We start from the raw sequence: 121,896 nt of genomic DNA, 5'->3' as shown, positions 1-121,896 counted from the left end.
AGTGCTGGGATTACAGGCGTGAGCCACCTCGCCCTGCCTAATTTTGTATTTTTAATAGAGACAGGGTTTTGCCATGTTGGCCAGGCTGTCTTGAACTCCTGACCTCAGGTGATCTGCCAAAGCGCTGGGATTACAGGTGTGAGCCACTGGGGCTGGCCTACTGTCACATTTAGACCTCACACTGATCCTCTAGGTACTGTAATGATTCCATGTTACAAATGATCTAATTGAGGCTCAGAGAGAGAGTTGCCTGCCCAAGATCACAGCCTTTTTTTTTTTTTTTTTGACACAAGGTCTCACTCTGTTACCTAGGCTGTAGTAGTGCAGTGGCAGCATCACGGCTCACTGTACCCTCGATCTCCCAGGTTCAAGCGATCCTCTCATCTTGGCCCCCCCGCCCCCCGCCAAGTATCTGGGACTACAGGTGCGCGCCACCACGCTTGGCTAATTTTTGATCTTTTGTAGAGATGGGATCTCACTCACAAATGTGAGCAACAACACCCAGCAATCACATAGTCTTTCTTGTGTCAGATGCGAATCAGCCTAGTTGTGCTAACTCTGATTGGGAGGCGGGGGCGGGAGGGAAGTTTCACAATGACTCAATGGCCAATTGAATGTTTGCAAATTCATGGTTTATTGAGAGGCTTTCACACCAACACGTAGGCAGTAATGAGAGAGGAGGAACAAGCCACAGGGAGTAGTTCCAGTAGCTCTGGGATGACCGTACTGACTGTTTTCCCTCGGAATGCCAACAAGGGTTGGGGGGCTGAAGGAGAGGTGGGGGGCTGAGGCTCTTCTCCCAGCAGAGCCTGATGGAAAAGAGGCCTCAGAGTTCTCATTGGTAGAGCTCCTACAGACATCTCTGCCATGACCAGTTTCTTTTTCTTTTCTTTTTTTCTTTCCTTTTTGAGACAGGGTCTCGCTCTGTCACCCAGGCTGGAGTGCAAAGGTGTAATCACGGCTCACTGCAGCCTCATCCTCCCTGGCTCACATGGTCCTCCCACATCAGCCTCAGGGAGAGCTGGGACTACAGGAGTACACCGTCCAGCTAACATTTTTTCTTTTTTTTTCTTTTTTTTTTTGAGACGGAGTCTCGCTCTGTCGCCCAGGCTGGAGTGCAGTGGCCGGATCTCAGCTCACTGCAAGCTCCGCCTCCCGGGTTCACGCCATTCTCCTGCCTCAGCCTCCCGAGTAGCTGGGACTACAGGCGCCCGCCACCTCGGCCGGCTAGTTTTTTGTATTTTTTAGTAGAGACGGGGTTTCACCGGGTTAGCCAGGATGGTCTCGATCTCCTGACCTCGTGATCCGCCCATCTCGGCCTCCCAAAGTGCTGGGATTACAGGCTTGAGCCACCGCGCCCGGCCTTTTTTTTTTTTTTTTTTTTTTTTTTTTTTTAGAGACAGAGTCTTGCTCTATCACCCAGGCTGGAGTGCAGTGGCGTGATCTTGGCTCACTGCAACCTCTGCCTCCTGGGTTCAAGCGATTCTCCTGCCTCACCCTCCCGAGTTGCTGGGACTACAGGTGTGCGCCACCATGCCTGGCTAATTTTTTTTTTTGGTATTTTTAGTAAAGTTGGGGTTTCACCATGTTGGCCAGGATGGTCTCGAACTCCTGACCTCAAGTCATCCACCTGCCTTGGCCTCCCAAAATGCTGGTATTACAGGTGTGAGCCACCGTGCCTGGCCAACTTTTTAAATCTTTTTTTTTTTTTTTTTTTTTTGAGACGGAGTCTCGCTCTGTCGCCCAGACTGGAGTGCAGTGGCTGGATCTCAGCTCACTGCAAGCTCTGACTCCCGGGTTTACGCCATTCTCCTGCCTCAACCTCCCGAGTACCTGGGACTACAGGCGCCCGCCACCTCGCCCGGCTAAACTTTTTAAATCTTTAGTAGAGATGTGGTCTCCCTGGGTTGCCAGGCTGCTGCTGAACTGCTGGGCTCAAGCAGTCTCCTTACTTCATCCTTCCAAAATGTTGGGGTTACAGGCATGACCCATAATGCCCCGTGATGGTCAGTTTATTGCGGTGTTCATGGCTCTCTGCAGGAGTCTCCATAGCCATTATCTCAGCTGCCTTGTGGCTTCTCTTTCTTGTTAGGTCTTGCGGGTGCCTGATCACAGCAGGTGTTATCACCTCTGTCCACCGTACACTTTGAGGGGTCAGCAGTTTCACTGTAGGCTGAGTCACTTGTCATAAGTGACTCCATTTTGACATGTTTTGGATCACAAAACATTATTATTTATCACATAGTGAGTGGCAAGGCCGCAGGAATTTGGAATCGTGGCTCTTAATCCAGATAGACAGACCCTAGTCTCTGTGGGGATCGCCCTCGCACAGTGGGTGCCTTCCTGCTTTGGGCTCACCTGGGACGCCACTCTATGTTTCCGGTACCAAGGACAGGACCAGGGACAGAGTGACAGTGAATACCTGTTAAATGACATTTTAACATTTGTTTAAATAAAAACAGTCCATTACCTCTATTGTGGAGTAGAAAAGCAAGCAAACAAACAAATAGCTAAAATAAAACAGTCTACAGAAGCCAGGGGAAGGAAATGAAGTTCATGGAGGCTCTCATGTGCCAGGTACTTTGCTTACACAAGGCCAGTTTAGTGCTTTCAGAACCCTCCAGTCTTTTGTTTTATTATCCTCATTTTACAGATGAGAAAAGTGAGACAGCAAGGAAGTGACCTGTTTGAGGTCACACGATGAGTCCGTGGGAGAATCAGGGTTTGATGCCCTTGGTCTGACCCCCACACTGTTTTCTTTTTTTTTTTTTTCCAAAAGACAAAGTCTTGGCCGGGCATGGTGGCTCACGTTTGTAATCCCAGCATTTTGGGAGGCCGAGGCAGGTGGATCACCTGAGGTCAGGAGTTCAAGACCAACCTGGCCAACATGGTGAAACTCCGTCTCTACTGAAAATACAAAAAATGAGCCAGGCATGGTGGTGTGCACCTGTAATCCTAGCTACTCAGGAGGCTGAGGCAGGAGAATTGCTGGAACCCAGGAGGTGGAAGTTGCAGTGAGCTGAGATGGAGCCATTATACTCCTGCCCGGGCAACAACAGCGAAACACAGTCTCAAAAAAAAAAAAAAAAAAAAGACGTAGTCTTGTTCTGTCACCAGGCTGGAGTGCAGTGGCGCGATCTCAGTTCACTGCAACTTCTGCCTCCCAGGTTCAAGTGATTCTCCTGCCTCAACTTCCTGAGTAGCTGAGACTACAGACGCATGCCACCATGCCAGCTAATTTTTGTATTTTTAGCAGAGACAGGGTTTCACCATGTTGGCCAGGATGGTCTGGATCTCTTGACCTCGTGATCTGCCCTCCTCAGGCTCCCAATGTTCTGGGATTACGGGCCTGAGCCACTGTGCCCAGCTGAGACATGTTTTCATCATGTTGGCCAGGCTGGTCTCAAACTCCTGACCTCAAACGATCCACCCTTCTCGGCCTCCCAAAGTGCTGGGATTACAGGTGTGAGCCACTGTGCCCAGCCTCACATTGGTTCTCTTTCCATTGGTCCAGTCTGTGACTCTGGAGAGTTGCAATAAAGAGATGGGAGGGGCTCAGTAACTGGCGACTGGTATAATAATGGTATAATAATGGAGACACCATTATGTGTAAAATGGATGTGTAATCCTCACATGGAGAAGGGAAAAACGTGCTTCCAAAGTCACAATCTCAGCCTGGGCAACACAGCAAGACTCCATCTCTACAGAAATTAAAGAAAAATAGCCAGGCCTGAACTGGGTGCGGTGGCTCAAGTCCAGGTCCAAAAAGATACTATAAACATAATCAGACAGATATGAAAAAAAATCAAGTAGGGCTGGGCATGGTGGCTCATGCCTGTAATCCCAGCACTTTGGGAGGCTGAGGCAGGTGAATCATGAGGTCAGGAGTTTGAGACCAGCCTGATCAACATGGTGAAACCCCATCTCTACTAAAAATACAAAAATTACAGCCGGGCATGGTGGCTCACACCTGTAATCCCAGCTCTTTGAAAGGCTGAGGCGGGTGGATCACAAGGTCAGGATTCTTCGAGACCAGCCTGACCAACATGGTGAAACCCTGTCTCTACTAAAAATACAAAAATTAACGGGGCCTAGTGGCAGGCACCTGTAATCCCAGCTACTCGGGAGGCTGAGGCAGGAGAATCCTTTGAACCCGGTAGGTGGAGGTTGTAGTGAGCCAAGATAGCACCACTGCACTCCAGCCTGGGCGAAAGAGTGAGACTCTGTCAAAAGAAAAAGAAAAATAGTCAGGCCTGTTGGTGGGCTACCTGGGAGGCTGAGATGGGAGGATCGCTTGAGCCCAGGCGTTCGAGGATGCGTGTGAGCCGTGGTTGTGCTACTACGCTTAAGCCTGGGTAACAGAGTGAGACTCTACCTCAAAAACCAAAACCAAACCGACAAACAAAAAGTGACAACCTCAAGGAGCCCAGCTTCCCATCCCATTCCCGCCTTCCAACACTTTCAGGGCTGATGGCACCGGCTGGAACCTTGCGACCCTGGCTCTCTGCTGCCCCCTCCTGGCATCTGTCAGGTGGCGCCTGGGTGTGAAATCTTCAGCCTGTTTCCAGGGCAGCAACAGTGTCTTTTGTGAGTGACCAACAAGGGTGGGAAGGACGCAGCTGGGGATACCTCCTCTTGGGCCTCTTGTTCCTCTCTAATGAAATTTTGGATTGGGACTAAAAGTTCCTAGACCATGACTCTGAATCGTTCTCTGCCGAGGATAACATCTTCCTGGCCTTTCATGATCTCCAGCCAAAAAGTCAAACCAGCAGGGCATGGTGGCTCACCCCTGTAATCCCAGGACTTTGGGAGGCTGAGGTAGGTGGATCGAATGAACTCAGGAGTTCCAAACCAGCCTGGACAACATGGTGAAACCCCGTGTCTCCGGAAAAAAAAAAAAAAAAATTGGTGCACACCAGTAGTCACAGCTACTGAGGAGGCTGAGGTGGGAGGATCACTTGAGTCTGGGAGGCGGAGGTTGCAGTGAGCTGTGATTGCGCCACTGCACTCCAGCCTGGGTGACGGATTGAGATCCCTTTCTCCAAAAACAAAGAAACAAACAAAAAAGAAACAGAGTGAGACCCTGTCTCAAAAAACAAACAAACAAACAAAAAACCCCAGCTGGGTGGCTCATCCCTGTAATCCCAACAGTTTGGGAGGCTGAGGTGGGCGGATCATGAGGTCAGGAGTTTGAGACCAGCCTGGCCAACATGGTGAAACTTTGTCTTGACTAAAAATACAAAAATTAGCCGGACATGGTGTCAGGCACCTGTAATTCCAGCTACTCAGGAGGCTGAAGCAGGAGAATCACTTGAACCCGGGAGGCAGAGGTTGCAGTGAGCCAAGATTGGGCCACTGCACTCCAGCCTGTACAACAGAGCAACACTCTATCTCGGCGGGGGTGGAAATAAAAAAGAAAAAGCCAAACCCTTTGCCCTGGTTCCTATTCCCTGTATTTCTTCTTCTTCTCCTTCTCTTCTTCTTCTCCTTCTTCTTCTCCTTCTCTTTCTTTTCTTTTCTTTTTTTTTTTTTTGAGACAGAGTCTCGCTCTGTCGCCCAGGCTGGAGTGCAGTGGCCAGATCTCAGCTCACTGCAAGCTCCGCCTCCCGGGTTCACGCTGCCATTCTCCTGCCTCAGCCTCCCAAGTAGCTGGGACTACAGGCGCCTGCCACCTCGCCCGGCTAGTTTTTTGTATTTTTTAGTAGAGACGGGGTTTCACCGTGTTAGCCAGGATGGTCTCGAACTCCTGACCTCGTGATCGGCCCGTCTCGGCCTCCCAAAGTGCTGGGATTACAGGCTTGAGCCACCGCGCCCGGCCCTTCTCCTTCTCTTTCTTCTTCTCCTTCTCCTTCTTCTTCTCTCTTTTTTTTTTTTTTTTTGAGATGGAGTCTCTCTGTTGCCCAGGCTGGAGTGGAGTGCAAATGGGGAAATCTGGGGTCACTGCAACCTCCACCTCCCAGATTCAAGCGATTCTCCTGCCTCAGCCTCCTGAGTAGCTGGGATTACAGGTGTCCGCCACCACACCTGGCTAATTTTTGTATTTTTAGTAAAGACAGGGTTTCACCATGTTGGTCAGGCTGGTCTCGAACTCCTAACCTCAGGTGATCCACCTGCTTTGGCCTCCCAAAGTGCTGGGATTATAGGCATGAGCCACCGCGTCTGGGCGCCTGTGCTTCTATTCTCTGGAAGCGTCTTACTCCTCCCTAACTGAACATCATCAGAGCCCAGATTGAAGCATCACCATCACCCAACAAGGTTGATTTTCTTATTGTGGGGCCAGAATTACAGGCCCAGGATTCATGTCTGGTTTAAGTGGAAAACCCCTTAATCACCATCCTATACATCCCCCGCTATAGCGAGTGTCCTGCTTCCAGAGCTGGTTTGTCTATGCTTGCTCTGTCCTCTTCAGCTTCATATCTACTCCAGGGCTCAGCACATGGCCCACTTTTCTTCTTTCTCTATGCTCTCTTCCTAGGTTATCTTAGACTGTCACACACTTTAAATATCTTCCATATGTCATTAACTCTCCTTAATCTCCTTCACACAAGCCATTAGCAAGGCTTAGCAATCTTACCTCCTTAATACCTCTTAATTATATTTAGACCTTTCCATCCTCACTGCAGTCACCTTTCCAGTTCAGGTCACCACCACCTGCCCTGTGAACAATTTCATTTTTTTTGTTTTTTTGATACAGAGTCTTGCTCTGTCGCCAGGCTGGAGTGCAGTGGCGCGATCTTGGCTCACTGCAACCTCCGCCTCCCGGGTTCAAGCGATCCCACTACCTCAGCCTCCTGAGTAGCTGGGACTACAGGTGCACCACCATGCCCAGCTAACTTTTTGTATTTTTAGTAGAGATGAGGTTTCAGCGTGTTGGCCAGGCTGGTCTCGAACTCCTGATCTCACGTGATCTGCCTGCCTCAGCCTCCCAAAGTGCTGGGATTACAGGTGTAAGTCACCATGCCTGGCCAAATTTTTTTTTTTTGTTTTAAGAGACGGGGTCTTACTCTGTCACCCAGGCTAGACTGCAGCGGTGCAATCATAGCTCACTGCAGCCTCGAACTCTTTTATTCTCAAGCTCAATCAACTGTCTTGCCTCAGCCTCTTGAGTAGCTAGGGCTACAGGTGCACAGCACCATGTCTGGCTAATTTTTTTGTTTTTCTTAAAAACAATTTTTTTACAGTTTTATTATTCTTTTAAATTATTTATTTATTTATTTTTGAGATGGAGTCTTGCTCTGTCACCCAGGCTGGAGTGTGGTGGTGGCGTGATCTTGGCTCACTGCAACCACTGCCTCCTGAGTTAAGGTGATTCTCCTGCCTCAGCCTCTCGAGTAGCTGGAATTACAGGTGCGTGCCACCACACCTGGCTAATTTTTTATTTTTAGTACAGACGTGGTTTCACCATATTAGCCAGGTGGGTCTCGAATTCCTGACCTCAGGTGATCTGCCAGCCTCGGTCTCCCAAAGTGTTGTGATTGCAGGCACGAGCCACTGTGCCCACCAAGAAATTTCAGGTTTTTTTTTTTTTTTGGAGAAAGAGTCTCGTTCTGTCACCCAGGCTGGAATGCAGTGGCATGATCTTGACTCACTGTAACCTCTGCCTGCTGGGTTCAAGCGATTCTCATGGCTCAGCCTCCTGAGTAGCTGGGATTACAGGCAGGAACCACCACACCCAGCTAATTTTTGTATTTTAGTAGAGACAGGGTTTCAACATGTTGACCAGGATGGTCTCAATCGCCTGACCTTGTGATCCGCCCACCTCAGCCTACCAAAGTGCTGGGATTACAGATGTGAGCCACCCCGTCCAGCCACGAAGCTTCAGTTTTGATGCACATTTGGAATTATGGGGCAAGAGACAAGCCCAGGGCCCACCCAGGGTGAAAAAGCTGTTAGGTGACCCTCACATAAAGCCAGGGTCTGGAAAGGCTACATCCTCATTGAAAGAGTGGACTGGGCCAGGCGCGGTGGCTCACACCTGTAATCCCAGCACTTTGGAAGGCCGAGGCATACGGATCGCCTGAGGTCGGGAGTTCGAGACCAGCCTCGCCAGCATGGTGAAACCCCCATCTCTACAAAAATAGAAAATTACTTGGGCATGGTGGCGGGTGCCTATAATCCCAGGTACTCGGGAAGCTGAGGCAGGAGAATCACTTGAACCCGGGAGGCAGAGGTTGCAGTGAGCTGAGATCACGCTATTGCACTCCAGCCTGGGCAACAGAGCAAGAGTCCATCTCAAAAAAAAAAAAAAAAAAAAGAAATAAAGAAAGAGTGGACTGCAAAAATCTTGCAGAGGGCACCAGCAAAGAAATTTCTCCATCATGAACATAGTGGGCGGGGGGAAAGCATCTCTGAGAATTTGTAACCTCACATGGGATTGCAACCTGTATTTCTACTCCTTGTGTGAATCCAAAGATCCCATGCTAAAATATTTTATTTTATTTTATTTTATTTTTTGAGATGGCATTTTGCTCTTAATGACCCGGCTGGAGTATAGTGGCATGATCTCTGCTCAGTGAAACCTCCGCCTCCCAGGTCCAAGCGATTCTTCTGCCTAAACCTCCCAAGTAGCTGAGATTACAGGCAGGCACCACCACGCCCAGCTAATTTTTTATTTTTGGTAGAGACAGGGTTTCATCATGTTGGCCAGGCTGGTCTCAAACTCCTGACCTCAGGTGATCTGCCTGCCTTGGCCTCCTAAAGTGCTGAGATTACAGGTGTGAGCCACTGTGCCCAGCCTCATGCTAAGTATTGAAAGCACACTTTTTTTTTGAGGCAGAGTCTCGCTCTGTCACCCAGGCTGGAATGCAGTGCCACGATCTCAGCTCAGTGCAACCTCCACCTTCCGGGTTCAAGTGATTCTCCTGCCTCAGCCTCCTGAGCAGCTGGGAGTACAGGCACGCACCGTTATGCCCGGCTAATTTTTGTATTTTTAGTAAAGACTGTGTTTCATCATGTTGGTCAGGCTGGTCTCAAACTCCTGACCTCGTGATCCACCTGCCTCGGCCTCCCAAAGTGCTGAGATTACAGGCATGAGCCACCACGCCCCGCCCTGAAAGCACTCTCAGGTTGGCTGTACCATCAGGCATCTGACAGAAGTACCCACAAATCCTCTCTGAAGGAATAGAACCTACTTCATACCAGGCCTCAAAGAATGCATATAAACTGTGTAGTCAACAAGATTACACACATGTAACGAAGAAAAAAGATCCACCAGCTGCTGTCTATGGAGTAGCCATTCTTTTATTGCTTTAAGAAAAAGGCGGCTGGGCGCGGTGGCTCAAGCCTGTAATCCCAGCACTTTGGGAGGCTGAGACGGGTGGATCACGAGGTCAGGAGTTCGAGACCATCCTGGCTAACACGGTGAAACCCCGTCTCTACTAAAAATACAAAAAACTAGCCGGGCGATGTGGCGGACGCCTGTAGTCCCAGCTCCTCGGGAGGCTGAGGCAGGAGAATGGTGTGAACCCGGGAGGCGGAGCTTGCAGTGAGCTGAGATCCGGCCACTGCACTCCAGCCTGGGTGACAGAGCGAGACTCCGTCTCAAAAAAAAAAAAAAAAAGAAAAAGGCTGGGCTCAGTGGCTCATGCTGTAATCCCGGGACTTTGGGAAGCCAAGGTGAGAGGATGGCTTGAGTCCAGGAGTTCCAGACCACTCTGGGCAACATAGTGGGACCCCGTTTCTATTTAAATTAAATTAAAGCAAATTTTAAAAAAGAAAAAGAAAAAAGAGCCACCAAGACTTCAGAATCAGAATTACTATATAAGCTCATGCCTGTAATCCCAGTGCTTTGGGAGGTCGAGGCAGGAGGATAGCTTGAACCCAGGAGTTTTGAGGTAGATCAGCAAGATTTGTTTTCCGAGCACTGGTCTTGACTTTGGTCACCATCCCGCTGATCAGAGCAGAATCTGGCCAATCCAGGGTGCAGTGAAGAAGCCAGCCCAAATCAGCAGATAGTGACCGAAATGACCACTAGTTGCCCTCACTGCTCATTTGCATAAAGACACTCCCACTGGTACCATGACAGTTTAGAAAGGCTATGGCAATGGGCCATGGCAATGGCCCAGAAGTTACCTTATATGGTTCCAGAAACTCAGCCCATTTTCCGGAAAGTTCTGAATAACTTGCCTCTTAATTTGCATATAATTAAAAGTGGGTATAGGCCGCGCGGGTGGCTCACATCTATAATCCTAGCACTTTGGGAGGCTGAGGTGGGCAGATCGCCTGAAGTCAGGAGTTCATGGCCAACATGGTGAAACTCCATCTCTACTAAAAATACAAAAAAAATGAACCGGGCGTGGTGGCACACACCTGTAATCCCAGCTACTCGGGAGGCGGAGGCAGGAGAATCGCTGGAACCAGGAGGTGGAGGCTGCAGTGAGTCAAGATCGTGCCACTGCACTCCAACCTGGGCAACAGAGCCAGACTCCATCTCAAAAAAAAAAAAACAACCAAAAAGTGGGTATAAATACAGTTGCCCCCAGCCCAGATGAAGCTACTCTGGGCACACTGCCTATGTGTTAACCGTCCTCTGCAAGGAGCAGTACCTCTGCTGCTGCTGTACACTGCTGCTTCAATAAAAGTTGCTGTCTGATACCACTGGCTCACCTTTGAATTATTTCCTGGGAGAAGCCAAGAAGCTTCTCAGGCTAAGGCCCAATTTTGGGGCTTGCCTGTCTTGAGCCCAGGAGTTAGAGGCTGCAGGAAGCTATGATCATGCCACTGTACTCCAGTCTGGGTGACAAAGCAAGCACCTGTCTCTTTAAAAACAAAAAGAAAAAAAAAAAAAAAAAGAGGCTGGGCGCAGTGGCTCACGCCTTTAATCCCAACACTTTGGGAGGCCGAGGTGGGTGGATCATTTGAGGTCAGAAGTTCGAGACCAGCCTGGTCAACGTGGTGAAACCCCATTTCTACTAAAAAATCAAAAAAATTAGCTGCAAGTAGTAGCACATGTCTGTAATCCCAGCTACACGGGAGCCCGGGGCAGAAGAATCGCTTGAACCTGGGAGGTGGAGGTTGCAGTGAGCTGAGATCGTGCCATTGCTCTCCAACCTGGGTGTCAGAGTGAGACCCTGCCTCAAAAATAAATAAATAAATAAGATGAAATAAAAACAAAAAAGAACTGCTATATAGATAATGTAAAATAAGTACAATTAATAGGTTTAAATACATTTCAAAAGGGTATCAAAAGCATGGGTAAAGAATAGAGAGACTACACCAGGCATGGTGGCTCGCGCCTGTAATCCAGCACTTTGGGAGGCTGAGGCAGGTGGATCACCTGAGGTCAGGAGTTCAAGACCAGCTTGGCCAATATGGCAAAACCCCATCTCTATTAAAAATACAAAAAATTAGCCAGGGGTGGTTGTGGGCGCTTGTAATCTCAGCTAACTTGGGAGGCTGACGCAGGAGAATTGTTTGAACCCAGGAGGCGGAAGTTGCAGTGAGCTGAGATCACGCCATTGCATTCCAGCCTGGGGGGGACAGAGCAAGACTCTGTCTCAAAAAAAAAAAAAAAAAGGCCGGGCGCGGTGGCTCAAGCCTGTAATCCCAGCACTTTGGGAGGCCGAGGCGGGCGGATCACGAGGCACGAGGTCAGGAGATCGAGACCATCCTGGCTAACCCAGTGAAACCCCGTCTCTACTAAAAAAATACAAAAAAAAAAAAAAAAAACTAGCCGGGCGAGGTGGCGGGCGCCTGTAGTCCCAGCTGCTCGGGAGGCTGAGGCAGGAGAATGGCGTGAACCCGGGAGGCGGAGCTTGCAGTGAGCTGAGATCCGGCCACTGCAATCCAGCCTGGGCAACAGAGCGAGACTCCATCTCAAAAAAAAAAAAAAAAAAGATACTATAAACATAATCAGACAGATATGAAAAAAAAATCAAGTAGGGCTGGGCATGGTGGCTCATGCCTGTAATCCCAGCATTTTGGGAGGCTGAGGCAGGTGAATCACGAGGTCAGGAGTTGGAGACCAGCCTGATCAACACGGTGAAACCCTGTCTCTGCTAAAAATACAAAAATTACGGCCGGGCACACTGGCTCACACCTGTAATCCCAGCTGTTTGAGAGGCTGAGGCGGGTGGATCACAAGGTCAGGAATTCGAGAACAGCCTGGCCAACATAGTGAAACCCTGTCTCTACTAAAAATACAAAAAATTAGCTGGGCATGGTGGTGGGTACCTGTAATCCCAGCTACTTGGGAGGCTGAGGCAGGCGAATCACTTGAAGCCAGGAGGCGGAGGTTATCGTGAGCTGAGATCATGACACTGCACTCCAGCCTGGGCAACAGTGCGAGACTCCGTCTCAAAACAAACAAACAAAAAAAACCCCCAAAAGTAGCTGGGTTTGGTGGCATATGCCTGTAATCCCAGCTACGCAGGAGGCTGAGGCAGGAGAATCACTTGAACCTGGGAGGTGGAGGTTGCAGTGAGCCGAGATTGCACCACTGCACTCCAGCCTGGGCGACAGAGCAAGACTCCGTCTCGCCGGGCGCGGTGGCTCAAGCCTGTAATCCCAGCACTTTGGGAGGCCGAGACGAGCGGATCACGAGGTCAGGAGATCGAGACCATCCTGGCTAACACAGTGAAACCCCGTCTCTACTAAAAAATACAAAAAACTAGCCGGGCGAGGTGGCGGGCGCCTGTAGTCCCAGCTACTCAGGAGGCTGAGGCAGGAGAATGGCGTAAATCCGGGAGGCGGAGCTTGCAGTGAGCCGAGATCTGGCCACTGCACTCCAGCCTGGGCCACAGAGCGAGACTCTGCCTCAAAAAAAAAAAAAAAAAAAAAAAAAAAAGACTCCGTCTCAAAAAAAAAAAAAAAAAAGAAAGTGGAATTTCTAGAAATAAAAAAATGTAACAATTGATACTTTAAATTCAAAGAATAGGATAAACAGTAGATTAGTTCTAGCTAAAGAAATAATTAGTAAACTGGAAGATATCACTGAAGAAATTACTCAGAATGCAGTATGGAAAAAAGAAAAGAGAAGATATGAAAGAAAGTTAAGAGACATGGAGATTTGAGTAAGATGCTCTAATTTAAGAGATAATTAAAGATTGGGCAAGAGGCATTTGGCCTTCTTTGACAGAAAGCTTTGCCTGCCACCTTCAGGCTGAGCACAGTGGCTCCCGCCTGTCATCCCAGCACTTTGGGAGGCTGAGGCGGGCAGGTCACCTGAGGTCAGGAGTTTAAAACCAGGCTGGCCAACATGGTGAAACCCTGTCTCTACAAAAATTAGCCAGGCATGGTGGCATGAGCCTGTAATCCTAGCTACTCTAGAGGCTGAGTTGAAAGAATCACTTGAACCTGGGAGTCGGAGGTAGCAGTGCCATTGCACTCCAACCTGGGCGAGAGTGAGACTCTGTCTCAAAATAAAATAAATAAAAAGAGGCCGGGTGCGATGGCTCCCACCTGTAATCCCAGCACTTTGGGAGGCTGAGGCGGGCGGATCACCTGAGGTCAGGAGTTCAAGACCATCCTGGCCAACGTGGTGAAACCCCCAGTTTTTTTTTTTTTTTTTTTTTTGAGACAGAGTCTCGCTCTGCTGTCTCCCAGGCTGGAGTGCAGTGGTGTGATCTTGGCTCACTGCAACTTCCCGGGTTCAAGGGATTCTCCCGTCTCAGCCTTCCAAGTAGCTGGGATTACAGGTGCCTACCACCACACCTGGCTAATTTTTTGTATTTTTAGTAGAGATGGGGTTTCGAACCCGGGAAGTTGCAGTGAGCCGAGATCGTGCCACTGCAACCCATCCTGGGCAACAGGAGTGAAACTCCGTCTTAAAAAATAAAAAAATAAAAATAAATAAATAAATACAAAGAAAAATATTTAGCACTAAATACTTGACAAACATAGTGAATAATCTGGGAGAGAGTAATTAAAGATAATAGAGTGCAGTTAATACAATTAGAGAATATAACTTCCAAAAGCAGAAGGAAAAACATCCATTTATTTGATGTTAAAAAATGTAAAACTAAACAATATATTGTTTAGAATTCATACATAGAGATTAACACTATAATGAATTGTAAGAAAATCAGTATCAGAAATTTTGAATCATAGTTTTTTTTCTGGACATGGGAAGGAGGAATGGTATCAGGCAGGAGAGGTCCCAGATGAATTGACCATGTTCTATTTCCTTCCTTCCTTCCTTCCTTCCTTCCTACCTCCCTCCCTCTCTTCCTTTCTTCCTTCCTCCCTCCCTCCCTCCCTCCCTTCCTTCCCTTCCCTTTTCCTTCCTTCCTTCCTCCCTCCCTCCCCTTCCCTTCTCCTTCTTTCCTTTCTTCCTTCTTGCCTTCCTCCATCACTCCCTCCCTTCCCTTCTTTTCTCCTTCCTTCCCTTCCCTTCTTCTTCCTTCCTTCCTTCCCTTCTCCTTCATTCCTCCCTCCCTTCCTTCCTTCTTCCCTCCCTCCATTGCCTTCCCTTCCCTTCTCCTTCCTTCCTTCCTTCCTTCCTTCCTTCCTTCCTTCCTTCCTTCCTTCCTTCCTTCCTTCCTTCTCCTTCTCCTTCTCCTTCTCCTTCTTCCCTCCCTCCCTCCTTCCCTCTCTTTCTCTCTCTCTTTCTTTTTTCTTTTCTTTTTTTTTGTGTGTGACAGGTTGTCACTCTTTCACCCAGGTTGCAGTGCAGTGGTGTGATCTCAGCTCACTGCAGCCTCTTCTGGGCTCAAGAGATCCTCTTACCTCAGCCTCCAGAATAGCTGAGAATACGGGCATGCACCACCACACCTGGTTAATTTTTGTGTTCTTTGTAGGGACAGGGTTTCGCCATGTTGCCCAGGCTGGTCTCGAACTCCTGGACTCAAGCAATCTGCCCACCTTGGCCTCCTAAAATGCTGGGATTACAGGCGTGAGCCACCGTACCCGGCCTTCTATTTCGTTAATTGTGTGCCAGGTACATTATTATGTATTTTCTTCTTCTTCCTTTCTTTTTATTTTTTTACAAGCATTTCCAATGAAATTGTTTTCTTTTTTTAATTGTGGGGGAATTGTTAGAGACTTTCTCTCAGCTTCAATTTGTTTGTTTGTTTTTTGAGACAGAGTCTTGCTTTGTCGCCCAGGCTGGAGTGCAGTGGCACAATCTCGGCTCACTGGAACCTCTGCCCCTGGGTTCGAGTGATTCTCCTGCCTCAGCCTCCTAGGTAGCTGGGACTACAGGTGCCCACCACCATGCCTGGTTAATTTTCGTATTTTTAGTAGAGAGGGGGTTTCACCATATTGGTCACGCTGGTTTTGAACTCCTGACCTCAGGTGATCCACCTACCTCGGCCTCCCAAAGTGCTGGGATTACAGGAGTGAGCCACCATGCCTGGCTCTCAGCTTAAATTTGAACATGCATTTTGAGGAGGCAGTCTGGAGTCCCTAACACTGATTAAAAATGTGATTTTTTAATCATGATTTAAAAATGTGATTTTTTAATCATGATTAAAAAATGTGATTAAAGCATGATTAAAAAATGTGAGTATGGGTTCTCTCTTCCCTGCCCTGACTTGGGTGGTGTGGAGTGGCCTCTTAACTGGATGGACTGCCTTATGGAAAGGTGAATTCCTGTTACTGGGGACATCCAAGCTCAGGCTAGAGGTGAAGGTCTCAGGGATGCTATAAAGGGGCTGCTTGTTAAGAGTAGGATGGGGGAAATTGGACCTGATGGCATTTAACAGGTTTCCCCTCCTAAATGCCAAGATTTTAGGAAGCTGATATTTCTTTTTTTTTTCTTTTGAGATGGAGTCTCGCTCTGTTGCCCAAGCTGGAGTGTAGTGGCACGATCTCGGCTCACTGTAAACTCTGCCTCCTGGGTTCACGCCATTCTCCTGCCTCAGCCTCCCAAGTAGCTGGGACTACAGGCGCCCGCCACCATGCCCAGCTAATTTTTTTTGTATTTTTAGTAGAGTCAGGGTTTCACCGTGTTAGCCACGATGGTTTCGATCTCCTGACCTCATGATCTGCCCGCCTCGGCCTCCCAAAGTGCTGGGATTACAGGCCTGTGCCACCACGCCCGGCCGACATTTCTTTGCTCCTTTTTTTTTTTTTTCAGGATGGCGTCTTGCTCTGTCTCCCAGGCTGGAGTGCACTGGCGCAATCTCAGCTCACTGCAAACTCTGCCTCCCAGGTTCAAGCAGTTCTCCTGCCTCAGCCTCCCAAGTACCTGGGATTACAGGCGTGTGCCACCAGGCTCGGATAATGTTTTTGTGTTTTTAGTAGAGATAGGGTTTCTCCATGTTGGTCAGGCTGGTCTCGAACTCCTGACCTTGTGATCTGCCCTCCTCAGTCTCCCAAAGTGCTGGGATTATAGGCATGAGCCACTGAGCCCGGCTTTACTCTTTTTTTTTTTTTTTGATCATGGCTCACTGCATCCTCTATCTCTTGGGCTTAAACGAGCCTTCTGCTTTAGCCTCCTGAGTAGCTGGGACTACAGGCTCACACCACCACATTCAGCTAATTATTATTATTATTTTTTTGTAGAGATGAAGTCTCACCATGTTGCCCTGGCTAGTGTCAAATTTCTGTCTTCAAGTTAGCCTCCTGCCTCAGCCTCTCAAAGTGCTGGGATTGTAGGCGTGAGCCACCGTGTACAGTCTCCTTTACTCTAAATTCCACAAGCCTTTGATTTCAATTCTCTAACAGTCTGAGCTCGATTCTAACTAGTATCCTAGGGTAGCCAGTAAAAGTGTTTATGGCTTTGGAATCAGAAATACCCTTGGTCATATCTGGGGTCTAGCATTTATGAGCTGTGTGACCTTGGCACCTTGGAGAAATCACTTCCCCTTTCTGAGCCTTAGTTTCCTCTTCTGCAAAATGGAGATACTAGTGACTGCTTCACAAGGCTGCAATGAAGGTTATTTTTATTTTTTTGGAGAGGGAGTCTCGCTCTGTCACCCAGGCTGGAGTTCAGTGGCATGATCTAGGCTCACTGCAACCTCCACCTCCTGGGTTCAAGAAATTCTACTGTCTCAGCCTTCCGAGTAGCTGAGATTACAGGTGCCCACTACCACACCCACTAATTTTTGTATATATTTTTAAAGATTCATGAGACAAATATACTAAAGATAAAAATTAATTGAAGAGCACAGATATGGTATGCATACTACCAAAATAAATACAATGTGATTTATAAATGAGAACAAGTTAACAATGAACAGTATTTCAGAAGTTGAAAAGGTGACACTAAAAGTGCTACATACACAGCCTTTTATTTATTTTATTCAGATTCAGTGTTTTCATGAATTTAATATAAAGATGAGGAGTCCATTCTGCAACCTAAAAATATGTACTTGTGAAAACTATGTTAATACTTTAATAAACTATACAAAAAAGGTAATGAGACACATATGTGTATTTATGGAACTGCATGTCAGTCAGGTCAATTACCTGCAGAGGGAATTCCCAGCGTGTCCTCATTCATCTGTGAGGACACAGAGCAGTTCTTGTTTAGACACACACATTCATCTATTGCTCAGCATGGTCAGCGCTCCACTTCTTGACGGTTTCCTTCTGCTATGGATGTGCATGTCCAGTTGTCTGCTTCTTAGAGTAGACATTTACCTTCCTCATCCACCAGCCACTGGAGAAGGACTGGGGCCATGCAGAGGATTGATTCTACCCATTCTTCAGCAAGGGTTTCCTGGTGGCCCTCTTCCATCATCATATCTGGAATCAGATGAGTTTCCATAGTTTCTTCTTTGTTTCACATCTTGCCGAAACAGAGTTTTGAAAAACAAAACCACAAACTTAGCTATTCCCCAGAAGAAATCTGTTATCAAAGATAATCTCCACGGAGACTGACTCTGGCTGCCCGACACTTGTCCGTTCGAGATGTAAACCATCTTGCCCCACTTCCCCGCTTCGGAGTCTAATTTCTGTATTTTTTTTTTTTTTTAGATGGAGTTTCACTCTTGTTGCCCAAGCTGGAGTGCAATGGCACGATCTCAGCTCACTGCAACCTCCGCCTCCTGGGTTCAAGCGATTCTCCTGCCTCAGCCTCCCAAGTAGGTGGGATTACAGGTGCCTATTTGTGTTTTTAGGCATGCAGGCTAATTTTTTGTGTTTTTAGTAGAAACGGGGTTTCATCATGTTAGCCAGGCTGGTCTCTAACTCCTGATCTCAGGTGATCCGCCCGCCTCGGCCTCCCAAAGTGCTGGGATTACAGACGTGAGCCTCTGCACCTGGCCAATTTCAGTATTTTTTAGTAGAGATGGGGTTTCACCATGTTGGCCAGGCTGGTGTCGATCTCCTGACCTCAAATGATCTGCCCACCTTGGCCTCCCAAAGTGTTGGGAGGCCTCCCAAGTGTGAGCCACCTCACCTGGCCTGCAATAAAGATTAAAAGGCAACATAATGGAAGTACCTGATTTGGTTTCCATCCCATAGGGCCCCTCAGAGCTTTAGATTTTAGAAGCCTCTTATCCACCACTTAGATATAAACCTTTTTCAGGCTACAGTACAGTGTCACAGTGGGCTCATTATTTCATCTCTGAGCCTCAGTTTCTTCATCTGTGTAATGGGGATAATAATAGGACCTACTTCCTAGGCCGCCTTGAGGGTTAAACGAGATGATCCATGGAAAGCACTTATTATGGAAGGCATTTGGTCATGTGAACTCTCATTGTTACTGCCATCACTGGGTCTGGGAAGCCAGGAGTATAGGAATTCCTGATCCCTGCCCTAGAGCCCATGCAGAGGGACCTCCCTCTCTGACCAGGACCCCAGACACTTGATACAAGGGTTTGAGCTTGTGGAGACTTTCGTTTTTTGTTTTTTTTTGAGTCAGAGACTTGCTCTGTTGCCCAGGCTGGAGTGCAGTGGCACCATCTCTGCTCACTGCAACCTCTGCCTCCTGGGTTCAAGTTATTCTTGTGCCTCAGCCCCTGGGTGGCTGGGATCACAAGCATGTGCCACCAAGCCCAGCTAATTTTTGCATTATTATTATTAGTAGTAGTATTACTTTTGAGATGGAGTCTTGCACTGTTGCCCAAGCTGGAGTGCAATAGCTCGATCTCGGTTCACTGTAATCTCTGCCTCTGGGGTTCAAGTGATTCTCCTGCCTCAGCCTCTCAAGCAGCCGAGATTACAGGCACCCGCCATCATGCCTGGCTAATTTTTATCTATCTGTCTGTCTGTCTATCTGTCTATCTATCTATCTATCTATCTTTTTTTTTTTGAGATGGAGTCTCGCTCTGTCACCAGGCTGCAGTGCAGTGGCGTGACCTCGGCTCACTGCAACCTCCACCTCCCGGGTTCAAGTGATTCCCCTGCCTCAGTCTCCCACGTAGCTGGGACTACAGGCACGTGCCACCACGACTGGGTAATTTTTTTTTTTTTGAGACAGCGTCTAGCTCTGTCACCCAGGCTAGAGTGCAGAGGTGTGATCTTGGCTCACTGCAACCTCCACCTCCTGAGTTCAAGCCATTCTCCTACCTCAGCCTCCTGAGTAGCTGGGATTAGAGATGTGTGCCACCACGCCCAGCTAATTTTTGTATTTTTAGTAGAGACAGGGTTTCACCATGTTGGCCAGGCTGGTCTCGAACTCCCGACCTCAAGCAATCCGCTCAACTTGGCCTCTCAAAGTGCTGGGATTATAGGCATGAGCCACTGCGCCTGGCCAAGTTTTTGTATTTTAGTAGAGACAGGGTTTCACCATGTTGGTCAGGATGGTCTCTATCTCCTGACTTCGTGATCCATTGGCGTTGGCCTCCCAAAGTGCTGGGATTACAGACTTGAGCCACTGTGCCCGGCTAATTTTCGTATTTTTGTAGAGATGGGGTTTTACCATGTTGGCCAGACTGGTGTTGAACTCCTGACCTCGGGTGATCCACCCGCCTAGGCCTCCAAAGTGCTGGGATTACAGGTGTGAGCCACTGTGCCTGGCCAGAGCTTACAGAGACTTTAGTAGGCTGGGCAGCCTCTCTCCCCTTTTTTTTCCCCTTCTCCCTCTCCTATCCCTTGGGAGTGAACTGTTTTCCTCTGGGAGCTCTGCCTGGGGCTTGGCAGGGAGCCAGGCCTATGTGTATCTATCTGGGAGGCCAATTTCTGAGCCACAGCAGAGAGGCATCGGCTGATCACAGGGTAGGGGTAGAGCATTCCTGCAGCTGCAGGGTTCTTGGGGGTAGCTACTGGTGATTGGCACTGCCTATCAAGTGTGATCACAAACACACACACACCCATACTCACATACAGACATACACACATGCATGCACATGTCGCTGTTTCCTTGGCTCTATATCTTCTTTCTATGTTAGCCCCTTTGCACACATCACTCCTTCCCCTCTTTTTTTTTTTTTTTTTTTTTTTGAGACAGAGTCTGGCTCTGCCGCCCAGGCTGGAGTGCAGTGGCCGGATCTCAGCTCACTGCAAGCTCCGCCTCCCGGGTTCACGCCATTCTCCTGCCTCAGCCTCCCGAGTAGTTGGGACTACAGGCGCCCGCCACCGTGCCCGGCTAGTTTTTTGTATTTTTTAGCAGAGACGGGGTTTCACCGTGTTAGCCAGGATGGTCTCGATCTCCTGACCTCGTGATCCACCCGTCTCGGCCTCCCAAAGTGCTGGGATTACAGGCTTGAGCCACCGCGCCCGGCCTCCTTCCCCTCTTTCCTGTTATAGCCACAGAAAACTGTCCCCTAGAGGAGAAATCCTCTCTTAGGGATCTTTCTCAGCAAGTTTGTCTGGGCCTCATTAAGTCTTTTTAAAGCAGGGCAGTACGTGGGGGGACTTTTAAGGATCTGGTTCCAGGCTTTGGTCCTGGGAAAGGAACTTCAATTCCCTGCTGGTCTCTTGCCTCCTGCCGGGTCTGTCCTCCCCTCCTTTCTCTACCACTGGAGTGAAGCTTCCACAAGCCAAGTAGGCTGTAGTTATTTATCACAAGTGCTTACCCCAAATTCCTCAGGCTGTCCTACAATCTTTAAGTTCAGTCATACTTTTAAGATATCAATGCCTATATACAATGCTATATTCCTTCACTGCCTCCCTCCTCTCCTTCTTTTCTCTCACTTTCTTTCATTCATTTTTGAGACAGGGCCTTGCTCTGTCACCCAGGCTGGAGTGCAGTGGCATGATTGTGGCTCACTGTAGCAGCCTCAAACAGGCCTCCTACTGCACCTTCCCAAGTAGCTGGGAGTACAGGTGCACATTACCAAGCCTGGCTAATTTCTTTACTTTGTAGAGATGGAGTCTTGCTAAGTTGCCCAACTGGTCTCAAATTCCTAGCCTCAAGTGATCCTTCATCCTCGGAATCCCATATATATATGTATGAAAGACCCTGGGTTCTTTTTCTAAACCTGTGTCTCTCCTGTTTTGACACCACTCTAACTTAAAACAATTCCTTTTGTTGTTCGTTTTTTTTTTTTTTTTGAGACAGAGTCTCACCCTATCACCTAGGTTGGAGTGCAGTGGTGCAATCTCTGCTTGCTGCAATCTCCGCCTCCCGGGTTCAAGTGTTTCTCCTGCCTCAGCCTCCTGAGTAGCTGGGATTACAGGTGTCTGCCACCATGCCCCGCTAATTTTTAAATATTTTTAGTAGAGATGGGGTTTCGCTATGTTGGCCAGGCTGGTCTGGAACACCTGACCTCAAGTGATCCACCCACCTCAGCCTCCCAAAGTATTGGGATTATAGGCGCGAGCCACTGTGCCTGGCCCTGAGTTTGCTTGCTTCCTTCCTTCCTTCCTTCCTTCTTTCTTTCTCTTTCTTTTTCTTTCTTTCTTTCTTTCTTTTCTTTCCTTCCTTCCTTCTTTCCTTCCTTCCTTCCCTTTCCTTTCTCCTTCCTTCCTTCTTCCTCTTTCTTCCTTTCTTCCCTTTCTCTTTCTTTCTTTCTTTTTCTTTCCCTCCCTCCCTCCCTCCCTCCCTCCCTTCCTTCCTTCCTTCCTTCCTTCCTTCCTTCCTTCCTTCCTTCCTTCCTTCCTTCCTTCTTTTCTTTCTTTCCTTCTTTCTTTCTTTTGTTTCTTTGTTTCTTTCTTTCTTTTGAGAAGGAGTCTCGCTCTGTTGCCCAGGCTGAAGTGCAGTGGCATAATCTCAGCTCACTGCAACCTCTGCCTCCCAGGTTCAAGCGATTCTCCCGCCTCAGCCTCACAAGTAACTGGGATTACAGGCGCCTGCCACCATGCCCGGCTAATTTTTGTGTTTTTAGTAGAGATGGGGTTTCACCATGTTGGCCAGGCTGAGTCTCGAACTCCTGACCTCGTGATCCGCCTGCCTCAGCCTCCCAAAGTGCTGGGATTACAGGTGTGAGCCACTGCACCTGGCCCCCTCTTTTTTTTCTTGATGATATCTTATGTGGAGGATTTTACCCAAAAGTTCAGGGAGTCAAAACACTGGTGTGGTCTTACTTATTTATTGCCCAACATATCCCAGCTAGAAATGGAGGATAGAGACAAGAAGCAGGTATGAAGGCCAGTTGAGCTGTGTGATGTGGTGGATTTTTTCTGATTGCAATCATGCTTTACCTCTGTATTTGTCAGCTGTCTAGCAGAGTGGTTCAGTGCCCAGGCACTGGTGTCAAACAGTCCTGGGTTTGAATCCCAGCTCTGCCTCACTCATAAATGTGTGACCTAGGCCAATTAGACTAAATCCAAGTTTTCCCTTCCATATAATAGGGGTGCTCTTTTTCCTTGCTCTGTCACCAAGGCTGGAGTGCAATGGTGCAATTACAGCTCACTGCAGTCTGGACCTCCAGTGCTCAAGCGATCCTCCCACCTCAGTTGTGATTACAGGTGTGAGCCACTGTGCCCAGCTGGGGGTGCTCTTAGCTACTCCAGGAGGCTAATGTAAAGATGAGATAACACATGGAAAATACTCTGCTAGCCCTAGCTAAGAGTAAGCAGTCACTAAATGAAAGTGATTATAGCATAGAGTCACAGTTTACCACGTGTTTTCACATTGATTTAATCCTCACACCAGCCCAGTGAAGTAGGTATTATTATGATCCACATTTTACAGATGAGGAAATTGAGGCCTAGAGCAGTAACGTGAGGGGACCAAGGTCGACTTGGAGCTAACACAGGCAGCAAGGATTAGAAACCAGGTCTCCAGAGGCCCAGACCCAGAGCCCCACCTTGCAGCCTTCTTCCCCCACACTAGGAGTTCTGGGTTTTTCTGCCAGGCCTCAAAGTGTGGGACTTCAGGCTTTTCTATACTTGACTGCGAACACAGCCAGGGATTAATCTCTTAAACTTCCCTCCAGTTTTGAAGTGGGGATCCTGCCCACCCCCTCCCCAAGCCCTAAGTGGAGTCGGCAGCTCTCTCCTCCGGGGGCGGGGCCTGTCCTCTTTAGAAGCCACGCCAACGATAAGCCACGCCCACAGACCAAAGCCTCGACCACCTGATGGGAAACCAGCTTCTTCCTCAGCTCCCCAACTAGCAACTCTGCCTGCAAGGTCTCTCGCGGCTCAGCGTCCACCTTTCTGTTTTTTTGACACAGGGTTTCGCTCTGTCACCCAGGCTGGAGTGCAGTGGCGCGATCGCGGCTTACTGAAGCCTCGAGCCTCTGGGCTGTCATCTAGGCCTCCCAAGGTGTTGGGATTACAGGCGTGAGCAACCACGCCTGGCCGGTGTCTACCTCTTAAACTCAAGCCCTGGAGCCCAGACCACCATACGCAGCCCAGTCCTCCGCCATATGCAGCCCAGCCCGTTGCCCAGTGCTTCGCACCAGGATACGTGGTTCTGTTTTTTTTTCATGCGCTCCCACGTCCGGGAGCTACAGTCCCGGCCCTCGATGGACATGCCGAGCGCAGAGCCCACTGCGCGGGCTGATTGGGTTCCGCCCACGACGCGAAGCCCCGCCCCCCGACGCCCCGCCCAGCACCGCGCCTCCCGGGCTTTTCGCCTTGCCTAGTGGTCCCGCCACGCCGCCCTTCTGACTCGCCCTCTAGGTAGTCTCACACTGCGGCCCTCGGCTCCCGGGCCCCGCCCCGGCCTCCCGCATTTGCCCGAGGCCCAGTCCCCAGCACTGGTCACACCCCCGGGTAGCCCCGCCCCTAGATCGCCTCCCCCAGCGGCCCGGGTAGGGTGGCGGCTGGCCCAGCGGGGCCCCCGCTGCCCTCTGCCCTGGGAGCTTGGTCGGAGCGGGCTGGGCACGGCGGGACAGGGCAAGCGCGGCGTCCCGGGGTCTCGGAGGCGAAGATGGCGTCCGGCAGGCGCGCCCCGCGCACCGGGCTGCTGGAGCTGCGCGCCGGGGCGGGCTCGGGGACCGGCGGGGAGCGGTGGCAGCGGGTGCTGCTGAGTCTGGCGGAGGACGTGCTGACCGTGAGCCCCGCCGACGGCGACCCTGGTCCCGAGTCCGGCGCTCCGCGGGAGCCGGAGCCCGCGCAGCTCAACGGCGCCGCAGAGCCGGGCGCGAGGGCCCCGCAGCTGCCAGAGGCGCTACTGCTCCAGCGGCGCCGCGTGACGGTGCGCAAGGCCGACGCCGGTGGGCTGGGCATCAGCATCAAAGGTGGGCGCGGGACACCGAGGGCGCGGGGTCGTGGTGTCTGGGGGCCGCCGAGGGAGCAAGGGACTGGCAGCGCGCCCAGGACATGGAGCTGGAGGCCTCCTGTCCGGGGGTAAGGGAGGTCTGAGGAAACAGGTAACGGAGGGCACTGGGCGCACCAAGGTCGGAGTGGGTTTCGGTAGTTGGTGGCCTTAGGGGGCACGGAAGACACAGGTGTGGAGGAGATTGTGGGAGCACCAAGGACACGTGGGTGGGAGTTCTGTGTGGAGGTGTGGGGGTCTGAGAGGCAACCAGCATGAACATCAAGGACAAGAGGGGTCCCCCGGAAAGCAGAGGGTGGAGAAAGGGGGTTGAGGCCGGGATACTAGTGGGACAGGGAAGAGGGAGTCCCTGAGAAGCAACCAAGGTGGGTACAGAGGGGAGGCCTGCAGTCTGCGAAGCACAGGGGTGGATAGGAGGCCTGGGTGCAGGCACAGACTGGGGTCACAGGCAGAAGGCCAGCAAGGACCTAGGAATCTAAGGACCCAGGAAGGCTGCGGGGAGCCCTGACAGCTGGATTTGGGTCTCCTGATCTGACCATCTCCACCTTGCACAGGATGGAGCTTTCAGTCCCCAGGACTGACTGCTAGTGGGGTGCAGTTAGGGTGCAACCAGACTGTGTTTGAATCGAGGATCAGCTGTGTGAGGTTGCAAAAGTCCCGTCCCGTCTCTGAATCTCAGTTGCCTCAATTGTATAAGAGGATGATAGAGTTGTGATGTTTCTGAGAGCAGGGCTCACCACACCAGCACATTGTAGGTGCCTTAGTTAATTACTGCTGTTAGCGGAGAGGAAAAATGGAGGCCAGGAGATACTCCCAAAGCAGCTAAACATAGTTCTCAAAATCCTTGCACACCCCCAGCTGCTGGGTTCACTATGCTTGCCCATCGGCTTCTCAGGATCCCAGCCCCTAGCAGGGTGCTTTGGGAAAGGGTGTCAGCCTTTGTTTCCACCTTGAATATGTACCGTACCCTCTGGGGTCTCCCTGGTACTGGTTCTGTTGATGAGTGCCTCCAGACTGTTTGGCTTGGCTGAGGTGGTGCAGATAGTGGTGAATGCCACCACTGTGTGCCAGGTGCTGTGCCCAGGACACTAGTCTCATGATCCACTTCATCCTGGCAACAAGTGGTGAAAGGTAGGGAGTATAATCCCCATATTGCAGATGGAGAAACTGAGACTCAGAAAGGTAAAATGATTTTCCCACCATTACACAGTGAGTGTCAGCGCTGGGATTTGAACCTTAGTTATCAGCTACTGTCCCCCAGAGAGTGCTCAGGGAAGTTGATTCTTTTCCTGTAGAAGGGCAGATCCCCAGGCACCCAACCAAGAGAGGCTAAAAAGGGGAAATGGGAAAATGAGGGTATGGGCACCAGTCTTACCCTCAATCTCCAGCATGGGATAGGGCAACAGACCAATCCAAAAATTATACACTCAGTGTGTCAGAGCAGGAAGGAACTTATTCATACAGAGTTCCATTCTGCAGATGGACGCACTGAGACTCAGAAAGGATCAGGGACTTTCCAGGGTCACACAAAGTTACTCCCCAGCTCCATACTTCTAGGTGGAGGGGAAGGTACTTTTAGGAGACTTCAGGTATTTCCACTGGATCCAAATCTGGGCTCCTGTTGCCATGGTAACCCCTCCTATAGAGTCTAGCTTAGTCTGAGGCAGCCATGAGTGATCATAGCTTCAAACTGAACTGAAGCCCCTAGTTTCAGGTGGGGGAGGGCAGATATAAATAGAAACCCCTTCCTCTCCTAGACTTCAAGCTCTGTGCAGATAAGCAAACGGTGGGGCCTGCGTGGGTGTCAAGAGAGGTGTTCCAGTCCCAGCTCCGCCAGCAGCTTGTGTGACCTTGGAACAATGACCTCCCACTCTGGGACACTAATTCTTCATCTTCAGTATTCTGGGGATGAGCCAGGAGTGTGATATCTGAGGGCCTGACTTGCCGTCTGTGGTAGGGTTAATAGTGTTGGTTCTTGAGCCTGGAGGCCTAGGTGCAAATACTGGCTTGCTTTGCTACTTACTAGTTGAGTGACCTTGGACAAGGGGCTTCCCTCCACACTTCAGTGTCTGTAATAGGAAACTGAGCATGCCTACGTGATGGGATATTGTAAAGACGCAATGTTGGCATTTGGTACATGCAACTAAGGTGACCTATTATTACTATTTCTTATTTTAAAAGGGCATTTAAGAGTTTGGTAATAAAGCCGTTTAGTAAAATGTATTAGCTTCTTTTGTATCCAAGATGCCATTCAGGTAGGTTTTTAGAATCGCTAGACTCTAAGGCTTTGGTTTCCAACCTGGATTTTGGATTGTAAAACATTATGATTGCTAAAGCAGTCTTTTGAGGCCATAGGAATAGCCGACTTCTCTCTTGATTCCAGGTTGGAGGGTATCAGTGGGTTCCCACATTGTTGCCTTCTTTTGTGTGTGTGTGTGTGTGTGTGTGTGTGTGTGTGCGTGTGAGACAGTCTTGCTCTGTTGTCCAGGGTGGAGTGCAGTGGCGCAATCTCGGCTCACTGCAACCTCCACCTCCTGGGTTCAAGCAGTTCTCGTGCCTCAGCCTCCTGAGTAGCTGGGATTACAGGCACACCCACCATGCCTGGCTAATTTTTGTATTTTGATTTTATTTTGAGACGGAGTCTTGTTCTGTCACCCATGCTGGAGTGCAGTGGTGTGATCTTGGCTCACTGCAACCTCTACCTCCCAGGTTCAAGCGATTCTGCTGCCGCAGCCTCCTGAGTAGCTGGGACTACAGGCGTGTGCCACCAGGCCCAGCTAATTTTTTGTGTTTTTATTTATTTATTTATTTATTTGAGATGGAATTTCGCTTTTATTGTCCAGGTTACAGTGCAATGGTGCAATCTTGGCTCACTGCAACCTCAGCCTCCCAGTTCAAGCGATTCTCCTGCCTCAGTCTCCCGAGTAGCTGGGATTATAGGCATCCACCACCACTCCCAGCTAATTTTTTGTATTTTTGGTAGGGACAGGATTTCACTATGTTGGCCAGGCTGGTGTCGAACTCCTGACCTCAGGTGATCCACCCGGCAGCCTTGGCCTCCCAAAGTGCTGGATTACAGGCATAAGCCACCGCACCTGGCCCTTTTTTATGTTTTTAGTAGAGGCAGGGTTTCACTATGTTGGCCAGGCTGGTCTCAAACTACTGGCCTCAAGTGGTCTGCCCGCCTTGGCCTCCCAAAGTGCTGGGATTACAAGCGTGAGCCACTTTATCTGGTTATTTTCATTTTTAGTTTTTGTGGGTACATAGTAGGTGTATATATTTATGGGGTACATGAGAAAATCCAAAATATTTAAGAAAAAGTGATTGAAGCACTTTGTAAGTTGTACAAACACTAGTGAACACCCAAAGCACTTAATCAAAAGATCCAGGGATCAAACTATAGCATTATGAATTTTGAAAATGATTCATTTAATTAATTAATTTGTTTATTGACACAGGGTCTCCTTCTGCCACCCAAGCTGGAGTGCAGTGGCACAATCTCAGCTCACTGTAGCCTCAACCTCCTGGGCTCAAGTAATCCTACTTTAGCCTCCCTAGTAGCTGAGACCACAGGTGCCTGCCACCACGCCTGGCTAATTTTTTTATTTTTAGTAGAGGCGGGGTTTTGCCATGTTGCCCAGGCTGATCTTGAACTCCTGAGCTCAGGTCATCTGCCCACCTCAGCCTTCTAAGGTGCTGGGATTACAGGCATGAGCCACCGAACCTGATCGAAAATGATGTACTATTAGTATTACTAGTGTCCCAAACTTCCAAGACGTTTCTCAGATTCCCTTTATTCTCCTATTCCGTTTTCCAGCACGGGGCTAGGCACCAAGGGAAGCCTTCAGAAATAATTGTGCCTTGATGCAACTCCCAATTGTCGGAGTATCTGCCTCAGTCTTGTCCTCCTTCTGTGCCTATGCAGGCGGCCGGGAGAACAAGATGCCTATTCTCATTTCCAAGATCTTCAAGGGATTGGCAGCTGACCAGACAGAGGCTCTTTATGTGGGGGATGCCATCCTGTCCGTGAATGGGGAAGACTTGTCCTCTGCTACCCATGATGAGGCGGTGCAGGCCCTCAAGAAGACAGGCAAGGAGGTGGTGCTGGAGGGTAAGCACGGACGTTCCAGGGTCCAGACGGGCCGGGTGGACGTGTTCCACTGCTTCCCTACCTCCCCCAGGCCTCAAGAGGCCCCAGCCCAGCACTGGGGGCTGGGAGATGGGCAGGATTGAAAATAGAAACAGAACTTAGGGACCTGCCTGAAGACAGCGTGGGGTGGTGGAGGGAGAGCTGGCACAGAGCTAAGCAGACCTGGTTTGCATTTTCTGTCTTCCAGTCACTAGCTGTGTGGCCCTGGACAAGTCACTTCATTTCCCTGAGCCTTAGTTTCCTCATCTGTAAAACGGGGATGTAGCTCCTGCCTTTCTGGGTTGTTGCGACTAGGGCAAAAAGGTACATGGCAGAGTGTGCCAGCCCCTGAGTGACACAGGGAGAGAGGGGTGCAGACTGGGGAAGGGGCAGCTCAGATTATTTCCTTTGGGGCCTGGAGAGCTCTTGACTTCAGGTTCTTTTGGTTCCTGGACCTTAAAACCCTAAGACCCATCTTCCTTTGGGAGAAGCCTCAGCTTTTATTTTACTTTATTTTTTTTTGAGATGGAATCTTGCTCTGTTGTCCAGGCTGGAATACAGTGGCATGATCTTGGTTCATTGCAACCTCTGCCTTCTGGGTTCAAGTGATCCTCCTGCCTCAGCCTCCCAAGTAGCTGGGATTACAGGTGTGCATCACCATGCCCAGCTAATTTTTGTATTTTTGTAGAGACAGGGTTTTGCCATGTTGGCCAGGCTAGTCTTGAACTCCTGACCTAAGGTGATCCACCTGCCTCGGCCTCCCAAAGTGCTGGGATTACAGGCATGAGCTGCCACATCTGGAAGCCTTGGCTTTTATAGAGCAGGACATCAGATCCTTCCAGCAATGATCAGAGAGGAGTTTTGTGGTGGAACCTTGGTTGGATGACTTTCTCCACTCTTCCCTCACAGTGTGGTCTTGGGTGGGACACTTGCCCTCTGTGGGCCTCAGCTTCCCCATCAGTTGTTATAGGCCTCCTGCTGAGGTTGTCCCACGACCATCTTGTGCCATGTCTCTCAAGAGGTTTCTGCTTTGCTCAGCCCTTTCCTCAAACTCTGTCAGCTCTGGAAGCCAGTGGAGGCCTGAGGAATGTGTCTCTGGCTTATGGCCCAGAACAGACACACGGAGGTGGCGGGGGCTGATGGAGAATAACACGGCCAGAGAAGCTGCTGAGTTGAGTCCCAGGCCCAAATCCTGGTGGGTTGCCTTGGTTTCCCTAAAGGAGTGTCCAAGAGGCCACAGAAGCAAATAGGTTCTGAGTCCTTGATTGATCTTTGGCCTTCTTGTGGCCCCAGACCTCAATTCCCATTCGTTTTTGTTTTATTTTATATTTTAGGTATATCTATTTAAATGTCATGGATACATTTTTCTTTTTCTTGTTTTTTTTTTTTTTTTTTGAGACAGGGTCTTGCTCTGTCACCAGGCTGGAGTACTGTAGTATGATCTTGGCTCAATGTACCCTCCACCCGCCGGGGCTCAAGCAATCCTCCCACCTCAACCTCCTGAGTAGTTGGGACTACAGATGCATGCCACCATGCCTGGCTAATTTTTTTTTTTTTTTTTTTTTTGAGGTGGCGTCTCACTCTGTCACCCAGGCTGGAGTACAGTGGCATGATCTCGGCTCACTGCAACCTCTGTTTCCCGGGTTCAAGCAATTTTTCTGCGTCAACTTTCCAAGTAGCTGGGATTACAGGTGCCCATTACCATGCCCGGCTAATTTTTGTATTTTTAGTAGAGATGAGGTTTCACCATATTGGCCAGGCTGGTCTCAAACTCCTGAGCTTGTGATCCACCTGCCTTGGCTTCCCAAAGTGCTAGGATTACAGGCGTGAGCCATCGTGCCTGACTTTTTTTTTTTTTTTCTTTTTGAGATGGAGTCTCACTCTGTTGCCCAGGTTGGAGTGCAGTGGCAAGATCTCAGCTCACTGCAACCTCCACCTCTCGGGTTCAAGCAATTCTTCTGCCTCAGCCTTCCGAGTAGCTGGGACTATACAGGTGCATGCCACCATGCCCAGCTAATTTTTGTGTGGGTGTTTTTAGTAGAGACAGGGTTTCACCATACTGGCCAGGCTGGTCTCGAACTCCTGACCTCGTGATTTGCCTGCCTTGGCCTCCCAAAGTTCTGGGATTACAGGCGTAAGCCACTGCACCCAGCCAATTTTTTGTAGAGACAGGGTTTCACCATGTTGCCCGGGCTGGTGTCTAACTCCTGGGCTTAAGGGATCCTCCCACCTAAGTCTCCCAAAGTGCTGGGATTGCCGGCCACAGTGCCCAGTCTAGATGCATTTTTTTGATACTTCAAAAAAGCTGACTGTAGAGTGTTGGTCTTAAAAGCTTAAGTGTATCAGTCATATTTTAATGGCAAAGTTAAATAATAGAATCTCACATAAATGATATGGATATAGGAGACTTTCCCACATGCCTCATTACTTTGATATTTATAGTCAGCAATGCGGTTTGAAACCACTGACATTCATTGAAATGTCATATTTTAGTTGACTTGTAAGCTCTTTTAGCTTCTATTGTTTGAAAGTTTAGTCTATGGTAAAATTTCTGCTATAGACACAATTCAAATCCACATCCACACGGAGGTCCCCTCACCTCCTCATCTTTATTTTTTATTTTTATTTATTTATTCATTTTTGAGACGGAGTCTCGCTCTGTCACCCAGGCGGGAGTGCAGTGGCAGGATCTCGGCTCACTGCAAGCTCCGCCTCCCAGGTTCACATCATTCTTCAGCCTCCTGAGTAGCTGGGACTACAGGCGCCTGCCATCATGCCTGGCTGATTTTTTGTATTTTTAGTAGAGACGGGGTTTCACTGTGTTAGCCAGGATGGTCTTGATCTTCTGACCTGATGATCCACCCGCCTTGGCCTCCCAAAGTGCGGGGTTTACAGGCGTGAGCCACCATGCCCGGCCCACCTCCTCATCTTTAGATTAAGAATGTATCTATCTGGGTTCCCATGTATGTTGTTTTGAGAGGGTAGTATCCGTAAATGTGTGACCTTGAAGCATCTTCTGACTTTAGGAGCGAATACTCAAGCCTTCCCTCTAACTCATGTCATCCATTCCTCCTCAGTAAGCCAAGAAACTTTCATGGACACCTACTGTGTGCCTGGTGTGTACATTAGTCAGAAGCTAAACACACCCAGGGCCTCTCCTGAAGGAGCTCACCATGTGGTAGGGGAGACAAAACATAAACACTGTCTCCTCTATACAAACTGTTTTTTTCTTGAGACAGCGTCTCACTCTGTTGCCCAGGCTAGAGTGTAGTAGTGCAGTCTCAGCTTACTGCAACCTCCTTCTCCCAAGTTCAAGCGATTCTCTGCCTCAGTCCTGTAGCTGGGATTATAGGCGTGTGCCACCATGGCTCAGTTAATTTTTGTATTTTTAGTAGAGACAGGGTTTCACCATGTTGGCCAGGCTGGTCTCGAACTCCCAGCCTCCGGTGATCCAGCCGCCTGGGCCTCCCAAGGTGCTGGGATTACAGACATGAGCTACCATGCCTGGCCTAAAAAGCCAGTGGCTAGGTGCGGTGACTCATGCCTGTAATCCCAGCACTTTGGGAGGCCGAGGTGGGCAGATCACCTGAGGCCAGGAGTTTGAGACCAGCTTGGCTAACATGGCGAAACCTCGTCTCTACTAAAAACACAAAAATTAGCTGGACCACGGTGGCACACGCCTGTAATCCCGGCTACTCAGGAGGTTGAGGTAGGAAAATTGCTTGAACATGGGAGGTGGAGGTTGCAGTGAACTGTGATTGTGCCACTGCACTCCAGGCTGGGCCACAAGAGCAAGACTACATCTCAAAAAAAAAAAAAAAAAAAAAGCTGGTGCCTGAAATCCTGTCTGCTCTTGCAATAAATCTCTGGCCTTGGGTAAGACCCTTGCCTTCTAGGGACCTCAGTTTTCCTATTGAAGTTAGGCTAGATCAGAGGTGATCAATAGCTTTTATTTAGAGTGTCAGCTTCAGGCAGGTGTGGTGGCTCACGCCTGTAATCCCAACACTTTGGGAGGCTCAGGTGGGCAGATCACTTGAGCCCAGGAGTTCCAGACCAGCTTGCGCAACACAGTGAGATTTCATCTCTGTAGGAAAAAAAAAAACAGTGTAAGTGTCAGCTCCACTGGTAGTTCTGTAAGTTCCATATTTGGAAGGATTGGGAGGCTTTGTCTGGGCTCAGCAGAAAGGAGCTGGAATTGATTAGCAATGTCTACTATAGATGCAATAGAGAACTAACATGTGTACCACCCCAGGACTGAGGGGCCCCTGCTCTTATATTCTCTGAGATGTTTCATAGGACAAGATCATTCCTTGGTGAACCCTGCCTATGGCCTGGGTAAGAGGAAGAAGGGTGTGGCCTTCATGTTTTTCCCCACTTTTCCTTAGTTGAAGTCTTTTTCGACCTATTCTCCTGGCCCAAGGTCTCATGGAAGGAGGTCATTCCACTCAAGATAGCACAAAGAGGGGAAGAGGAGTGGTGGAAGGCACTTGAGTCAGGAATCTCTGAATGGCAAGAGTGATCAGAGAAGTTTGAAGGATAGGAGGATGCTGGGCTGTGGCTGCTCCTTGAGACTTTGGGGAGTGGAGAAGGTCCGGGCCTGGCAGTTGCACCAGTCTGGAGCAGCCAGGGTTCCTGGGACCCTCTCTGGGTCTAGGTTCCCCGGGAGCCCAATCACTGGCCACATTGTTCAGCGTTTCCCTACTCACATCCCATTATTGAGGCTGCCTCCAAGCGGCCATGGAAGGATGGGCTTTGGATGTGAACTTGGCCAAGCAGCTGGATATTCTTCCAGCTCAGTGGGTAGTGAATCCCCTGAGAATGTCCTGGGAGAACAAGCATTACCGGCAAACTCCTGGTGTCAGCTAGAGGGCCTTACTTCCCTGGCCTAAGCTGGGGGCTCAGCTGAGCCTCAGCAACCCCAATCTGCCTCCTAGAACATTTCTTCTGCTAGGTCAGGGGTTTGTAGGAATGTCCTGATCCTGTTCTCAGCCAGAGGGTTGTGTTTGTGACCACAGGCTGGGCCCAAGCTGGCAGCCAACATGTGTCTGTCTGCTGCTTAGAGAGGCCCATTGTGTGTGCAGACCTCAAGCCAGGGCCAGCCTGGGCCCTTGGAGACCAGGCCTGGGGGAAGAGGGAGGGACAGCTTCAAGGAAAACATCCTTCCCTCCTCCCATTCCAGTGTGGCTGGCAAGACTGTGACAACAGTGAGCCTGTCATGCATTAAAAACAGTATTGGCTGGGCGCGGTGGCTCATGCCTATATCCTAGCACTTTGGGAGGCCGACGCAGGTGGATCACCTGAGGTCAGGAGTTAAAGACTAGCCTAGGCAACATGGTGAAACCCCGTCTCTACTAATAATATACAAAAATTAGCTGAGCATGGTGGCATGCACTTGTAAGCCCAGCTACTCAGGAGACTGAGGTAGGAGAATTGCTTGAATCTGGGAGGCGGAGGTTGCAGTGAGCCAAGATCGAACTATTGCACTCCAGACTGGGCGACAAGAGCAAAACTCCGTCTCAAAAAAACAAAACCAAACCAACAAAACCCAAGAAAATAATACTGAGGCCAGGCACAGTGGCTCACGCCTATAATCCCAGCACTTTGGGAGGCTGAGGCGGGTGGATCACCTGAGGTCAGGAGTTCGAGACCAGCTTCACCAACATGGTGAAACCCTGTCTCTACTAAAAATATAAAAATTAGCTGAGTGTGGTGGCGGGCGCCTGTAATCCCAGCTACTCAGGAGGCTGAGACAGGAGAATCACTTGAACCCAGGAGGTGCAGGTCGCAGTGAGCCAAGATTGCACCACTGCATTCCAACCTGGGTGACAGGGCGAGTGTCTATCTAAAAAAAAAAAAAAAAAATTAATAAAGTGAATTTTAGTGCTTTATACAAAGTAAGGAAGGTATAGCCCTCATAGAAATCAGGCTTTTATTTATTTATTTAGGATCTCACTCTGTTGCCCAGCCTGTAGCACAGTGGTGTGATTGCAGCTCACTGCAGCCTCAACTCCTGGGCTCAAGCAATCCTCCTATCTCAGCCTCTCAAGTAGCTGGGACCACAGGCATATGCTACCACGCCTGCCTAATTAAAAAAAATTAATAGAAGCAGGGTCTCCCTGTGTTGCCCAGGCTGGTCTTTAACTCCTGGGCTCCAGCAGTCCTCCCAAAGTGCTGGGGTTACAGGCATGAGCCACTGTGCCTGATCCTGTTATTGTTTTCTTTAGTAAACTGGAAGCTGTTTGAGGGCAGGAACCATGTGTAGCTTGTCTCTGAGCCCCCAGGTCTGGCACTGAGTCCACCACACATTAGATCTTGGTGAGTGTTTGGAGACTGATCAGTGAGGTCTATCTTGGACCCTTTCTACTTTACCTTTCACCTTTTCAATTGCTGTTGACTTTCCTAAATGTTTAAGATGGGACTTGAGAATCATGCTGAGCTTGACTGACTCTTGAGCTTTTCTGTTCTGAGTCCTCAGAACTCTGAGGCCAGCTCCCTACTGACTCTTCCCAGGAAGATGGCCACTGCCAGATGTACTGCCTTTGATCTGGTTTGATGCATCACCATTGTCAAAAGCGGATGTCATTCATGGATGTAGCTAATTTGGGGCCACCCTGTTCAACTTAGCTGAGTCATGCTGTGCCCCAGAGATGCTGGAGGGACCCCTGTCCCAGGAAGAGGGCATGAATGGAGCTCCTGTTCAGTTCTCCCATGGCCGCAGAGACCTGTTGTTCTAACCATTGTTCTCAAGGAAAAGTTTACTTGGCTGTGCGCACACATAGCTTTGGACCATGTGACTCCCCACAGACAAAACTTGGCTTAATCCAGCCCTGGCCTGTTCCCCGGACCTTGATTAAAATGCCTTGTGGGGCTCTGGAGGCAGGTTCTGGCCCTGATGAGCTGTGTGACCCTGGCTGCTCCTGGTGGTGGAGGAAATAATAGTGATAATAATCAGGATGGTAGCGTCTGCTGCTTATTGAGCACCCACACTGTGCTCAACAACATGAGCACCTACCATGCTAAGTGCCTTCCCTATGTTTGTTTTTTTCTTTGAGATGGAGTCTTGCTCCGTTGCCTAGGCTAGAGTACAGTGGCACGATCTCAGCTCACTGCAACCTCTGCCTCCTGGGTTCAAGTGATTCTCCTATTTCAGCCTCCCGAGTAGCTGGGACTACAGGCGCGTGGCGCCACGCCCAGCTAATTTTTTGTATTTTTAAGAGAGAGAGGGTTTTACCATGTTGGCCAGGCTGGTCTCACCTGGCTAATTTTTGTATTCTTAGTAGAGACAAGGTCTCATCATGTTAACCAGGCTAGTCTCAAATTCCTGACCTCAGGTGATCTGCCCTCCGCGGCTTTCCAAAGTGCTGGGATTATAGGTGTGAGCCACTGCACCCAGTGAAAACTTATATTCTTAAATACTTACCTGCACTACAGGTTATGTCACCTCTCTGAGACTCAGTTTATTCACCCTTATTAAATAAAGATACTATGGCTGGGTGCAGTGGCTCACACCTGTAATCCCAGCACTTTGGGAGGCCGAGGCAGGTGGATCACCTGAGGTCAGGAGTTCAAGACCAGCCTGGTCAACATGGTGAAACCCCGTCTCTACTAAAAATACAAAATTTAGCATGTGCCTGTAGTCCCAGCTACTCAGGAGGCTGAGGCAGGGGAATCACCTGAGCCCAGGAGGTGGAGGTTGTGGTGAGCTGAGATCACTCCATAGCACTCCAGCCTGGGCGACAGAGTGAGACTCCGTCTCAGAAAAAAAAAAAAAGTAGGCCGGGCGCGGTGGCTCAAGCCTGTAATCCCAGCACTTTGGGAGGCCGAGACGGGCGGATCACGAGGTCAGGAGATCGAGACCATCCTGGCTAACACGGTGAAACCCCGTCTCTACTAAAAAATACAAAAAACTAGCCGGGCGCGGTGGCGGGCGCCTGTAGTCCCAACTACTCGGGAGGCTGAGGCAGGAGAATGGCGTGAACCCGGGAGGCGGAGCTTGCAGTGAGCTGAGATCCGGCCACTGCACTCCAGCCTGGGCGGCAGAGCGAGACTCCGTCTCAAAAAAAAAAAAAAAAAAAAAAGTAATAAAAATAGACATAAATGAGGACATTAATTCATCTCATCAAATTGGTGAAATTAGGTGAAGGTGTGTTTGAGAGAGTTGAGCTTGGCCCCAATATATAGTGGGTGCTCAATAAGTACTGCTTTCTCCCATTACTAAGATTCTGGAACCCTGAATCTAGGCTTCTGAGTTGATATGAACATTATCTCTGAACCCTGGCTTGTATGGCTTGGTATGTGTGGTATATTTTTGAAAAATAAACTAGATTTTTTAGAAAATTTAAAAAGTAGGCCGGGCGCGGTGGCTCACACCTGTAATCCCAGCACTTTGGGAGGCCAAGGCGGGTGGATCACAAGGTCAGGAGATTGAGACCGTCTTGGCGAACACGGTGAAACCCCGTCTTTACTAAAAATACAAAAAAATTAGCTGGGCGTGGTGGCGGGCGCCTGTAGTCCCAGCTTCTAGGGAGGCTGAGGCAGGAGAATGGCGTGAACCCGGGAGGCGGAGCTTGCAGTGAGCCAAGATCATGCCACTGCACTCCAGCCTGGGCGACAGAGCGAGACTCCGTCTCAATAAAAAAAAAAAAAAAAAAAAAGGAAAAGAAAATTTAAAAAGTAACACATACTCATTCAAAAATATCCAGCTTAGGCTGGGCGTGGTGGCTCAAGCCTGTAATCCCAGCACTTTGGGAGGCCGAGACGGGCGGATCACGAGGCCAGGAGATCGAGAGACGATCCCGGCTAACACGGTGAAACCCCGTCTCTACTAAAAAATACAAAAAAACTAGCCGGGCGAGGTGGCGGGCGCCTGTAGTCCCAGCTACTCGGGAGGCTGAGGCAGGAGAACGGCGTAAACCCGGGAGGCGGAGCTTGCAGTGAGCTGAGATCCGGCCACTGCACTCCAGCCTGGGTGACAGAGCGAGACTCCGTCTCAAAAAAAAAAAAAAAAAAATCCAGCTTAGCCTGAGCAACATAGTAAAACCCTGTCTCTCCAAAAAAAAAATTACAAAAATTTGCCAGGCATGGTGGCACATTCCTGTAGTTGCAGCTACTTGGGATGCTGAGGCTGAAGGATCATTTGAGCCCGGGATGTGGAGGATGGAGTGAGCTGTGATTGTGCCATTGCACTCCAAGCTGGGTGACAGAGTGAGACCCTGTCTTGAAAAAAAAAAAAAGTGGCTCATGCTTGTAATTACAGCACTTTGAGAGGCTGAGGTGGGAGGATCCCTTGAGACCAGGAGTTCGAGACTAGCCTAGGCAACATGGCAAGACCTCATCGCTACAATTTTTTGTTTTGTTTTGTTTTTTTGAGATGGAGTTTTGCTCTTGTTGGCCAGGCTGGAGTGCAATGGTGTGATCTCGGCTCACTGCAATCTCCACCTCCTGGGTTCAAACGATTCTCCTGCCTCAGCCTCCTGAGTAGCTGGGATTACAGGTACACACCAACATGTCTGGCTAATTTTTGTATAGTAGAGATGGGGTTTCGCCACTCCTGACCTCAGGTGATTTACCCGCCTCGGCCTCCCAAAGTGCTAGGATTACAGGCATGAGCCACTGTGCCTGGCCCAATTTTTTTTTTTTTTTTTTTTTTTGAGATGGAGTCTTGCTCTGTCGCCCAGGCTGGAGTGCAGTGGCCGGATCTCAGCTCACTGCAAGCTCCGCCTCCCGGGTTCACGCCATTCTCCTGCCTCAGCCTCCCGAGTAGCTGGGACTACAGGCGCCCACCGCCTCGCCCGGCTAGTTTTTTGTATTTTTTAGTAGAGACGGGGTTTCACCGTGTTAGTCAGGATGGTCTCGATCTCCTGACCTCGTGATCCGCCCGTCTCGGCCTCCCAAAGTGCTGGGATTACAGGCTTGAGCCACCGCGCCCGGCCTTTTTTCTTTTTTTTTTTTTAAGTGGAGTCTCACTCTGTTACCCAGGCTGGAGTGCAATGGTTCTATCTCAGCTCACTGAAACTTCCACCTCCTGGGTTCAAGTGATTTTCCTGCCTCACCTTCCCAAGCAGCTGGGATCACAGGCATGTGCCACCATGCCTGGCTGATTTTTGTATATAGTAGAGATGGGGTTTCACCATGTTGGCCAGGCTGGTCTCAAACTCCTGACCTCAGGTGATCTGCCTAAGGACTCCCAAAGTGCTGGGATTACAGGCATAAGTCACTGTGCCCAGCCTACAAAATTTTTTTTTTTTTTTTGAGATCGAGTCTTGCTTTGTTGTCCAGGTTGGAGTGCAGTGGCATGATCTTGGCTCATTGCAACCTTTGCCTCCCAGGTTCAAGCAGTTTTCCTGCCTCAGCCTCCCAAGTAGCTGGGATTACAGGTGCCGGCCACCACACCTGGCTAATTTTTGTATTTTTAGTAGGGACAGGGTTTCACCGTCTTGGTCAGGCTGGTTTCAAACTCCTGACTTCAAGCAATCCAGCTGCCTCGGCCTCCCAGAGTGCTGGGATTAAAGGCATGAGCCACTGCGCCTGGCCAAAGATTTTTTAAAAAATTAGCTGGGCATAGTGTTGTGCACCTGTAGTCCCAGCTTTCAGGAGGCTGGGTAGGAGGATTGCTTGAGCCCAGGAGTTCAAGGCTGTACCCAAACTACGATTATGCCACTGTACTCTAATCTGGGCGACAGAGCAAGACACTGTCTTTAAAAAAAAAAATTACCAACAACAGGAGAGTGCAAAGGGATCATCTTATAGAGATAACCAGTGTTGATACTTTCACACATTTTCTTCCAGAAAGTTTCCATGGCCGGGCGCGGTGGCTCAAGCCTGTAATCCCAGCACTTTGGGAGGCTGAGGCGGGCGGATCACGAGGTCAGGAGATCGAGACCATCCTGGCTAACACGGTGAAACCCTGTCTCTACTAAAAATACAAAAAACTAGCCGGGCGCGGTGGCGGGCGCCTGTAGTCCCGGCTACTCGGGAGGCTGAGGCAGGAGAATGGCGTAAACCCGGGAGGCGGAGCTTGCAGTGAGCTGAGATCCGGCCACTGCACTCCAGCCTGGGTGACAGAGCAAGACTCCGTCTCAAAAAAAAAAAAAAAAAAAAAAAAAAGAAAGTTTCCATATTTGTTTTTATCACGTAATAAGTTGAGAACATGTAAGTCTTTTTCATTTTTAAAATATTTTAAATATTTTTTATTTTATAATTTTTTTGAGACAGTGTCTCGTTCTGTTGCCCAGGTTGGAGTGCAGTGGCACAATCATTGCTCACTGCAGCCTCGACCTCCTAGATTCAAGTGATCCTCCCATCTCAGCCTCCTGAGTAGCTGGGACTACAGGTGCATACCACCACATCCAGCTAAATTTTTGTGCTTTTTGTGGAGATGGGATTTCACCATGTTGCCCAGGCTGGTCTTAAACTACTGAGCTCAGTTGCTCTGCCACCATCGGTCTCCCAAAGTGCTGGGATTACACGTGTGAGCCATTGTGCCCGGCCCCTCATTCTTGTTAATGGTCATGTAATATCCTATTACTGGGCTGGAGGACTACACATCTGTAGTCCTATTTACTCCTGAGGCTGAGGTTGGAGGATTGTTTGAGGCCAGGGATTCGAGAGTGGAGTACACTATGATGCACCTGTGAACAGCTGCTGCACTCCAGCTTGGACAATATAGCAAGATCTCATGTCTACAAATTAAAAAAAAAAAAAAATCCTGCCGGGCACGGTGGCTAACATCTGTAATCCCAGCACTTTGGGAGGCCAAGGTGGGCAGATCACGAGGCCAGGAGATCGAGACCATCCTGGCTAACACGGTGAAACCCCATCTCTACTAAAAATACAAAAAATTAGCCAGGCTTGGTGGCGGGCGCCTGTGGTCCCAGCTACTCGGGAGGCTGAGGCAGGAGAATGGCGTGAACCCAGGAGGCGGAGCTTGCAGTGAGCCGAGATCACACCACTGCACTCCAGCCTGGGTGACAGCGAGACTCCATCTCAAAAAAAAAAAAAAAAAAAAAAAATCCCATGGATTTGTTCATTAATGTAACACATATTTACTGAGCCCTTGCTCTGTGCCAGGACTGAATGCAGGCACCAGGGATATAGCCATGAACAAGACTGAGTAGTGTCTGCCAGTCGGGGAGTTCACATCTTGTTTTTAGCAGCCCCTACTCACGAATATTCAAGTTGTCCCTAGCCTCTTGCAGGATAGACAATAGTGCTATGAGCCTTCTGTGCACCTGTGAGCACTTATCTGAAGGGTGGTTCCTGGAAGGGTTGCTGTTAGGTCAAAAGGGTCACATGCTTTTGGGATCTTGTATAGGTCGTAACCCCTGTAGTACTCAAGGGTGTGGTAAATTGAGATTTTATCCCCCAAAGTGTGGCAACCCCTGGGCTCTGCTGGTCATCCCTGTTATAGGGCCTGCCAGAGTCTAGGAACTATTTATAGTTCAGCCTTGCTAGACCAGCAAGACCTTAAAGGTCATCCCTTCCAGGGCCTGCTGGAATCCCAAGTCCTCTTGACACCATCCCGGGTGGATGGGTGGGCAGCTGGAACTTGAATCCTCAAGTTCAAGTTGAGGGCTGACATGTCAGTGCCCATTATATAGGCAAAGAAACTGAGGCTCAGAGAGACCTTGCCTCATGCAAGTGATAGTACGGGGCCTGGATTCAGATCCTCGTCTGTCTGTCACCACATTACATGCCTAGCCCCTTATACTGTCACACTAGCAACAGCAGCAGAAATCATAACCACACTGCTGTTTCCGGACAGTCCTGTTCTATGCCAGGCAGGAGAAGGTGCTTTACAGGTATTGAATCTTTCACTTATTTATTTTTAAATTGGCTTTTTTTTTTGAGACAGGGTTTCTCTCTGTCATCCAGGCTAGAGTGCAGTGGCACGATCACAGCTCACTTTAGCCTCAACCTCCTGGGCTCAAGTGATCGTCCCACCTCAGCCTCCTGAGTAGCCGGGATTACAGGTGTGCACCACCACACCTGGCTAATTTTGTGTATTTTTGGTAGAGACGGTGTTTTGCCATGTTGGCCAGGCTGCTTTTGAACTTCTGGGCTCAAGCGATCCTCCTGCCTTGGATTCCCAAAGTGCTCACAGGTGTGAGCCACTGAGCCCAGACGAATCTTTTTGTTTTTGTTTTTGTTTGTTTGTTTGAGATGTCTGTCACCCAGGCTGGAGTGCAGTGTCGCAATCCTGGCTCACTGCAAACTCTGCCTCCCGGGTTCGAGTGATTCTCCTGCCTCAGCCTCCCAAGTAGTTGGGATTACAGGCGTCTGCCACCATGCCTAATTGTTGAATTTTTAGGAGAGACGAGGTTTCATCATGTTGGCCAGGCTGGTCTTGAACTCCTGGCCTCAAGAGATCCACCTGCCTCGGCCTCCCAAAGTGCTGGGATTACAGGCGTGAGCCACTGCGCCCAGCCTCCAGCTGGATCTTTTTTTTTTTTTTTTTTTTTTTGAGACGGAGTCTTGCTCTGTCACCCAGGCTGGAGTGCAGTGGTGCGATCTTGGCTCACTGCAACCTCTGCCTACTGAGTTCAAGCAATTCTCCTGCCTCAGCCTCCCAAGTAGCTGGGATTACAGGCATGTGCCACCACACCTGGCTAATTGTTTTTGTATTTTTTTTTTTTTTTGAGACGGAGTCTCGCTCTGTCACCCAGGCTGGAGTGCAGTGGCCGGATCTCGGCTCACTTCAAGCTCCGCCTCCCGGGTTCACGCTATTCTCCTGCCTCAGCCTCCCGAGTAGCTGGGACTATAGGCGCCTGCCACCTCGCCCGGCTAGTTTTTTGTATTTTTTAGTAGAGACCGGGTTTCACCGTGTTAGCCAGGATGGTCTCGATCTCCTGACCTCGTGATCCGCCCGTCTCGGCCTCCCAAAGTGCTGGGATTACAGGCGTGAGCCACCGCGCCCGGTCTGTTTTTGTATTTTTCGTAGAGATGGGGTTTTGCCATGTTGGCCAGGCTGGTCTCAAACTCCTGACCTCAGGTGATCTGCTTGCTTTGGCCTCCCGAAGTGTTGGGAATATAGGCATGAGCCACTGCACCTGGCTGTCAGGTACTATTCTTGATGGTGAGGATACCCTAGTGAACTGGAAAACAGGGCAGCCCCTGCTATCAGGGAACTGACATTCTGGTTAGGGGAGAAAGGCCATGGGCTAGTAAACAATGGCTCTGTCATCTAATTTCAAGCAGGGGTAAGTAAATGACCACACACTGAACAGACAAGGAACAGCTTGAGCTTGGAGGACAGGCTTCCCTTCAGCCAGGACATTGAGTCACAGACATTTATTAAGCACTGGGATAAGTACTGGAGATCCTGTTGCCCAAACACATGTGTTCCCTTCTCTCAGCAACGCATATGTGACCCCAGTCCACTTACACTGGGCTGGGTGAGTGATCCTGCCCTGTTTCTCTTCCGTGTGTTTCCAGTGGAATCTATTCCTGGCTCTTTGGGGCCAGGGCCAGATCCTGGCTTCCCTCCTTGGCAGACCTGGAGGTCCCTGGAAATTGGGGCCTCTGTTTGTAGGTGCCTCAGCTTCCCTGAGGAGGAAGGGCCCATGTGTCACTGCTTATTGGGTTCCCAGGCCAGAGGCTTGGCTGGGGAGGACGGGGGCACTGGCTAGGCCTATCTTTGGAGTCTCAAGAATGCTGGCCACAGGGCTGTGGTTGTGCCCTCAGCTCTCTAGGCCACAGGCTTTGGCAGCCCCACCCTGCCTTGTCGGGTGACTCAGGCAGAAATCAGAGAGGGGAGGAGGCCTCAGAGTTGGGCTATTTATGGCCACACTCTGGGGCCCCCAGGACCCCACCCCCACTCTGGGACAGGCCACTTGTTTTGTGAAATGCAAGCCCTGATTCTGGCATCAGCTGGTATGCTGTCCATTTATAGCATGTTCCTGTGGGAAAGGAGGGGGACCCAGGTCTGGGATGGCTGGGTGAGCAGGGGATCTGGCAGTTTCTCTGGCTTCAAAGTTGACAAATGTTCATTTGCTGAGCATGTAGTGTATGAGATCTCTGCTGGATTCTGGGGACACAGAGAAGAGTCAGACCAGGTCCCTGCCCTCAAAGTGCTCTCAGTCTAGTTGGGGACACAGACCCCACATAGACAATCACAGGGGAGTGAAGCGTAGGGGACTGCAGAGGTGATGGGTATGATGAATCCAGACTGGGCATCTGGGAAGGCTTCCTAGAGGAGGTGACCTGTGAGCTGGGCCTGGATCTCCTGGGCTATGGCACCTCTTACCTCCTGCTAAATTAGCCTGTCCTGCCCTGGCATTCATTTTTTTCATTCACAGAACACTGACTCTGGGTTCGTTTGTTTGAAACAGGGTCTTGCTTTGTCATGCAGGCTGGAGTGCAGTGGTGTGATCAAGGCTGACTACAGCTTCAACCTGGGCTCAAGCAAGCCTCCCACCTCAGCCTCCTACCTCACCCTCCCAAGTACCTAGGACTGCAGATGCACACCACCATGCCCAGCGAGTTTTTTGTATTTTTGGTAGAGACGGGGTTTTGCCATGTTGCCCAGGCTGCTCTCAAACTCCTAGGCTCAAGTGATCTGCCTGCCTCGGCCTCCGCAAGTGCTGGGATTACAGGCGTAAGCTACTACCTGGCCAACTCTGAGTTTGAAGAGCAAGCCCAGTTTCTTTCTTTCTTTTTTTTTGAGACGGAGTCTTGCTCTGTCGCCTAGGCTGGAGTGCAATGGCACGATCTCGGCTCACTGCAACCTCCACCTCCTGGGCTCAAGCGATTCTCCTGCCTCAGCCACCTGAGTAGCTGGGACTATAGGCGCATGCCACCATGCCCGGCTAATTTTTGTATTTTTAGTAGAGACGAGGTTTCACCACTTTGGCCAAGATGGTCTCAATCTGCTGACCTCGTGATCCACCCGCCTCGGCCTCCCAAGTGCTGGGATTACAGGTGTGAGGCACCGCGCCCGGCCATTTCTTTTAGGAGTTCCCAGTTTTGTGGAGGAGACAACCCCAACATACAGAATCAGAGACCTAGGAAGTGTGGGCAAGGAAGGCTGATAAGTGAGAAACACCCATTTCTTGAGTCCTTAATACTCACCACATGCCTTACAACATTTTATTTAATCCTGACATCTCTCTGAGGTAGACTTTTTTTTTTTTTTGAAACAGGGTCTCACTCTATTGCCCAGGCTGGAGTGCAGTGGCGTAATCTTGGCTTACTGTAACCTCTGCCTCCTGGGCTCAAGAAATCCTCCCACCTCAGCTTCCTGAGTAGCTGAGACTACAGGCGCACACTACCATGCCTGGCTAATTTTTTGTATTTTTGGTAGAGACAAGGTTTTGCTATGTTGCCTAGGCTGGTCTTGAACTCCTGGGCTCGAGCAGTCTGCCTGCCTCGGGCTCCCAAAGTGCTGGGATTACAGGCGTGGGCCACCATGTCTGGCTGTAGTTATTCATCTTTTATTTTTATTACTTTTTATTTTTATTATTATTATTTTTTTGAGATGGAGTTTTGCTCTTGTTGCCCAGGCTGGAGTGCAATGGCGCAATCTCGGTTCACTGCAGCCTCTGCCTCCTGGGTTTAAGCAATTCTCTTGCCTCAGCCTCCTGAGTAGCTGGGATTACAGGTGCGTGCCACCACGGCCCGGCTAATTTTTGTGTTTTTAGTAGAGACGGGGTTTCGCCATGTTGGCCAGGCTGGTCTTGAACTCCCAGCCTCAGGTGATCTGCCCGCCTCGGCCTCCCAAAGTGCTGGGATTACAGGCGTAAGCCACTGTGCCCAGCCCTATTCATCTTTTATTGACTAGCACATTGAGGCCCAGAGAGGTGAATGACCTTGTCCATGGTTACACAGCTAGACAGTGCTGGAGCTGGAATTCAAATCCAAGAGCATCTGACTCCAGAGGGAACTGCATTTTCTTTCTTTTCTTTTCTTTTTTCTTTTCTCTCTCTCTCTCTTTTTTTTTTTTTTTTTTTTTTTTTGAGACAGGATATCACTCTGTTACCCAGACTGGAGTGCAGTGGCATAATCATGGCTTGTTGCAACCTCTGCCTCCTGGGCTCAAGCGATCCTCCTGCCACAGCCTCTTGAGTAGCTGGGATCACAGGTGTGTGTCACCACACCTGGCTAATTTTTTTTTAAAATTGTACTTACTTCCTTTTTTTTTTTTTTTTTTTTTGAGATGGGGTCTCTCTCTGTCCCTCAGGCTGGAGTGCAGTGGCGCGATCTTGGCTCACTGGAACCTCCGCCTCCTGTGTTCAAGCAATTCTCCTGCCTCAGCTTCCCAAGTAGCTGGGATTACAGGTGCCCACCACCATGCCCAGCTAATTTTTTTCTGTATTTTTAATAAGGACGGGGTTTCTGCATGTTGGCCAGGTTCATCTCAAACTCCTGAACTCAAGCAATCCACCCACTGTGGCCTCCCAAAGTGCTGGGATTATAGACGTGAGACACCGCGCAAGGCCGGGAACTGCATTCAATAGTGTGGAAGTTTGGAAGCTCATACAGCCTCTGAGTAGTTAGTATGATTGGACTAGAGGGTGAGATGAGGGATATGGCAAGAAGTGAAGCCAGGGAGGAGGACAGGACCTATGGGCAGGGCCTACATCCTAGATGGTGTTGAAGTTAGGCGAAGGGTGCACGGGAGCCAGAGCAGGGCTTTGAGCAGGGGAGGGATGTGGCCACTTGTAGCAAGGAGATGTAGCAGTTGCATCACTGGGGGCTGTATTTGTCAGGATGCTTTTGACTGCAAGTAACAGGAACCCAATTCAATGAGGTTTAAACATCGAAGAAAATGTGTTATCTTCCAGAACATCTTGAGGCAGCATGGCTCCAGGGAAGATTAATTTAGGGGCTCATGGTATCATCGAAAACTCAGGTCTCTCTATCTTTCTGCTTCACCATCTTCAATGTGTGGACCCCAACCTTTATGGTCAAAAAGTAGGCCGGGCACAGTGGCTCACGCCTGTAATCCCAGCACTTTTGGAGGCCGAGGCCGGCAGAGCACCTGAGGTCAGGAGTTCAAGACCAGTCTGGCCAATATGGCGAAACCCCATCTCTACTAAAAATACAAAAATTAGCTGGGTGTGGTGGTACGCACCTATAATCCCAGCTACTTGGGAGGTTGAGGCAGGAGAATTGCTTGAACCTGGGAGACAGAGGTTGCAGTGAGCAAATATTGCACCATTGCACTCCAGCCTGGGCGACAGAGCGAGACTCTGTCTCAAAAAAAAAAAAAAAGAAAAAAAAAGTAGCTGTCGTTGTGCTAGTACCAAGCTCCCTCCTAGCAACTTTGAAAGGTGAAAGGAGGAGAAAAGGAAGGCAGTGTTTTTTTCATCACATCTCATTGGCCAGAACTGTATTGTTTGCCCCTTTCTAAACCAATCCCAAGCAAGAAGGATGAAATGATCATGATTAGATTTGACCAATCAGGGTTCTCCCTCTAAGCTGGGGAGAAGCTGAGCCTCTAGGACTCAGGCTTCTCTTAGCAAAGGAAAAAGAGGGGAGATGGTTTTCGGCTGTCAAGTAGGCTGTGACATGTCCCACTTCCGCTGCCCTTTGAGACACAATCCAATAGTCAGTCGTGGGGTAAGTCGTTGCTGCAGTGATAAGTCATTTGAGTCCTAGTCCCCAAAAGTCAGACCTAGGTTTGCTTCTTCCAAAAAAACCTGGCCCTGCTTTCTTTCAACATTGCTTCTATTCCAACCCTAATAGGGTTTGTAACTCCCTCTCTCTTTTGCCCCCGTTTGCTTTGAATACTATCTGAGCCTCAGAGGCATCTCCTGCGACAGAAATAGCTTCTTATCTGGTTCTTCCAGGGAGGTGGGCCAAGAGTTCCTAACTCCTTCCTGGGCTGTCCACTCACAGGGCATGTTGGCTGGGCTTTGACTGCAGACGTCAGATAGCTAGCAAGTCAGATGGCCCTGGGAGCAGGTGTGGTTGAGAGCAGAGGAAGAGAGGCTGCAGAGGAAGAGAGGCTGCCCAAAGGCTAGCAGGCATCAGGCACCCATAGAGGCTATATCCTTGTTGGGAGAAGAGAGACAAGGTCTTGGGAAAGTCATCTTTTTTTTTTTTTGAGACAATCTCACTTCATTGTCCAGGCTGGAGTGCAGTGGTGCAATCTTGGCTCATTGCAACCTCTGCTTCCCATGTTCAAGTGATTTTCATGCCTCAGCCTCTCAAGCAGCTGGGATTACAGGCATGCAGCACCCCGCCCAGCTAACGTTTGTATTATTAGTAGAGACAGGGTTGCACCATGTTGGCCAGACTGGTCTCGAACTCCTGACCTCAAGTGATCCACACTGCCTCGGCCTCCCAAAGTGCCGGAATTATAGGTGTGAGCCACCATGCCCAGCCTGGGAAAATCTTTTTTTTTTTTTTTTTTTTTTTTTTTGAGACAGAGTCTTGCTCTGTTGCCCAGGCTGGAGTACAGTGGTGCGATCTTGGCTCACTGCAACCTCCTCCTCCCAGTTTCAAGTGATTCTCCTGCCTCAGCCTCCCCAGTAGCTGGGATTACAAGTGCGAGCCACCACGCCCGGCTAATTTTTGTATTTTTAGTAGAGACGGGGTTTCACCATGTTGGTCAGGCTGGTCTCGAACTTTTGACCTCAAGTGATCCGCCTGCCTTGGCCTCCAAAAGTGCTAGGATTATAGGTGTGAGCCACCACGCCCAGCCTGGGAAAGTCTTTTAACCACCTTCTTGTATACACTGTCTAGGAGTTCAAGACCAGCAACATGGTGAGACTCCATCTCTACAACAAATTAATAGCTTGGTGTGGTGGTGCATATCTGTAGACCCAGCTACTTAGGGAGCTGAGGTGGGAGGATTGACTGATCTGGGAGACTGAGGCTGTAGTGAGCTGTGATAGCACCAGGGCACTCTAGTCTGGGTGACAGAGAGAAACTGTTTCAAAAAGAAAAAAAAAAAGTCACATGGCCACACCTCACTGCAAAGGAGGCTGGGAAATAGAGTCTTTCTTCCAGTGGCTGTGTGTCTATCAACCACAGGGAAAATGAGAGAAGGGCTATAGGCAGGCCCTATCTCTATATAGGGATAGAGAAAAGGGATACGGTATTTTCTGCTCCACTGCCCCATCAGAGACTTTAACCTAGAAGAGTTTGTTAATATCACTATTGGACTCTTGCTTACTAAAGGTCTAATAGTGACACTGGACACTCTTAATAAATTAGTGACAATTGTGATATGTGCTGGGAGCCCATGTCACAGTGGTGACTGCTGATGTCTCTCCCAATCAGTCAAGTATATGAAGGACGTCTCACCGTATTTCAAGAACTCTGCTGGTGGGACCTCGGTCGGCTGGGACTCACCTCCCGCCTCACCCCTTCAGCGGCAGCCTTCCTCCCCTGGCCCCACACCCCAGAACCTCAGCGAGGCCAAACACGTGTCCTTGAAGATGGCATATGTCTCGAAGAGGTGCACCCCCACTGACCCGGAGCCCAGGTAAGGCTGGGCTGGGGGGCAACTCAGACAGACAGATGCCCTGGTGTCAGGTGGTAGGACCAACGGAAAGACACCTCTGTGTTGTATGAATGACCAGCATGATGCCAGAACATAGTAGGTGCTTAAAAGATAGATTGACTGGAAGCATGAGTGAAGCTATGGAGATGATGGTGTGCTTTGCTTCTCACTTCTTCCTCTGGGCAGCTCACATATGGGGATGAACTTGGTCTGGGGAAGAACCCTGTGTTCCAGTCCTGGTTCTCTTTGAACTAGGCCCTTTTCCTCACTGACCTTTAGATTATCCATTGTGAGATAAGGTTATTAGACTCACCGATCCTCTCGTCTCTTCTTACTCTGCTTGAGCTCTGAGATGTCTGGTTTTATCAGGGCCATGGACGGTTACATCCTTCACATCTGAGCAGCCTTTAACAGTTCATTGATAATATTGATACCACCAAACATTTACTGAGTATATACTGTGTACCCAGCACTGTGCTGAGTGCTTTCCATGTGCAGTATTATTTAGCTCTCACAGAGGCCCAATGGGCAAAGTCCTATTATTTCACCTCCTTTTTATTTTATTTTATTACTATTTTTGAGCCAGAGTTTCGCTCTGTCACCCAGGCTGGAGTGCAGTGGTGCAATGATCTTGGCTCACTGCAATCCTGCCTCCTGGGTTCAAATGATTCTCCTGCCTTAGCCTCCCAAGTAGCTGGGACTACAGGTGCCCGCCACCACACCTGGCTAACTTTTTTTTTTTTTTTTGACAGAGTCTCACTGTGTCGCCCAGGCTGGAGTGCAATGGTGTGATCTTGGCTCACTGCAACCTCCGCCTTCTGGGTTCAAGCAATTCTCCTCCCTCAGCCTCCCAAGTAGCTGGGATTACAGGCGCCCGCCACCATGCCTGGCTAATTTTTTGTATTTTTAGTAGAAACGGGGTTTCTCCATGTTGGTCAGGCTGGTCACGAACTCTTGACCTCAGGTGATCTGCCTGCCTCGGCCTCCCAAAGTGCTGGGATTATAGGCGTGAGCCACTGCTGCCCTGCCTAACTTTTGTATTTTTTGTAGAGATGGGGTTTCACCATGTTGGCCAGGCTGGTCTCGCACTCCTGACCTCAGGTGATCTGCCTGCCTCGGCCTCCCAAAGTGCTGGGATTACAGGCATGAGCCATCGTTCCCAGCTCACCTCCATTTTATAGATGAGGACAGAGAGGGGAAGTAACCTGCTTGAGATCACACAACCAGAAAGGGTGGTGCTTGCCTCATTCCTGGTAGTCCTTTCTGCTTTGGCAGTTGCAAGATGCCTGAGTGATGGTGGTGGCTGAATGGCGCATATTTGGTCAAGTGGGATATGCAGTGTTGGAGGTGATGCTTAAGTGGTATATGCATTACAAGCTTGGGCTGTGGGTCCTAGTGACAGCCAGGGTTCAATGCCAAGCAAATGCCCAACATTGGCTGGGAGGGCTGGTTAATAATGTCCAGTATCCAAATCTCTTGGTCTCACTTGATGCCACACCTCTTGCCTGCCCCCATGAGGCAAGACCTGGTGATTCACAGGTCACTTGCAGATGCTCTACAGAAGAGCCTTTGTTTTTGTTTTTGTTTCTGAGATGGAGTCTCGCTCTGTTGCCCAGGCTGGAGTGCAGTGGTGAAATCTTGGCTCACTGCGGTCCCCTTCTCCTGGGTTCAAGCGATTCTCCTGCCTCAGACTTCCCAAGTAGCTGGGATTACAGGCACCTGTCAACATGCCTGGCTAATTTTTTTTTGTATTTTAGCAGAGACGGGTTCACCATGTTGCCCAGGCTGGTCTTGAATTCCTGAGCTCAGGCATTCTGCCTGCCTCGGCCCCCAAAGTGCTAGGATGACAGGCATGTATCCGGCTGTATTTTTTACTAGAGATGGGGTTTCACCACATTGGCTAGGCTGGTCTCAAAGTCCTGACCTCAAGATCCATTCACCTTGGGCTCCCAAAGTGCTGGGATTACAGAGGTGAGACACCATGCCTGGCCCTGAAGGGCCTTTTGTGAGGGTGAAGGTGAGGTAGTATTAGTCCTTTCAGAGACTCATAGAACCTTAGATTCCCAGCCTGATCCCAGACATTACCTGAAACATGTGTGTATATGTTTCTAAGTGTGTGCACATGTAGATGACATGTAAATGCAAGTGTTTGTATGTATATGTGAGAGCATTTGCATGTGAGTATAGATTTGTACATGTGTGTTTATGTTATTTGTATGTGTGTATGCACATATGTGTCTGCATGTGTGTTTGAACATGTACATGCCTGAGTATATATGTAATCTGAATATAACTGGGGTTCCATATGGCCCACTGTCAGTGCAGTATCCCAGTCATAGGGATACAGCCTGGCAACCAAAATATAATGAAAACTACTTCAAACTTTTACTCAATGTTAGGATTGCACTGGGCTGCAAGTGTAGAAACTCCAACAAGAAATTACTTAAATAAAAGGGGTTAATTTTCCCACGTTTAAAAAAAGTCCAGGGGTCAGCTATTCCGGCTGCTGTAGATGCTCCAGGATGCCATCAAGGAACCAGGCTTCTAGCTTCCTGCTCTGCCATTTTAATTATGGGCGGTTTTCTTCTTTGTGGAGGCAGGATGGTGGCTGCATCCCAAGAATTGTGTTCATATTCCAGGCAGAAAGAAGACAAAAGCCAAAGTCTTTTCTCCTGGTATTTTGGCTATCTGTTGCTATATCACAAACCATTCCTAAAATTTAGTGGTTTAGAAAACAATAATTTATTATTTCTTTTTTTTTTTTTTTTGAGACGGGGGATCTCACTCTGTCACCCAGGCTGGAGTGCAGTGGTGCAAACTCAGCTCACTGCAACCTCCACCTCCTGGGATCAAGTGATTCTGGTGCCTCAGCCTCCCAAGTAGCTGGGACTACAGGTGCCCGCCATGACGTCTGGCTAATTTTTTTGTGTTTTTAGAAGAGATGGGGTTTTGCCCTGTTGGCTAGGCTGGTTTTGAATTCCTGGCCTCAAGTGATCTGCCCGGCTCAGTCTCCTAAAGTGCTGGGATTATAGGTGTGAACCACCATGCCTGGCCTCAAACCTCTTTAGTTTAGTTTTGTTGTGGTTGTTTTGTTTTTGTTTTTGTTTTTTCTTTTTTTTTTTTTTTTTGAGACGGAGTCTCGCTCTGTCGCCCGGGCTGGAGTGCAGTGGCCGGATCTCAGCTCACTGCAAGCTCCGCCTCCCGGGTTTACGCCATTCTCCTGCCTCAGCCTCCCGAATAGCTGGGACTACAGGCGCCCGCCACCTCGCCCGGCTAGTTTTTTGTATTTTTTTTAGTAGAGACGGGGTTTCACCGTGTTAGCCAGGATGGTCTCGATCTCCTGACCTCGTGATCCGCCCGCCTCGGCCTCCCAGAGTGCTGGGATTACAGGCTTGAGCCACCACGCCCGGCCTGTTTTTGTTTTTTAGATGGAGTTTCACGCTTGTTGCCCAGGCTGGAGTGCAATGGCACAATCTCAGCTCACTACAACCTCCACCTCCCGGGTTCAAGCGATTCTCCTGACTCAGCCTCCCTAGTACCTGGGATTACAGTCATGCACCACCATGCCCGGCTAATTTTGTGTTTTTAGTAGAGATGGGGTTTCTCCATGTTGGTCAGGCTGGTCCTGAACTCCTGACCTCAGGTTATCTGCCTGCCTTGGCCTCCCAAAGTGCTGGGATTACAGGCGTGAGCCACCGCGCCCGGTCTGTTTTTCTGTGTTTTTTTTTTTTTTTTTTTTTGAGACGGAGTTTCACACTTGTTGCCCAGGCTGGAGTGCAATGGTGCGATCTCGGCTCACCGCAACCTCCACCTCGCAGGTTCAAGCGATTCTCCTGCCTTAGCTTCCCTAGTAGCTGGGATTATAGGCATGTGCCACCACGCCCAGCTAATTTTGTATTTTTAGTAGAGACGGGGTTTCTCCATGTTGGTCAGGCTGGTCTTGAACTCCGACCTCAGGTGATCCACCTGCCTCGGCCTCCCAAAGTGCTGGGATTACAGGCATGAGCCACTGCGCCCGGCCTGTTTTTCTGTTTTTTAAGATGAGATCTTGTGCTGTCATCTAGGCTGGAGTGCAGTGGCACCCTTATAGCTCACTGCAGCCTCAAACTCCTGGGCTCAAGTGATTCTCCTGCCTCAGCCTCTAAGTAGCTGGGACTACAGGCACATGTCACCATGCTTGGCTAACTAAAAATAAAATTTTTTTTTGGGCCGGGCGCAGTGGTTCATGCCTGTAATCCCAGCACTTTGGGAAGCCGGGGCGGGCGGATCATGAGGTTAGGAGATCGAGACCATCCTGGCTAACACGGTGAAACCCCGTCTCTACTAAAAATGCCAAAAATTAGTCAGGCATGCTGGCAGGTGCCTGTAGTTCCAGCTACTCAGGAGGCTGAGGCAGGAGAATGGCATGAACCTGGGAGGCGGAGCTGGCAGTGAGCAGAGATTGTGCCACGGCACTCCAGCCTGGATGACAGGGCGTGACTCCATCTCATAGAAAAAAAAAATTTTTTTTTTTTTCTTTTTTAGAGATGAGTGTCTCACTTTGTTGCTCAGGGTGGTCTCGAACTCCTGGGCTCAAGCCATCCTCCTGGCTTAGTCTCCCGGAGTTCTGGGATTACAGGCATGAGCCACCATGCCCAGCCTAGTTTTTTTTTTTTTTTTTTTCCTGCTCTTATTAGTGAATTAGTTCGGTTCTGTGCAACAAGGAGAACCTGGGAGCTGGCCCAGAAGAGGATGTTCCTTAGAAACCAGGAGAAAGGGGCAAGATTAGGAATGGTCACACAGCAATAATTTAGGCCCCATCACACCATCGTGCATGTTTGAGTGTGTGTGTGTATTTGTGTGTATATGCATATGTGTAGGCCAGGCACGGTGGCTCATGTCTGTAATCCCAGCATTTTGCAGGGCAAGGCAGGCTAATCATTTGAGGTCAGGAGTTCGAGACCAGCCTGGCTAAGATGGTGAAACCCCATCTCTACTAAAAATAAAAAAAATAAGGCCGGGCACGGTGGCTCATGCCTATAATCCCAGCACTTTGGGAGGCCGAGGCGGGTAGATCACGAGGTCAGGAGATCAAGACCATCCTGGCCAATATGGTGAAACCCCATCTCTATTAAAAATACAAAAATGATCTGGGTGTGGTGGCGTGCACCTGTAATCCCAGCTTCTTGGGAGGCTGAGGCAGGAGAATCGCTTGAACCTGGGAGGCGGAGATTGCAGTGAGCCGAGATTGGGGCATTGCAGTGCAGCCTGGGTGACAGAGCGAGGCTCTGTTTCAAAAACAAAATCCCCACAAAATACATGAATATGTATGTGTGTCTCACACTTTCTTGTCCCTATGCCCCATGAGGCCACAGCAACTGCGGCTGGAGCCCAGCAGTGAGGGTCGCTCCTGATTCTCAGGGACATCCCCCTGGTTTCTTCTGGTTTGGTGGTGGGTGCGGTTTCTTGGGCCAGGGTTGGGCAGCTGCAGCCTAGTGGTCAGGTCCTTGCCTCCACCCATTTGTGCCTGCAGGTATCTGGAGATCTGCTCGGCAGAAGGCCAAGACACCCTCTTCCTGAGGGCCAAGGATGAGGCCAGCGCGAGGTCGTGGGGGAGTGCCATCCAAGCCCAGGTCAACGCTCTGATGCTGCGGGTCAAGGATGAGCTGCAGGCACTGCTGGCAGCCACCAGCACAGCTGCCAGCCAGGACATCAAGCAGATTGGCTGGCTGACTGAGCAGGTGCCTGCTGGGCCTGGGACCTATCCCTCCCTCTCTTCTGCTCCTTTGGAGCTGGCCCTGTTCCCAGTGCCCCGGCTACCTTGCCCCACCCTGGCCCTCTGCCCTCTCTTCCCCCACCCATCCTTACTGCTGTTTTGTCCCCTGCAGCTGCCCAGTGGGGGCACGGCCCCCACCCTGGCCCTGCTGACTGAAAAGGAACTGCTCCTCTACTCTTCTCTCCCTGAGACCCGCGAGGCCCTGAGCCGGCCAGTCCGTACTGCCCCACTCATCGCCACCAGGTACCCATGGGCAGGGGCAGTATGTCTCCCCCAGAACTTGCCGGGAGATGCTCCAGCAGGGCCCCAGAAGCTGGAAACTCCAGCCCTGTCCACCCTCAGCTATTCCCCAGGTGACCTGAAGCAAGTCTCTGCCCTGTCTGGGCCTCAGTTTCCTTATCTGTAAAATGGGTGCTTGGAACAAAAGGACATAAGGTCCCCGCTAGCCACTCATTCATTGACACTTATGCCTTATGCTGCATGGGTCAGAGGGCACAGAGCTGACCCCAACAGTCGCTGCCTCCAGAGAGAACCTTGTCTGATTGGGGAGACAGACCCAGGAACAGCCATTACAGTGCAGAGTTTGTAGGAGCCACTTAACTCTGTAGGGGTAGTTGAGGAACGCTTCAGGGAGGAGGTGACATCTGAGCTGGACTTTGATGGATGAGTAGAAGTTTTCTGTTTAAGAAAGGGTGAAAGAGCATCCCATGCAGAGAGAACATCATGGTCAAAGGTACAGAGGCATGAAGGGCTATAGCGTGTTCATGGGGCTATGAGTTTGTGACAACCAGAATTCATGCAGGAAATGGAGAGAAGGGAGTTGGCAGGGCCTGATCTTGCAGAGCTTCTTTTGTCTGATTAAGGAATGTTAGCTTTATCTTAAGAGTTTGGCAGTGTTGAAGGGTTTAAGCTGGGGAGCGAGGTGCTCTGGTTGCTTTAAGAGAATCCCTGTGGCTGCCACGTGGAAAATGCAGCGGAGAGTGCAGGATGGAAGTGGGGAAGCGCTGCAGTCGTGCAGGAGAGATGATGGTGGCTGGGGGAGGTGGAAGTGGGCGGCAGGAGCAGATGGAGAAGAAAGGCAGCATTGGCATTGGAAACCACATGGGTGTAAAATTAACAGGGCTCCGTGCTTGCCAGATGGGGCGGGTGAAGGAGGGGTCTGGAATGAACAGGAGGTTTGGAGCTGGTGTCTGGGTGAGCGTGGGACTGGGGGTGGGGGTGGAAAGGGAGGAGGCTGGAGCAAGATGCTGAGTCAAGTCCAGAGTGTGTGTGGGATGGAGAGGGAGCTTGGATAGGAAGCTTGGGGACTCAGGGGTCTGCAGCTCAGGGCTGGAAAGTGGAAGGCTGGCGTCAGCAGAAGTCTGGGGGGGAAGTGAGCTATAGGAGAAAGAGTGGGTGAAGGGAGGAACAAAGAGGGATATGGGGCAGAACTCTTAGGTCTGCCCCAGAGAGGGGCAGTTGGCTTACCAAGGCCACACAGCAAGTGACAGTCAAGCTGCAGGGGTCTGAAGTCCTTGTCACCCATGTCTCCTTACCTCAGGCTGGCTCTGGCCCATGTATCAGGAGCCTGCTGGCTACTAGGGATAATTAGGTCCTGGATTGTCTACCTAATCAAGTGATTCAAGTCAGGCAACAAATGTTTATTGAGCCTCTACTGTGGTCAGGCATAGTTTTACTTAATGGGAATACAGTGGTGAACGCAAGATCAACATTTCTAACCTAGCTGACATCCTAGTGAAAAAGACAGTGAAAAACCAACAAAAACAAATAATAAAAAGTATAATTTCTGGTACCATGATGAAAAAGTAAGGCTAGTGAGTGACAAGGGTGCTATTTTGGACTGGCAGGCCAGGGAAAGCTTCTCAGAGGAGGTGACATTTAAACTAACATCTGAAGGAAGTGAGGGAGTGAGCCATGGAGATAATCAGGGAAGCGTGTATAGGCAGAGGGAACAGCATACGCAGAGGTGCTGAGGCAGGCGTGTGCTAGGTGTGTGTGAGGACACCAGTGTAGCCGGAGCCAAGGGAGCGACAGGGAGGGTGGCAGGAGATGTCTCCTGCTGAGTCAATCAGTGCCCCCTGGCAAGTCCTGTCCTGTTAGGTGGTAAAGGATTTACAGGGTTTTTCCCAGGTCATTGGCCCCTTTGCCCAGAACTATTTGCCCCCTGCCCGAGGCCTCATGCTCAGCCCTCTGCCCCTCACCCCCAGACTGGTGCACTCAGGCCCCTCCAAGGGCTCAGTGCCCTACGATGCAGAGCTCTCTTTTGCCCTGCGCACGGGCACGCGTCACGGTGTGGACACTCACCTGTTCAGCGTGGAGTCACCGCAGGAGCTGGCTGCCTGGACCCGCCAGCTGGTGGATGGCTGTCACCGGGCCGCCGAGGGTGTGCAGGAGGTGTCTACAGGTGTGCTGGGAGGATCTGGGAGTGTCCCTCTGGTAATGAGCCTCTTATCCCCAGGGGCATTCAAGCTTCCTTCTTTAGGGCACTTCAGGAGGGGACAGAAAATGGGGTTTGGAGGTTAAGGTGGGTGGATCACCTGAGGTCAGAAGTTTGAGACCAGCCTGGCCAACATGGCAAAACCCCATCTCTACTAATAATACAAAAATTGGCTGGGTGTGGTGCCTCATGCCTGTAATCCCAACATTTTGCGAGGATGAGGCAGGTGGATCACTTGAGGTCAGCAGTTGAAGACCAGCCTGGCCAAAATGGTGAAACCCTGTCTCTACTAAAAATACAAAAATTAGCCAGGTGTGGTGGCGGGTGCCCGTAGTCCCAGCTACTCAGGAGGCTGAGGCAGAAGAATTGCTTGAATCTGGGAGGCGGAGGTTGTAGTGGTCCCAGATTGCACCACTGCACTCCAGCCTGGGCAACAGAGCAAGACTCTGTCTCAAAAAAAAAAATAATAATAATAATAATACAAAAATTAGCTGGGCATGGTAGTAGGTGCCTGTAGTCCCAGCTATGCAGGAAGCTGAGGAACAAGAATCGCTTGAACCCGGGAGGTGGAGGTTGTGGTGAGCTGAGATTGTGCCCGCTGCACTCCAGCCTGGGTAACAGAGTGAGACTGTTTCTCCAAAAAAAAAAAAAAAAAGGAAGTTGGGTTTGGGCCCTCTGTTTTGGATGTGCAGGTGCCCTGGCAGGCAGAGACTCTTCTCCCTGGGGTTTTCTTGCTCCAGCTTTGTCAATCTGCTGGTGAGGATGTGAGAGATGGCACTTGGGGTAGGGTTGCCAGAGGAAATACAGGACACCCAGCCTCATTTGAATTTCAGGTTAACAATGAATACTTTTTTCATAGAAGTATGCCCAAATTAGTCATTGTTTATCTGAAATTTAAATTTAGCTGGGCAACTCTGCAGGTCTCCAAGGGCGGTGCTTGGTCGATCTGATGATGCCTTTATCAGGAGTGAGCCTCCAGTCCATGGCAGATTTTAAGCTCCCCCTTTCTACTTGTGGACTGGAAGTGGGTGTAGGTCCTCTGAGGGTGGGGGTGATGACTCTCTGCAGGGTGGGTGTACAGGTGCCACGACAAACAGTGAGCCTCCCGTCCCTGGAGGCATTCAGGCCCCACTTTGTAAGCTGCGGTGGGGGTTGGAGGTTGGGGTGTAGTGTCTGAGGTGCCAGCTGTGCCTGTACCTATGTGCCCTCCCTGCAGCCTGCACATGGAACGGGCGTCCCTGCAGCCTGTCTGTGCACATCGACAAGGGCTTCACACTGTGGGCGGCTGAGCCAGGTGCAGCCCGAGCTGTGCTCCTGCGACAGCCCTTTGAGAAGCTGCAGATGTCTTCAGATGATGGTGCCAGTCTCCTTTTCCTGGACTTTGGAGGTGCTGAAGGCGAGATCGTGAGTGAGGGGCTGCCTTTGCACCCTGGGGAGGAGGGGGTATGCACTCTTGGAGGCCAGGCTGGCCAGGGCCCTGACTCTTCTCTCCATCCACCCTGCAGCAGCTGGACCTGCACTCGTGTCCCAAAACCATAGTCTTCATCATCCACTCCTTCCTCTCGGCCAAAGTCACCCGCCTTGGGCTATTGGCCTAGAAGTCACCGGATGCGCTAGCCCTGAAGAGGGGTATCCATGACATGGCCTGAGCTGGGCCTCCACCGACTGCCTGCTCACCCCTGGGCTGAGGGAAGGGAGAGGAGAGGAACAAGGGCCTCTGAGACCCCACCCCTGAGGGAGACTGGATTGGTCTTGGGGCCCGGGGCCCAGGACCCAGACCCAGGACAGAGTGGACTCTGCCTGTGATGGGGTGGCCCTCCTGCTGCCCCCCACCACCAGTGCCTTTTGCGGAGAGATATTTTGTGTACACAGAAGCCATTCCGAGTCTGGGACCTGCCCCTGTGCGGATCCTGACCCCAGCCAACAGCTGAGCTGCCAGGCCTCCTCGAGGCCCCTAAGCCACCCCTAGAGGTCCCATCTGAAGCTGGAGTCCCCTGGGGTCAGCGGCAAGAGAAACAAGAGGAGACTTTGTTTGTTTTTCCCCTCAGCCCTGCCACCTTGGGGAGTCTGGTTTTTCTCTTCATCCTCTCTCTCCTCCTTACTCTTGGATAAATAAACAGCCTGTGAGACACAGGCAGCCTGGCCCAGTGTCTGTGGTCTGTGCCTTGGCCTTTGGGTCCTGGGGTGGCCCCTGCAGTCCCAAGATGGACCAGACCAAGGACTGGGGCACCTTTCCCTGGAGAAGAACAGACTTTTACCACATGGGCCAAAGAGAGTGTATTGGTTATCTATTGTTGTGTGACAAATTACCCCACATTTTTACAGCTTAAAATGACAAATATTCATTATCTCTTAGGTTCTGTGGGTCAGGGATTTGAGAGGGGCTAAGCTGGGCTGTTCTTGTCTCAGGGTCGTTCATGAGGTTGCAGTCAAATTGTCAGCTAGGGCTGCAGTCATCTGAAGGCTTGACTGGGGCTGGAGGATCCATTCCAATACTGCTCATGCACATGGCTGTGGGTAGGAGGTCTCCGTTCCTCACCATGTAGGGCTAACCCTAGAGCTGCTGCTTGAGTTTTCTCATGATATGGCAGTTGGCTTTCCCCACAATGAGACAGAAGAGAGAGCAAAGAGGAAGCCACAAACAGTGCCTCTTACGACCCAGTCTTGGAAGCCATACACTGTTGCTTCTGCTTTGTTCTATTTGTTAGAAGTGAGTCACTAAGTTCAGTCCACACTCAAGGGGAGGGGAATTAGGCTCCACTTCTTGAAGAAAGGAATGCCAAATAATTTGTGGATCCATTTTAAAGCCATCTTAGAGAGCTTCAGGACCCTTTCCTGCAGAAGGGAGGTGGAGTGGAATGTGTTTGGTGCTTCGGAAACTGCGATGTGCTGACTGGATGTGAGTGGGTGGTGGTTATGACTCCCTACTAAAATCACGACGACAACAGCAATGATGAATTTTTTTTTTTTTTTTTTTTTTTTTTTTTGAGATGGGGTCTTGCTCTGTCACCCAGGTGGGAGTGCAGTGGTGTGTTCTCAGCTCACTGCAACCTCCACCTCCCGGTTCAAGCGATTCTCCTGCCTCAGCTTCCCGAGTAGCTGGGATTACAGGTGCCCACCACTGCCCACCACCATGCCCCACTACTGTTTTGTAGTTTTAGTAAAGATGGGGTTTCACCATGTTGGCCAGGCTGGTTTTAAACTCCTGACCTCAAGTGATCCTCCTGCATCAGCTTCCCAAAGTGCTAGGACACCGCGCCCAGCCCAGAACTTTTTTTTTTTTTAACTTTTTTTTTTTTTTTTTTTTTTTTTTTTTTGAGGCGGAGTCTTCACTCTGTGGCCCAGGCTGGAGTGCAGTGGCACCATCTCGGCTCACTGCAAGCTCCGCCTCCCGGGTTCGCGCCATTCTCCTGCCTCAGCCTCCCGAGTAGCTGGGACTACAGGCGCCCGCCACCGCGCCCGGCTAATTTTTTGTATTTTAGTAGAGACGGGGTTTACCGTGTTAGCCAGGATGGTCTCGATCTACTGACCTCGTGATCCGCCCGCCTCGGCCTCCCAAAGTGCAGGGATTACAGGCGTGAGCCACTGCGCCCGGCCTTTTTTTTTTTTTTGAGACGGAGTCTCGCTCTGTCGCCCAGGCTGGAGTGCAGTGGCGCGATCTCGGCTCACTGCAAGCTCCGCCTCCCGGGTTCACGCCATTCTCCTGCCTCAGCCTCCCGAGTAGCTGGGACTACAGGCGCCCACAACCGCGCCCGGCTAATTTTTTGTATTTTTAGTAGAGACGGGGTTTCACCGTGGTCTCGATTTCCTGACCTTGTGATCCGCCCGCCTCAGCCTCCCAAAGTGCTGGGATTACAGGCGTGAGCCACTGCGCCCGGCCTTTTTTTTTAACTTTCTAAAGGTTCAGTTTCTTCATTGTAGCCACGAGATAAAACAAAGATGATGTGCCTGGTGCAGTGGCTCATGCCTGTAATCCCAGCACTCTGGGAGGCTGAGGCGGGTGGATCACCTGAGGTCAGGAGTTCAAGACCAGCCTGGCCAACATGGTGAAACCCTGTTGCTACTAAAAATACAAAAATTAGCCGGGCATGGTGGCACCTGCCTGTAATCCCAGCTACTCAGGAGGCTGAGGCAGGAGAATCGCTTGAACCTGGGAGGTGGAGGTTGCAGTGAGCTGAGATCGCGCCACTGCACTCCAGCCAGGGTAACAGAGTGAGATTTGGTCTCAAAAAAACAAACAAAACAAACGACAACAACAACAACAACAAATTAGCCGGGCATGGTGGTGTGCGCTTGTAATCTCAGCTACTTGGGAGGCTAAGACAGAATCATTTGAACCCTGGAGGTGGAGTTTGCAGTGAGCAGAGATTGCGCTACTGCACTCAGCCTGGGCCCCAGAGCGTGACTCCGTCTCAAAAACAAACAAACAAAAAAAATTGAGACCAGGTAACTTGACTTTGAGGCAATTACTTTTAGCTTACTTATAATGGCAGCATTGTTTCTTTGTGAAAATGAAACTTTCTCAGCTTATCCACTAAATTTTAAGCAACATCCCAAACCACCAAAGACTCACTCATTTTCCTTCTGGCCATCAGCAGTCTGGTGCCTTCATTTGGAACACCACCCCCCGCCCTATTTTTTGTTTTTGAGGTGGGGTCTCGCTTTGTTGCCCAGGCTGGAGTGCAGTTGCGGGATCCTGGCTCACTGCAGCTTCGGCCTCCCACACTCAAGTGATCCTCCTACCTCAGCCTCCCAAGTTGCTAGGACCACAGGCCTGTGCCGCCATGGCTAGCTAATTTTTTATTTTTTAACTTGTTGTAGAGATGGGGTCTTGCCATGTTGCCCAGGCTGGTCTCACACTCCTGAACTCAAGCAATCCTCTGGTCTTGGCCTCCCAAAGTGCTAGGATTACAGGCAGGAGCCACTATTCCCAGCCTTGGCCCCCTTTTAAGAATGGCGTGGCGAGCTGGGTGTGGCAGCTCACACTTGTAATCCCAGCACTTTGGGAGGCTAAGGAGGGTGGATCACTGAAGGTCAGGAGTTCAAGACCAGCCTGGCCAACATGGTGAAACCCCGTCTCTACTAAGAATACAAAAATTAGCCAGGTGTGGTGGCATGTGCCTGTAGTCCCAGCTACTTGGGAGGCTGAGGTTGTGGTGAGCCGTGATCACGCCATTGCACGCCAGCCTGAGCTACAGAGTGAAACTCAGTCTCAAAAAAAAAAAAAAAAAAGGCACAGTGGCCACTTCCCCTCTTGCCCCAGCCATGGCTAACATATAGACAGTGTGATCTTCCAGACACTGTGCATACATTATCTTACTGGGTCCTCACCATATACCTATATAGTGGGCACAGTTATCTCAGTTTCATAGATAAGAAAACCTGGGCTCAGAAGGGGAGAGTAAATTGCCAAATGTCACATAGCTATGAAATATCTGAGCTGGGATTCAAATCAGGTCTGTCTGACTTCAAAGCCCTTGTTCACTTTGGAGACTTTCTGGCCCTGCACTGTCCAACAGAAATATAACACAAGCCACTTATCAAATTTAACAATTTCTAGTAGCCACATTTTAAAAAGTTTTAAAAATAGATGAAAATAATTTTTAATAATATATTTTATTTAACCCAATGTACCCAAAATATTATCACTTCAACTCATAAGCGTTTACTAGTGAGATGTTTTATAATCCTTTTTTGCGCTAAGTCTTGGAAACCCAGTGTATGTTTTATACCTCTAGCACATCTCTATTCAGATGTCAAATTTTTTTTTTTTTTTTTTTTTGAGACGGAGTCTCGCTCTGTCACCCAGGCTGGAGTGCGGTGGCCGGATCTCAGCTCACTGCAAGCTCCGCCTCCCAGGTTCACGCCATTCTCCTGCCTCAGCCTCCCGAGTAGCTGGGACTATAGGCGCCCGCCACCTCGCCCGGCTAGTTTTTTTTTGTATTTTTTAGTAGAGACGGGGTTTCACCGTGTTAGCCAGGATGGTCTCGATCTCCTGACCTCGTGATCCGCCCGTCTCGGCCTCCCAAAGTGCTGGGATTACAGGCGTGAGCCACCGCGCCCGGCCTCAGATGTCAAATTTTCATTGGAAATACTTGATTTGTATTCAGATTTTATAGCATTTACGGTAGAGTCACATACCCTTGTTCTAATCATTCTAAAGTCTTCCAATTACTGAGCTGTGCATCACAGTTTAAATTAAATGAAGTTCGGCGGGGCGCGGTGGCACACGCTTGTAATCCCAGTACTTTGGGAGGCTGAGGTGAGAGAATCAGGAGGTGAACTCTCACTACAACCTCCATCTCCTGGGTTCAAGCGATTCTCCTGCCTCAGCCTTCCGAGTAGCTGGGATTACAGGCATGTGCCACCATGCCTTGCTAATTTTTTTTGTTTTGAGACGGAGTCCCACGTTGTCACCCAGGCTGGAGTGCAGTGGCCCAATCTCGGCTCATTGCAACCTCTGACTCCTAGGTTCAAGCAATTATCTTGCCTCAGCCTCCTGAGCAGCTGGGATTACAGGCGCTTGCCACCACGCCTGGCTAATTTTTTTGTATTTTTAGTAGAGACAGGGTTTCACCATGCTGGCCAGGCTGGTCTCCTGACCTCCAGTGATCTTCCCACCTTGGCCTCCCAAAGTGCTGGGATTACAGACATGAGCCACTGTGCCTGGTCACTATATGTATATTTTTATATCTAGAATGAGATTTATTATAAGGAATTGGCTCAAGTGATTATAGAGGCCGAGAAGTCCTACAATTTGTCATCTGCAAGCTGCACACCGAGGAAAGGTGGTGGTGTAAATTCCAGTTTGAATCTAAAAGACTGAGAATCAGGAGTGCCAATGGTGTTTAAGTCCTAGTCCAAGGGCAGGAGAAGACCAATGTCTCAGCTTAAGCAGACAGGCAGAGAGATAGTTCAACCTTGCTCTGCCTTCCTGTCCTATTTGGGTCCCCGAGGGGTTAGATGATGTCCATCCAGATTGTGGAGTGCAGTCTACCAAAGCTAATCTCTTCCTCAAGAAACACACCCAGAAATAACATTTAACCAGATACCTGGGCAACCTGTGGCCCAGTCAAGTTGACACAAATAATTAACCAGCACAGTGTTCTGTATTATTTCCCAGTGTTCTCCAGCAGGATTAAGGCCTAGATGCCTGCAAGAAAGTTGCTTGATAAGAATGTTTATTGGCTGCCTCCCCTTCCCTGTTTCACTCCCCTACTACCCTACCAGTGTTTCCTGAGATTACTTTGCAAATCAACTACCTGCACTCAAGTACTTGTCTTAGGAGCCAGGCACAGTAGCTCACGCCTGTAATCCCAGCACTTAGGGAGGCCAAGGTGGGTGGATCACCTGAGGTGAAGAGTTCGAGACTGGCCTGGCCAACATGGTGAAACCCCATCTCTACTAAAAATACAAAAATTAGCTGGGCGTGATGGCGTGTGCCTGTAATCCCAGCTACTTGGGAGGCTGAGGCAGGAGAATCGCTTGAACCCGGGAGGTGGAGGTTGCAGTGAGTCGAGATTGGGCCACTGCACTCCAGCCTGGGTAACAGTGAGAGTCAGTCTAAAAAAAAAAAATACTTGTCTTAGGGTCTGCTTCTGGGGAACCCAAACTAAGACAGAAAGCAGTCATTTATTCATTCAACAAATATTCATTAAGCCCTTCTATGAGTCAGACCCTGTGTAGATCACGGGGATAAAGCCTTGAACAAGACACGATGTGTCCCTCCTCTCAGGGAGCTGATAGTCCAAGGAATAGGCAGTGATAAGAAAACAAGTAATGTCAACATTTTGAATAGTGACAAATACGGTGAAGAAAATAATATGAGAAGTGATGAAGTAGTTTATATGAAGTGGTCAGAGAGGGTCTCTCTGAAGAGCTGACATTTATGCTGAGACCTAAAGGATGAGAAGGGGCCAGCCATGAAACAATTTTGGAGAAGAGCATTCCAGAAAGATCATAGTAAGAAGAGAGGCTCTGTGGGCATGGTGTCACGTGCTTGTAATCTCAGCTACTTGGGAGGCTGAGGCAGGATAATTGCTTGAACCCGGGAGGCGGAGGTTGTAGTGAGCCAAGATCATGCCATTGCACTCCAGCCTGGGTGACAGAGCAAGATTCTGTCTCAAAAAAAAAAAAAAAAAAAAAAAGAGAGAGAGAGGGTCTGAAATAAACATTTGCTTGGGATATTTAAGGAGCAAAATAAAATTATGTAGTTGAACTATGTCAACTAGAGAGAACACAGTAGGAGAAGTAAGTGGTAAGAAGTACATGGGTTGGAGAAGTAAAAGTAAGCAGGGGGCCAGACATGGTGGCTCATGCCTGTAATCCCAGCACTTTGAGAGGCTGAGGTGGGAGGATCACTTGAGGCCAGGAGTTTGAGACCAGCCTGGCCAACATGGCAAAATCCCATCTCTAGTAAAAACACAAAAATCAGCTGGGCATGGTGGTGCTTGCCTGTAATGCTAGCACTTTAGGAGGTCGAGGTCGGCGGATGACTTGAGGCTAGGAGTTTGAGACCAAGCTGGCCAACATAGTGAAACCCTGCTCTAGTAAAAATACAAATATTAGTTTGGTGTGGTGGTGCACGCCTGTAATCCCAGCTACTCATGAGGCTGAGGCAGGAGAGTCGCTTGAGCCTGGGAGGCAGAGGTTGCACTGAGCCGAGATTGCGCCACTGCACTCCAGCCTGGGTGACAGAGTGAGTGAGACACCATCTCAAAAACAAACAAACAAAACAAAACAAGTAAGCGGGGCCACATCATGCAGGCCCCTGGGACACAGTAGGAAATCTGGATTTTATTGCAAGGGCAACGGAAAGCTCTTAAGCTTTTTGTTTTGTTTTGTTTTGTTTTGTTTTGAGACGCAGTCTTGCTCTGTCGCCCAGGCTGGAGTGCAGAGGCTCGATCTCGGCTCACTGCAATCTCTACTTCCCGGGTTCAAACAATTGTCCTGCCTCAGCCTCCCGAGCAGCTGGGACTACAGGCATGTGGCACCATGCCCAGCTAATTTTTTTTTTTTGTATTTTTAGTAGAGATGAGGTTTTACCATATTGGTCAGGCTGGTCTTGAACTCCTGACCTCGTGATCCAACCACCTCAGTTGCCCAAAGTGCTGGGATTACAGGCGTGAGCCATTGTGCCTGGCCGTTTTTGTGTTTTCCTTTTTCCAGACATGGTCTCATTCTGGTACCCAGGCTGGAGTGCAGTGTTGAGATCATGGTTCACTGAAGCCTCAACTTCCCCGGCTCAAGTAATCTTCCTGCCTCAGCCTTCTGAGTAGCTGGGACCACAGGCACCCGCCACCACGCCAGGCTAATTTTTGTGTTTTCTGTAGATATGGTGTTTCATCATGTTGTTCAGGCTAGTCTAGAACTCCTGGGCTCAAGCAATCTGCCCATCTTGGCCTCCCAAAGTGCTGGGATTACAGGCATGAGCCACCATGCCCAGCCTGCCACGGAGAGTTTTCAGGAGAGGAGTGATATAATTTGATTTAATAAAACAGACAAATTCCCTTAGGCAGTGTGTGGGAAACTGTTCTCAGGAGACAAGGTGACCGTTGGCAGGCTACTGTGATTGTTTCTGATGAGACAGTGGTGGCCTGGGTAGTTGTAGCTACCGAGTAGACAGATTTGACATTTTGTAGTTAAAGTTGACAGGGCTTGCTGACAGGTAGAACGTGGGGATCCAGGGAGGTGAAGAAAATGACCATTCAGTTCCTCCTAGTGCACCTGGAAGGATGGTTGGGCCATTTACTGAGATGGGCCAGAATGGCAGGTACAGGTTTTTGGTGAAGGTGCGTGTGTGGAAATGAAGAGTTCATGATAGAGATGGTCATCAGACACCCAAGAAGTGTCAAGTAGGCAGCTGAGCTATGGCTCTGGAACTGCAGGGAGGGTCCAGCTGGAGATGTGAATCAGGAAGTCATTAATCTACAGGGCAGCACCCTCCAATAGAAATAGAGCATGAACCTCTTAGGTGACTTAAAATTTCCCAGTAAGGACCTGGTACAGTGGCTCACACCTACAATCCCAGCACTTTGGGAGGCCAAGGTGGGAGGATGGCTTGCGCCTAGGTAGGAGTTTGAGACCTGCCTGGGCAACACGGGTAGACCCGTCTCTCCAAAAAAAAAAAAAAATTAGCTGGGCGTGGTGGCGCCTGCCTGTAGTCCCAGCCACTTGGGAGGCTGAGGTGGGAGGACTGCTTTAGCATGGGAGGCGGCAGCTGCAGTGAGCCATGACCACACCAATTTTTTACTCCCTGCTAGCCACATTGAAAAAGTAAAAAGAAACAACAGGTGAACTTAATTCAAATATTTCTGTCACCATAGCTACAAATAAAAAAAAAATTCAACGAATGTACCCAATATGTCCCAACAATTATTGCAGCACATAATCAATATAAACATATATGAACTATTTGACACCATTTGACATTTCTTCTTCCACATCCGATGTATCTGACATTTAGCGCACATTTCATTTGCACTCACCCACGCTGAGGCGCTCAATTGCCTCTTAAGCCCGTGGCTAGAGGCTGCCTTAAAGTTCAGCGCCGCCACGGAGCTTTGGGTCCACCCGGACTGTAAAAACGAAGCACTTCCGTTAGAATGACCCGGCCTGAAGTACCGGCGGAACGGAAGTCGCTTGTGTATCAGCCCAGCGGCGGACCGGTGAGTGGACCCGATTTGCCGGCAGAACTAACGCTGCGGGACCCCGGGCACTGTTGCTGCTGCGGGAGGTGAGCAGCGCGCCCGCCAGGGTGGGCTGCGCACCTGCTTTTGAGTGGCGCCTGGGGCAGGAGGGGCCGCGGATCCCGGGAAGCGCGCGGTGTTCAAGAGGGAGGATGGCACGGTGGTTACGGCGTGGGGCCTGGCGTCAGGCTGTCGGAGTTCGTACCCTAACCCCGCCGCCTAACCCCGTGTGACTTTGGACAGGTCACCTCCACTTCTTCCAAGGCTTCGCTTCGCCACCCATGAAGTGGGGTTGACAGTACAGCCTGCCTCACAGGGTTGCTGTGAGGGTTATAGGTAATAATTCGCGGAAAATGTTTTGCACCATGCCTAACGCATTGTAACCAGCCAATAAAGTGTTTGGGATGTTGTTGTACACTATTGTTCTAGCCTCATTGCCGACTGTCAGAATTAATTTCGAGCCTGCAGAGAGGCTTCTACACTGTGTTATGCAAAGCATTTTGCTTGTATTACTGCGTTTGATCCCACAGTAGGCTTATGGAGATAGGTGCTATTATCCCCATCTAGAGGCTCCCAGAGTTTAAGACAGGTGCCTAAGGTTTAGCTGGCTTAGCAGCAGTGGGGTCAGATTCAGACTCTAGGGTCCATACTGTTTTTTTTAATTTGTTTTTGTTTTTGTTTTTTGAGACGGAGTCTTGCTCTGTCGCCCAGGCTGGAGTGCAGTGACGCGATCTCGGCTCACTGTAGCCCCTGCCCCCCGAGTTTCAGCGATTCTCCTGTTCTCCTGCCTCAGCTTCCTGGGTAGCTAGGATTACAGGCGCATGCCACCACACCCGGCTAATTTTTGTATTTTTAGTAGAGTCCATACTCTTAACCAGGATGCTCTAATACTCTCCATGAAAGGGGGTGTGGGCTGTGAATTGCAGTTAGTGAACGCTTACTGTATCTCAAGTTGGGTTTTTAATATCTTATTCTTAAAGCACTTCTTGGGGCGGGGGTAAGTGCTGCTTTTATCCTTATTTTACACAAGTGGAATTGGTGACTCAGAGACAGAAATTTGTCTTGCCAAAGGTCACACAGCAATTATGGAGTAGAAATGGGCTATTTTAAAGCTCACACTTTAAGGCTGTTCTTCTGTGACACTTGAAACTGGGTTGGCATTGCTCCTGAGTGCTAGTAGCAGATGTGGCAGGTGATCTCATTGGAAATGTAATGGGCCACATCTGCTCATTACACATGTATAGCGGGGTTCCCCTGACCCTAGGTGGCAGAATGGTGCCTGTCCGTGGCCTGTGAGGAACCAGGCCGCACAGAAGGAGGTGAGCAGCAAGCTGGTGTTACTGCCTGAGCTCTGCCTCCTGTCATATCGGCCGTGGCATTAGATTCTCATAGGAACACAAACCCTATTGTGAACTGCGTGTATGCAAGGGATCTAGGTTGTGCATTCCATTTACTTTTTTTTTTTTTTTTTTTTGGAGACAGGGTTTCTCTCTGTTGCCCAGGCTGGAGTGTGGTGGCACAATCTCGGCTCACTGCAACCTCTGCATCTCCGGCTCAAGTGATCCTCCTACCTCAGCTTCTCCAGTTGCAGGGACTACAGGCACACACCACAATGGCTGGCTAAGTTTTTATTTTTTAATTTGTTGTAGAGACGGGGTCTTGCCATGTTGCCCAGGCTGGTCTTGAACTCCTGAGCTCAAGCAATCCTGCTGCCTCAGCCTCCCAAAGTACTGGGATTATAAAGATGTGAGCCACCGCACTGGCTCAAGATTACACACTCCTTATGAGAATCTAAATGCCTGAGGTGGAACAGTTTCAACATACCCCTGCTTCCCTGTCTGTGGAAAAATTATCTCCCATGAAACCGATGCCTGGTACCAAAAAGGTTGGGAACCACTGATGTTTAGCACCTGCCATGAGGCAGCTACCACAATGGGAGATGGTGAAGGTGTAGAAATGAATGATGCTTGTTCCCTGCTTACAGGAACCTGCCAGTTTACTAGGGCTGGCAGAAGTATCAGTAATAACAGCAAAGTGTGATGAGTCTTGTGATGGAGAGCTAGAAGAGAGCTTTGGGAACCCAGAGAAGGATCCCACCCTAGACTTCGAGGGTGATGGCCAGAGCAGTCTTCCCAGAGGAAGAAAGCTGAAAGTATCACAGGTGTTATACAGCCACTAGAGGGAAGATATGCCAGCCAGAGAACAGCGTGTGTAAAATCCTACAAGCTAGTGAAGATTAATACAAAGAAGTGTGGCATGGCTGGAGTGTGGTAGGCCATAGTCAGGGGGTCCATTAAAAATATATGGTGATCCTAGAATTCTTCCTTAGTCAGAAAAAAAAAAAAAAAAGTAAATAGTATGGCTTCATCTCCTGTACCTTAGTCACCTAAGTCGTCCTGGGAGGCAACTATTGTTTCTTATGCACTCTAGAGATATTGGATGTACCTGCAAATAGGTACCTCAATATTCCTACCCGCTTTCCCCACAGATTCATCAGTAGTATAATGTAGGTAGCATGGAGCATTTTACTTCCTCGCCTTTGTCACGTATAGGTTCAGCCTCACTTTTTTTTTTTTTTTTTGAGCTAGGGTCTCACTCCGTCACCCAGGCAGTGGTGCGATTATGGCTCACTGCAGCATTGACCTCCCGGGCTCAAACAGTCCTTCTACTTCAGCCTCCTTAGTAGCTGGGACTACAGGTGTGCATCACTGTGCCTGGCTATTTTTTGTTATTTTTATAGAGATGAGGTCTCACTATGTTGCCCAGGCTGGTTTCAAATTCCTGGCTCAAGTGATGTTTCTGTCTCAGCTTCCCAAAATGCTGGGATTACAAGCATGAGCCACTGCACCTGGCCACCAGCCTTGGTTTCTAACAGTTGTATCTTGTTCCATTGTATGGATGTACCAGAACTTACTTAACTAGTCCTTTATTGATGACATTTAGACCTTTCCCTTTCTTTTGCTATTAGAAACACTGTTGCATTGAATATCTTTTTATTTTTTGAGACAATCTCACTCTGTTGTCCAGGCTAGAGTGCAGTGGCGTGATCTTGGCTTACTGCAACCTTCTCTTCCTGGGCTCAAGAGATTCTCATGCCTCAGCCTCCCGGGTAACTCAGAATACAGGTGTGTGCCACCACATCCAGATAATTTTTGTATTTTTAGTAGAGATGAGGCTTCATTGTGTTGGCCAGGCTGGTCTCGAACTCCTGGCCTCAAGTGATCCACCAGCCTCAGTGTCCCAAAGTGCTGGGATTACAGGTGTGAGCTACCATGCCTAGACTGAATGTCTTTATACATAGGTCATTTTGTATGTGTATAGATTTATCTGCAGGATAAATATGAGTGGAAATGCTCTGTCAGATGTTTTGCACACTTGTAATTTTGATGGAAAGTGGCAAATTGTTCTCTATAAAGGTTGTGTTATTTGCTAAACCAAGTGTGAGAGGGTCTGGGTGGAAAGTTTGAAGGTAGTAGTTTGAAACTCTTGTTTTTTTTTTTTTTTGAGATGGCGTTTTGCTCTGTTGTCCAGACTGTAGTGCGACCTCAGTACATAGCAACTTCTGCTTCCTGGGTTCAAGCGATTCTCCTACCTCAGCCTCTTGAGTAGTTGGGACTATAGGCACGTGCCACCACATCTGGCTAACTTTTGTATTTTTAGTAGAAATGGAGTTTTGCTATGTTGGCCAGGCTGGTCTTGAACTCCTGACCTCAAGTGATCCTCCTGCCTCGGCCTCTCAAAGTCCTGGGATTAGAGGCATGAGCGACTGCGCCCAGCCAAGACTCTTAAAGGGTAGAAGGAGTCACTGATCAGGCATACAGTGCCCTCACATTAGATGCTTTCCTTCTGAAGGAACTCAAAGGAAGATGCCCTCAGACAGTGAGTGGTTTTCACAGTATTAAGAGGCAGTGTAGCAAGATGGGTATTGGCACGGGCTTTGCATCCATGTGGATTTTTACCTGAGTTCTTGTTTGACTGCTTACTGGCTGTAGGAGCTTAGGTGAGTTCCTCAACCTATGTCTTTCGGAATAGGAACAATAATAGTGTCTGTTTCCTAGGATTGCTGTAAAGATTTAATGAGTTAATACACTTAAAGCCTTGGGAACTGGTCTTGGCACAAGGTGCTATTTTGTCATTTTGTCAGGGCTTTCCATCTCATCTCTACCACCCCTTGTTTTGAAAACGCTGCCTGGATTTGCATCTCATCTCTGGCACTCCTCTGTGTGGTCTTGGGCAAGTTGCCTCCGTGTTTTCAACTGTAAAACAAAGGTCATATTATTAGGAATACCTTCATCATGGGCTTTTGTGAGGGGTAAATGGATGTATACACTGAAGTGCTCAGAGCAGTGTTCTGTCCATAGTGTTCAATAAATGCTGGTGATGTCTGTCATTCTTTTGCAGACCGTGGGCTGTTTAGTGCCATGCACCCTTTACAGTGTGTCCTCCAAGTGCAGAGGTCTCTGGGGTGGGGGCCATTGGCCTCTGTGTCTTGGCTGTCGCTGAGGATGTGCAGGGCACACAGCAGTCTCTCTAGTACCACATGTTCCAGTCCAGAGAGGCAGGAGGATGGAGCTCGGAAGGATTTCAGCTCCAGGCTGGCCGCTGGACCGACTTTTCAACATTTTTTAAAAAGTGCCTCAGCTCCTCAGGAGAAGCTGTCTTCAGAAGTAGAAGACCCACCTCCCTATCTCACGATGGATGAACTTCTTGGAAGGCAGAGAAAAGGTTGGTTTTACTTCTCTTATCCCTTTGGGCTTCCTGCCTTGCTCCTTTCTGTCATTCCTGGCGTGATTCTTTTATTACAGACCTGGCTTGGAAGGTTAACAGTGTGGGAAGGCTGTGGGAATCATCAGACTCCACCCAATAATATTAATATCAAGAAACTTGGCCGGGCACGGTGGCTCATGCCTGTAATCCCAGCACCTTGGGAGGCCGAGATGGGTGGATTGCTGGAGCCCAGGAGTTCAAGAACAGCCTGGGTAACATGGTGAAACACTGTCTCTACAAAAAATAAAAAAATTAGCCAGGTATGATAGCCTGCACCTGTAGTCCTAGCTACTCAGGAGGCTGAGGTGGGAGAATCATTTGAGCAAAAGCTTATTATCATTCGGCTCTTAACTTTTAGTTGGAATTTATTGGAGTCTGGAAATAAGACCTGCTGGTGGCGACAGCTGCCAGAATGTGAAATTCATATTCCTACCACTGTGTACAAAATTTGTTTTACTTCATAATATAGCCTTGCTTTCATTTAAGATGAAGTTACTCTAAGAAGAGGCCTCATTTTAATTTTGTGACTTTATGTACCCTCTGGCCACTGCTGCTACTTCCAGAGGCTGGAAAACCTCTTTATTTTGAGGAGGAGTGTAACATGTGGATTTAAACTTATTTTCCCTTCAGGCTGATAAACACTATCACCTAGTCCTTCCTTTTCTGTTCTTTTCATTTTTTTTTTTTTTTTTTTGAGACTCACTCTGTCACCCAGGCTGGAGCTCAATGGTGCGATCTCAGCTCACTGCAGCCTCTGCCTCCTGCCTCCTGAGAAGTGATTCTCCTGCCTCAGCCTCCTGAGTAGCTGGGATTACAGGTGCACACCACCATACCTGGCTAATTTTTTGTGTTTTGGTGGAGACATTGGTTTCACCATGTTGGCCAGGCTGGTCTCGAACTCCTGACCTCAAGTGATCCACCCGCCTTGGCCTCCCAAAGTGCTGGGATTACAGGCGTGAGCCACCACGCCTGGCCTAGTCTTTCCTTTTCTAATTGGTTTTAAAACTATATTTCCTTGATTCTCAGGTACATGTTTTCCCCATTTAAAAAAAGATAACATGCCTTGTAATTGGTGTGGATATATAATGTGGTATTTTTGTTTGTTTGTTTGAGACAGGGTCTCACTCTGTTGCCCAGGCTGAGTGCAGTGGTGTGATCATGGCTCACTGCAGCCTCAGACCCCTGGGCTCAAGCAGTTCTTCCTCAGCTTCCTGAGTAGCTGGGACCACAGGCATGTATCACTTGGCTAATTTTTAAATTTTTTGTAGAGACAGGGTCTCCCTATGTCGCCCCGGCTGGTCTCAAACTCCTGGGCTCAAGTAATTCTCCTGTCTCAGCCTCCCAAAGTACTGTGATTATAGGCATGAACCACTGAGCCCAGCCTAATATGGTATTTCTTTTGTTCTGAAGGTCTGTCATTAATTTGGGGGTACATCTGGCAATTTATGTTATCTTAGGATTGAGGCAATAGGGGACTCAGTGGATAACCAGATGCCTCAGATATTTCTAGATCATTTGGGAGGGAGACCTTCTGAGACATGAGGCCCCTTCTTGTCTGTCTACCATGGATTCCCCCCAACCTCTCACTGCAGTCTACCTTGAGACCTATGGCTGCCAGATGAATGTGAATGACACAGAGATAGCCTGGTCCATCTTACAGAAGAGTGGCTACCTGCGGACCAGTAACCTCCAAGAGGTACATGCATTTCCTATTTCCTTTGTTTCCTGGACCTGGGCAAGGTTCTGCATTTGTGCCCATTCTTAGGTGCAGTTTCAGGAGCAGGGTGCCCCCTGGTGAGAGGGAGTTCCCTTGGGTGAAGTGTTCACCATGGGACTGAGTTGTACTGAGTTGTTCCAGCTGTTTTTGAAACTTTTATGGTGATGTGCGCCTTCAGGCAAGGAGCTAAGTTAAGAATTGGCTGTGGGGAGGGAAGTTGGAGAGTTACTGTTTAATGAGTACAGAGTTTTAGTTGCAGATGATGAAAAAGTTATGGAAAATGCATAGTTATGAAATTGCAGATGTTCTTAATGCCACAGGACTGTACACTTAAAAATGGTTAAAATGTCCAGGTGTGGGTTACCATGCCTGTGATCCCAGCACTTTGGGAGGCCAAGGCAGGATTGCTTGAAGACAGGAGTTTGAGGCTGCAGTGAGCTATGGTTATGCTATTGCTCTTCAGCCTGGGCAAGTGAGTGAGACTCCCTTCTCTATTTAAAAAAAAAAAAAAAAAAAAAAAGGAAAAAAATAGTTAAAGAAAAATAATAGCGTGGGTGCAGTGGCTCATGCCTGTAATCCTAGCACTTTGGGAGGCCAAGGCGGGTGGATCACTTGAGGTCAGGAGTTTGAGACCAGCCTGGCCAACATGGTAAAACCCCATCTGTACTAAAAATACAAAAATTAGCTGGGCGTGGTAGTGGGTGCCTGTAATCCGAGGCTGAGGCAGGAGAATTGCTTGAACTGCTTGGGAGGCAGGGGTTGCAGTGAGCCGAGATTGCCCCACTGCACTCCAGCCTGGGAAACAGAGTGAGACTCTGTCTCAAAAAAAAAAAGAAAAAAAAAATAATAATAAAGAGCTGTAGGGCAGGAACTGTACAAGGCTAATATCCAAGATTCCAAGATTGTAATTTTCCTTGTTTTCCTTTCTCTCCATTCAGGCAGATGTGATTCTCCTTGTCACGTGCTCTATCAGGTGCGAATTTGTTCTTTTCCTAGGAGTGAATGTATCTTATGTAATAATGCCACAGCTAACAGTTCCTGGCCTGGCTGTCTATGGAGATGAGCCAGTGGCCCCACGGCAGTAGGACTTGCAGTTTTCCCACAGTGGAGATAGTCTTTATACGACTGGCTGACATCGGCTGAGCATGTACCGTGGTGTCAGGTTCTGAGTGAGTAACATAATGCATGAACAAATTTAATGATCACAACAACGCTGTGTGTTTGGTGCTGTTATAGATGAGGAAACCAAGAATGTGCTGAGCCACTCAGCTCTTCCTGAGCTTTGTTTTGTAACTAATGGCATGTATTTATAGTATAGCTGCCTGGGGTAGGATACAGTCATAGGCTCAGGGAGAGTTTTGAATAGAGGTGGGTGACATCCATCAGAGGTGAACATACCTTCTTTCTCACTTTGGTTCTGTGTTCAAGACATGCTAGTGTTAATGTGTCCATATCTGGCTATACCCTCAATTAATTCATCTGACATTTTTCTTCTGTAGACCTCTGCTGCTTGACACTGAGCTATGTGCTTTGGGTGATTCAGAAATGAACCCTTTTTCCTTGGCCTGGCTTTGAGGAGCTTAGTCTGATATGGGAACTAAGATAGATGAACAAATAGCTCCAACATCTGGCAGAAAATGCTAGTTCAAAAAAATCAAACAATGAGGCTGGGTGCAGTGTGTCACACCTATAATCCCAGCACTCTTAGAGGCCGAGGTAGGAAGGATCACTTGAGTCCAGGAGTTCAAGGCTGCAGGGAGCTATTCAAGACCAGCCTGGGCAACAAAGTAAGACCCTGTATCTACAAAGAAAAATAAAAGATAAATTGCTGGCCAGGCACGGTGGATCACACCTGTAATCCCAGCACTTTGGGAGGCCAGGGTGGGCAAATCATGAGGTCAGGACTTTGAGACTAGTCTGGCCAACATAGTGAAATCCCGTCTTTACTAAAAATACAAAAATTAGCCAGGCCTGGTTATGCATGCCTGTCATCCCAGCTACTCAGGAGACTGAGGCAGGATGATTGCTTGAACCAGGGAGTTGGAGGTTGCCGTGAGCCGAGATTACACCATTGCACTCCAGCCTGGTGACAAAGTGAGACTCCATCTCAAAAAAAAAAAAAAAAAAAAAAAAAAAAAAAAGAGAAATTGCTAAGTACAGGGAAAAATCTAGTTAAAGTAGAAAGGCATTAGGATCTGGAATCATAAAAAAAAAAAAAGTTGAAGGGCAGTTAAAGGAAGGACAAACTCTCCAACAGAGGAGAATTGGGGAAGGCCTTACGAAGTAGATTGTTTTTGAGTTTGGCTTAAAGGCTTGTTAGGATTTGAAGATGTGTAGGAAGGGTGTCATTCTAGGAAAGGTAAATCATAGCAAGTGTTGCTTCTTCAGGTGGTCCCCCATCTACCTTCCCCAAGTGTAAATGGTAGATACGCATTTAAGGCAGGGCTGTCCAATCTTTTGTCTTCCCTGGGCCACACTGGAAGAAGAAGAATTGTCTTGGGCCACACATAAGATACACTAACACTAATAATAGCTGATGAGCTAAAAAAAAAAATCGCAAAAAAGAAAAAGAAATCTGATAATGTTTTACAAAAGTTTATGAATTTGTTTTTTTTTTTTGTTTTTTTTTTTTTTTTTTTTGAGATGGAGTCTCACTCTGTCGCCCAGGCTGGAGTGCAGTGGCCGGATCTCAGCTCACTGCAAGCTCCGCCTCCCGAGTTTACGCCATTCTCCTGCCTCAGCCTCCCGAGTAGCTGGGACTACAGGCGCCCACCACCTCGCCCGGCTAGTTTTTTGTATTTTTTAGTAGAGACGGGGTTTCACCGTGTTAGCCAGGATGGTCTCGATCTCCTGACCTTGTGATCCACCCTTCTCGGCCTCCCAAAGTGCTGGGATTACAGGCTTGAGCCACCGCGCCCGGCCAAGTTTATGAATTTGTGTTGGGCTGCATTCAAAGCCATCCTGGCTGCATGCGGCCCGTGGGCTGTAGGTTGGAAAAGCTTAATTTAAAGGGTTGAAGGTGGTTTTTATTTTCTTCCCACTGTCCTACTCTCTTAGATTCCTCTGTGGTTTATTTTTGGTTCAGTTTTGCCTCCTTTGATCTCTGTAGGGAGAAGGCTGAGCAGACCATCTGGAACCGTTTACATCAGCTTAAAGCCTTGAAGACAAGGCGGCCCCGCTCCCGGGTTCCTCTGAGGATTGGGATTCTAGGTATCTGGTAATTTACGCATTTTGTCAGTTTTGAAACTTGGACTCTATGTGGCTTTATTTGCTAGTGTTTCCTTTAGAGGCTGGGTTCCCAGTGTCTGAAGAAATCTTACATACCCCATGCAATTCTTGTACTTACTGCCAGAGGCTACAGGATTAAATGAGATAAAGTTCATGAAAGGGCTTCCCGTAGTTCCTTAAAGTAATAGGTGCCCAGAAAGTGGTATATCCTGCCTGGAGTCTAATGTGGCTCATGGTAGCACAGAGTTATGGATAGAATTGGAGTCTGAAGGGACAGCATGAATTTCCTTTTTTTTCCTTTGAGGTGGAGTTTTGCTCTTGTTGCCCAGGCTGGAGTGCAATGGCGAGGTCTTGGCTCACCGCCACTTCTGCTTCCTGGGTTCAAGCGATTCTCCTGCCTCAGCTTCCTGAGTAGCTAGGATTACAGGCATGTGCCACCACACCCGGATAATTTTGTGTTTTTAGTAGAGACGGAGTTTCTCTATGTTGTTCAGGCTGGTCTTGAACTCTCCACTTCAGGTGATTCACCTGCCTCGGCCTCCCAAATTGCGGGAATTACAGGCGTGAGCCACCACACCGGACCGGTGGTTTAATTTTTTTTCTGGGCATTATAATTGGATTGCTCTGGAACCCTTTTCTGTGATTTTCTTATATAGGAAGATGCAGGCTCCAGTGGTATGGGAGTGTTGGTTAAATTTGAAGGATGGTACTCAATTTTTAGAGAAGTTTTCTGTGCCCTGGTCTCTAATCCCAGCTTGAGATAAAGTGGAATAAGAAGCCATTAAACACCTGGTGAATTTGGGGAAAGGTGCTTGTTTCTTTTTCCCTTCCAGGCTGCATGGCTGAGAGGTTGAAGGAGGAGATCCTCAACAGGGAGAAAATGGTGGATGTTTTGGCTGGTCCTGATGCCTACCGGGACCTTCCCCGGCTGCTGGCTGTTGCTGAGTCAGGCCAGCAAGCTGCCAACGTGTTGCTCTCTCTGGACGAGACCTATGCTGATGTCATGCCAGTCCAGACAAACCCCAGTGCCACGTCTGCCTTTGTGTGAGTCACTGCCTAAGAGATGGGGAATAAGCCTCTTCTTTCTTTCACACGTTTTTTTTTTTTTTTTTGAGACACAGTCTCACTCTTGTCACCGAGGCTGGAGTGCAGTGGCATGATCAGGGCTCACTGCAGCCTTGACCTCCTGGGCTCTTGCTTTAGTTCCCTGAGTAGCTGGGACTACAGGTGTGTACCACCACACCCGGCTAATTTTTTTTGAATTTTTGCAGAGATAGGGTCTCACTATATTGCCCAGGCTGGTCTCAAACTCCTGAGCGCTGGTGATCCTCCCACCTCAGCCTTCCAAAATCCTGGGATTATAAGGGTGAACCACCATGCCTGGCCATGGCATTAAATTTTCTTTTCCTTTCTTTTTTTTTTTTTGAGACCGAGTCTCACTCTGTTGCCCAAGCTGGAGTGCAGTGGTGCAATCTTGGCTCACTGCAACCTCTGCCCCCCGGGTTCAAGCGATTCTCCTGTCTCGCCCTCCTGAGTTGCTGGGACTACAGGCGTGTGCCACCACACCTGGCTGATTTTTTTTGTATTTTTAGTAGAGACGGGGTTTCACCGTGTTAGCCAGGATGGTCTCGATCTCCTGACTTCATGATCTGCCTGCCTCACCCTCCCAAAGTGCTGGGATTACAGGCGTGAGCCACCATGCCTGGCAAGGCATTAAATTTTCTATAACAGAGGTTGCCAAATAGCTTACCACCTCTTTTTGTAAATAAGGTTTTACTGGAATACAAGCATGCCCATTTATTTACATATTGTCTCTGGCTGCTTTTGCCACTAAAGCAAGGTTAAATAGCTGGGACAGAGACTATAGCCTGCTAAGTCTCAAATATTTACTATCTTTTTTTTTTTTTTTTCAGAAAAGTTTGTCAACCTCTGTTTATTTTAATGGCTGTATAATATTCTCTTGTTGGAATGCTTAGTAAAAATAATAGCTAACATTTATTACGTAATTCTTCAGTGAACGTCTTTGATACATATCCGTAATTATTTCCTTCAGATAGATTAAGGCTTTCATGTGCAGGATGTGAATTAAAGAGAGTGATTTAGCTTAGATATCTAGCAGTTGGATCAGGAATGCGTGAGAAATGCAGAATTCTGTGTTTTAAATCCAGAGTCTCCTTGCCCTATACGCACACACATACAAACATTTTATAACATTTATTTTTTTCTGGTCTGGATGTAAAAAATCCAGATAATATACTCATAAAAACAATAGGTACAAATGTATTTAGGCTGTCTGGAAAAAAGAATTTAAAAACAGTAGAGGGGCCGGGCGCAGTGGCTCACACCTGTAAATCCCAGCACTTTGGGAGGCCGAGGCGGGTGGATCACCAGGTCAAGAGATTGAGACCATCCTGGCCAACATGGAGAAACCCCATCTCTACTAAAAATACAAAAGTTAGCTGGGCATGGTGGCGGGCACCTGTAGTCCCAGCTACTTGGGAGGCTGAGGCAGGAGAATCACTTGAACCCAGGAGGTGGAAGTTGCAGTGAGCTGAGATTGAGCCACTGCACTCCAGCCTGGTGACAGAGTGAGACTCTGTCTCAAACAAAACAAAACAAAACAAACAGTAGAAAGTCCAGGTGTGGTAAGTGTGTACTCGAGCCCCTCACCGCTGTGCTTCCTCAAGGCTGGCCACTGTCCCACTGGTTATAGTTTGGTTTGTATTCTGTGATTAGATACCAATTTTTAAAGATAAAAAAGGTCTACTTTAGTGCTTAGATATCAGACTGATCCAGTGTGAGCACTGTGGCAAGAGGATTCAGAGCCAAAGAATAATGCCATTAGAGCTGAGACCTGCTCCTTGGGTCACACCAGTACACCTTGCTACTGTTACTAAGTTCTGGTACTTTCTTCTCCAGGTCGATCATGCGAGGCTGTGACAACATGTGTAGCTACTGCATTGTTCCTTTCACCCGGGGAAGGGAGAGGAGTCGGCCTGTTGCCTCTATTCTAGAGGAAGTGAAGAAGCTTTCTGAGCAGGTGAAGAGTTCTCCAGGCTTTCTTGCTGTGAGCATGTTTGAGGGAGGATGAGGATAACCTTTGTAGTTTTGGAGCCTGTGCGTCTCTGAGTTATTAAAGTTTAGGACCATGCTTGGCTAGAAAGAACTACTTGGGTGTACATCATTGGTTTATTGCCCATAAATTATAGAGCTCCACTGTGGAGGCAGCACAGTGGATGGAGAAGGCATGGGTTTACAGTCAGGTGATGGAGTGTGAATTCTGGCTTGGTTTCTAGGCATGTCAATTTAACTGTTGTTGTAATGCATTTACCTCATCTATGAAAAGAGAATAAAAGAATACCTTGCTTGCGGGGTTATTAGAAGAATTGGAGGAAAAGTTTTTAATTACCTGGCACATAGCTAAGTTTTCGAGGAATTAGGTATTTGTCTCTTCCAGGAAAAACTCCCAGATTTATTGTTCATTTTATCACTGATCCAGCTCACTAGTTGAGGAACAGAATAAATGAGGGGACTAAGGCGGATCAGAAGCCACAGAGGAGATCTGTTCCTTTTCCTCCCACTGGGAGCTGGTCCTCAGCTTCTGAGGAGGTCTTTTCCTTAGCCCCAGGCCTGAATCTGCTACCCCTGCAGAAGAGGACAATAGGTGGGAATATGGTGGCTTTTCCTTCCAGTGGTGTCTCCCTGCTTCCTAACTTGTTTGGCACAGGAATCATGGGAGGGGGCCAGGGTAGCCTCTGCTCCAGTTCTTTTTTTATTTTTTATTTTTGAGACGGGCTGTCACTCTGTCACCCAAGCTGGAGTACAGTGGTATGGTCAGAGCTCACTGCAGCATCAACTGCCTGGACTCAAGCGATTCTCCCACCTCAGCTTCCCAAGTAGCTGTGACCACAGGTAGGTGCCACCATGCCCAGCCAATTTTTATTTTTTATTTATTTTTATTTTTATTTTTTTTTTGAGACAGAGTCTCGCTTTGTCTCCCAGGCTGGAGTGCAGTGGCACGATCTCGGCTCACTGCAAGCTTCGCCTCCCGGGTTCCCGCCATTCTCCTTCCTCAGCCTCCCGAGTAGCTGGGACTACAGGCGCCTGCCACCTCACCTGGCTAGTTTTTTGTATTTTTTTAGTAGAGACGGGGTTTCACCGTGTTAGCCAGGATGGTCTCGATCTCCTGACCTAGTGATCCACCTGTCTCGGCCTCCCAAAGTGCTGGGATTACAGGCTTGAGCCACCGCGCCCGGCTGCCAATTTTTAAATTATTTGTAGAGATTAAGTCTCACTGTGTTGCTCAGGCTGATCTAGAACTCCTGGGATCAAGCAATCATCCTGTCTTGGCCTCCCAAAGTGCTGGGATTAGTCATGAGCCACTATGCCTGGCCTCCCTGCTTCACTTCTAAGTCATCAGTTGGCTTTCATCCTCACATTCTGGCAGTGCTGTCTTCTCTTGCCCCACTCCCAGATAATAAGTTCACTGATTTGGCCCCTAGCTGCTCCCCTGCTCTGTGAGGCATTCTCCATACCTCACCTCTCAAAGTGCTTCCTGGTCTAAAGTTGTCTCCTTCCTCTCCCCTTCCAGCTCTCCCTTGGTACCAAAACTCACTCCTTCAAGATAGAGACATTCTGTTGAAATAGATTGAGATGGTGACAAAACTAACCAGCCTTCCTAGGCCGTTTGCCTGTAAAAGAAGGAACTTAATAACATTGAAGTGAGTGTTAGTGAATTCAAGGCCACAGACTTGTGGAAAATTAAGATTTTACTTGTATTTTAAAGTATCTGTTAGTCACTTAATAATTTCGCTTGTATAGTAACTTTTAAGATTTTTTTCTTTCATTTAGATTTTTAGACTACAGTTGCAAAGAGTATAGAATATTGTGCCTTTACCAGAATGTCCATTTATTCATTCAAACAATGATTATCCATTGGAAGTCTTCTAAGTAAGCAGCTTTTATAAAAAGTCTTTTAAATCTTTTTATATGAAAAATACTTAAATATACAGAAAAGAGAGAATAGTACAATGACCCCTCTGCCCCAGCTAACAATCACCTAATTTTAACAATTGTTGCATTTTGCCATATTTGTTTCATTTACTTTTATTTTTCATTTTTTTTTGAGATGGAGTCTCACTCTGTTGCCCAGGCAGGAGTGCAGTGGTGTGATCTCAGCTCACTGCAACTTCCATCTCCCGGGTTCAAGTGATTCTCCTGCCTTATCCTCCTGAGTAACTGGGATTATAGGTGCCTGGCACCACACCTGGCTAATTTTTGTGTTTGTTTTTTTTTTTTTGAGACAGAGTTTCACTCTTATTACTAACCAGGCTTGAGTGCAATGGTGTGATCTCGGCTTACCACAACCTCCACCTCCCAGGTTCAAATGATTCTCCTGCCTCAGCTTCCCAAGTAGCTGGGATTATAGGCATGCATCACCACGCCTGGCTCATTTTGTATTTTTTTAGTAGAGACGGGATTTCTCCATGTTGGTCAGGCTGGTCTCCAACTCCTGACCTCAGGTGATCCGCCCGCCTTGGCCTTCCAAAGTGTTGGGATTACAGGCGTGAACCACTGCACCTGGCCTAATTTTTGTATTTTTAATAGAGACGGGGTTTCATCATATTGGTCAGGCTGGTCTCAAACTCCTGAGCTCAAGTGATCCACCCACCTCGGACTCCCAAAGTGCTGGGATTACAGGTGTGAACCCACCACGCCTGGCCTCATTTATTTTTTTCTTATTGAAAACGTATTTCAAAGTAGAGCATGTCATTTCACCCTTAAATATGCATCTCTAAAAAATAAGGATACTTGGCCGGGCGCGGTGGCTCACGCCTGTAATCCCAGCACTTTGGGAGGCCGAGGCGGGCGGATCACAAGGTCAGGACATCCAGCGCATCCTGGCTAACACAGTGAAACCCCGTCTCTACTAAAGAATACAAAAAATTAGCCGGGCGTAGTGACGAGCGCCTATAGTCCCAGCTGCTCGGGAGGCTGAGGCAGGAGAATGGCGTGAACCCAGGAGGTGGAGGTTGCAGTGAGCCGAGATTGTGCCACTGCACCCCAGCCTGGGCGACAGACCAAGACTCCGTCTCAAAAAAAAAAAAAAAAAAAAAAAAAAGGATATTTTCTCTTTTTAAAAAATATTTTTATTATTTATTTATTTATTCACTTATTTTTGAGATGGAGTTTCACTTTTTTTGCGCAGGCTGGAGTGCAATGGTGCAATCTTGGCTCACTGCAACTTCCGTCTCCTGGGTTCAAGTGATTCTCCTGCCTCAACCTGCCAAGTAGCTGGGATTACAGGTGTGTACTGCTACACCTGGCTAATTTTGTATTTTTAGTAGAGATGGGGTTTCACCAGGTTGGCCAGGCTGGTCTCAAACTCCTGACCTCAGGTGATTCGCTCGCCTCAGCCTCCCAAAGGGCTGGGATTACAGGCGTGAGCCACCGCGCCTGTCCTATTTATTTATTTATTTTGAGAGACAGCGTCTTGTTCTGTTGCCCAGGCTGGAGTGCAGTGTTACAATCTTGGCTCACTGCAACCTTTGCCTCTGGGACTCAAGTGATCCTCCTGCCTCAGCCTCCTGAGTAGCTGGGATTATAGGCATGCACTACCATGCACTGCTAAATAATATTTTTATTTTATTTATTTATTTATATATTTATTTAGAGACGGAATTTCACTCTTTTTGCCCATGCTGGAGTGAAATGGTGCGATCTCAGCTCACTGCAACCTCCGCCTCCTGGGTTCAAGTGATTCTCCTGCCTCAGCCTCCCGAGTAACTGCGATTACAGGCATGCACCACCACGCTCAGCTCATTATTTTTATTTTTTTTTTGAGATGGAGTTTCACTCTTGTTGCCCAGGCTGGAGTGCAGTGGCACGATCTCGGCTCACTGCAATCTCTGCCTCCCAGGTTCAAGTGATTCTCCTGCCTCAGCCTCCCTAGTAGCTGGGATTATAGGCATGTGCCATCACGCCCAGCTAATTTTGTAATTTTAGTAGAGACGGGGTTTCTCTATGTTGATCAGGCTGGTCTCGAACTCCCGCCCTCAGGTGATCTGCCCGCCTCAGCCTCCCAAAGTGCTGGGATTACAGGCGTGAGCCACCGCACCTGGCCCATTTTTGTATTTTTAGTAGAGACGGGGTTTCACCATGTTGGGCAGGCTGGTCTCGAACTCCTGACCTTAGGTGATCTACCCTCCTCGGCCTCCTAAAGTGCTGGGATTACAGGTGTGAGCCACCGCGCCCAGCCAAGAATATTTTTAATACCATTAGTTCTTCCAGTGACATTAACAAAAATTGCTAAATACCGTCTCATTCCAGTTCATCCTTATTCAGACTTCCCTAATTGTTCCTTAAGTCATTCTGCATTTGGTTTGTATGTCTTTTTATATATGTGTGTGTATTTTACTTAGTTTTATGTCCTACTTTTTAATAAATAAACTCTTTGTTTTGGAATGAGTTTACGTTTACAGGAAGGTTGCAAAGAGAGTCTCCTCGAGCGTTACCATCTTTCTTTGGTACATTTTTTGGTGCTGTAATCCCAGCACTTTGGGAGGCCAAGGCAGGAGGGTGCCTTGAGTGTAGGAGTTCAAGATTAGCCTGGGCAACACAGGGAGATGCTGTCTCTATTACAAAACAAACAGAACAAAAACTAAGAGATTAATATTGGTGTGTTACTATCAACTCTCTTGAGACTTGATTTAGATTTTGCCTGTTTCTCTACTAATGTCTTACTTCGTTTCCAGGATCCAATCCAGGATTCACATTGCATTTAGTATATCCTACTTTTTAGATAAGAGAATGACTTACACAAATAAATAGCCTTTATGGAGACTGGAGTTATGACAGCTAAATGCATTGCATGGTCCTTGATTGGGATTCTGATCAGGGAAAAAAATGTTATAAAGAACATTATTTGGACCGGGTGTGGTGGCTCACACTTGTAATCCTAGCATTTTGGGATGCTGAGGTGTGCGGATTACCTGAGCTCTGGAGTTTGAGACTAGCCAGGGCAACATGGTGAAACCTGTCTCTACTAAAAAATACAAAAAATTAGCTGGGCGTGGTGACACATGCCTGTAGTCCCAGCTACTCAGGAGGCTGAAGCAGGAGAATCACTTGAACTTGGGAGATGGAGGTTGCCGTGAGCCAAGATCGCGCTAGTGCACTCCAGCCTGGGTGACAGAGTAAGACTCTGTCTCAAAAAAAAAAAAAAAAAAAGGAACATTATTTGGACTATTGGTAACATTTGATTTATGGAAAGTAGATTAGATAATAGTATTGTGTCAATATTTCTGATTTTGATGATTGTCCTGAAATTATATAGGAGAATGCCTTGTTTTTAGGAAATATGTACTAAAGTATTTGGGAGTAAAAGAATATGATATCTGCGACTTTTTCTCAGAAGGCTTAAAAAAAATGTAGTCATATGTGTGTTGAAAGAGTGTATATGAGTGTCTGAATGTGAGTGATAAACAAATGGGGAGCATTGTTAACATTTGATGAATTCAGGTAAAGAGTATATGGGAATTCTTTTAATACTGCAGTTTGTAAATTGAAATTATGTCAAAACAAAGTTACAAAACAAGTCTTTTCTAGCAACCATTATTTATGAAACTTTATAATATAACATTTCTATTTTTTTTTTTTTTTTTTTTGAGACGGAGTCTCGCTCTGTCACCCAGGCTGGAGTGCAGTGGCCGGATCTCAGCTCACTGCAAGCTCCGCCTCCCGGGTTTACGCCATTCTCCTGCCTCAGCCTCCGGAGTAGCTGGGACTACAGGCGCCCGCCACCTCGCCCAGCTATTTTTTTGTATTTTTTAGTAGAGACGGGGTTTCACCATGTTAGCCAGGATGGTTTCGATCTCCTGACCTCGTGATCCGCCCGTCTCGGCCTCCCAAAGTGCTGGGACTACAGGCTTGAGCCACCGCGCCCGGCCAACATTTCTATTTTTTGAGACGAAGTCTCGCTCTGTTGCCCAGGCTGGAGTGCAGTGGCATGGTCTCGGCTCACTACAACCTCCACTTCCTGGGTTCAAGTGATTCTCCTGCCTCAGCCTTCTGAGTAGCTAGGATTACAGGCACCTGCCACCACGCCCAGCTAATTTTTTGCATTTTTAGTAGAGATGGGGTTTCACCATGTTGGCCAGGCTGGTCTCGACCTCCTGACCTTGTAATCTGCCCACCTCAGCCTCCCAAAATGCTGGGATTTCAGGAGTGAGCCACTGCACCCGGCCTATAATATAAAATTTCAAACAGACAAATTGAAAGACTAGTATAATAGAAAAACGTGATTGTTAACATTGAAAGACTAGTATAATAGAAAAACGTAATATCTCCATGCACCCATAAATGTATTTTTTCTGAACCATTTGAAGTAATTTGTAGACCTCAGGACACTTGCCCCTAGATACTTCAGTATGCATCTCCTATGAGTAACAATTTTTCTCTTTATAACCATGGTATCGTTATCATATATATGAAGATCAATAGTTATCTAAGCCAGACACTTTGGGAGGCTGAGGTGGGAGGATTGCTTGAGTTTAGGAGTTTAAAACCAGTCTGTGCAACATGGTGAAATCCCTTCTCTACAAAAGAAAAAAAAAAAAGTAGTCCCAGCTACTTGGGAGGTAGAGGCAGGAGGATTGCTTAAGCCTGGGAGGTTGAGGCTGCAGTGAGCTATGATCATGCCACTGCACTCCAGCCTGGGCAACAGAAGGAGACCCTGTCTCAAGAAGAAGAAGAAAAAAAAAAATCTAAAACAGTTCTTTTATTTACTTTTTTGTTGTTTGCTTTGAATGATGCATTAACTTTTTGAAGAAATCAGACATGAGTCTCCTTTGTCTGATTTTTTTTCCTCATGTTGTCATTTAATATATCTCCCTGAATTCTGGTAACTGGAAGTTAGGTGTAAAAGCTTGAGGTTAAGTATTTTTGGTGAGAATACTTTATATAGTCATGGTGTATAACATTCAAATGACAGATCTATCATAAATTAACCATTATTGTTGATTATTGAGTTTGTTTCCAGTTTTTCTTCTATTCTAAATAATGTTTTGAAGATTAATTTTTACATAAGGCTTCATTATGAGTTTTAGCTCTTTAGGTAAGATGTCTAAGCTTGAAATTATCAGGTTATAGACACAACACATTTATCGGTGTCTCTTGGTAGGTTTGATTTTTCTTTTGTTTAAAACAAAAGATGTGTTAATTGCAGCTAATTTTTAATTAGTGTTTTTTTATGAAGCTACCCAAAAGTTTTAAAATTCCAATATATTTTCCCATGTTTAGGGGCTGAAAGAAGTGACACTTCTTGGTCAGAATGTTAATAGTTTTCGGGACAATTCAGAGGTCCAGTTCAACAATGCAGTGTCTACCAATCTCAGCCGTGGCTTTACCACCAACTATAAAGCCAAGCAAGGAGGACTTCGTTTTGCTCATCTTCTGGATCAGGTCTCCAGAGTAGATCCTGAAATGAGGATCCGTTTTACCTCTCCCCACCCCAAGGATTTTCCCGATGAGGTGAGCATCAGGTTAGCTGTGACAAACTGATATTAGTATTCTTGAGCATGCCAAAGGCTGGACCTAGTAGGGAGGCAACAGAGACCTGGAGTCCTGCTCAGGGATCCTGTGGGGTATTGCTGCATCACCCTCTGGATCTGCTGGTCCTTTGAAGATTTAAAGTCCACCAGTGTCTGGGCATGGGGCTCATACCAATAACCTCAACACTTGGAGAGGTTGAGGCAGGTAGATTGCTTAGGCTCAGGAGTTGGAAACCAGCCTGGGCAACATGGGGAAACCTTGTCTCTACTGAAAATACAAAAAATTAGCTGGGTGAGGTGGCATACGACTGTTGTGCCAGCTACTTGGGAGACAGAGGTGGGAGAATCATTTGAGCCCAGGAAGTCAAGGCTGCAGTGAGCCAAGATCGCACCACTGCACTCCAGCCTGGGTGACACAGCAAGACCGTGTCTCAAAAAAAAAAAGTCTGCCAAGGTGGGAGTGGAGGTAGGACTGATATTCAGCGGAGGTTAAGACCGCCTGCAGGACCGTGAGGGCTATACAGAGAGGGTTCGTTACAAAGTGGGCAGCTGAGTGGTAATAATGGTGATGGGGTGGTAATGGTGGTATGGGGCGGACAGGAAGGAGGTGGTGTGGTGCTCTGGGAAACAGCCCAGACTTTTGCCTCAGACAGACCCAGGTTCAAATCTCAGCTCTTCCACTGCTTTACCAGCAAGCATGTGATGTTTTCAGCTTTTCACCTTTATCTGTAAAATGGGGTTAATAAGGCGTTAACAGTTACCTCCTGCTATGGGTTGTTGTGAAATAGATACAAAGGCATACCTTGTTTTATTGCACTGTGCAGATACTATGGAGTTATTTTTAACAAATGGAAGGTTTGTGGCAACTCTGAGTAAGTCTGTCAGCACCATTTTTCCAACAGCATGTGCTTACTTCACGACTCTGTGTCATATTTTGGTGATTTTCACAGTATTTCAAACTTCATTATTATTATGTCTGTTATGGTGATCTGTGATCATTGCTGTTTAATGTTACTCTTAAAATTGTTTCGTGACACTGTGAGCCACACCCACATAAGACGGCGACCTAAACTGATAAATGATGTGTGTGTTCTGACTGCTTCACTGACGGCCATTCCCCCATCTCTCTCCCTCTCCTCAGCCCTCCCTATTCCCCGAGACACAACAATATTGAAATTGGGCCATTTAATTACCCTACAGTGGCCTCTAAAGTGCTCAAGTGAAGGGAAGGGTCGCACAGCTCTCACTTGAAATCAAAAGCCAGAAATGTTTAAACTTACTGAGGAAATCATGTTGAAAGCCAAGCTAGGCTGAAAGGCCTCTTATGCCAACCAGCCAAGTTGTAAATGCAAAGGAAAAGTTTACGAAGGAAATTAAAAGTACTACTCCACTGAACACATGAATGATAAGAAAACAAAACAGCCCTTTTGGCTGGGTGTGGTGGCTCACACCTTTAATCCCAGCACTTTGGGAGGCCAAGGTGGGCAGATCATCTGAGGTCAGGAGTTCTAGACCAGCCTGGCCAACATGGCAAAATGCTGTCTTTACTAAAAATAGAAAAATTGGCTGGGTTTGATGGTACACACCTGTAATCCTAGCTGCTTGGGAGTCTGAGGCTGGAGAATTGCTTGAACCCAGGAGGCAGAGGTTGCAGTGAGCCGAGATTGTGCCACTGCATTCCAGCCTGGGCAATAGAGTGAGTCTTCATCTCAAAAACAAAAAAACAAAAAAACCCACCAACCCAAACCAGCCTTTTTGCTGATATGGAGAAAGCTTCAGTGATCTGAAGAGAAGATCAAAGAAGCCACAGCACTGCCTTATGCCAAAACCTAATCCAGAGTAAAGCCTTAGCTCTCTTCAGTTCTCTGAAGGCCAAGAGATGTGAGGAAGCTGAAGAAGAAAAGTTTGAAGCTAGCAGAGGTTGACTTACAAGGTTTGAGGAAAGAAGCCATCTCTCTAACATCAAAGTGCAAGGGGAAGCCACAGTGCTGATGTAGAAGCTGCGCAAGTTATCCAGAAGATCTAGCTCAGATCAATGATGAAGGTGGTTCTACTAAACAACAGTTATTCTGTGTAAATGAGCCGTCTTCTATTGGAAGAAGATGTCATCTGGGACTTTCATAGCTAGAGAAGAGTGTCAGTGCCATTCTTCAAAGCTTTAAAGGACAGGCTGACTTTCTTTTGTTTTCTTTTAAAAAAAATTAGAGATGGGGTCTTACTGTGTTGCCCAGGCTGGTCTTGAGCACCTGACCTCAAGCAGTCCTCCCACCTAGGCCTCTCAAGGTGCTGGGATCACAGGCGTGAGCCACTGCGCCCAGCCAGACTCTCTTTAGGGGCCAGGGCAGCTGGTGACTTTAAGTTGAAGCCAGTGCTCATGTGCCATTTTGAAAATCCTAGGGCCCTTAAGAATGATGTTAAATCTCTGCCTGTACTCTATAAATAGAGGAACAAAGCCTGGATGATAGCACACCTGTTTATAGCATGATTTACTGAATATTTAATTTTTAATTTTTTGTAGAGTTGGTGTCTCCCTGTGTTGCGCAGGCTGGTCTCAAACTCTTGGACTCAAGTGCTCCTTCTACCTCATTCTCCCAAAGTGCTGGGATTACAGGCATAAGCCACTGTGCTTGTCTAGTTAACTGAGTATTTTAAGCTCACTGTCGAGAGCTACTGCTTAGGAAAAAAGATTCCTTTCTAAATATGACTGTTCATTGACAATGCACCTAAGTCATCCCAGAGCTCTGATAGAGATGTACAGAGAGATTATTAGTGTTGTTTTTATGCCTGCTAACACAATATCCATTTTGCAGCCCATGGATCAAGGAGTAATTTCAACTTTCAAGCCCTATTATTTTAGTTTTTTTTTTTTTTTTTTTTTTTTTGAGACAGAGTCTCGCTCTGCCGCCCAGGCTGGAGTGCAGTGGCGTGATCTTGGCTCACTGCAAGCTCCGCCTCCCGGGTTCACGCCATTCTCCTGCCTCAGCCTCCCGAGTAGCTGGGACTACAGGCGCCCGCCACCTCGCCCGGCTAGTTTTTTTGTATTTTTTTTTTAGTAGAGACGGGGTTTCACTGTGTCAGCCAGGATGGTCTCGATCTCCTGACCTCGTGATCCGCCCGTCTCGGCCTCCCAAAGTGCTGGGATTACAGGCTTGAGCCACCGCGCCCGGCCTATTTTAGTTTTTATATAAGATCGATTCTTATTTAAGAAATATATTTCATAAAGCTATAGCTGTCATAGATAATGGCTTCTCTGATGGATCTGGGCAGAGTAAATTGAAAACATTCTGGAAATAGTTCATCATTCTAGATGCCATTAAGAACATTAATGATTCATGGGAACAGGTCGAAATGTCAACATTAATAGGAGTTTGGAAGACACTGATTTCAACACTCGTGGATGATTTTGAGGGGCTCACGACTTCAGTGGAGGAAATAACTGTAGATGTGGTGGAAATAGCAAGAGAACTAGAATTAGAAGTGGGGCCTGAAGATGTGACTGAATTGTTGCAATCTCATGGTCAAACTTCAGTGAATGAGGAGTTGCTTTTTATGAATGAGCAGAGAAAATGGTTTCTTTTTTTTTTTTTTTTTTTTTTTTTGAGACGGGTCTCACTCTGTCGCCCAGGCTGGAGTGCTGTGTTGCAATCTTGGCTCACTGCAACCTCTGCATCCAGGTTCAAGTAATTCTCCTGCTTCAGCCTCCCAAGTAGCTGGGATTATGGACACCTGCCACCACGCCCAGCTAAATTTTTGTATTTTTAGTAGAGATGGGGTTATGCCATGTTGGCCTGGCTGGTCTTGAACTCCTGACCTCAAGTGATCCACCCACCTGGGCCTCCCAGAGTTCTGGGATTACAGGCATGAGCCACCGTGCCTGGCCTGAAAATGGTTTCTTGATATAGAATCTACTCCTGGTGAAGATGCTATGGATATTATTGAAATGACAACAAAGTGTTTAGAATATTGCATAAACTTAGTTGATAAAACAGTGGCAGGGTTTGAGAGGACTGCAGTTTTGAAAGATGTTCTATTGGGGTAAAATATTATTATAGAATAAATATTCTATTGTGGGTAAAATACTATCAAACAGCGTCGCATGTTGTAGAGCAGTCTTTCATGAAAGAGTCATTTGATATGGCCGACTTCATCGTTGTCTTGTTTTAACAAATTGTCACAGCCACCTCAACCTTCTGCAGCCACCACCCTGATCAATCAGCAGCCAGCACCATTGCTCACTTGAAGGCTCAGATGATCGTTAGCATTTTTTTTAGCAATAAAGTATTCTAAGGGTGGGTGTGGTGACTCATCCCTGTAATCCCAGCACTTTGGGAGGTTGAGGCAGGAGAATCACTTGAGCCTAGGAGTTGGACACCAGCCCAGGCAACATAACAACTTTATAATTTTTATTTTTATTTTTTTTCGAGACTGAGTCTTGCCCTGTCGCCCAGGCTGGAGTGCAGTGGCATGATCTTGGCTCACTGCAACCTCTGCCTCCCGGGTTCAAGCAATTCTCCTGCCTCACCTCCCAAGAAGTGGGGACTACAGGCGCGTGCCACCGCGCCTGGCTAATTTTTGTGTTCTTGGTAGAGACGGGGTTTCACCATGTTGGCCAGGCTGGTCTTGAACTCTTGACCTCGTGATCCTCCCGCCTCGGCCTCCCAAAGTGCTGGGATTACAGGTGTGAGCCACTGCGCCTGACCCTATAATTTTTAAATAAAAAAATTAGCTGGGCATCGTAGCACATGCCTGTAGTCATAGTTACTTGGGAGGCTGCAGCAGGAGGATCGCTTGGTCTAGGAGTTCAAGGTTGGGGTGAGCTATGGTTTCACTGCACTCTAGTGAGGGCGATAGACTGAGACCCTATCTCAATATATTAAAAAAAATTTAAGTATAATGAAATTAAGGTATGTACATTGTTTTCACTTAATGGACTGCAGTATAGAGTAAATATAACTTATTTGCACTGGGGAACCAAAACATTTGTGTCACTCACATTATTGTAATATTCTTGTCATTGTGGTGATCTGGAACCAAACCTGTGATATCTCTGAGGTATGCCTGTGTTGTGTCAAAGGTACTTAGCACAGGGCCTGGCATGAAGTAGGTAAGCCTGCATCTGAAACCTTCTGTTGGAGGTTTTTGGTTTCAGTGAAATGTCTTTCTTTTGGCCCCCACTTTCATCTTTTTTCCTCTGGATTGTCTTCTTATTCAGTTGTAAAAGTTCTTTATATATCCTTTAATTTTTTGACCACTGCAAAACGGCCTTTCTTGCAATGGAGGAGAGAGACTGGGCTCCATTCTCTTTATGTTTTCTTTTCTTTTCTTTTTCTTTTTTTCTTTCTTTCTTTTTTTTTTTTTTTTGAGATGGAGTCTCGCTCTGTCACCCAGGCTAGAGTGCAGTGGCGTGATCTGGCCTCACTGCAACCTCTGCCTCCGGGGTTCAAGTGATTCTCCTGCCTCAGCCTCCTGAGTAGCTAGGATTACAGGTGCACACCACCATGCCCAGCTAATTTTTGTATTTTTAGTAGAGACAGGGTTTTACCATGTTGACCAGGCTGGTCTCAAACTGCTGACCTCAAATGATCTGCCCAGCTCAGCCTCCCAAAGTGCTGGGATTACAAGGGTGAGCCACCACGCCCAGCCTCTATGTATTCTTGATTCAAATCCTTTGTCAATATGTTTTCAAATATTTTCCCCTAGTATCAGTTTTTTGATGGCATCTTTTTTTTTTCCCCCTTTTTTCTTCTTTTAAAAATTAAAAAAAAAATAGACCCAAGGCCTTGCTGTGTTGTCCAGGCTGGTCTTGAACTCTTGGCCTCAAGCAATCTTCCTGCCTTGGCCTCCCAAAGTGCTGGGATTACAGAGGTGAGCCATGACACCTGGCCTGATGGTATGTTTAAAAGTGACTAGTTTGGGCTGGGCATGGTGGCTCACGCCTGTAATCCCAGCACTTTGCGAGGCTGAGGCAGGCAGATAACTTGAGGTCAGTATTTCTAGATCAGCCTGGGCAGCATCGTCTCTGCTAAAAATACAAAAATTAGCCAGGCGTGGTGGTTCACACCTGTAATCCCTGCTACTAGGGAGGCTGAGGCAGGAGAATCGCTTGAACCCAAGAGACAGAGGTTGCAGTGAGCTGAGATGGCACCACTGTACTCCAGCCTGGGTGAGGGAGTAAAACTCTGTCTCAAAAAAAAAAAAAGAAAGTGACTAGTTTGTTGTAAGCTAGATGAAAGAAGTGCCATTTTTGCCTTCTTTGCCTGCTGACCCTAGTGTCAGCACTACCTGTATTCAGCTCCATGGCTTTAATCTGACCTCTGCTTGCTTGCTTCTCTCTACTCTTTAATTCTTTTTTTTTTTTTTGAGATGGAGTCTTGCTCTGTCACCCAGGCTGGAGTGCGGTGGCGTGATCTCGGCTTACTGCAAGCTCTGCCTCCCGGGTTCACGCCATTCTCCTGCCTCAGCTTCCCGAGTAGCTGGGACTACAGGCGCCCGCCACTACGCCCGGCTGATTTTTTTTTGTATTTTTAGTAGAGACGGGGTTTCACCGTGTTAGCCAGGATGGTCTCGATCTCCTGACCTCGTGATCCGCCCGTCTTGGCCTCCCAAAGGGCTGGGATTACAGGCGTGAGCCACCGCGCCCGGCTTCTTCTCTCTACTCTTTGAAAGCAGAGATGCCATTAGGTGAAATGTCTGGGACAACAGAAGGGGGCTTGAACAAAAGTTAGGGAATAGGTGATTTGTGTGTTTGGTTTAATTAGCCTCTTTATTATGTGAAAATTAACCTTGGAGGATACATAGTAAGAGCGGTGTTGCTTTCTGTAAGGTTCTTTGGTGAGATTTTGATTACCTATAATGTGTTCTGTTTCATCAGGTTCTGCAGCTGATTCATGAGAGAGATAACATCTGTAAACAGATCCACCTACCAGCCCAGAGTGGAAGCAGCCGTGTGTTGGAGGCCATGCGGAGGGGGTCAGACTTGCTTGGAGAGGGGGCATCCCCCACTTTTCCATGTTTCCTTAATGACCAAACAGTGTCTTTGTTGCCAAGAACCTAGCGTAGTGTGTGGCACACAGTAGCTGCTCAGTAAATATTTATTGTATGACTAAGCCACTGGGCACTGGAGTTTGCTTCTGCTCACTCCATAAGCAAAGGCTAAGGACTGGTCACCCATTTTCACTGTGTAGTTTAAAAAACGTAAATATTTACTGAGCAGCTACTGTGTGCCAGTGAGTATTTATTGTATGACTAAGCTATGGAGCACTGGAGCTTGCTTCTGCTAATTCCATAAGCATAGGCTAAGGACTGGGTCACCCATTTTCACTGTTTAGTATGTTTTTTTAAATTAAGCATCTATGGTGTGGCACACTCTGAGATTTTAATTCTTTAATGTTAACATTAAGGTTTTGTTACATCTTAGAATTTAAATGTCACTCTATGTGTTCACTTTGAGAATAATAAGTATTACACAGATGAGACTGAAGGGAGAATGTGTCTCAAGGCAAGCTGTATGGAATTAGTGCTTTGTCTTTTTCCACAGGGCATAGTGTTCTAGAGGTCCTCTAAAATGTTTAATCTGGAGGCCGAGGTGGGCAGATTGCCTGAGCTCAGTAGTTTGAGAATAGACCAGCCTGGGCAACATGGGGGAACCCAGTCTTTACACACACACACACACACACACACACACACACCCCTGCGCAACATGGCAAAACACACACACACACACACACCCCTGCGCAACATGGCAAAACACACACACATACACACACACACACACACACACACACACCCACACCCCTGCGCAACATGGCAAAATCCAGTCTCTACACACACACACACAAAACCCCCTGGGCAACATGGCGAAACTCAGTCTCTACACACACACACCTGGGCAACATGGCGAAACCCAGTCTCTACACACACACACAACACACACACACTAGCTGGTGTAGGTGGTGCACATCTGTGGTCACAGCTGCTTGAGAGGCTGAGGTGGAAGAATCACTTGAGCCCAGAAGTTTGAGGCTGCAGTGAGCTGAGATTGTGCCACTGCACTCCAGCCTGGGAGACAGAGTGAGACTCTGTCTCAAAAAAAAAAAAGTTTATGTCCTTGAAATAAAAATCCATAGGCTCTAGATTAGATTAGAAGATACAGCTTGGATCAAAAGGGCTCTTTTGGATACTTTAATCTACTTGTGTGCCCTGCCATGTGGATGAGAAGTGATTACACGTGGGAATTCATAGTGTTATCTTTTTGTAGCATTCATTTAAAAAGATTGGATTTATGTAGGCCTTTTCCTTTTGTTCTTTATTGCAGATATTCAAGAGAAGCTTATGTGGAGTTAGTTCACCATATCAGAGAATCTATTCCAGGTACATTTAAGAAACCCATTCTGCTGTGCATGTTACTCTACCAGTGACCAGCCTTGTTGTTAGATACAGGCAGCTGTCATCACCTTTGGCATTTCCTTGTGACACAATTTCTTTTTTCTTTTTTTTTTTTTTAAAAAACGGAGTCTCGCTCTGTCGCCCAGGCTGGAGTACAGTGGCCGGATCTCAGCTCACTGCAAGCTCCGCCACCCGGGTTTACGCCATTCTCCTTCCTCAGCCTCCCGAGTAGCTGGGACTACAGGCGCCCGCCACCTCGCCCAGCTAGTGTTTTGTACTTTTTAGTAGAGACGGGGTTTCACCGTGTTAGCCAGGATAGTCTCGATCTCCTGACCTCGTGATCCACCTGTCTCGGCCTCCCAAAGTGCTGGGATTACAGGCTTGAGCCACTGCGCCTGGCTGTGACACAATTTCATACTTCTTGTGCTCTTCTTCTTTCTCTTTCTCTCTCTTTGTATTCTTTCTTTTATGTGTTTCTGGCTTTTTGTTGTCTTAGTCCTGCTGGAAATACTCAGGTATGGATGACCTTGTGGTCTCGAGGCTATAGAAACTCCTTTTCTATGGTCTTTGTATTTCTGGACATAGAGGAAAGACCTTATCTCATCTTGTACGGTGACAAAGTTATGTCTAAATTAGTTCTGATTTGAGAGCAATTGATATCTTTTAAAATGTGTACTTTTTCTAACTAGCTTTATGGCAACTTATTACTGTAAATTTTAAAAATAATTCCTTTCATATTATCTTATTCTATATTATCCTCTGTCCTCTTCCTCCTAATAAAATAGTCTGTAGTCTTTTAGTTTAGATTTGGTTGTGGGTGTATACATTTTTCCCAAAATTTCTAATTATAACTGTTTTTTTTTGGTTTTTTTTTGTTTGTTTTTTGTTTTTTTGAGATAGAATCTTGCTCTATTGCCCAGGCTAGAGTGTGGTGGTGCAATCTTGGCTCACTGCAGCCTCTGCCTGCCTGGTTCAAGCGATTTTTGTACCTCAGCCTCCCAAGTAGCCAAGACTATAGGCTACCACGCCCAGCTAATTTTTGTATTTTTTTTGGTAGAGACGGGTTTTACCATGTTGCCCAGGCTGGTCCTGAACTCCTGACCTCAAGTGATCTGCCTGCCTCAGCCTGCCAAAGTATTGGGATTATAGGCATGAGCCGCTGCACCCGGCCTAATTATTGTAACTTTTATGCACAAAGACTTTCATTTTGTTGGGGCAGGGTAATGCGGAGTCTAGGTATGTGACTATGGGCGAAGCTCCACTGTTACAGGCTGTGTGGTAGCAGATAAGTGACTTCATTTCTTTGGGCTGCAGCTTTCTCATGTGTAAAATGGAGTTAATAGTACTCACCTCATTGGGTCATTGGAATAATTTTTTTGGGGGGGAATAGGCTCTCATTCTGTCGCCCAGGCTGGAGTGCAGTGGCATGAACACAGTTCACTGCAGCCTTGACCTCCCTGGGCTCAGGTGATCCTCACACCTCAGCCTCCTGAGCAGCTGGGACTACAGTTGAACACCACCATGCCTGGCTAATTTTTGTATTTTTTTGTAGAGATGGGGTTTTGCCAGGCTGGTCTCGATCTCCTGACCTCAAGTGATCCGCCCACCTCAGTCTCTCAAAGTGCTGGGATTACAGGGGTGAGCCACTGCACCCAGCCGCTACTACTGTCTTAAATGACCGTTGTATGAAACCAAATTCAGAAATATATTTTTGTATGAAACACCACAAGCTTTTCACTGGTAAAAACTGAAGGACTGAAATGAAAATGTGGACTCCTACTGTGTCCCTAAATGCAGCACTGGAAGTGGAAATACCTTTTCTAGTGCTTAGGGGAAATGTAGGCCAAGAAGCTGGTCTCTGTCATGGAATGCTGTGGATGAAGAGGCCCATCTTGCCTTACTCTGTACTGACTATTTGTTTTACTTATGCATGGGCTGAATGTCCTAGGGAGGGCCTTACAGTTGCTATCCCTCCCTTGTAATTCACATATGCCAAAGGCCTCCCTTGAAGGTAAACAGCAGTGACCTGTCATCCTTTGCTGTGTGTCACAGGTGTGAGCCTCAGCAGCGACTTCATTGCTGGCTTTTGTGGTGAGACGGAGGAAGATCACGTCCAGACAGTCTCTTTGCTCCGGGAAGTTCAGTACAACATGGGCTTCCTCTTTGCCTACAGCATGAGACAGGTGAGTCCTGGGGTTGGGGAGCACTGACATCATTCCTGACCAGTTTGGAGGTGATTGTAGAGATCCGGGCAGAAGAGAGAGTGGTGGCAAGGCAGTCCTTGAGAAACCACAGGCTCTTACGATTCACTTCCTTTCATTTTTCTAGTCCACTCTGTCTACTCTTTGAAATAGTTCAGCAGTTTGGTGATACATGATTACTGTGCCAGTATTCCTCTTCATTAAAATATTTTAACATTATGTTTAGATTGTTTACAATTTGAATATGGAAGGAGAAAACCTTTTCTTTTTTTTTTTTTTTTTGAGACGGAGTCTCGCTCTGCCACCCAGGCTGGAGTGCAGTGGCCGGATCTCAGCTCACTGCAAGCTCCGCCTCCCGGGTTCACGCCATTCTCCTGCCTCAGCCTCCCGAGTACCTGGGACTACAGGCGCCCGCCACTGCGCCCGGCTAGTTTTTTGTATTTTTTAGTAGAGACGGGGTTTCACCGTGTTAGCCAGGATGGTCTCGATCTCCTGACCTCGTGATCCGCCTGTCTCGGCCTCCCAAAGTGCTGGGATTACAGGCTTGAGCCACCGCGCCCGGCCGAAAACCTTTTCTTTATAAGAAATCTAAGATTGTTTCTTAACATGCAGAACTCCTTTTTGGTTTGCAGGTGTGATTTATTTTACCGGGGCCCCTGGTCATCTTCGCAACCATCCTCAGTGGTTCCTCATTTCTGTTTTCCTAGGCAAGTGAACTCACTTGGAAGCTTCCCAAGAAACAAAACAGATTCCCGGGAAAGCACAGCAGAAGGAGATTAGGAAAGGAGAGATTAGTGCACTTTTCCTGCAGAGAAGGATAGTCCTGGTTGACTGTCATTTTCTTGATTGTAGGCATGGATTTGCATGGTTCACTCCTCATTCCCTCAGTCACCTTTGTGGCAGTGTGCTTGTGTTTGGGCAGGAGATTGAAGGCCCCTGTGGCCAGGGGTCTCAGAAAAGCTGGCTGACGAATGACTGAACCCATGACTTCATTGTCATTGTTACTGAGCTGCCATCAACCAAACTATTTTTTTTGTTTTTTTAAGAAGCAGTGTCTTGCTCAGGCAGTCCTTCCCCCTCGGTCTCCCAAAGTGCTGAGATTAAAGGTGTGAGTCATGACACCTTGACTAATTCATTTGTTTTAAAGCCACTGCATAGTGTTCTGTGGACAGCGTAACTGTGCCGATGTATGTATCTATTCATGTCTCTTTTATTGTTTTGGAGAGATGAAGCTTCAGAGGAACTGTTAGTTTCTATTTTGCTTTCTTTCCATGGACATCACAAATATGCAAGAGAAATTCTTTTTTTTTTTTGAGACAGAGTCTCGCTCTGTCGCCAGGCTGGAGGGCAGGGGTGTGATCTTGACTCACTGCAACCTCCACCCCTGGGTTCAAGCGATCCTCCTGCCTCAGCCTCCTGAGTAGCTGGGATTACTGGTGCATGCCACCATACCCGGCTAATTTTTGTATTTTTTAGTAGAGACAGGGTTTCACCATGTTGGCCAAGATGGTCTTGCTCTCTTGACCTCGTGATCCACCCAGCCTCCCAAGATAAATTCTTTTTTTAATTTTTTGAGACAGAGTCTCGCTCTTGTTGCCCAGGCTGAAGTGCAATGGCATGGCAGCTCACCGCAACCTCTGCCTCCTGGGTTCAAGCTATTCTCCTGCCTCAGTCTCCTGAGTAACTGGGATTACAGGCATGTGCCACCACGCGTGGCTAATTTTGTATCTTTAGTAGAGACAGGGTTTCTCCATGTTGGTCAGGCTGGTCTCCAACTCCTAACCTCACGTGATCTGCCAACCTTGGTTTCCCAAAGTGCTGAGATTACAGACGTGAGCCACTGCACCTGGCCTGAGAAAATCTTTTTAATACTAGGATCGGTAGAGGTGGGAGGATCACTTAAGCCCAGGAGTTTCAGACCAACCTGGGTAACAGGGAGACCCTGTCTCTACAAAAAAAAAAAAAAAAAAAAAAAAAAAAAGCCAAGCGTGGTGGCACATGCCTGTGTTCCCAGCTATTTGGGAGGCCGAAGAGGGAGGATCACTTGAGCCTGGGAGGTTGAAGCTGTGGTGAGCCAAGATTGTGTCACTGTACTCCACTTTGGCAACAGAGTGAGACCCTATCTCAAAAAAAGAAAAAAAAAAAAAATCCTAGGGATGGGAAATGGGTTTTCAGCGTGTGGGAGAAGCATCCTATGGTCAGTGAATATGAATGTTCACTTTGGGACTGAATTCCTAAGTTAGGGTTAAGGTTACAGGAACTTAATCAAGAACCTAGTGAATGAGAGCAAGCACTCAAATTGTGCCTCTGCCACTTAATAACTGTGTGACATTGGCTGGGCGCGGTGGCTCACGCCTGTAATCCCAGCACTTTGAGAAGCCAAGGTGGGCAGATCACGAGGTCAGGAGATCGGGACCATCCTGGCTAACACAGTGAAATCCCGTCTCTACGAAAAATACAAAAAATTCGCTGGGCGTGGTGGTCCCAGCTACTCGGGAGGCTAAGGCAGGAGAATGGCGTGAACCCGGGAGGTGGAGCTTGCAGTGAACTGAGATCGTGCCACTGCACTCCAGCCTGGGCTACAGAGCGAGACTCTGTCTCAAAAACAAAAACAAAAAACAAACAAAAACTGTGTGACATTGGGCAAATGTCTTGGTTTCCTCATCTGTGAAATGGGGATAACATTAGTACCAACCTCATAGGGTTGTTCTGGGGATTAAGTAAGATAATATGTTTAAAGCAGTTACAGTTGTGTTTCATGCATAGTAAATGCACAACAGAGGTAAGTTATTGTTGTTAGTAGACAGAATGGAGTAAACTCTGCAATATTTTTAGGATTCTCCATTTTCCTCTGTGGATCTTCTCTTCAAGGCAGACTGGTTTGAATGTCCAGACTTTGGTATATAGATACTCCTTTTATTCCATACTTTTGTCTAGCTCAGTGGTTCTCCAGCTGTACTGAGCATGAGCTCATGCCATATAGATATATATACACACTGTGGTTTTGAATGATTTAAAGGCATTTTAAGGATAAATTCCCTTTTTTCTTTTGGACTAGGTAATACATGCTTGTAGTATAAAATTCAAAAGTTTAAGTGGTGTACATGAGTAGTTCTTCCTTCTTCCTAGGTTGCCTAATGTTTTAGTTCCTTCCCTTAAGGCAACTACTCTTCGCAATTTCTTTTATAACTTTCTGAGGATATTTCATGTTTTCATAAGCATGCCTGTATGTATTCTGTCTACACCAAAGTTATATGTGTTCATCTGTACTTTGCTTATTTCAAGTAACAGTAGATTTTGGAGAACAATCCACATTAGTACATATAGAACTATCATTCTGTTTAATAGCTGCACAATATTCCATTGTATAGATAAACCATAATTTCTGTGACTACTTGCCTAATGAAACATTTAGGCTGCATTGCATCTTATGTCTTTATAAATAGTGCTGCTGAGTAACCTAGTGTATATGAGCCATTTGGTATATGTATAAGTGTAATGTTAGGATAAATATGAAGAGTAATTTTGAGTCTGTGATTTTCATGTGCTAAATTTAGAATTTAACCCTTGCAAAAATGTGACTCCACTACATTTCTATCTTGGAATGCTCCCAGAGCCAGAGAAAGCTCTTGGCTCTGGCTTGGGTTTCTGTACATGTGTCTGTAACTTGTAGGTAGAATGAACATGGTGTCCCTCTGTGCATTAAGAATAGATTCTACAAGTCCTGGGTGACCTCTGTTTCCTCCTTTTTTTAAATAGAAGACACGGGCATATCATAGGCTGAAGGATGATGTCCCGGAAGAAGTAAAATTAAGGCGTTTGGAGGAACTTATCACTGTCTTCCGTGAAGAAGCAACAAAAGCCAATCAGATCTCTGTGGGCTGTACCCAGCTGGTGCTAGTGGAAGGGGTGAGGCCATATGTGTTTGTGTTATTATGTTGTTTTTTATGTTTCAGAACATTAGATCTTTGATTTTTTTTTTTTCCTTACTATGTTGCCTAGGCTGGACTCAAACTGCTGGGCTCAAGTGATCCTCTTGCCTCAGCCTCCCAAGTAGCTGGGACTACAGGCTGATGTTTTATTTTATTTTTTTATTTTATTTTATTTTATTTTTTTGAGACGGAGTCTCGCTGTGTCTCCCAGGCTGGAGTGCAGTGGCGTGATCTCGGCTCACTGCAAGCTCCGCCTCCCGGGTTCACGCCATTCTCCCGCCTCAGCCTCCCAAGTAGCTGAGACTACAGGCGCCCGCCACCACGCCCGGCTAGTTTTTTGTATTTTTAGTAGAGACGGGGTTTCACCATGTTAGCCAGGATAGTCTCGATCTCCTGACCTCGTGATCCACCCGCCTCGGCCTCCCAAAGTGCTGGGATTACAGGCTTGAGCCACCGCGCCCGGCCAGGCTGATGTTTTAAATCAAAGTTTTTGTAGTTTTCAATATACAGATTTTGTCCATGTTTTGTTAGATTTACACACAAAAAAGTATTTATTTATTTATTTATTTATTTATTTATTTTTGAGACAGAGTCTCACTCTGTCACCCAGGCTGGAGTGCAGCAGCAAGATCTCAGCTCACTGCAAGCTCTGCCTCCTGGGTTCACGCCATTCTCCTGCCTCAGCCTCCCGAGTAGCTGGGACTACAGGTGCCCACCACCATGCCTGGCTAATTTTTTGTATTTTTAGTAGAGACGGGTTTTCACTGTGTTAGCCAGGATGGTCTCGATCTCCTGACCTCGTGATCCACCCGCCTCGGCCTCCCAAAGTGCTGGGATTACAGGTGTGAGCCACCAGGCCCGGCCTTTTTTTTGAGGTGGAGTCTCGCTCTTTTGCCCAGGCTGGAGTGCGGTGGCACAGTCTCAGCCCACTGCAACCTCTGCTTCCCAGGTTCAAGCGATTCTCTTGCCTCTGCCTCCTGAGTAGCTGGGATTACAGGTGTGTATCACCATGCCTGGCTAATTCTTGCATTTTTTTTATTAGAGACAGGGTTTCATCATGTTGGCCAGGGTGGTCTCGAAGTTATCCGCCCACCTCAGCCTCGCAAAGTGCTGGGATTACAGGCACGAGCCACCGTGCCCGGCCTTTTTTTGTTTTTGTTTTTGAGACGGAGTCTTACTCTTTCGCTTAGGCTGGAGTGCAGTGGCACGATCTTGGCTTACTGCAACCTCTGCCTCCCAGGCTCAAGCAATTCTCCTGCCTCAGCCTCCAGAGTAGCTGGGATCGCAGGTACCCACTACCATGCCCAGCTAATTTTTGTATTTTTAGTAGAGACAGGATTTCACCATATTGGCCAGGCTGCTCTCAAACTCCTAACCTCAGGTACTCCACCCACCTCGGCCTCCCAGAGTTGCGATTACTAGTGTGAGCCACTGCTCTCGACCACAAAGCTCTTTCTTAAACATCCAACATAGCCATTACTTACTTGGGGCTAGAGAATAAATAGGTTTTTCAAGGCTAGCAGTTGGAGTCATTGCTTTCTCTTAGAGGAGACTTTCTTTCCTCCAGACATGGCCAATTTAAAACACCAAGTTGCTATGTCCAGAGTGGCAGAAAAGATGATAATGGCTCACATCACTCAGCATTTACTGTCTGCCAGGAACTGTGCACTTTATGGCCATCAGCACAGAATGCCACCACTGTCCTTGGAGAAAGGTGCTGTTATTAGCTCCCTTTTGTGCAGGAGGGTACTGACCTCAGAGACAGAGCATAACTTCCCTAAGGTTACACAGCTAGTGTGTGGCAGAGTCAGTATTTGATACAGCTCTATCTCCAGCGTCTATAATCGCTCTGCCTTTTTTTTTTTTTTTACATTATGGAGAATTTTAAACATATGTAGACATGGAGGCTGGCCGTAGTGGCTTGCGCCTGTAATCCCAGCACTTTCGGGGGCTGAAGTGGGTGGATCACTTGAGGTCAGGAGTTCGATACCATCCTGTCCAACATGGTGAAACCCCGTTTCTACTGAAAAAACAAAAATTAGCCAGGTATGGTGGTGCACACCTGTAGTCCTAGCTACTCACGAGGCTGAGGTGGGAGAGTTGCTTGAACTTGGGAGGCGGAGGTTGCAGTGAGCCAAGATCACACCATTGCACTCCAGCCTGGGTGACATAGCAAGACTCCATCTCAAAAAAAAAAGATATTTCTTCAGTAAATACTTCAGTATATATGCCTTTAAGATAAAGACTTTAAAAAAATTATAAACAAAGTGCTATTATATCTGACAATAATTGACAACAGTTTCTTAATATTCTTTTTAGATTTCCAGAGCACTTCCAGCTTTCTTAATATTATCAAATATTTGTTCAGTGTTCTAATTTCCCTGTTTGTCTCATGAATGTTCTTTTACACTTGGTTTTTTTCAAATCATAGAACCTGAACTCTCAATTTAATTGATTTTATTATTTATTTTTTATATTTTTTGAGAGAAAGTCTCTCGCTCTGTCGCCCTGGCTGGAGTGTGGTGGTGTAACAATAGCTCACTATATCCTTGAACTCCCTGGGCTCACATTGACCCTCCTGCTTCAACCTCCTGAGTAGCTGGTACTATAATGTGTACAACCATGCCTGGCTAATTTTTCAAATTTTTTGTAGAGATCGGGTTTTGCTGTGTTGCCCAGATTGGTCTCAAACTCCTTGACTCATGCAATCCTCCTACCTCAGCCTCCCACAGTTTTGGGATTACAGGCATGAGCCACTGCACTGGCCTGAACTCTCTTTTTTTAAAAAAATTTATTGGCCGGGCGTGGTGGCTCAAGCCTGTAATCCCAGCACTTTGGGAGGCCGAGACGGGCGGATCACGAGGTCAGGAGATCAAAACCATCCTGGCTAACACGGTGAAACCCCGTCTCTATTAAGAAATACAAAAAACTAGCCGGGCGAGGTGGCGGGCGCCTGTAGTCCCAGCTACTCGGGAGGCTGAGGCCGGAGAATGGCGTGAACCCGGGAGGCGGAGCTTGCAGTGAGCTGAGATCCGGCCACTGCACTCCAGCCTGGGTGACAGAGCGAGACTCCGTCTCAAAAAAAAAAAAAAAAAAAAAAAATTTATTGTAAAACAACTGCAAACCCATAGGGAAGTTGCAGTGTATTACAAAGACCCTTGAATCATTTCACAGTAAGTTGCTGCCCTGATGTCCCTAAACCCCCAAATACTGTAATGTGTATCTTGTACAAACAGGGACATTCTCCTAGATAACTGTAGTACAACTATGAAAATCAGGAAATTAACCTTGTTAGATTACTACTATCCAATCCTGAGACCCCATGTAAGTTTCTCCAGTTGTCTTCAAACTGTCCTTTATAGGAAAAGGATTTGGTTTAGTACCACATGTTGCATTTAACTGTCATGTCTCTCTAGTCTCCTTTAGTCTAGGATGGTTTCTCATTATTTCTTTGACTTCCATGACCTTGACACTTAAAGATTACAGGCCAGTTATTTTGTAGAAGGTCCCTAATTTGATGTATTTTCATGATAAGATTCAGGTTATGCATTCTTTGGCAGGAATACCAGAGAGAGGACGTTGTATTCTAATCGTATCCTGTGAGGTGGCGTACAGTTTTGATTTGTCTCATTACTGATGATGTTAACTTTGAAAACATGGAAGATACTGTCTCCCAGCCTTCTTGACTGTAAAGTTACTCTTTTTCCTTTTGTAACTAGTAAGTATTTTGTAGGAAATAGTAGAGACTCTAAACCTCAGCTGAAGGTTGTTTTCCTAAAGCGGTATTCATTTAAAGACTGAACTCCTTCCTGTGTCTTTGATTACTTAAGAATATAGCATGTAGTCAGAACTTGATTTTCTAATGGCAGATTATGTGCCCTTTGGATTCTTTTTGGCTCATTATTTTAACCCCGGACTGGGTATCACTCAGTGTATTTAATGTAAGATTCTTATAATGATATACTTCTGTCCCTTCCTCCTTCTTCTGTGCTATTGTTCCAGATTTTTACTTTTGTATCCCTAAATCATTGTTATTTTTGCTTTAAACAATTATCTTTTAAAGGAACTTTAATAAATGAGAGAAAAAAGTCTGTATTTACCCACTCATTTACTATTTCTGGCATTCTTCATCCCTTGTGTACGTTCACGTTTCCACTGGGCATCGTTTTGTTTGTGCTTGAAAGGCTTCTTTTAACATCGCTTGTAATGCAGGTCTTTTGGCAGTGATGCCGCTCAGGTTTTGTTTGTCTGAAAAGATCTTTATTTCACCTTCCTTTTAAAAATATACTTTCACCGAGTGTTGACTTTTAGGTTGACATTTTGAAGGTATCATTCTGTTGACTTCTGACATACATGATTCTGACAGGTTTGTGGTCATTCTTCTTTACTCTATGCCGTTTTCTTTGGCTGCTTTTAAGATTTTGCTTTATCATTGTTTTTAGGAATTTGATGTGGCTGGGGGTGGTTTTCTTTGTGTTTACCCCTTTGTGTTTTCTTTGGGATTTTTTTGAGGCTTCTTAGTTTCTGGGGTTATAGTTTTCATCAAATCTGGAAAAATTTCACCTGTTACTCTTCAGATTTTTTTTGCTCTGCTTCCTCTTCCACCCACCTCCACCACTTCAGTACTTCAATTACACATATGTCCAACCACTTGATACTGTCCCAGAGATCACAGAGATTGTTCCTTCCCTCCCTCCCTCCCTTCCTTTTTTATTTTTTATTTTTTTATTTTTTTAATTTTTGAGACGGAGGCTCACTTTGTTGCCCACACTGGAGTGCAGTGGCATGATCTCGGCTCACTGCAACCTCTGCCTCCTGAATAGCTGGGACTACAGATGTGCGCCACCATGCCTGGCTAATTTTTGTATTTTCAGTATCGATGGGGTTTCGCCATGTTGTCCAGGCTGATCTCAAACTCCTGACCTCAGGTGATTCACTCGCCTCAGCCTCCCAAAATGCTGGAATTACAGGCGTGAGCCACCGCGCCTAGCCAAGAAAACTTTTTTATTCTCTGGATAGTTTGGCCTCACTACTACGATGTGGCCTTCTGTCAGGAGTTGCTAGTAAATATATCCCAAGGAACCGATGAGCATAATTTCTACCCTCCAGGAACTTACGACTGTGACAAATCCATAAACTCTTCTATTTGGTGGTGGATTCCAAGCCACATGTGAGTTCTCGGAACTGTTCAGTGGACAGTTCCCAGGTTACTCTCTTTGCCTGACTTCATGGAGTTTTATGCTACCTGTGCAAGTGTTAGTGTTCAGTGAAGACTCATAAGGACCCCCTGCATATTTCTGAAATTCTTTTTCTGCTTCGCTCCCTCCTTTCTAGAATTTGCTTCACAGTTTCTAACTATTTCAGGCTCCCTGGAGCCTGATCCCTCTCTCTTCAGCGCAGGGAGGACCGCTGTGCTGTGCGTGGGCTCTCCCCTCCTGCTTCACAGGCTCCCGTCTGGCATTGCCTTCTGGCAGAAAGCAGGGGTGATTGGGGGGCTCACTTTGTTTTCCTTCTCTCGCAGTTCACAGTCTTGTGTGATCTTTTTTGTCCAGTATCCGAAAACGGTTGTTTCATGTATTTTGCCCAATTTGCTGGTTATTATTTATAAGGCTGAAGGGTAAACTTGTTTCTCTCTCTTTATCATGGCTGGAAGAGAAGGGTTTCTGTAGACTCTAGAAGTTCATCCCATCATAGTGATGTTAGTATTTTCCTGGCTCTGTCTTCTGGGTGTTGTGATGGAGATTCTGCCTTTCAGTCTGTCTATTCAGTAACGGCAAGTAATCCAGGCCAAACAATCCCAGAACATTCATGAGTGATTAGTATGAGACTGGGTAAAGTGACAGTTGGTTTTCCAAATGCATCACTCATATGTCTCTGGATTTAGGCCTGTTGGAGGTCCATTCTTGCAGAAGGCAGTTCTCTACAGACTCATTGATTAATTGATTCATTACAATAGAGTTAGCAAAACTTTAGCGTTTCTATTGTGGGCCATACACTGCCCTTGCTGGTGAAGCAGCAGCAAACACTGAGTCTTCAGTGATTCCTTGGTTAAGGATTGCTCTGTGGGTCGGACTCTTGGGGATCCAAGACAGAGAAGGCACAAGTTCTACCCTCCAAGAACTTACGACTGTGACAAATCCATAAACTCTTCTCTCTTCTTTCTGCAGCTCAGTAAACGCTCTGTCACTGACCTGTGCGGCAGGAATGATGGAAACCTTAAGGTGATCTTCCCTGATGCAGAGATGGAGGATGTCAATAACCCTGGGCTCAGGGTCAGAGCCCAGCCTGGGGACTATGTGCTGGTGAAGGTGAGGAGTCCTTTTGGGCTGTCGGCTTGTACTGTGAAATGAGTGTTGGTTTGGATAATTTGTGGTAATAAAGTTTTGTCCTAGAGACACATTTTAGTAAAATAAAAATCTCCTCTCTGGCCGGGCGCGGTGGCTCAAGCCTGTAATCCCAGCACTTTGGGAGGCCGAGACGGGTGGATCACGAGGTCAGGAGATCGAGACCATCCTGGCTAACACGGTGAAACCCCGTCTCTACTAAAAAATACAAAAAAATAGCCGGGCGCAGTGGCGGGCGCCTGTAGTCCCAGCTATTCCGGAGGCTGAGGCAGGAGAATGGCGTGAACCCGGGAGGCGGAGCTTGCAGTGAGCTGAGATCCGGCCACTGTACTCCAGCCTGGGTGACAGAGCGAGACTCCGTCTCAAAAAAAAAAAAAAAAAAAATCTCCTCTCAACCAGTACAATGGAAGGGCACTTTGGATTGTATTTTAGACTGCTCCTTACTAATGCTTTCTTATTCTTCTTACCTTTTCTCGTGCCCTGCCCTGGAAGGGTTCTTTGTGGGAATTCGGTGAGTCTGGAGTAAGCAGTGGCAGGTAGTTTCTTGCTGCAGAGAGGCCAGGAGGTGTAAGTGATTTCCAGTGAGTAGAGAGTGTTCCCTGACGGAGATCAACGTGTTCTTTGTGATCTCTGAGGGATCAGGCCTCTCTAACGTACATGTGCTCAAGTTTCTTGGGTCTCTTCCCTGGACTTGCAGGTCAGCTATATGGCTATGGGATTTTCCCTCCCTTTCTTTCTCTCTTTCACTGGCGATATGCTTCTTTTATTCTCTCCTTCCATTTCTTCTTTTCTTCTGCCTTCTCTTCTCACACTGCCCAGTTCTGCTACTGCCACCTTCCCTGTCTTGTTCTCATGTCCACTTTGCCTCAGAACCAGAAGCTGGCAGGACACGGACTAATGGGTTAGGCAGGACACAGACTGATGCCCTAGAGCATCCACAGAAGTTCCTTTAAGGGCAGGGAAAATGCCTGTTTTGTTTCTGTTTATTTATCTTCATCTTCTGGCACCTAGGGCAATTCCGGGTACAAAATATGTACTTAGTGAGTATTTACTAATGGACTGACTTGTTCTTATGGTAAGAAATGTGACCACAGATAACTTTGGGTCACATTCTTTCAGCTCTCGGTTGGAGGAGAGAGAACATTTCTCACCAATTGTTGGCTGTAAATATCCTAAGGAAGGATTTGACTGGCTCAGCCTTGGAGTTAGGAGGACAGGGTCTGTGATGGGCAGTTTCACCTGAATTTTATGGTTAGAGTTGAGGAGGAGCCATCTTCCAAGAGAAAAGGGAGACATGTCTGGGTCTGACCTGCTTTGACTTCTTAAATTATATATATTGCCATTCCATGAGGCCTCTCTTCCTGCCAGGATCAGGGGCACACAGGAGCCATGTGGTCTGTGCCAGCCAGTCGCCTCCATCAGATTCCTTTTAGGGGCTTCTCCTCTAGAGGCTCCATGTGAAGTCCCAGTGGTACAGTCCTAGTTACCTTGCCTTCTTCTGCCTGGTTTTCTTTCAGATCACCTCGGCCAGCTCTCAGACACTTAGGGGACATGTTCTCTGCAGGACCACCCTGAAGGACTCCTCTGAAAATTGCTGACCTGAGAGGATGGCCTCAGAGCTGACTTGGGCAGTCCTCCCCAACAGGAAGGGGAGACATTGCCGGCCGCTGAGGAGAGAGGTCATGAAGCTGTGGAGATAAGCTGCAAGGGGTGAAGCAACTTTATGTCAGTGGAAAACGTGTCTCTTTAAAGCTGCTATGTGAACAGCTTTTATAGTCATTAAATTTACCTAAACTAAAGTTAACCCTTTGTCTCTCAATTTTACTTCATTTTTACCTTGGTTAGTGTTTCTGGAGTTTTCCCTGCAGTCTGTGTTAAGTGTTTTCCAACCCAGTTTCTCCTGTGGACACTGCTACCTCTCTGGTTTTCTCCCCTGGGCCTAGGAGGTAGAGACTGAAGGAGAGGAAGGTGGGGAGAACCATTTGCTTGGGAAAACTGCTCTCGACCCTCCTGACATTTGCATTGGATGCCACTAACTTAGCTGCCTATCGCTGCACTTTATTTTATGTGTTTTACCTGAGGATTTCCCTCATGGTCCTCTTTTTTTCTGACACCAAAGTTGACTTTTAAATTGTTCTAAAGCCACTGAAGCAAAAAACTTCATAAAACACTCTGCTTTCCTTTACAACCCCCACAACAAAAAAAATTATTTGTTGGAAAAAAATGGTTTTTTTACTTGAGATGAAACAATATCGTCTGGGCACGGTGGCTCACACCTGTAGTCCCAGCACTTTGAGGGGCTGGGGTGGGCGGATCACTTGAGCTCAGGAGTTTAAGACCAGCCTGGCCAACGTGGTGAAACCCTGACTCTGCTAAAAAAAACTCCAAAAGTTAGCTGGGCGTGGTGACAGGCGCCTGTAGTCCTAGCTACTCAGGAGGGTAAGGCAGGAGAATACACTGAACCTGGGAGGTGAAGGCTGCAGTGAGCCGAGATCATGCCACTGCCCTCCAGCCTGGGGGAAGCACGAGACTCCGTCGCAAAAAAAAAAAAAAAAAAAAAAAAAGAAACTGTTAATTCAAAACATAAACTGGGCATGGTGTCTCACACCAGTAATCCTACCACTTTGGGAGGCTGAAGCGGGTGGATTGCTTGAGCCCAGGAGTTGGAGACCAACCTGAGCAATGTGGCAAGACCCTGACACTATAGGAAAAAAAAAAAAAAATTAGCTGGGTGTGGTAGTGCAGTCCTGTAGTCCCAGCTACTTGGGAGGCTGAGATGGGAGGATCACTTGAGCCCAGGAGATAGAGGCTGCAGTGAGCTGTGATCACACCACCACACTCTAGGCTGGGTGACAGAGCAAGACCCTTTCTCAAAAAAATAAAAAACATGAAAAACCAACAAAACTTAGAGATGTGGTTTACCTCTGTCACTCACTTCTTTAAAAGTTTTCATGAGTGTTCAGTCAAAACCAACTATCCCCTTGAAATGTTATCTGTCTGAATTTCCAAGTGGACCACAGGACTGTAGACTGTCTTGGAATGTCCTCAGAAGGTTCTGTGATAGATCAGGCACAGAGTAAAAACCCAAGTCCTTTCAAATGGATGAGGAAAAGACAAGGATAGAAGAAGCTTTTCAAACTTCATATTCTCTCCTGTAGCTGTGATCTCTTCTTCCTCCTCTGCCTCCTTGGAAGCCTCGTTGCCCTCCAAAGCCTCCCTGGCCTTTGCCACCAGCATTTTTTAGCCTGTGAGGTCTGACAGCACTTGGAGTTTTAGAAAATGTCATTACCAGGTGGGGCACAGTGGCTCACACCTGTAATCCCAGCACTTTAAGAGGCTGAGGCAGGTAGATGACCTGAGGTCAGGAGTTCGAGACCAGCCTTGCCAACATGGCGAAACCCTGTCTCTATTAAAAATAACAAAAAAATTAGCTGGGCCTGGTGGCAGGTGCCTGTAATCCCAGCAATTAGGGAGGCTGAGGCAGGAGAATCGCTTGTACCCAGGGGGTGGCAGTGAGCTGAGATCGCGCCATTGCACTCTAGCCTGAGCGACAAAAGCGAAACTCTCTCAAAAAAAAAAAAAAAAAAAAAAAAAGAAAAGAAAAGAAAAAATGTCATTACTTATTAGGCTTTAAAAAAATTATGTATCTTTTCCCTTGGACCTATTAGTAGATTTCAAGTAGTGGTTCTCAGCCCCTTCACCACCACCAAGGTTATTTCATTCTGTGGGTATCATGAGAAAAAATCCGAGAGATGGTAGCATGGAATTTTTGGAGTTAGAGGACTTTGGTTCACGTCCCCACTTTATTGCTTGAGAGTTGTCTGAAATTGAGTAGTTAATTTATTCTTCTCTGTCTTGGTTTTTTTTTTTTGGTTTGTTTGTTTTTTTGAGGTGGAGTCTCACTCTGTCACCGAGGTTGGAGTACAGTGGCACGATCTTGGTTCACTGCAACCTCTGCCTCCCGGGTTCAAGCGATTCTCCTGCCTCAGCCTCCTGAGTAGCTGGGATTACAGGTGCCTGCCACCACGCCCGGCTAATTTTTTTTTTTTTTTTTTTTTTGAGACGGAGTCTCGCTGTGTCTCCCAGGCTGGAGTGCAGTGGCGTGATCTCGGCTCACTGCAAGCTCCGCCTCCCGGGTTCCCGCCATTCTCCCGCCTCAGCCTCCCAAGTAGCTGAGACTACAGGCGCCCGCCACCACGCCCAGCTAGTTTTTTGTATTTTTAGTAGAGACGGGGTTTCACCATGTTAGCCAGGATAGTCTCGATCTCCTGACCTCGTGATCCACCCGCCTCGGCCTCCCAAAGTGCTGGGATTACAGGCTTGAGCCACCGCGCCCGGCCTGCCCGGCTAATTTTTTATTTTATTTTTAGTAGAGAAAGAGTTTCACCATGTTGGCCAGGCTGGTCTCGAACCCCTTCCTGACTTCAAGTGATCCGCCTGCCTCGGCCTCCCAAAGTGCTGGGATTACAGGTGTGAGCCACTGTGCCTGGCCTGGCTTGGTTTTTTAATGTGAAACATGAAGATAGTAACATGCATATCTCACGTGGAATTCAGTGACACAATCATCCTTCTAGAGAGTTTAGCACAGTCCGTGGAACATTACGAGCTCTTATCAAATGGGAGAGATCATCAAAAGATTTTGCTTCTCAAGCAGATTGGGTGTATTAGGATATGCTGGGGCTTTCACTGTGTCTGGCCATGATGTCCTTTAGACCTTCTCCATTTACCTGCACAATAGGAACCTCTTCCTCAGGTGCTGGTTTGGCGCTCAAGGATTGGTTTCTACTCTTAGGGTCCATCTTCTACTGAGAACATTTGTGATGGTTCTTTACCCTAGTCCTTTCTTCAAAAGGCCCTTAAAGCAGGTTTTGAAATTATTTCAGTTTTTATAAAAAGGTAAAACAGGCCGGTGTGGTGGTTTCTTATGCCTGTAATCCCAGCACTTTGGGAGGTCAGGGTGGGTGGATCACTTGAGATCAGGAGTTCGAGACCAGCCTGGCCAGCATGGTGAAACCCCATTTCTACTAAAAATACAAAAATTAGCTGGACGTGGTGGTGCATGCCTGTAATCCCAGCTATTCGGGAGGCTGAGGCAGGAGAATCACTTGAACCCAGAAGGTGGAGGCTGCAACGAGCCGAGATTGCATCACTGCACTCCAGTCTGGGTGACAGAGTGAGACCCTGTCTCAAAAACAACAAACAAACAAATGGTAAAACATACATATGGTAAATAATCCAAACAATACAGTAGGTATCTGTAATCAATCAGTTTCACTCCTACTAATCCCCTAGTTCTCTTTTATAAAATCCAGCACATCCATCATTTTCTAATGTATCTTTTCAGAGATAATCTCTGTGTATAAAATAATTTATATTTGTGATTATTTTACACAAATTGTTGTATACCATACACACTATTAATAGCTTTATTGAGGTATGTGTAATTTACATACAATTGATGTGTACATTTTTTCTTTTCTTTTTTTTTTTTTGAGATGGAGTTTTGCTTTTGTTGCCCAGGCTGGAGTGCAAAGGTGCAATCGATCTTGGCTCACTGCAACCTCTGCCTCCCGGGTTTAAGCGATTCTCCTGCGTCAGCCTCTTAAGTAGCTTGTATTACAGGCATGTGCCACCACACGCAGCTAATTTTGTATTTTTAGTAGAGACGGGGTTTCTCCATGTTGGTCAGGCTGGTCTCGAACTCCTGACCTCAGGTGATCCGCCCACCTCAGCCTCCCAAAGTGCTGGGATTACAGGCATGAGCCACCGCACCCGGCTGATGTGTACATTTTTAAAGTGAACAATTTGATGTTTGTTTTTTTTTGAGACAAAGTCTTGCTCTGTCTCCCAGGCTTGAGTGTGGTGGTGTGATCACCACCGCACTGCAAGCTGGAACTCCTGGGCTCAAGGGATCCTCCCGCCTTGGCCTCCCAAAGTGTTGTGATTACAGCGTGGGCCACAGTGTCTGGCCTGATGAGTTTTGACACAGGTGGTTTGACACAGATAAGTTTTCCATATACACCTGTGGAACCATCACCAAATCAAAATTTTCTTTGATTTCTTCTTTGACCAGTGGATTATTCAGAACTAGATTTTAAAATTTCCAAATATTTGGGGATTTTCCTGAGATCCTTATGTTAATGATTTCTAATTTAATTCCATTGTAGTCATAGAACATACTTTATATAACTTTAATCATTTGAATATATTGAGACTTGTTTAATGGCTCAGGTTACGATCTGTCTAGGTAAGTAGTCTATGCATATTTGAGAAGAGTATTCTGTTGTTGGGGAGAGAGTTCTATAAATGAGTCAATTCGGGTTGTTTAAGTCTGTAATATCCTTGCTTATTATCTGTCAGGTTGTTCTATTGACTATTGAGAGGGGGATATTGACATTTCTGAAAGTAATCGTGTATTTGTCTCTTTCCTCCTTGCAGTTCTATCATGTTTTGTGACATTCTCTTCATATCATAATAAGGATACATATTATTATTATGACTTATCACTGTTCATGTTAACGTTGATTACCTGTCTTAAGGTAGTGTTTGTCAGATTTCTTCATTTGCAAAGTTGTGTGTTTTTTTGTTCTTCTCCCTTTTCACACTACGGTCTTTGGAGGAAAGTCACTAGTGCAGTGGAAACTTAAGAAGTAGAACGTTATGCTCTACTCTTTTTTTTTTTTTTTTTGAGACTTTATGGAGTTTAAGCTCACTTCCAACAGGGAAGACAAATTTGAGTTTTTTCCTGCCTCTAGTATGGTAGAGAGCAGTTTTCAGCCTGAGACACCCCTAGGTAAGTAACTGAATTGGGGTTTGTCTTGGCTAAAGTTAAGATTAACAACCAGGTGGTCTTAATTCCTCTTTACCGTTAGAGCGCTCAGTAATTGTGTAAGTTGTGACATCGTTTGTTCTGCTTAACTGTTTTTGTTTGTTTGTTTCTGTTTTTGTTGTTGTTTTGGTCTTTTCCCCATTGGGTTTGATCAAGTATCTGATGATCAAATCTGAAGGAAAATTCCAAATTATGGAGGTGGCTAAATTCTGTCACACACACACACACACACACACACACACACACACACACATATACAATGTTGTGTGGTAGGGGGAGAAAAAACGGCCAGCAAAAGGAAAAAAAAAAAAAGAAAGAAAAAGAGAACGGCCTGGCATCCAGCCCTGCCCAGTGGAAGCTCTGGAGCAGGCGTGTACTCACTGCTACAGAGCCTCAGTGCTCAGGTGTCCAGGTGGGCTGTGGTACTCCTCACTCCTTGAAAGCCACGTTGGTGTTATTCCCTGTCTGTTCCAGCCGTACTGCAATGTGAATGTTCTTGATGACTTTGAGCCGCAGGATGCTGTAGGGGCAGTCTATTTGGGCAGATGAAAGTGCAGAGCCCAAAGTTGAGGCCAGAGGTCACAAGCTGATAGCCTGCGTTGCCTGAAGGGCTCAAATTAAAAACTAGGAGGATTCATTAAAAATATGGAAAACCTGGAAGATCTGACAACACTGGATCCCCTGGTCTCACAGAGTGGGAGACATCTGGGGCTGAGGGTGACCTTGAGATGGGCCACATGTTCTCTAGCTTGCCGGGGTCCCCACCAGGCCAGTGGTCAGGTTCTATTTTTACTGCACTGTCCCTACAAGGGGAATAATATATGTATCATTTAGCAGAGAAATATTTCTCTGTGTCCATGTGTCTATCAAATAAATATTTCTTTGTACTCGCATCTCTATTAAAAGGGGGAAGCTTGGCCAGGCGTGGTGGCTCATGCCTGTAATCCCAGCACTTTGGAAGGCTGAGGCGGGTGGATCACTTGAGGCCAGGAGTTCAAAACCAGCCTGGCCAACATGATGAAACCCTGTCTCTACTAAAAATACAGAAATTAGCCGGGTGTGGTGGTGCATGCCTGTAATCCCAGCTACTTGGGAGCCTGAGACATGAGAATTGCTTGAATCTGGGAGGCAGAGGTTGCGGCGAGCCCAGATTGCACAACTGCACTCCAGCCTGGGCAACAGAGCAAGAATCTGTCTGAAAAAAATAAAAAATAAGAAAAATTATACCCATTTTATAGATGAGGAAGCTGAAGCCCAGAGAATGGACACCCCTTGCCCAAGTTACCCAGCCCAGGAGTGTCAGACTCCAAGGTGTGCTTGAACATACCCTCCTCGGGTCATCCTGTTAATACACTGTCCTGCCCATTTGCTCAGGTAGGCTCATGTCCCCTGGCATGAAAGTCGGAAGGTTTTATCCAACCTGCACCACTGACTTACTGTGTGTTCCTGGGCAGGTTCCTCTCCCACTCTGTGCTTCAGTTTCCTTACCAGTAAAAATGACTTTGAAACATGCCTAAGTGGAAAAGATCGTGTGGTGACATGAAGCACATGACTTTTGCTAGCCCTGCATGGCTGCCTCTTGATTCATGGCAGTGAGGGGTTGGTCTGCCTGGCACCCAAATGGGTGATGCAGAAGTGCCCATGTGTACTTATTCCTTGAGCGAGAGGTACAGTTTGCAGCGCAACGTGACCTGCAACAGGCTATTGCTTAGGATTTGCAGGGTGATGTCAGGTCTTTTGGTGTCTTCTGTGACCAACCTGTGAGAGGCATGGAGGATGTTGGTGTGGCCTGGCCAGACCTCTGTGACTCTGTGGGGTTTGGGTATCTGGATCTGCTGGAATAGAGGCAGAGCCCAGGAGGGGTGGGAGCAGCTTTGGGACAACCCCTTCCCTTGCCCCCAGCCCAGCTGTAGAACACAGAGCTCTAGTTCCAGTCTCCAAGGCTTGACGACCCAGACAAGTCCCTTCCCTTCTCTGGGCCTCAGTGTCAGCCTCTCTAAAACGGGGGAGGGAACAATAGAGGAGCGTAAGCATCTGCGAAAGAGAAGCAGGCCAGCGAGAGTCAGGGAAGGCAAGGTGGCAGGTGAGCCCTCTGCCATCTGCTCAGGACCCATCTGCTGGGATCCCTTCTGCACCCTCAGCTACCAGCACCTCCCTGAGCTGAGAGCCGAGTTTTAGGTATTTTTTGAACATTAGGTACAAGCTGGTGACTCATCTGGTGCCCACTGGAAGAGGCAGCAACAAATTCAAATGCCGGAGGAAAGCTTGGCTGGGTCAGGCTCCCTGCTGTATATCTGCATTTAGCATGGATTTTTTGTTTTGTTTTGGAGATGGTGTCTCGCTATGTTGTCCAGGCTGGAATGCAGTGGCTATTCACAGGTGCAATCACATTACAGCCTCAAATTCCTGGGCTCAAGCGATCCTCCTCCTCGGCCTCCTGAGAAGCTGGGACTACAAGTTTGTGTCACTGTGCCAGCTCCAGTGGGCTTTGTTTGTTTGCTTTTGACATGGAGTCTTGCTCTGTTGCCCAGATTGGAGTACAGTGGTGAGATCTTGGCTCACTGCAACCTCTGCCTCCCAGGTTCAGGTGATTCTCCTGCCTCAGCCTCCCAGTCAGCTGGAATTAGAGGTGTGTGCCACCACGCCTGGCTAATTTTTGAATTTTTATTAGACATGGGGTTTTACCATGTTGACCAGGCTGTTCTCGAACTCCTGATCTCAAGTCATCCACCCGCCTTGACCTCCCAAAGTGCTGAGATTACAGGTGTGAGCCCTCTCGCCTGACCTGGAGGTTTTTTTTGAGACAGAGTCTCACTCTGTTGCCCAGGCTGGAGTCGTAGTGTCACAAGCATGGATTGCTGCAGCCTTGAACTCCCGGGCTCAGGTGATCCTCACACCTCAGATTCCAGGGTTGCTGGGACTACAAGCATGCGTCACCGTGCCTGGCTAATTTTTGTAGTTTTTGTGGAGATGGGGTTTTGTCATGTTGCCCAGGCTGGTTTTGAACTCCTAGGCTCAAATGATCTGCCCATCTTGGCCTCCCAAAGTGCCGGGATTACAGGTGTCAGTCACTGTGCCTGGTGACAATATGTTTCTGTTGTCGAGGCCGCTCAGTTTGCATTAATAGTACTTTGTTATGGCAGTCCTCACAATCTAATACAATTGGGAAACCCAGATATTGATTAAAACCTTCTAGATTTTTATATGTTGGCAATTCATTAAAAATACTTTTCAAAAACCTATGCAGATTTGCAAAAAACCCAGTTGTAGGCTGAATGTAGAGGGCAGGAGGGCTGCTGGGCTGAGGTCCCAGATTGAGACCCTACTTTCTTCCTAGGAAGATTGCCAGTGGCTTGGAGAGACATAAGGTCAAGAAAAGTAGACTCGCTTAGCATTTTCCAGGCTATAGAGAACCTCCAAAGACACCGTGCTGAGAACACAGCCGCTCAGGGCACCAGGAAAGGCCAGAGGCAGTCCTGGCCCTCCACTTACCCACCTGCCCAGAGAAGCTCCCACAGCAGGGGGAGGCTCTTCCCTGAAAGCAGGTCCCCGATCGACCTGCGACAGGTCCAGCCCACTGCTCTTCTTGGAAAGACATTTGCTTACAAAGGGCAGGTGGTCCAGGACAGGGACACCTTTGCTCCTGGCCCCTGTCACAGGCAGGCTGAGCATGCAGCCCAGGATGCTGTGCTCTGAGAACAGGTCTGAACTGTCTGAGGACGCAAGCCCCGCCTCAGTGTGGGGCTGTACCGTTCATTCAACCCTTCACCAAATTCACTCAGTCATTCGGCAGCCAGCACTTACTGAGCTCTTACTCTCTCCTGGGCTCAGGGGACAGGAGCAGTGTGGCTCCTGCCCTCACGGAGTTTCCTGCTAGGGAGAGAGACAAAAGCTGAGCACTCCGATCAGCAAGCGAGGCAATATTCCAGAGTGATCTGTGCTGCAAAAAGAAAAAATACAGCGGAGTCGGAGCATGACCAGGACGAAGATCTGTTTCCGATGGGGTGATAAGGGAGGGCCTCTCTGAGGAGGAGGCCTCTGAGCTGAGGCCTGAGTGAGGTGGAGGAATCCATCACTCAGGCTGATCCCAGGGAGAGCCATGGCGGCAGAGAGAACAGAACATGCAAAGGCCCTGAGGTGCTGGTGAGCCTGGCGCACTAGGAAACAGAAAGTGAAGTGAGGCTGGAGTGTGGTGAGCGGGGATGGGGCTGGATGGATGACAAGCAGCTTAGTCAGGAGTTAGGGACAGAGGCAAACAGCCCAACAGGCAGACAGGACAGCAGGCGCAGCACACTTGAACAAGCATAAGGCCACAGAGGAGGGTTTACCAAAGGGCTGTGGGAACTCAGAGGAAGGAGAGATTCCTTCTGCCTGGGGAAATCGAGAGGAATTCCCAGAGGAGGTGGTTAGGCCTTTGCCTTAAAGGATGGGCCCAGATGCACCAGGTTGAGCAGGAGGGAAAGACATTTCAGGCCAGAGGAACAGCCTAGCAAAGGAGTGAGCTGTGAAATCTGTGGGGGTGCTCAGGGAAGGAGGCAGTGGAAGAGGCAGTGGAAGGAGGCAGTGGAAGAGGCTGGAGATACAGGGCCTTGAATGCCAGCATAAGGGGCAACCTCGGAGGTTCTCCCGAGGGCACTGAGAAGCCATGGCAAGTGTTAGAGCAAGGGAGACACAGGATCAGCTCTGGGTGAAGGAAGGTGAATTCTGTGGCAAGGGGAAGGCCCGTAGAGGAGAATCATTGAGCAGGGAGGTGGTACCGTCTCCCACCCCTGGCCTTTCCTGAGTTCCTGCCTCTGACGCTCATCCCTTAACATTTACCTTTTCCCGCTGATTCTTGTGGCTCTGCAGGTGGAGTAGGTGCTGGGCCTTCCCCTGGGCTTGGAGCAGCAATGTCCAGCAAGCAGTGACATCCAGAGCAGCAGCATCCTCTTGGCCAGGACCTGCAGACGCAGAGGTGGGAATCTTGACGTCCTCACTGGGGACCTGTCACCTTGTGTCTCCCAACTCTGCCTCTCCTAGGACCATCTCTCCAGCTTTCCCTTGCCTCTGCCCCCAGCTCCAGATCCGCTAGTCCTCGAACACAGCCTGCACTTCCTGCGCTTCCTGCCACTGTACATTTGTGCTTGCGGATCCCTCGGCCTGCAGTGCCCTTCTCCAGAGTGTGGGCACTGCCACTTCCTGAGGGTGGGACCTGAGCAAGTCACAGGACCGCTCCATGCTTCAGTTTTCTCATCTGTAAAATAGGGACAATTCTAGGTCGTTGTGAGGAATATGTTCCATAATATGTGCAAAGCACTTAGCAAGCAGTCAGTGTCCAACAGCTGTTCATATGACTGGATAACATTGTGAGAGGTTAAAGGATATATCACTTCCCCCCCCTTTTTTTTTTTTTTTTTTTTTGAGACGGAGTCTCGCTCTGTCGCCCAGGCTGGAGTGCAGTGGCCGGGTCTCAGCTCACTGCAAGCTCCGCCTCCCGGGTTCACGCCATTCTCCTGCCTCAGCCTCCGGAGTAGCTGGGACTACAGGCACCCGCCACCTCGCCCGGCTAGTTTTTTGTATTTTTAGTAGAGACGGGGTTTCATCATGTTAGCCAGGATGGTCTCGATCTCCTGACCTTGTGATCCACCCGTCTCGGCCTCCCAAAGTGCTGGGATTACAGGCTTGAACCACCGCGCCCGGCCTACACTTCCCCCTTTTTTTTGAGACAGGGTCTCGCCTTGTCAGCCAGGCTGGAGTGTAGTGGCACAATCTTGGCTCACTGCAGCCTTGACTTCCCAGACTCAAGGAATCCTCCTGCCTCAACCTCCCAAGTAGCTGAGACTACAGGAGCGTGCCACTATGCACAGCTAATTTTTTTTATTTTTAGCAGAGGCGACATTTTACCATGTTGCCCAGTTTGGTCTCGAACTCTTAGACTCAAGAGATCCTCCTGCCTTGGCCTCCCAAAGCGCCGTGATTACAGGTTTGAGTCACTCCTCGTAGCCTAGCACTCCTTTTTAACACTGGAGGCTTCTGGATCTTGAGGATGCTATGGGATAGGGGTCCTGGGGGA

The 121,896-nt window shown here is 47.9% G+C and overlaps 2 protein-coding genes, 2 long non-coding RNA genes and 1 pseudogene across 39 annotated transcripts; 3 read left to right on the top strand and 2 right to left on the bottom strand.

Moving 5' to 3' along the window:
• On the bottom strand, nucleotides 17,153-17,828 carry LOC100427570 (selenoprotein K pseudogene; annotated as a pseudogene).
• Nucleotides 23,907-59,351, top strand: SNTA1 (syntrophin alpha 1). Of its 7 annotated transcripts, none has more exon segments than NM_001266239.1 (8): nucleotides 23,907-24,395; nucleotides 28,359-28,544; nucleotides 48,789-48,993; nucleotides 54,524-54,731; nucleotides 54,879-55,009; nucleotides 56,974-57,170; nucleotides 58,420-58,607; nucleotides 58,709-59,351. In NM_001266239.1, coding segments are annotated over 8 exon segments (1,518 nt in total). In that variant the 5' UTR covers nucleotides 23,907-24,085; the 3' UTR covers nucleotides 58,802-59,351.
• Nucleotides 31,526-36,469, top strand: LOC144332062 (uncharacterized). The gene is made up of 3 exons (XR_013399785.1): nucleotides 31,526-31,934; nucleotides 32,173-33,850; nucleotides 36,105-36,469. It is a non-coding gene; the product is annotated as an uncharacterized LOC144332062 (long non-coding RNA).
• LOC144332061 (uncharacterized) lies at nucleotides 40,452-46,810 on the bottom strand. The gene is made up of 2 exons (XR_013399784.1): nucleotides 46,513-46,810; nucleotides 40,452-42,126 (listed from the first exon to the last, which is right to left on the bottom strand). It is a non-coding gene; the product is annotated as an uncharacterized LOC144332061 (long non-coding RNA).
• A 1,204-nt stretch (nucleotides 59,352-60,555) lies between the features above and the next one.
• Nucleotides 60,556-110,819, top strand: CDK5RAP1 (CDK5 regulatory subunit associated protein 1). 30 transcript variants are annotated; one of them, XM_077951467.1, is made up of 16 exons: nucleotides 67,838-67,870; nucleotides 69,374-69,776; nucleotides 71,744-71,891; nucleotides 72,293-72,616; nucleotides 74,251-74,354; nucleotides 75,314-75,348; nucleotides 77,485-77,585; nucleotides 78,437-78,647; nucleotides 80,523-80,643; nucleotides 87,903-88,133; nucleotides 95,025-95,122; nucleotides 96,468-96,523; nucleotides 98,591-98,721; nucleotides 102,499-102,648; nucleotides 108,839-108,979; nucleotides 110,533-110,819. In XM_077951467.1, the coding sequence occupies exons 4-16, from the start codon at nucleotides 72,313-72,315 to the stop codon at nucleotides 110,611-110,613; spliced, it is 1,764 nt and encodes a 587-aa protein (XP_077807593.1). In that variant the 5' UTR covers nucleotides 67,838-67,870; nucleotides 69,374-69,776; nucleotides 71,744-71,891; nucleotides 72,293-72,312; the 3' UTR covers nucleotides 110,614-110,819. The 30 variants fall into 30 exon arrangements, with proteins under 30 accessions (XP_015004685.1, XP_077807593.1, XP_077807584.1 ...); XM_077951459.1 differs by lacking the exon at nucleotides 71,744-71,891 and adding an exon at nucleotides 68,135-68,227 and having other exon boundaries at nucleotides 67,847-67,938; XM_015149199.3 differs by lacking the exons at nucleotides 69,374-69,776; nucleotides 71,744-71,891 and adding an exon at nucleotides 60,556-60,763 and having other exon boundaries at nucleotides 67,234-67,938; nucleotides 72,441-72,616.
• Nucleotides 110,820-121,896: the final 11,077 nt, after the last annotated feature.

The sequence above is a fragment of the Macaca mulatta genome, chromosome 10, assembly GCF_049350105.2.
Source record: "Macaca mulatta isolate MMU2019108-1 chromosome 10, T2T-MMU8v2.0, whole genome shotgun sequence".
Lineage (NCBI taxonomy): Eukaryota > Metazoa > Chordata > Mammalia > Primates > Cercopithecidae > Macaca > Macaca mulatta.
The sequence above is the reverse complement of the archived record's forward strand: the minus strand, read 5'-3'. Positions and strand labels throughout refer to the sequence as shown.

Bases quoted from the DNA above. Each gene is read 5' to 3' on its own strand.
- SNTA1 (XM_077948599.1), top strand. From the start codon at position 24,086: ATGGCGTCCGGCAGGCGCGCCCCGCGCACCGGGCTGCTGGAGCTGCGC. The intron at 28,545-48,788 runs GTAAGCACGGAC...TCTCCCAATCAG, and splicing joins CAAGGAGGTGGTGCTGGAGG to TCAAGTATATGAAGGACGTC. The intron at 55,010-56,952 runs GTACCCATGGGC...CCTCATGCTCAG, and splicing joins GCCCCACTCATCGCCACCAG to CCCTCTGCCCCTCACCCCCA.
- CDK5RAP1 (XM_077951455.1), top strand. From the start codon at position 72,313: ATGCACCCTTTACAGTGTGTCCTCCAAGTGCAGAGGTCTCTGGGGTGG. The intron at 74,355-75,313 runs GTACATGCATTT...CTCTCCATTCAG, and splicing joins GGACCAGTAACCTCCAAGAG to GCAGATGTGATTCTCCTTGT. The intron at 83,168-87,902 runs GCGTGAACCACT...TCCCATGTTTAG, and splicing joins CCAAAGTGTTGGGATTACAG to GGGCTGAAAGAAGTGACACT.